This window comes from Asterias rubens, chromosome 1, assembly GCF_902459465.1.
Source record: "Asterias rubens chromosome 1, eAstRub1.3, whole genome shotgun sequence".
NCBI lineage: Eukaryota > Metazoa > Echinodermata > Asteroidea > Forcipulatida > Asteriidae > Asterias > Asterias rubens.
In genome coordinates, this window is record NC_047062.1 from 28,450,293 (window position 1) to 28,586,054 (window position 135,762).

General features: G+C 38.5%; 6 protein-coding genes across 8 annotated transcripts; 1 reads left to right on the forward strand and 5 right to left on the reverse strand.

The window, feature by feature from the left end:
• Nucleotides 1-4,308: 4,308 nt before the first annotated feature.
• Nucleotides 4,309-5,786, reverse strand: LOC117297980 (cyclin-dependent kinase-like 5). Its single transcript, XM_033781187.1, has one exon. The coding sequence runs from the start codon at nt 5,638-5,640 to the stop codon at nt 4,426-4,428; it is 1,215 nt and encodes a 404-aa protein (XP_033637078.1). The 5' UTR covers nt 5,641-5,786; the 3' UTR covers nt 4,309-4,425.
• A 6,381-nt stretch (nt 5,787-12,167) lies between these two features.
• Nucleotides 12,168-21,620, reverse strand: LOC117297339 (CAAX prenyl protease 2-like). The gene is made up of 9 exons (XM_033780320.1): nt 21,242-21,620; nt 19,329-19,434; nt 18,454-18,534; nt 17,499-17,559; nt 16,857-16,927; nt 15,268-15,376; nt 14,324-14,395; nt 13,383-13,445; nt 12,168-12,471 (listed from the first exon to the last, which is right to left on the reverse strand). Exons 1-9 carry the CDS (start codon nt 21,388-21,390, stop codon nt 12,269-12,271), a joined length of 915 nt encoding a protein of 304 aa, XP_033636211.1. The 5' UTR covers nt 21,391-21,620; the 3' UTR covers nt 12,168-12,268.
• Nucleotides 21,621-21,968: 348 nt separating this feature from the next.
• LOC117288136 (thioredoxin domain-containing protein 16-like) lies at nt 21,969-53,079 on the forward strand. The gene is made up of 18 exons (XM_033768844.1): nt 21,969-22,276; nt 25,904-25,989; nt 26,416-26,489; nt 28,061-28,135; nt 29,044-29,165; nt 29,592-29,685; nt 37,964-38,120; nt 39,288-39,448; nt 39,980-40,061; nt 41,187-41,325; nt 42,523-42,672; nt 44,068-44,305; nt 45,162-45,298; nt 45,864-45,948; nt 47,108-47,240; nt 49,665-49,831; nt 50,973-51,166; nt 52,159-53,079. Exons 1-18 carry the CDS (start codon nt 22,087-22,089, stop codon nt 52,362-52,364), a joined length of 2,490 nt encoding a protein of 829 aa, XP_033624735.1. The 5' UTR covers nt 21,969-22,086; the 3' UTR covers nt 52,365-53,079.
• Nucleotides 53,080-56,102: 3,023 nt separating this feature from the next.
• Nucleotides 56,103-71,557, reverse strand: LOC117288144 (serine--tRNA ligase, mitochondrial-like). 2 transcript variants are annotated; one of them, XM_033768866.1, is made up of 12 exons: nt 71,422-71,557; nt 69,462-69,620; nt 68,511-68,666; nt 67,481-67,648; nt 66,863-66,981; nt 65,830-65,983; nt 65,024-65,135; nt 63,881-64,014; nt 62,274-62,377; nt 61,318-61,411; nt 59,745-59,837; nt 56,103-57,803 (listed from the first exon to the last, which is right to left on the reverse strand). In XM_033768866.1, exons 2-12 carry the CDS (start codon nt 69,600-69,602, stop codon nt 57,636-57,638), a joined length of 1,443 nt encoding a protein of 480 aa, XP_033624757.1. In that variant the 5' UTR covers nt 69,603-69,620; nt 71,422-71,557; the 3' UTR covers nt 56,103-57,635. The 2 variants fall into 2 exon arrangements, with proteins under 2 accessions (XP_033624757.1, XP_033624747.1); XM_033768856.1 differs by having other exon boundaries at nt 69,462-69,626.
• A 5,447-nt stretch (nt 71,558-77,004) lies between these two features.
• On the reverse strand, nt 77,005-121,074 carry LOC117288681 (calmodulin-A-like). 2 transcript variants are annotated; one of them, XM_033769560.1, is made up of 7 exons: nt 120,736-121,074; nt 119,948-120,138; nt 117,700-117,730; nt 90,088-90,231; nt 85,200-85,326; nt 80,557-80,675; nt 77,005-78,913 (listed from the first exon to the last, which is right to left on the reverse strand). In XM_033769560.1, the coding sequence occupies exons 2-7, from the start codon at nt 119,981-119,983 to the stop codon at nt 78,882-78,884; spliced, it is 489 nt and encodes a 162-aa protein (XP_033625451.1). In that variant the 5' UTR covers nt 119,984-120,138; nt 120,736-121,074; the 3' UTR covers nt 77,005-78,881. The 2 variants fall into 2 exon arrangements, with proteins under 2 accessions (XP_033625451.1, XP_033625450.1); XM_033769559.1 differs by having other exon boundaries at nt 119,948-121,074.
• Nucleotides 121,075-128,955: 7,881 nt separating this feature from the next.
• Nucleotides 128,956-134,354, reverse strand: LOC117292376 (UPF0696 protein C11orf68 homolog). Its single transcript, XM_033774438.1, has 4 exons — nt 134,269-134,354; nt 131,169-131,387; nt 130,442-130,597; nt 128,956-129,437 (listed from the first exon to the last, which is right to left on the reverse strand). Exons 1-4 carry the CDS (start codon nt 134,352-134,354, stop codon nt 129,017-129,019), a joined length of 882 nt encoding a protein of 293 aa, XP_033630329.1. The 3' UTR covers nt 128,956-129,016.
• Nucleotides 134,355-135,762: the final 1,408 nt, after the last annotated feature.

Genomic DNA, 135,762 nt, shown 5'->3' on the forward strand with positions numbered 1-135,762 from the left:
ACAAATATTTGTCACACTGCAGTGTGTGTAGATTGCATGTATTTTGTTCATCAATTTGAAAGCCTTAAGCCCGGTTCATACTTCATGCGAACGCGAATTTGAAGTGAATTTGACGTCACAACCTCCTTTTACAGCGATTATTCGCAAGGGAGTAGAGCAGAGTTCAACTGCTGCGAATTGTTCGTTGCGAATTTGTGACGTCAAGATTCGCTTCGCATTCGCATGAAGTATGAACCGGGCTATATAGCTGTGTCTAGGATGGTGATGTACCCATTTGTGTGTGTTACGTTGTTTTAGCTCTTATGGGTAACTTCTTTGGAAGCTTCAAAATAATAACGCTAGTAATTTTACACCATTTTCCTCAGTTACTACCTGGCCCAATGTCATTGAGCTATTTGCACCATGTGTTCAAATTGCTTGTGCTTATTTAAGTGTGCTGGGGTGGATTTCACAAAGAGTTAAGACTTAGACTAGTCTCATCTCGAGTTACTCGTTCTAACTTGGACTAGCTTTAAGTTTGTAATAAAGAGTCCTAGGACTTGTCCTAAGTTAGGACTATCCTTGTGAAATCTACCCACAGATTGTATAATGTATAGCTACCACCATGCATACAGTTAATAATTTGTAAATACATTGGTTGAATTATGTGGAAACCAATCACTGTGTGTTAGAACAACCAGACGGCACAAATCATCAAATGAATATTGTGTCACAAACAAAATGAATTTTTCCATGTATGAATGAATTCTTGATTCAGGAAATTTTCCAAACTTTGCCAATTGTTCATTCCCAAGGCTAATGGCCCAAGTCTACAAGTCTACTACTAATGTACTCTACTAAGGGTGTAGATGGTCCCCGCCCCATGTAGTGGCACCCCACAGAAGTAGGACCCTTTACCTGAACCCTACTGCTACAAGAGTGTCCTTCAAAGCCATAGACACTCCTATTCCATGTGTAGGGTGTGTCTCCATTTAAAGTAGAACACTTTTCAAGACCTTTTCTAATATTAATCTCCCTTGATTTTTTTATTTGAATTTTACTACACAGGATCCATTTCAGACTTTTTCCTTTCAGACTTTTTAAAGATACACTTCTGAACTGCTGAAGGAAGGGTCCTTGGTTTTGATATTGAAACTCAACATGTTGTGCCAGTTGGGGGATTTTGCTTGCAATATCTATTACTTTGGGTGGACCATCAGCACCGGCACCGAAACTAGGGTAAAATTTTAGGGGGCACTAGGGGTTGACCATTTTTTTAAGGGGTACTTATGGCCAATTAAACTGTAATGTTTGCATTTTACACAAACCTCTTTTCAGAGCTCTTGATTATGCCATTTACTATTTTATTTTAGATAATCTGACGCGAGTGTAAAAACAAATAACGTTGTCTGCATGTTTTTGTAAGGAAAAATAGTTTTACAAAATTGAAAGTATAACACTCAAGCTTATAGAATGTAATATTTTAGCCTACTCTGGTAATTTTTAATCCCCAAAGTCCAGATTTTGTACACCCAACCCCTTTAATTTCACCTTTGAAAATAACGCTAAATGTATTGTGGTAAAACATATGGGCCCAATTTCATAAAGCTTACAATGCAATTTTGGCTGGTAACCCGTTTCTGCTAAGCAAAACTATTCTGTGCTTGGCAAGTTTTTTGTGCTTATAGGCTTTATGAAATTCGGCCGTTAAATTCAGAGGATTCATCAACTTGTTAATTAATAATCAATTTATGTGAGTTAAACATTTTGTGGATGTGCCAGGCTGGACCTTTACATATTTTGTTTTTAACAAAACTAATAGTTAAGTATAGGTACCATAGAATATGAATTTGTGCTATAATCTCTGTGGGAAGGTTAGGTCAAAAAATAAATTGTGTGGTTTGTCCACAGAGGGTCCACAAAAGGTAGGATCGATAGGTGGATTATTTTTGTAATTAATATTGTAATTACAATTAATATTGTAATTATAATATTATGAGAATTTTGAGAGAAAAAATCTTTCGGACCAACTTTTTGAAAATCAGGTTTAAATAAAATATTGAAGTAGTGAATATTGAACATTAATACAAATCAGTCATGAATTCAACTGTCAGCAAAACACAAAGTGGGTTTAAAATTGGCAGGTGCACTATAAAACACTTTTATTGTAAGAAGATTTCATATTCTCAACATCAAGTACAATGTATTGTAAAACACAATCAGTGGGACAAGCTTTGAGTATGCTCGAATCTTCATATCTAAAGTTGTAAACAATCATACAATGTGAGACTTTGGAACACTAGATGGCAGCAGACTTACCAGGTAAGTTTCCATTGTTTAAGTAGTTCTGAGCATGCACACATTTACCGAGAACGATAGATTTTACCTGGTAAGTCTGCTGCCACCAAACGTTCCAAAAGTCTCTGATTGCAGTGTACAATCCCCATTTAATGTAACAACATTGTTTTGCACAACTGAGCTTTATACAATTATACAAATTGTATGTAGAAAGTATACAGTCTCTGTAGCTCATCTAGCGTGTAGTACATAATGACATTGAAAATGTGTACCATCAAGGTTTAACCCAGGATTTGGAAAAAGGGTGTCCAAATTTGCTAGAAATTTTAAAACTGTGTGTCCAAATTGTTTATATACAATACACTTACATGTAAATGAAAGATAAAACAGGATGCAAACAAAGTTGCCAAAAGACACCCACCCAGACACCCCTCTGCCACACCCATACTTGGAACAATAGACACTTGAATATGACTAGATTGTTGAATCTTATATAAAGCAATAATATTGTATATGCTGCACTGAATGGATATTTTAATAAACAGTTTTAAAAATATACAGTAGAGAATGTATGTTATTTTGAAAACATTTTGTATTAGCCAGTAATAAAATGCATAAATTTGATCATCACTATGGAATGTGTGTGGTTTGGAAATGGGTTTGGGCTTTAATGACAGTGAATTTGCAAGTCTTTGTCTTTAAAATTAATAAGGCAATGTAAGAATTATACACATTTAATAAAACACTTCTTTCTAGGAAAATGTTGTGTTTCCTTATTTTCCCAAAGCAATGTAAATGTTATTTTTTAAGATTTCAAAATAAGATCTTCCAAAAGCCAAATCATTCTTGTGTAAATTTTCAATATTGGGTTTGGGTTTCATTCTATAGTGACAACATTTTAAAATTAACATGTGAAATTCACAACATTCCTGTCCAATGAATCAAACACCACTATAAAACATTACTTGTAACAGGTGCACCTACTTCAAAAAACTATTGGAAGGAGGCGAGCAATGTATAGTCCATAAAAAGGATTTCTTGGCAAACATTTGCAAATATAGGTTTTGTAAAATTTAGATTGAAATGTACTCCAGGTAAAAGCATGTTTTGAGTATTTACAAATTTGAAGACTTGTATGGTATTGTCCATAAAAAAGATTTACTTGGCAAACATTTGCAATTAACGGTATTTACAATTTAGATTGAAGGCAAAAGCATGTTTTGAGTATTTACAGTTTTTAAGATGTTAATAGTACGTGCATGCCATCTTTGCTGGAAAAACATCATTCCTATTTACATATTTCAATAAATACAATTATTTTCATGCCTGGGATTTCACAGAGGCCATGAAGGCCGCCATTAGCCGTTTTGAGATATGGTGGCCGTGGGCCAATTTCATAGAGCTGCTTAAGCAAAAAATTTGCTTAAGCACGAAAATAGCTTGCTTATTTTACACATGTTACTGGCCAAAATTTCATGCCATATACATTGCTTGTGACTGGTATATAGCTGTTGTTTACTAAGCATAACAATTGAATGGAGTCTTGGCCAGTATCTGATTTTACTAAGCAAGGAACTTCTTTGCTTAAGCAAAACTTTGTGCTTAAGCAGCTCTATGAAATTGGGCCCTGGTTTAGTGTTATAGTTTTGTGTCTGCACCATATCTCAATATGGTTAATAGCCTATGTTGCTTCTTTTCTTGGCCATGGAGTCCCTTCAAAAGTTTCCAATAGACTTTAAGATTTTCCAATTGAAGTGCCCTTTTTGAAATGAAAGTGGCCTTGTCCTCTCAAAAGCTGAAATTCGAGGCATGTATTTTGTCTTCTAAGGGTAACAAACAATGCAAAAAGTATATATTGGTTTTTATCCATATACACCTATGTGTGTTAATAGCACTGTATACTCAGTACTTACCAAAGTTCTGTGACTAAAATCACAGCCATATTACTCAGGTGGGATTCAAACCCACGACCTTTTGCAATTCTAGAGCAGTGTCATACTAACTATGGGTAAAAACCAATCTTTATCCCGATGCAAATTTAACATCTATTAAATACAAAAAGGCTTTTAAAATTACAAGAAAATATAAAAAGATGATTCTCGGTTGGCATACTTGTAGACCTATGGCTTTCTGCAGGCAATCCTGTCATCAGTCAGTGATTTTAAATGACTTTTTCTGGTTCAGATAGTCACTGACGCTTCTTGCTCTCTGTGACAGACGTAAGGAAGCCCGTCTTATAAGCCCAGAGGTTGCTTGTGAAGACGACTTCTCCCACTCACTAGCTGGTGCTGTCATCGTGTTCTTCTTTGCTTTATTGCTGGACATAGGATCATAACGAATAGATGAACTCCTCCGCTTTCGGTTTGAGTTCAAAGGTGCAAGAGGCATCTTGAAGGGGGCGTTGTCATCTCTCTCTGTGGGTGTGGTGAGGATGGAGCGAGGTTTCCGAAGCGTCTTGCAGGCGTTCAGCATCTGCAGTACTCCTGTGGGTGCAGGGCGACTCTCTGGTTCTAGTAGAGCCATCCTACGAAGAAGTCGTCTAAGATTAGGGCTCACACCGCGGAAAAGTTGGTGGTCCAAATCCACACTTGGGTTGTTGTGCATGAATTTACCAACTGGGACCTGTCCATAACCGGGAAATGGCAAATATGTTGCCATTACTTCAAGGTGTGGTTCTTTTGTCTTATCAGTTTGGTGGAGAAGGGAGTGGTCGGCTGCGGCATTGAATAACATTCCAAGCATGAAAATATCAGCTGGCTTCGATGGTTTGTCAAATTCTCGTGCCCAGTTCGGATTGTAGGCCTCTGGGGGTAGGGCGTATGTTAAGCTTTTAGACCTGCCCTCTTCCATGGCATACTTGTCACCCTCAGCTTTGAGACAAAGCTGAGATAGTCCGTAGTCTGTCAACTTTGCTACTCCATCCCCGTTGTGGTATTCCGTCATGACCACACTGAATGGTGTGAGGGCATTGTGAGCCACACCGTTGGAGTGTAGGAAAGACAACCCAGTAGCAAGCTGCACGAAAAGCGATTTATACGAGTCATCCGTCATTCCCTTGTGCTTGTGTATCAGAAATTCATTCAAAGTTTGACTGTCATATTTCTTCCAGACACTACACAAGTACACTGTACCTTGTTGTTTGTGAAGGAAAGCCTCTTTCACCTTCATAATGTTCTCATGTTTGAGCATGAAAACGATGTTTTCCTTGTACACGCCGAGGGCTCTCATAGCAAACTCTCTGCTACCACACGGGACGAGCTTCATCCGACGCTCTTTCTTACCGGGCCCACGGCGTTCCATTACCCGGTGATCGGGGCCGAAGAACCCGCTGCAAATTCTCTCAACTGGCGTGTAGCGGTTCATGATTGAGGTGCAAACTATCAGCCAAAATTACAAAATTATTAGTGTCACAGATGATCAAAAAAGAACAGATCCAAATTGCAGAGCACACAAATCAGTCTAACTTCCAGGTAACGGAATCCGTTTTAATCTTGTTTGGGCGAGTTCGAATAGAGCGCCATTGTTCACATACAAGATTTCTATTGGACGATTTCCTGGTTCCCAAGGTAGCAGCTATAAAATGGCCTTTGACCGCTTTTGTTTGTGAACAAAGGACACACAGCTAGCGTATACAAACAAAGGTTGTGTGCAAAGTGAAGGCCGTTGTAAACAGCTGGTGCATTGCCCTTGTACATCTACTAGTTGGCCTTTGCACTGGATATTAAAGCATGCTTGTATTGAGAAATACACTCGAGTTCCACCTAAGACCATCAAGACATCAGAGAAAGGACGTAGGCCCCTACGTGGGGCTTCATTGTTATTCCCCATCTTTGGGTGATCCAAAATTGAGAGTTGTTTTTAGTTAAAATATGATTGCGCAAAGGGTCAGTGACGAATACTTTTCAAACATATATGTTTATCTGATTTCCAGATGTTTGCAATTAACAGGACGGTATTCTTCTTATAATTTGAAGTTTGTCCTCAAACCAGTGCAACTATTTAATATTAATTTTGTATGCTTTTTGTTCAACATAATTTGTCTTGTAATACGGTGCGGCCAACTAAGTGTTAGCGCAATTACACATATGTATAAATGGGGCCATGGGTGCAACCGTACGGCATCGATCGGTTGAAATGACTGGTTTCGCTGCGAGTGGCTTTCTCTAGATTAAAAAATATGTGCCAATCTAAGTCTTGTTGGTGCCGAGTTACTATGGGCACAGATTGTCAATGTGACAGAAGGCCTATATGCAGACTTGGAATTCCATCTTTGAACGTGTTGAAAAAGACAAAACCATTTTAATTTTTCAAAGGGCACTGCCATTAGGAAAATCTTAAAGTCTCTGATGGGACATTTTGAAGGGCACCAGTCCAAGGTGCCAAGATCAGGGGCAAGGAGGCTGGCCTCCGTGGCCTGTATTTTGTGGCCTACTAGAATGCTCATTCATTATGTTACTCAATTTACTTTTTTTGCTGGTATATACTTACTCAAACAAGACTGCAGATGTCCGCCGTCGTTCACGGTATGTGTTTTTCTTTGCCCGGCACATGGCAAACTGCAGTATTTTAAAACCGCGCGCGTTAAAGTTTCGTGTTCGACTATAATTGCGCGTCGGCGACATACAAATATATATAATTAAAATAACTAGTTGTGCTATTCTATATCTATGGCGACATAAAAGAAAACTGGATAGATTTCCATCAAAGATCATAGATACGATCTTTGAATTATATACATTAGACCTATCAATGTGAAAAAACGCTGGCTTATAATTATTCTCGAAGACATAAGTGTGCAATGTAGAGCCTATGCTATTTTGTGAAAAAATATCACTTCTCACATTTTTGTTTGCTATGAATTATTCTAGTAATCAGCAGTTTTATCACGCGCTTAGCAAATTGGGGGAGGGGGTAGTTCTATGTTAACCGCCCTATTAACAAAAAGTGGTGGTGGGGGGGGGGGCTATAATTTCCCCGCGCGGCAGCGCAACACTAAGCGGCATTGAGTTACCACAATGGCAGACTTACATTTGTACAAGCAGCGTTATTGTTTTATATATTACACAACATCAATGGTTTGGGGTTCAATCGTTGATCTCCTTTAAAACTGCTGTTAAATTTAATACCCCCCCCCCCCCTTCCCACGAGGTTTGATGCAGTTGTCCTAACCATTCTGGGCTAAATTCCATAAAGCCTGTAACCATAAAACTTCCTTGAGAAGCACAGAAAAGTGTTGCTTACAGAAACAGGTTACCATCCAAAACATTGCTGTGACTGGTGCCCCACTCAATGTTTGCAATTTGCAAGCAATATTTTCTGCTAAACATCTTGTATTTTTGAAATTTGGCTCTGTGTTCATGCAGATCAATGTGTTTAATTCAATTCGTTAATCAGGAAAACAACTTAACCGGGATCTGTCTTTTTATTTTGGGGGGTGGGGTAGGGGGTTGCAAAGAAAGTTACTTGGCCAAATTTAATGGCTCTAAAGCAAAGAATCGACCAAGACGGGAGCAGGGAATTCCATGCTTATGTCCAGCATATTACACAGTCAAGCTGGGAATGATTTGTAGAGTGCATGTGCACATGCATTCGTCGATTACAGTTAGCTATTAAAGATGAAGCGTTTGTCCTATATAGACCAAGAGTGGTGACCACAAGTACAGAAGGCAGTAAGCAGTGCCATGAACTTGGCCCTTTAGAAGCAACCCCCCCCCCCCCCACCCAGTGCCGCTGTTGATCCCACTCGCCCACCCCCACTCACCACCCATATTATATACGCCCGTTTGTGTAGCTGACACCATATCAGTTTTTGCAAAAATAAAGCCACAATATGTTTTATTTTGGGGGGGTTTAATTGGTTACATAAAATGCATTGAATCTTTTCATTACAAAATTCAAAAACTCTATAAACATGTAAAAAGTACTGCATGTAGTAAATGAATTTTCCAGAACACTTGTTAGTAAAATTCATCGGGAATATAACAGCTTTTTATATGGTTATAACAACTTGAAACCCCCTAAAAAAAAACATATTCCCCCAATGTATTAGACTTGTGGACAAGTCGTTAAATTAGTCCCACGTGGTGAGCTAGTCGAGTTGTGGCAGTGCTTTCGCGAGATCACTGCTCTCGCGCGAACTGCTGGCTCCCCGGATTTCTACTCCTCATTAAAGGGGAGCCAGCAGTTTGCGCGAGAGCAGTGATCTCGCGAGAGCATAGACTTGTGGACAAGTCGTTATATCGGCCCCACGCCCTGAGATAGTGCTCTCGCGAGATCACTGCTCTCGCGCGAACTGGTGGCTCCCCGATTTCGACTAGAGTCAAAGAGAGCACTATCTCAGCGCGTGGGGCCGATTTAACGACTTGTCCACAAGTCTAGTGAGAGCACCGCCACAACTAGACTATCTCACCGCGTGGGACCGATTTAACGACTTGTCCACAAGTCTACCAATGTATCTGTAAAGCTCTCATAAATATTAAATGACTACAATTAGTAATATTCATTTACAACCTGGTTAAGGCTACTGTGTTTTTAATGTCCAACGCTTTTAAGGCACTGGACACTACTGGATTGTCAAAGACCAGTATTCTCACTTGGACCCAATTTCATAGAGCTGCTTAGCACTGAAATTTGCTTAGCATAAAATTTCTTCCTTGATAAAAACAGGATTACCAACCAAGTTTCCTACTATTGGAATATTGCTTGTTGCAGGTATTTAGCTGTTGTTTGCTTATCCTAAAAATCACGTGGAAATTTGGTTGGTAATCCTGTTTTTATCAAGGCAACAAAATTCATACTTAGCAAATTTTTGTGCTTAGCAGCTCTATGAAATTGGGCCCTGGTGTAACCCAAAATATGCATCAAAAAACAAACCCGTGGAAACAATTGGTCATCAAATTTGCAAGAGACTAATGGAAGAAGAAAAAATCTTGTTGCATTACGTTGTGTGCTTTCAGACACATACTATAGGGCTTCAGCTGAAGTAAGCTGAAGTATTCTAGTATTTAAGTGAGAAAATACATTCTTTCTCATGCCGTTTCTCACAAAGTGTTATACTATCAACAGCTCCCCATTGCTCGTTACCAAGTAAGTTTTTATGCTAACAGTTATTTTGAGTAACTGCCAATAGTGTCCGGTGCCTTTAAGAAATTGCTGATCAAACATTTGCGACAAACCAATACCATACAAGACATAGCATTTTGGTTGGAAGCAATTCTGCAATAACACAAACAGAGATAGGAAATCAAAGCTAATGAAAATCACATTAAGCTTCCATATAAGAAACTAAAGCATGAACTATAAATATCGATGTACAATGGTGTTATATAGTTAAACTGACAATTCAAATGAACTATAAATACTCAAACATGTAATATATACCAAACTGTGTAGAAGACAAATCCTGAGGCTGCATTGTATACAAAATTACACAATGAAAACTGCATCTTCACAGTTTTGAGCTAGAATTGAATAGTATAAAACCTTTTGCACCGACTTTGCGATTGTTTGTCTAAGTAAGTGCCCTAACAATGAGACCCTGTCACTTTTCAGAACTGTTATCTTTTCAAGATAATTGACATTAAAAGTCTTATGCTTACTTGAACTTCTGGGACCAAGTTTGTCCCAACCATGTGCGACACGATTCTGTATCTTCAAATACTTTAGTTTTTACATATTTTATGGCTACAAACTTATATAATTTTGTTGGGATAGTCAAATTAAGCCATGAAATATGAGTAAATACAGTCAAGTAAAAAAAAACTTTTCCTCCATTTCTGGTTTACTTGTAAACAATTATGAATTTTGCCAAACTGACACTCATATTGGGGTGTCGTGGCCGAGCGGATAAGAGCACCGAATTCAAGCTCTGCTGATTCTGTTAAGCAGAGTGTGGGTTTGAATCCAGGTCATGACACAAGTGTCCCTGAGCAAGACACTGAACTTTAATTGCTTCTCTCCACCCAGGGGTAAATGGGTACTTGTTAGGGCAGAGATGGTTCTTGTGATTGATTTAGCCGAGTAGTGCATATTAATGTTGCACAGACTGCATACTCCCCCAGGGAGCTGAGATGGTTTAAGGAATGATTTAAGGCCCAGTGACCAGAGGTAATAGCTGGAAGCGCTTTGGGACACCCTTCGGAAGGGAAAAAACGCTGTATACAAACTTAATATTATATTATCATGTTATCATTAAACTGTCGTAATGGTCTCACAAATTCAGGGGCGACTGGAAAATTGGGTTTCTATAAAACACAATGCCAAAAAATAGTCCTACTGCATAGTGTCGAATGCATCCCTTCAAAGAGTTTTAATCAAATGCAGCATACACGATGTTTGCATTGATTGATTTTATACACCATCATCATGTAATAACTATCAAAATATGATTAAAAACCTCAACTACCTGAAAATTTCATTGAAATAAGTACTTTATTTTAATAATAATAATAAAAGCGAACAAATCTGTCAGTCAGTGATGCACATGGCACTCTTCGCTCGGCCCCAGCAGCCAGTCTATCCAGGACCACTGGGATGGGCTAATCAGCTTGCACAGATTTGTGCCTAGGAAGTACGTCATGCGTTCAGTGTATTTCTATGGTGCAGTGTGATGCATGATGGGACTGAGCACTTTCTGGATTGACCAATGAGCTTGCTTGATACATTTGCCCATCCCAGCACCTTTGGTTAAGGCAAGGTGCTGGGGACGAGCCAAATGGCACTCCAACATTACCATCATTTATCCTATAAGGTTTTTAGAGCTACGATTTGAAGTATGAGATCTTTTCCCTTCACATGCTGCAAGTCAGCTCAAGTAAAACATTTTTCTGGAACCATATAGAATCTGGAATTCAGACTTTAGCCGTGTTCCATTGGACTTTTTCTTCCACTTCCACGTGGAAAGTTACCGTGACTGGCTTTTGTGAAATTCTACCGTATGTTCCCACCTGGACTTATACTCTGCGACGTTTGCATAGCAAGTACAGTCTTCCGCGACCTCTTTCGGCCTGTTAGTTTTAAATCACGGTCGTGGTAAGTTGACAGGGAGGTCAGTTTACCATGTGTCTCCATTGGATTTAATTTTGTCATTCTACAGAAAAGTCGCTGTACTTTAACAAAAATAAGTGCAATGGGAACACGGCTTTATGTTGATATGTAGCTATAGGGAGTCAGCTATAGACTAGTCAGATAGTTCACTTGGAGGCAATATTGACTTGTCTTTGAGTGTTTTAACCATTGTTTGCGGCCTGCAGACCACTGAGTTTTACTGAATTGAACATCCATTCAAACTGTTCAACTGCACAGGTTTGGATTGTCTTTGACAGGTTTGGATTGTGGCGTGTCATGGCCGAGCAGTCAAGAGCACCGGATTCAACCACTGGTGTTTCTGATCAGCAGAGTGTGGGTTTGAATCACAGTCGTGACACCGGGCCAGTTTCACAAAGCAATAAAATTCATCACAAGACAAATTGTCAGTATTACCATAGTGATTTGTATTGTGACATCACACTTTACTTAGCAACTACGATTGATTTGCAGTTATGTTCAATCTTAGCTCTTTGTGAAATCGGCCCGTATCCTTAAGCAAGACACTTAACCATGATGCTTCGTCCTTCGAATGGGACGTAAAGCCATTGGTCCTGTGTGTTGTGTAACGCGCGTAAAAGAACCCAGTGCACTTTAGTGTAAAGAGAAGGGGTTCGCCCCGGAAATCCTAGTTTGATTGCACATATTGCGCCACAACACCTTAAAAACTATTACATGGTGATATGTTGAAGGAGTAGGTCTCATAATTCAAACGTACTCTCACATACCTTGCAGGAAAAACTGTATGTTAAAGAGCCTTGAGTGTCACTGAGTGATGGATATGCGCATTATATAAGAAACCACTATTATTATTATTACTTGCAGGCTAGACGGTGCATTCAAAACCACAGTGGACGATATTGAATGGTCAGACAGCATCGAACCAAAAACAGCAATCTTTCATAAGCTATGACCAGAGGTATACCTGATTCCCATACAACTCTGGATTGGTTATCGGAAACAACAAAGCAAAGAAGAGTAGCAAACCAACAACGAACATAGTCCAGATGGTTAGTTGCTGTGTTCTACTGTACCTAGAGATGTCATCAAATGCAGGAAAACCCATTATATTGCAGAACATATGTGTTATAATAGAGGCAATCAGATGACCTGTACAAAAGACAAACAAATGTTGGTGAGTATTGAGTGCAGTCTCCTTCAGCTCTTATAATAATCTAAGCATTTACATAGCGTTCTCACACAAAAAAGCTTGCAACAATAATATCAAAGCAATCACGATGTAACAATACAAAGCAATGAGAATGAAATAAATAGCCTTGTAAGCAAAATAAGTCTGGAAAAGGTGAGTTTTAAGCAATGTTTTGAATTCAGTAGGTGAGACAGTATGACGTATTTGATAGCACACACATTTTCTTAAAGACAGTGGACACTATTGGTAATTGTCAAAGACCAGTCTTCTCACTTGGTGTATCTCAAAATAAACATAAAATAACAAACCTGTGAAAATTTGAGCTCAATCGATCGACGAAGTTGTGAGATAATAATGTAAGAAAAAACACCCTTGTAACACGAAGTTGTGTGCTTTTAGATGGTTGATTTCGAGACCTCAAATTCTAAACGTGAGGTCTCGAAATCAAATTCGTCAAAAAATACTTCTTTCTCAAAAACTATGTCACTTCAGAGGGTCCCCTTTCTCACAATGTTTTATACCATCAACCTCTCCCAACTACTCGTCACCAAGAAAGGTTTTATGCTAATAATTATTTTGAGTAATTACCAATAGTGTCCACTGCCTCTAAAGATGTTCAGTCGTGCCACCATACACAATTCATGCAAACTTGAAATAGTTAGATGCATTAAGTTGGTCATCCCGCTCAAAAATACTATCAAGAGTAAAGCCATGCTCCATTGGACTTTTTTTTTTTTTTTAGTACCGCGTCTTCTGTAGAATGACAAAACTAACTTGAATTGAACTTTTTGTGTGGCAGCGGAAGAAAAAGTCCAATGGGAACGCCGCTTGATAGCATGAAGCAACAAATAACACATATCGTAATTCTTACCCGTTCTGAGAAATATAAAAGCAGAGAAGGTACCAAAGACTGTAGTGTAGAAAAACTGGAAAACTGTAAACAAAAATGGAGCTTGTTATTTCTTTAAACTTTTTACACACAAAAATGTGAAAATAAATGTCCTATATCAAATAAAAACCACAAGGGAAACTAACTGGGTAGTATTTAAACAATTTAGGTTTGAACAAAGACAACTTTACTGAGGGGGGACTCCTTATTTGTGTAGGACGTCCTAATCTAGAGGTCAAAAGAAGGTGGTCATTGGCTCATCCTGCACTCAGCGCGTATATAGATGTGCATTTGCCATTGTGCCGTTATAGTTTTACCTCTAACGTGGTGGCGTGATGACGTCAATTGATAAGGTCTTTTGTCCCCACAGAGGTGCACTCCCAAAGAGTGCCTTGTGGATTAGGGCTAGTTTGAATCCACTGATTGTAATATCTAATTCTTAAAGGCACTGGACACTATTGATAATTACTCAAAATAGTTGTTAGCATAACAACTTACTTGGTAACAAGCAAAGGAGAGCTGTTGGTAGTTTTTGAGAAAGAGGTAATTTCTCACTCAAAAATTCAAAGCCTTTTATTAGGCATCTGAAAGCACACTAAGTAATGCACAACAGTGTTTTTTTTTCTTCATTATTCTCTTGCAACTTCTGACCAGTTGAGTCCAAATTTTCACATATTTTTTAATTTATGCACATGTTGGAATACACCAAGTAAGAATACTGGTCTTTGACAATTACCAAACGTGTCCAGTGCCTTTAACATTTATAATCACAAAAACGTTGCAAACTACATAAAGGATATGTTCTATATTGGGACACTACCAAGTAAAAAATGATATGAACAAATGTAATAAAAGAAATAAAATACAGTTGTATCAAGTGTATTGACATTTGCTCTTATTTCTTTGAAGTGTCTGCAACTTACTTGTGTCTAGCCATATCATTTGAGGTTTCTTCACTCCCAGCCGTACATTTTCTATGACGTGGTGAACATGTGCTAAATGGATACAACAAAAAATGCCTTTAAAAAATGCTATATTCATTATCATATTCATTATTTATTATCATTTCAATCCAGGAAATAAGTTATCATGTCACACTCACATGGCACGCCCTCTTTGGAACAGTGCCCCACTTCAACTCAGAAAAGGAGATACTTGTTCCCACCTCAAAACACATCTCAAAACATTTCTATTTCAAAAACCATCAAAGCCTTCAAACTATTGGTTGTCTTGTGTATTAGCAGAGTTCTTGTTTTTTGCGCCAGGTGTGTCATCATTGACAGACATGGCGCACTACAAATGTTTAACATTATTATTCATTACTTCCGACTCCACTACAGCTGGCATACATCTGTGTAATTTTTGCCCAAAACTATACAGCATTCATTTTATTTTCAGGAAACGGAACTTATGAGAATTCTTTAAAAATTAATTTACATTATTGAATTTGTAGCTCCATTCTTCTGTAGAAATTGTTTTACTTTGTACAATCATTTATCAAACCAACCAGAACCAAGCAAACAATCTTGTTACAGTTTAGTTTGACCAAATCAACACACGTCATCACTGCAATTTTGAACGCGAGTTCACCATTGACCATAGGTCAAAAAAGTTTCTGGTTAATCCTGGTTCATACTTCCTGTGAATGCAAATGTGAAGCGAATTGCGACGTCACGTCTGTTTTCGCTGTAAATGTTTCGCAGGGGTTGAGCACATTTCAACTGTTGCGAATTATTTGCTGTGAATTTGTGACGTCAAAATTCGTATCGCGTTCGCGTTCGCAGGAAGTATGAACCAGACTTTATGCTAATAAAAGAACACGCGCCTACAATTTAGTATAAAACTTACTACAAACAAAAAAGCTTACCAACTCCGAAGAAGAATGGACAAATGAAGATAGCACTAGTGTTTCCAACACAAGGCACAAGTAGAGGTAGCATGCAAGATCTGAAGACAATTTCTTCTGTGATTGGACCCTAGTCATCGAAAATAACAAAAACAATTTTAGCGAATCTGCGCCAGGTAAGGTGTAAATATTTCTATCATGTTCAAAATATCAAATGGCAAGACGATACAACTAATATCAGTGTGTTGGAGAAAGTTCACAACCCAACAAGCTTAGTTTCAGATCATGGTCTTGAAAGCTGTCCCCAAGATGTTAAGGAACAAACCCCACAAGAGTCAGAATATCTAAATTGTCTAGGGCAGAAATTATCAAAAGAATTCAAAGGAGAAAGCCGTCTGTTTTGAATTCCATTTGATATTGGTCTAAAGAAATAGCATTGCAGTAGTTATTTAATTCCTGTAATAACCAAAGGGTGTTTTTGCAATTACTCATTGATTTTGTACCATCTTTTACTGTACTTGAATTTGCCAATTGTTGATATTGTGTATGCATGGGCAATTTTTCTGGTACAAACAGGATGGCTAGACCAAGAAGCCACACAACTCTCTTTGACGTGGCTGGCAATCCAGCTTCTCGAACACGTTGTAGCCGCGTCCTTCACATTTCAGCTCTTAGCTGGGAGTAAGGATGATTAGCCCCCCAAAATGACTATTATTATAATTATTATATTGTATTAAAAAAAGCCCAGTTAACATCATACTAAAGAAGAAGCTTGAGTATTTGGGGCATATTACTAGGAGAGAGAGGGGGGGGGGGTTTGAAAAGCACTGCAGGGAAGGGCATGTTGCTGGTCCCGCTGGAAGAGAAAGGTCGAAAGCTAGATGGACCGAACAACATTCGAGCACTTAAAAGAAGTAGCATACATGAGCTAACGACAACCGCTCTGGACAGGGGGCTTGGAAGAGTTCGTTTCTCGGACCACCACGGAACGGCGACCGCCCCAATGAGAGAGAGATGCTCAACAGCCAGAACAAAAGTGCTCTGTACCTTAAGATCTAGAACCATGCAATCATCTGGGCCAAATTTCATTAAGCTGCTTTAAAAGCAGAAAATATTGCTTAAACATTTAATGCTAAGCAGAAATGAGAAGGATACTGGGCACAAATCGTACATTTGTTTGGGTAGTTTGGCTGGTACCTTATTCTGGTAAGCATAAATTAACTGTACTGGGCTGCTTTTTGTGCTTAGGGAGTTCGACCCTGTTCGGTTTAAGACACTCATTATACCAGTGGCGTAAAGATTCAGTTTACATGAAAGTTTAAACATTCTCAACCTGAAAAACAGCTGTTCAATATTTTGATCAGGCCAATAGCATTCCGCACTAATGCTAAAAATAGAAGCCAAGTACCCAGATCTCAGACAAATGTGTCAAATTTCACTGACGTACGTCCAAATTGTATGTTTACTCGGGACTACACTCCCAACTTGTGCAGTTTCACAAATTGATGACGCAGTGATTGCGTCGTAGGGGTGTGGCATGTTTGTCTGACAGCCGGGTATTTTAACAAAAGTGATGTAATTAGTGCGGTGAGCAATTGACTTGAACTTACTACAATGTAGTTGCGTACAGACGTAGCCACAACTCGGCTGTTGCTCCACCACTTCTTGAGGGATATGGAAACTAGAGGGAAAAAAGGGAATTAGTTTACAATCAGTAAATGAGCTTATCTAATCTGACACTTTCATTAAAAGAAAGTTGTTATATCAGATTTGCTATTTTATACATATGTTTGGATACACCAAGTGAGAATGGTCTTTGACAATAACCAAACATGTGCCCAGTGCCTTTAAAGCATTGTTGTGTTTCACACCAAAGCGAAAAAACCAGGCAGCAGAGTGGGGCAGGTATGTGGAATTATTAAATGGAACCGTTATATCACTCATTCTCAACCAGTAGTTACTGGAATTACTTTGTCTGTACCATGGTTATGATTAGCAGCAGTTCAATGCAATGGAATTGTGCAGTAAACAAAACCAAATGTCAAACCAAACTTTGCTACGGTAATCGTAATCTTCTGAATTTGAGCTCCACAAAGATACGTTTTGAAAATCTAACCCGAAGTTCCTGAACACCTTATTCCTTGCAATAAGTTTATTAATAAATTTATTTAAACACAATTAACTTGGAAAGTTGCCGTTAAAACTGTGAGAAAAACAAACAAATAATGCAGGAAAAAGGACAATACACTTACTAGGAAAATATTGTCTGATGTCACTCAAAATCATCATGTACAAAGGTCCTAAAAATAGTATCTTCAGAAAGAAAATAATGGAGAAGAAATTACATAAAATTATTCAATCTTGAGAACCTAAACTTGCACAAGAAAATACTGATGTTAAATGATAATGATGAAGCACGCAGTGACTAAGCAATTCTGGTAACAACAATAAAGGGGCAAGGTTAAAGTTTACAAAAGGAAGAAGAAAGCAAAAATAAAACAAAAAATACAACAATGAAAAAAGAGCAGGGACCCCTGGACACACCCCCTGGTTTAAGTCAGAACAATTCCTCAACGATAGTTTGTTATCAATATAATTAGAAATCACCTTTCTTGTTCAGAGTTTTAAAGCCATATTACATTAGTTCAGTTTAAAAAAAAAACTTTATACCTAAATTTTTGTAAAACATAACGGTCAAATCAGTTAATGAAGTGATCCCTATAATCCTTGTATTTAGCAAAGGAAAATATTGCACGTCATCATCAGCTTAATAAAATACAAGGTTTTATGTTTTCTTCCAGTGAATGTTTACACTTTGTGTCGGCAAGAAGTCTAGCTCTGTATACCTTTAGTTAACATGCAATGTGATCCCACTGCTGCCACCATGGGTGGATAACTTCACATAGAACAACACTTCCAGAGTACACTTTTATTCCACTAAGAAGCATGGCTTGATTGGTAACCAGGATTGAGAGAATAGCATCCTCTAGTGAAGACATATTACAGATATAAACTTTTGTTTTGATAAAATTAAAGCCCTTTTCGAAACCACAGCTTCGGCATTGGATTCGGCTTCAGGCTCAGTCCTCTTGTCTGAAGCCCTGATGAGCCGAGTCTAGCCTGAGTGTAATCTGGAGTTGAAGTCGTGGATGCAAAAAGGGCCCATGATTAGGCACTGCTAGGAAGGCTAAACCTAGACTCACTTACCATTGTTAGCAATAGAGGAAGGCATAGTGATGTTAGGAGACCAGTCTGTCGTATACCAAGATACTGTAATAATGAACTACCCTGTAAAAACCATAATAAAAATGATGTTCATTTCATCCTGTATGTTCATCAGATTGGCACAAATTGTGGACATCTAGCTGGGTACATCACTGTGCGAGCAAACGGGATGTCTTACAATCTTTTAAACACCCTTTTTTAATTTGACAGGGTCACACCTTGGACCACTGGCTGATTTGACAAGGAATGACCCACATACTTCTTTCTAGTGTATGAAGAAAGCACCCTTGAACAAGTTCGAGTGCGCACAACAAATCCACCAGTGGTCAACCACAGACTAGCAATGCACATGCGCAGTGACGTACTCACCCGAACGACTCGTTTGGTAGTCTAGTCAACCTTCCACCTTTTCGTTAAAAGTGTCACTGATTCCCCTCTGCGCTTAACACATGTTAGAATGGAACATGCTGATGGGACCAGTGAAGAAACCATGGGCTCGAGGCTGGTTCCAAATGGTCGACCACAGTAGTCAACCAATGGTCGACCAGCCTGGGTTCGAGTAAAAATGGTCAACTTTTAGTTAACCATTGTGCACAATCGAACTTGCTCCTTGTTTACAGGTTTCCTTAGGCTTACGAGATAGTGATTAAGTTTTACTTATAATGGAAGAGTTGGGGTTTACCCCAGTATTTCTGGTTCATTGCAAGCACCCTTGTATACAGGTTTCCTCAGTCTTGTGCGCTACAGTGATTTTAGTTCACTTATATGAGGCATCCTTGGTTTCATTATAGAATAATAATGAAAAGAGGGTAGGAGGGTTAGAAACAATAACTCAAACTTAGATTATGCCATCTCACCTTTCCATCTTCACTCTGATGTGCCTGTGTGAGAAGTAAGATTGGTGCTAACAGGGACACCACAACAGCACTTAAACTTCTTCTCCTAATTGTGGCTGGGTCATCTCTGTTGAAAAAACCAACAAACCAAAATACATTATATAGGCCGAATAAAGTATACAGTTTTGACCTGAAAACCAGGCCTGTTACTTTATTCTTCTTACTAGGGCAAGGCAGCTGACTCTTGGTAAAAGGGTACGGCTAAGAGAAATGATAGTTAAATTACTTCTCCCATTTTGCCAATATCTGTTTTATACATGTGAAGATTAACATAAAATAAACCAAAAACCCTAAATATGGTGCCAAACAACTGCGGTCAGGTTGGCATCTTTCCGGCTAGTTGCAATAATGTAACCCTCCTCCCGATGGGAAGCCGTCGGGAGGAGGGTTACTTTATAGTCGCAACTACTTTCCGGCTTCCCTTCCCACCTCAGGCAAGGGAACTATGTGGTTTGGATAAATTCCCTATTTGACTGCGTGGGTTTTACAAGGAATATTTATCAGGATTTTCCTCTCACACAAGCCACATATAAAGATGAATATTCCTCATTGTCTTCTCTCTTCTCATTTGGCTCTGCTAATACTTGACTTGACTTTTACCAAATAAAAAACCCAAGTGCCCAACAAATTATGGAAACTTTTCTGTGGTTTGTCTGCATTATAATGATCATTATTATTTTTTACAATAATTACTAACTACTAGGGGCCTACTGTTTGAAAATTGTCCACAACTAGATCCAGTAACCATGGTAACTGGGGCGCTGCTGCTCAATTGTTTCTAAATTTTGACATCTGCGGTTGTAGTCAAACATTTTAAAAAGGAGTACAGCACCCCAGTTACTGTGTCATAAATACCCTAGACAGTTTCTCTACTCCTATTGGTGGAGAGCGCGTCATGTGGGGGTGTTTAAACCTTTGATAATGACCAGCTGGAGCTATTTATAATAAGCTGGCTTCCGTGTGTCAGGCGCGCAAGATTATCATGCGGAATGCAGTTCACTACAGCTATAGTAACAGCGCGTAATCTAAGCGCGGGCGCATTTTCTAAGCATGCGCGCGTACACACAACCCACGCGCATCAAACAGATTCTTCACAAAGCTTTTGAAAAAAATATTTCAAACCTCGAATTGTTAAAGTGTCTATAATAATTGTATTTGTTTACGTTTTTTAACAAAAGGGCATTTATGAATAAATTTATGAATAAATAAGGAAGTGACTCGTTCTTAAAAGTCTGTTTAAAACCTTGCAGGGTCGTTGCAGTAGGGTCGTTGCCGTGCGATAAAGGCCCTCGCCTTCGGCTCGGGCCTTTATCACACGACCGCCGACCCTGCCGGCTTTAAACGGACGTTTAAGAACGAGTCGCTACCCTCCCTTATTACACAACATTATCATAAAATACAAATTTCAATTATAAATGCAAACAGAAATTCATAACCAAAGGATCACACTTTTCACCGAAGGACTTCGGCTCGGGCCTTTATCACACGGCCGCCGACCCTGCCGGCTTTAAACGGACGTTTAAGAACGAGTCGCTACCCTCCCTTATTACACAACATTATCATAAACACAAATTTCAATTAAAAATGCAAACAGAAATTCATAACCAAAGGATCACACTTTTCACCGAAGGACTTCGGCTCGGGCCTTTATCACACGACCGCCGACCCTGCCGGCTTTAAACGGACGTTTAAGAACGAGTCGCTACCCTCCCTTATTACACAACATTATCATAAAATACAAATTTCAATTAAAAATGCAAACAGAAATTCATAACCAAAGAATCACACTTTTCACATACAGGACCACATATTCACAAAAACAAATAACACTAAAAAATAACAGGCTACCACAAACAAAATTCAAGTTTACAAACCTCGGTAAACCTGTTCGCCAAATGTACAAACTGCCAACGTAGCTGACACCAAAAAAGAGGCACGATATGACAGCTCGGAGTACAGAATGGCACTGAAATAAGAGTTGGTCTCTTGCAAAGTAGCTATCTAGTATTAGTAACAACACCATTCTGAACACGTTGTCTGTTTGAGCATGGAGGAAAGAAGTTTGACCGACTCTCAAGTTGTTGAGACTCAACTCAGCTCAACTGACTTGCTTCTGTAAAGTCTTCAGCAGAGCAAGATAAACCAGGATTGTCTCAGATCTACAGGGAATACCAAGCTCTGCCGGCCCAAATTTAGCTGGCACTGCAGCCCGGCAGATTGTTTGTTGAAAATACGGAAATGTATTCGGATCACACACACACATACACAGTACTTTTTAGTAAATAATTCGTTGTCGCGGATTACCCTACGGCTGTTTTATTAGCAGAACAAATTGCCCTAAACTTTTTAGTACAACAAAGCATCGCAATGTATCAATGTGTTTATTATAAAAAAGCAGAAGAGTATTATTATGTCTCTAATTTTGATTTTCGACCTTCACAAATTTTGCATTTTGTGTAATAACCATGCAATTCAACTAGGTCCGAATAACTGAGTATAAAACAGTCGTATGAAGATTTAATTATTTTAAGAATTAAAACACTTGGTGGCGCTGTACAAACTGACATAAATATTTATGTAATCATTAGCATGCGAGTGGAGCTGGAGGAAGGGAAAAGGAGGAGAAAAAGGGACTCTCACACATATCCAGCTGTGGTATTTACAAATTACAACCAGATATCGTTATCCATGGTTCTACAGTAAGCCGTCCAGTTGCATAATGTATACATCAAGAATGTCACATATTCAGTTGTTTTTCTGCTGCTTTTGGTTGGTTTTGTCCAACGTTTACGCTCATGAATTGTACAATCTGGTGTCTTCGCAAGATGTGGAAACCTTCAAGCAATGCACCGTGCCGTGTGCAGTGCACGTCTTCACACGTCAGCCGCAAGAAAAGAAAACACTGCTGAGTGAGTATAGTTTGATACAGAAAGGCTGTGTTATGTACTTCCTCATACTTAATTTAATAAAAGGGGAAGATTGTTCGTATCCTAATGTATTTCACTCAAGACAAACAATTACAATAGGGCCGATATAATTTTAATTTTAATAATACCAAAATAAATAGTTCATTGACTCATTTGCGTAGATACACTAATTTTATTTCATAAACCTGATAGTGAATGAAAAAGACTGATTCGGGGGATTGAGTTGATCAATTAGCACAATCACCAGGGTGCAATCATAATCACTGCAATTGTAAATATTTTAATAATTCATTGTTGTAATCATTCAAACACTATATAAATTGTTTAATTTATAGTTTACTTTTAGTAGACAGAATTTTTCAATATTATTATTATTCATGTGTTCATTATGGTAAAAAATACTTGCTATACTGTTATATGATTATTGGAAGTCACTACATTTATATCCATGAAATATGGTGTAGAAGAAACACTCATCAAATTTTAACCACCGCCCTCCACTTTTCCTTTCATCGCTTATACTTCAGACACTTTAGATACAGTGTAACACAATTAAGTTACCAAAACATACATTAATTGACATTTTTACACAATGGTGGCACTTTAATTGATGCCAATTAATATGTATCTTCTACTATTGGTGCCTCAAGTATTTATAAGAAATTGAACTGTCAAGCATTATCTACTACATAATAATGATCCGTTAAAAACTGTAGCACGAGTTACCGGTAGCACGAGTTACCGATGTAGCATGAGTTACCGCAATTCACTCTCCCCTAAATCAGCAAGAGGATTCAGTTAGTTTTACCAAATATTACTTGGCAACAACTAAGAGCTCTCTTCTGCATATAATGAATAAATGCAATCTTGTAATGCATGGGGTATATGGTTGGCAGTTGCAGGCATCATATGTGAACAAATCTTTTGGCTTTTTATAGACGGTAGAGTGAAGTCATACATCTAGCCGTGTGCCAGCAAAATTACAGAAAATTGGTTTGATGGTATCCAATGTGCAAAGACATTAGTTCATATTATATGTAGGACCGGAATACACTAAAAGTATTGGAAAAAGCTTTATAGATTTTGCAATTTCTGAAGCTTGTCGAGTGAGAATTATTGAAAGGCACGCTTTAAAAACGAATATGAGGTGTCATGTGCAGTTCCTGATGACAAGAGTGGGGTCAACCAAAAAGAACAGACCCATGTACTAAGTGGGGTTTTTTTTTTTGGGGGGGCAGGATAGATAGGAGGGAGGGTGTACGAAAGAAGGAGACTGAGTGCATAGACACTGTTCTTCCCCAAGATTCTACCAGTACAAAGGAAGTTCTTAGACTACTAATGACCTTAAAGGCAGTGGACACTATTGGTAATTACTCAAAATAATTATTAGCATAAAACCTCACTTGGTAATAAGTAATGGGGAGAGGTTGATAGTATAAAACATTGTGAGAAATGGCTTCCTCTGAAGTGACGTAGTTTTCGAGAAAGAAGTAATTTTCCACGAACTTGATTTCGAGACCTCAAGTTTAGAATTTGAGGTCTCGAAATCAAGCATGAAAGCACACAACTTTGTGTGACAAGGGTGTTTTTTTCTTTCATTATTATCTCGCAACTTCGATGACCAATTGAGCTCAAATTTTCACAGGTTTGTTATTGTTAAGTTAGAAGACTTGTCTTTGACAATTACCAATAGTGTCCACTGCCTTTAACACTGAGATTTGTGATGGTCGATGGTTTGTGGTTGAACATGAAGCCTTTTGTAGGAGACCACTTTCTAGGTGAAGTTGTGGAAATTGGGCAAAATTACTGTACATTGTCTGATTGTTGCACAGAGCTGGATATTCATTTTAATGAAAGTGGCCTAAGAAAGGATGATAAAACACTCTGAAAAATCAAATGAATGAAAATGTGAAAGAACCTTAAAAACCAACAACCGTAGTCCAAACTTAACAAGATTCTTGAACAGATTTAGGCTAATTGTGAGAACTTTTCTTTCATCTTTGCCAGAATCAGTTGTTGAAAGTTTAATTCAACCGTGGAGCAATTGCTCCAGGATTCAACTGATCAAAGCCGTACATGCAAACTGTGGGTGTACTTCACACTTCTTTGTGATGTATATGTAACTGTCGCGTACATGTACATTTTGTACGTTTTGTACAAATACACTATTTTGTGTTATAAATTGTGTATACAAGTTAAAAGGTGATGGTCAGTATTGGCATTATTGCCCCCAAACATAATTCAGCAAACCTTTAAAGCAAAAAAAACTAGTAGGCCTACAAAATTACCAAAAATGCAAATTGGTGTATTTTAAAGGCACTTGACACATAGGCCTAATGGTGATTACCAAAAATAATTGTTAGCACTTACTTGGTATGTAACAGGCCAACAATGGAGAGCTGTTGATAGGTTACAAGCCAATGTAAGAAATGGCTCCCTCTGAAGTTAGGCCTATGTAGTTGTTGACTAGCATAACTGACATGCCCCCATACAGATCCTTGTCATGTGATTGGTGGAACTTACTTCACGTGACATTCACTATTACTCCCATCCGCACCGGCGATCAAAAAGACCTATTCGCCCATGGGGAATAGCGTTTACCATTCAACAGTTAGGATCATCCTTGTTCCCAATGTTTGTGAGGAGTACAGCGCCGCTGCTAAAACAAAGGGGCACCTGTGCAAAAGGTTGTGATCCGATATTTTGTGCATTGTTGCCGCTACGCGGCGCTATAAAACTTTGGTTGTCAGTAATTTGTGTGATTTTTCATAATGTTATACTTTTAAAATACATCAAATGACAAGGATCGATATGTCGGTTATATATAAAACAAACATTGAGTGGCTCAGAGTAGAATGGAAGGAATATTATCACTCTGTAAAATTTGGACTGTTCCATTTGCGATAATATTCCTCTCATTCCACTCTGAGCCACTCAATATTTGTATACTATTAATTCCAAGACTTCAGGCGTGAAGCCTTTTATTATGCATCTGAAAAAACACAGGCAACAAGGGTGTGTTTTCTTTCATTATTCTCTTGCAACTTCAAAGACCAATTGAGTTCAAATTTTATTTTGTGCATATGTTGAGATACACCAGATGAGAATCATGATCTTTGGCATTAACCAAACGTGTCCAGTGCCTTAAACTGTACATTGTATGTATTCAGTGTGAAGTATTACTGTTAGTAGTGTTAAAGGCAGTGGACACTATTGGTAGTTACTCAAAATAATTATTAGCATAAAACCTTTCTTGGTGACAAGTAATAGGGAGAGGTTGATTGTATAAAACATTGTGAGAAACGGCTCCCTCTGAAGTGCCATAGTTTCTGAGAAAGAAGTAATTTTCCACGAATTTGATTTTGAGACCTCAGATTTAGAACTTGAGGTCTCAAAATCAACCATCTAAACGCACACACCTGCGTGTGACAAGGGTGTTTTTTCTTTCATTCATATCTCGCAAGTTCGATGACCGATTGAGCTCAAATTTTCACAGGTTTGTTATTTTATGTATATGTTGAGATACACCAACTATGAAGGCTAGTCTTTGACAATTATTACCAATAGTGTCCACTGCCTTTAAATGAAGTATTGTCTGTTAACCAACAGATAAGGACTATCGCTTGAAAGAGTTTTTAGCCAACTTTATGGAGGCAGGGAAGTATCTGGAAGATTTTGAAGTCAAGTTTGCTTCAGTAAGTAACAATCAACTAACTTACCATACTTTACATACTTCCTCAAAGGTCCTAATTCCTATTTATATTAAGCAGCATTTAAACAAATTATGTCCTCTCTCGTGTGTGTTTTGAATTATATTTTTACTTATATTTTTGTTCTGTAATTCTTATCTTTTCAATTATAATTTCTTGTATTTTTCTTGTTTAATAATCTTCTAATATCCTTTTATAAACCATCAGCGAACTAAAAAATACAATTTGAATCAAATGTGTTTAGAAAGAATTGAATTTAAATAATTTGTTTGGCATCTGTAAAACAAAATAACATTACTGTACACTAAAGATGACTAAAAAAGCAGACATTTTAACAAAAAGTATCAATATTAATTAATACAATGCTTGATTGTAATACACTCTCTGTTTTTTTTACCATGGTTAAATTAGATTGACTGTTATAATGATCCTGTTGAGGAACTTTGCTCAAAGGAATCAGCCAAGACTACAATCTTTGTCTACAGGTAATTAATGCATCGTGATTATACGCTCGTACATGTTCCAGTGTGTTATCCAACCAATTAAAACCATATAACTGCATGGGTTGTGTAGGATGGCACATCTGTGCATGCACATTAACTGCTGCACTGTGCTTTCACCTCATCTCATATGCAGGGTTCTCAACAAGCTGTAAATTGTGTGTATGTACCTACAACCTTGGGCCAATATGCAACAAAGAAAAGGACAAATTATTTGTTTTTGTAATTTCTTAATTTATTCTGTTTGTTTATTGTTTTCTTTTATTTTTCTCTTTGAGGGGGATTATAGTTTTATATAAATCTCACATAAATCAATTGATGAGACCATTTAGAATGCTCCAGATGGCACAGGGAAAACCAAAGATGATAAAAAAGATCCTAGATTTCAATAGCGTGATAGGTGTAACTTAAAAGAACGTTACAGAATTGGTAAGGAACACAAATCGTGAAGATCACAGATTTACATAAAACTTACACAGTCTAATGATGATGATAGTAGAAAACATCCCTTGAAATATTTCTGTCTGAAATTTCATATTTGATCAGAAATAAACAGACTAATTTTTAGTTTTGAGTTTATCGCTCAGTGAGCGTTTTATTCATTGTTGTTTTGGCATCGATGCAATACAAAATTTGTAATCGGTTTTTCACTATTCTCTCGTGACCCAGATGGCCGATCGATGGCTCAAACTTCTACAGGTGTCAGTTCATGTATATGGTGCAAAGTGATTACACTGCCAGCAACTTTTTTTGCTAGCAAAACCGATTCTGTAATGTTCCTTTAAACCTTTTTGGTACAGATCTTCAACAGTTATGAAAAATCTTGGTGAGAACACTGATATCACAAGAAGTTTTATCACATTGGGTAGCATTTAATGGTCAGAAAGTAGGAAGGGTTTTAAATAGGCATGCAAGTGTTCCCCGGATCAGCTAATTTTCACCTTTTTTTTAACCTCAGTTTTACCATTTAAAATTGAAAATACTATACAAATACAAAATCATTGAGTTTTTTGTAATTTCCTCTTTCTTTGGTGAAGTTACAGTTACAGTGGACACTAATTGGTAATTACTCAAAATAATTATTAGCACAAAACCTTACTTGGTAACAAGTAATGGGGAGAGGTTGATAGTATAAAACATTGTGAGAAACTGCTCCCTCTGAAGTGACGTACTTTTTGAGAAAAAAGTAATTTTCCACGAATTTGATTTCGAGACCTCAGATTTAGAACTTGAGGTCTCAAAATCAACCATCTAAAGGCACACACCTTCGTGTGACAAGGGTGTTTTTTCTTTCATTCATATCTCGCAAGTTCGATGACCGATTGAGCTCAAAGGTTTGTTATTTTGTGCATACGTTGAGATAGACCAACTGTGAAGACTGGTCTTTGACAATTACCAATAGTGTCCATTATCTTTAAAGCAGGGAGTGTCAGTTTAGCGAGATGATGTCTCCAGAGAAATCTTTACAGTATGTTTACATAGATAGATGACTTGAAGGAATGTGTGATGAATTTAAAACCTGAATGCACTTTTCCTTGTTATTTGTATTGCTATAGGTATGGCCACATTCTTACTGAGCTTCCTATGGATGCATTGTACAATGTGGATTCCATCATTTCCAACATGCTACAGTAAGTTTTGTTTGAAGCTTTGCATGTTGTGGATAAGAAGAAACTATAAATAAATAAATAAATAGTAAACTTGCGGGTACAACCATGTGTAAATCTTTTTTTTGTGAGTGCTGGCTCAAAAAAGAGCTGGTGTTTTCTCAACGTTTTGAACTATGCTGAGGACAAGCAGAGTCGTGTTTCACACAAAAGAGATTTACAGATGGTTGTACATGTACACGCAAGTTTACTATTTATTTATAGTTTTGTTCTTATGCAACAGTGAGTTATTGTCCTGTGTTTTAAAATTAAGAAAGAAATTACTATTAAGTCAAACTAAAACTGTATTGTATTTATATCCACTGCTATGTTTTACGTGGAAGTTTCCTGATAATATCTAATTCAGAATCAGGTCGGGAATTTTATAATTTTTGGGATAATGTTTTTGTTTAGATATTATTTTACTAGACATGTGGACAAGTCGTTATGGGTTGTCGCGGTGAGATTGCCGAGTCATGGGGGTGGCGTAATGATTCAGGTCTCCGCGATCGAATACTACTCTCGTGAGATCACTGCTCTCACACGTAGCTGCTGGCTGCGGACTACTACTCCCACTGTAGTCTTGAGAGCAGCACTAATCTCACAGGGCCAGCAGTCTCGCCGAGAGAGTCGGAATCGCGGAGAGTCAGAATACTATCACTGTGACAGACTTTGAACAACTTGTCCACAAGTTTAATGATTACCAGCCATTTACCTTATCCTAAGCTCCTAATTAAAAACAGCAATTAACCATAATACAAACCTAATTGCCTTGGATTAATATTATCCCTGCTCATTGAGTCTTGTATTCTTGAGCCATTACACCTTTTTAAGAGTAAAAGGGCGTCTGTGTCACATGAACCAAAAAATGCTTTTGTTCTTTAATTTTGCAGTCTAGTGCTTCTCCGTGAAGTGCCCTTTGTTCAGGAACCGATAGATCTGGCAGCGATGCAACAGAAAGCAAAGAGGCATAAAGATATTATGTTTGCAAAAGTAATAGCTGTGGGTACTCCAGGTAATTACTCCATTAATAAGAAAATAGGTTTTGAAGTAAAATAAATTATTGAAATCTGAGACATCCAGTGTGTTACTAAATTAAAAGTTAAAACCCAAGATCCAAGTACATACGGATACAGAGAAAATAAACAAACAGGCAAAGCACGGATACAGAAAAAAAGGGGGGGGATACAAACTTGAAATTTTAAAGTGTTATAATGGGTTGTTTTTTAATGTTGTCAATTTTTTTTTTTTTATAATTGTGTTCTGCTACCATGCTAAGCTACTTTTTTTTAGCTCTAAGCAGCTCAAACCGGGCCCAGGAAATGGCCACTTTACAGAATTTTTTTTATTTTAGCTCACAGTGGCTGGTTGCTACTTTTATTTCAGATGGTACCTATCTCTGTAAAATTGGTACTTTATATAGTTTTGTTATCTCTTTCAGAACATCGTGCCTTTATGGAAGGTGCCTTTGCATACAGCCATCTCTACCAGTTTGTTATGACGACTAACTCTCATCACAGCATGCTTGGAATAGGGTGAGAACTTCCAATGTTTTCAATCTCTAAAGGCACTGGTAACTACTCAAAATAATTGTTAGCATAAAAACTTTATGTCGAGTATTGTTAAACAAGTAAATTTGGCTAACATTTGAAGTTTCAAGACAAACAATTCAGAAATAGCAGGGACACTCTACTCACAGAATATTGATTGTATGAGATAGTCACAGTACTCCAAGACTTATCAATGCTTAAAAGCCAGGTTCATACTTCCTGCGAATGCGATGCAAATTTGATGTAAATTTGACTTTACAACTCTGTTTTTCGCTGCTGCAAATTATTTGTTGCGAATTTGTGACGTCAACATTTGCTTCGCATTCGCATGAAGTATGAACCGGGCTTAACTGTACTTTTTCTACTTGAGACACAACCTCATTCCCATTGAGACACAACCTCATTCCCATGGGTAAGATCTTGTTGCCATATGCCTTACCCCTGTCATCTGAAGTGACTCTTTCAGTGTACGTATGCACAAGTCTAAATTGAATGTTGCTAAAAGTTCCCTGGTGAGGTACATGTACTGTATGTTGAAGCGCCTTGAGCATCACTGAGTGACGGATATCACTGAGTGACGCTCTTTAAGAAGCCAAATATTATTATGATTATTATTTAACCTTTTGGTTTGTATTGTATGATGAGTGTTTATTACATGATGCTCACCATCTACATGTCTTGAAAATGATGTGTTGGCGTAGCTATATTTAATCATCTTTATTTAAAAAATAGTCAATAAAAGAATGTATGTTCATGTACATGTGTGTGACACACAATCAGCTTAGGAGGGGACCGGGTGTCGACTTCACACAGAGGACCAATCCTAACTTGGGATTAGTCCTAGGAAATATTAAAAACTTAAGGCTAGTCCTAAATTCAAGATAAGACTAGTATGCCATGATTTCCTTATGTTGTAGCTTGAAAGCAGGGATATTCGACTAAGATCTTTTTTTAGGTTTTGGATTTGTCGTTTACTGGTCTAGAATGGACTGTAAAAAAAAGAGGTCTTCATTACCAGGTTGGATAACTCCGTCGCTACCCACCTCAATAAAATAGCAGGGCATTGTAACCCCCAATATTTAGGTAATATTACCCAAATCCAAAGAATGCCAAATTCTTCTAGCATTTCTGTGAAATCTTAACGGCCTACCTCTTGAAGACAATTTTGCGTTGAAACATGCAATAATTGTAAGACTATAATCAGAATATGAAAAACTAACAGGACAAGTGTTGACAATGGAATTACTTTGCTTTTATTTTATTTTTTTATAAATCAATCTTTCAATGTCAGCTTGTAAGTCCAGTTAAGATTTTTTGATAGTGCCATTTTTGTAGCAAGAGGTGTATGCATAAAATCATACACATTTGCCAGTCTAGAGCAGATTTCTTACCATATAAGATACAGAAAGGGGGCAGGGGGCTCAAGGAGATATTGTCCGGGATTGTAGACTAGACATGCTAGAAGCAGTTTGACCGAATCGTACATGTATAATATCCTATAGTTACTTTACAATCCATTCAATGGTGCTTGTTTGTGTTCCTGGGTTGAGTTGCAGGAGGGACAGTGCACAGCCAAAGGCATATAGCACTTTTTTGAGGACACAATGCAATTTGGTGCATCAAACTGATTGCCATATCTCAAGTTACAAACATGTATCTTGGCAGTGTAAGATTAATTCACAGACACCTTTCACCAAGGACTAAAATGAAAGGATTTTGATACCTTTTGCAGATCAAGTTTTTGGCTATGACATATTTCCATACTCACTGTAAATATTTCTACAGGCAGTGTTGTATGGAATGCCAAAGAGGCATTTAATCATCGGTGATGGTCTTTTGCAACCGGTGATCAAATTTGTCATCGGTGGTGGTCCTATGCGATCGGTGATCAACTTTCGCGAGCGGTGATAAACACGATCGGTGGTCCATTTTAGCGATCGGTCATGCATATTCACGACCGTTGATGGCTTTTTGCAATCGGTGGTCAACTTTAGTGATCGGTGGTGGCTTTTTGCAATCGGTCGACTTTAGTGATCGGTGGTGGCTTTTTGCAATCGGTCAACGTTAGGGATCGGTGGTGGCTTTTTGCAGTTGGTCAACTTTAGGGATCGGTGATGGCTTTTTGCAATCGGTCAACTTCAGGGATCGGTGATGGCTTTTTGCATGCGGTCAGTTTTAGTGATCGGTGGTGGCTTTTTGCAATCGGTCAACTTTAGTGATTGGTGGTGGCTTTTTGCAATCGGTCAACTTTAGGGATCGGTGATGGCTTTTTGCAATCGGTCAACTTAAGGGATCGGAGGTGGCTTTTTGCAATCGGTCAACTTTAGGGATCGGTGGTGGCTTTTTGCAATCGGTCAACTTTAGGGATCGGTGATGGGATTTTGGGATATCCGAATTTTGCGTCCGGTCGGTGCAGGCCTACTTCAAAACCTATGATTGTGTAGATTGTGGATATTAGTTGTTGTTATTTTCTAGTTCACACCACCATGGAGGAATAAATTACACTCACCAGCGGGTTGACTGACTTGCCAAACATTTTTAGAAGAGTACCATTTTATAACTATGTAAGGGGGAACGCAACAAACATCAAATTAATCAGCTCTTTCTAAAAAGATAATAATAATAATAACAAATGGGTAGGAGAGGGTGTGGAAGGGTTATCTATGTCCCACAATTGGTTGTCGTCTTCCGGAAATGGTGTATGCCGGGGAAATACAAATATTTATATTCAGTGAAGGGAAATGTTTTTGAACAAGAGTCTCTACCGATAGTTTTGTGTGTAAGGGGAAATCTGAAATCATACAAGTAGCCCTGTGTAAACAGACCCGGAGGTGAGATCATTATGACCACACACAAAAAAAAGGGTAAAAATTCTTCATTAATTAACCACGTGGTCTTCATTTGAACTTTTTAATTTGTAATTTTGATGCAGTCACTTTCATGTTATTGTGAAACATTCTCTTTGGTTATACAACACAGTATGTACCTCAATGAGTTGTTGACTTCTTGAGAGGAGTCTATACTATTTTGTTTTCTACCCGCGTTCTGAACACATTACTCTGTACACGCACAAAGTACGGAGGTTTGGGATTTTCGTTAGAACGTGCGTTAAATTTGTCCTTGTTTTTCTAACCGCGTTCTGGACCAATTACTCTGTGCATGGGTTTTCGTTAAAACGAACGTGCGTAATTAGATAGGGGTTTTTGACGACATCGACGTCGTCGTCAAAAACCCCCTTAAGGCAATCTAATACTACATTTCAACCCTACTTAACAGTTATAAAATATTACTTGCTGTGGTGTTGTAGTTTTTGAGAAATGAGTGAAAAAATGTCAAATTTAGACTCCGATGTGTTTTCTTCGTGGACGAACGTGCGTAGTTGAATAGGGGTTTTTGACGACGACGACGTCCTCGTCAAAAACCCCTTAAGGCATCAAATACTACATTTCAACCCTACTTAATAGTTAAAGGCGTTAGCAGTTCATATTTAGTGACAATGTTCGCAAAATCATGACACGAGAATTATTTCGCCGGATCATAATCCCCTCTGTTGAAATACATACATGTAAACCCTCGATTAATGTATTGGCCCTCATAGCCTAGTGGACATCAGTCGCGCTTTCTTCACTGATACGTGCGAGTTCGAATCTGCGCACGGGAAAAATATTGTTTTTAGCCCCCAAAACTAAAAAAATATTTCTTTTTGAAATATTTTAAGTTAGATTCTTATCTTTATATCGATAGTGTTGCCTTTTCTTTTTCTCAATTGTTAGCCAAACATAACCTGTGTGCATGCATGACACGATGATGTTTGAAAAACACAGTAATCGGAAAATGGTGATCATAAGCGCAGAGTTTGGTGGTTAAGAGTTCTGTGAAATCAAATCGTACTAGATCAAACATCAAACCACCGACCCCAAAAAAAATTAAAAATCGTAATTAATTAACCACGTGACCCATATTTGCATATTTAATTGTACAAGGGGACAAAGTGGTTGGAACTTCCTAGCTGCACCATAGCAACTTTTGCAACCGGTGATGGAATTTTGGGATATCCGAATTTTGCGTCCGGTCGGTGCAGGCCTACTTCAAAACCTATGATTGTGTAGATTGTGGATATTAATTGTTGTTATTTTCTAGTTCACACCACCGTGGAGGAATAAATTACACTCACCAGCGGGTTGACTGACTTGCCAAACATTTTTAGAAGAGTACCATTTTATACCCAGATAACATACATACATTGGGCAATCAGTTATTCCAAATTATTACATTATTGCAATCAAGATTTATTAATATCTACAATATTTGGGGTATTTTATAGCAAAAAAAATCTCAACAAATTACAATACTTTGTCATTTTTTAATTGTTTCGAAAATTGCATATTATGACCAATGTCGGTTCAATGCCGGCCCAATGGTGGCCGTTACCAAATCAGTATTGGCACAAAAAAGTTGTTTTATACCATTATTTGCCAAAATGGTGTGCCACTTCGAAACAAGTATTGGCCCAGAAAAAGTTTTCTATACCATTTTGTCAAAATGGCGTGGCGCTAAAAAAAAAAGTATTTGCCCAGAAAAGATTGTCTATGGTGCAGCTACAAAACCAGTGTTGGCACAATAGAGGTATTCTACCATTTTGCCAAAATGGCCTGCCGCCAACAAACCAGTAGACAGATGACAGAAAGTAAAACTTTCATTATCAGACGAAAATTCAACCAGCATTTTAACTCGTAAGTTTTTATTAGTAAAATAAAAATGCAAAAAGTATATCAAATATATTAAATTTAGATGAAATTACTTTGCAATAAAAAAGTTCATTACAATAAAGTGTAGTTGTCCATGATAAACCCAAAACATAAAAAATGAAAAAAACAGCAGCAATGAATAAATCAAATTAAAAATGCTATGTAAAAACCAATAAAATAATAAAGGAGGTATACATTTTAGAATTTTGTTTTATTAATAGTATTCGGTTTCTCAAAATGCCAAGCCATCAGGGGTCGATTTCACAGAGAGTTAGGCCTAGTCCTAACTTAGGACATAGTCCTTGGAGATATAAGAAACATATGGCTAGTCCTAAGTTAGGACGATTAACTCTTCCTAACTCGAGATAAGACTAGTCTTAACTCTTTGTGAAATCCACCCCAGCTTCAATAACTTGCATGGGCTAATTCCTTTTTAAATATCAAGTCGGTTAAGTAATTAGAACATATTTCTTTACCGTTTTGCCAAAGCCAGTATTGGCATGATTGGCCCCGAAAAGGTTTTCTATATGACACCATTTTGACAAAAATGGTGTGCAGCTACAAAACCAGTATTGGCTCAATGAGAGGTTTTCTGCCTGTTTTTCCAAATGGTGTGCCACAAAACCAGTATTGGACCACTGCAGGTTTTCTACCACTTTCCCAAAATGGTGCACCGCTACAAAACCAGCATTGGCCCATTAAAGGTTCATCATTTTGCCGAAACGGTGTGCCGCACAAAACCAATATTGGCCAAGACAGGCAAACCTCTGTCCTAACTAAAATAGTTTGCCTCTATAAAACCGACATTGGCCCAGTGTGGGCACTTTACTAGCAAGGACATGACGCTTGACCGGAAGAAGGCCAGCACTGGCCCAATTCTGGCTCAATATCACCATCATAATTAACGGCACCGTATCGAAACTCGACGCCGGTACATGCCACCATTGGCCCGATTCTGTATTGTTTGTTAGGCTATAACTGAAAAATGGTTTGAACATAGGTTGTGAAGTTCTTGGGATATTGTCCCACTTCCGGTTGACCTGGAATTAGAGCTAGGTCAATATGGGGGCAAAATTTTGTTAAGGTTAATCCTTAATGCTCAAAGAGTCTCTAAGTAAAAAAGGGTTTGAAAATTAGTGGTGTAGTTCGTGAGGTATGGTCCCACTTCCGGTTGACCCTGAAGTAGAGGTCAACAAGGGGACACATTTTTCAAAGTTAATATTTAACACAAAGGAGTGTGCAACTGAAAAAAAAGTTCTGGTCCCAATTAAGGTTGACCCGAAAATAGAGGTCAACATGGGGTCACAGTTTTCCAAAGTAAAAATTTAAAAGGAGTCTAACTGAAACAAAAAATGAAGATTGATTGTGTAGTATAACTGAAACAAAAAATGGGCCAACTTCTGGTTGACCCGGAAGTATACTTCTTGAGATATGGCGCTCTACTAAGATTTACTAATTAAATATGCAAATGAAGATCACAAGGTTAATTAATTAATAATTTAAAACAAAATTACGTTTAGAGTAAAGCTTATTTTCAAGCTTCAATTTTATATAAGATTTAACTCTTTTATCTTTATACTTTATACACCCCCACCCCACCCCCTAAATTGGATTCAATTAATACGTGCCTCTCCGTTTATTACAAGGAAATATTTGTATAATACTTTACCTAGCCTTTTATAAAACGTGTTGAGTGCGTCCCGGTCTGTGTTTGTCCATCACATTCATGATGCACATAATATGTGTTTTCCATCAAAACGGTTTTTGTGTGGTCATAATGTTCACACCTCCGGGTCTGTTTACACAGGGCTACTTGTATGATTTCAGATTTCCCCTTACACACAAAACTATCGGTAGAGACTCTTGTTCAAAAACATTTCCCTTCACTGAATATAAATATTTGTATTTCCCCGGCATACACCATTTCCGGAAGACGACAACCAATTGTGGGACATAGATAACCCTTCCACACCCTCTCCTACCCATTTGTTATTATTATTATTATCTTTTTAGAAAGAGCTGATTAATTTGATGTTTGTTGCGTTCCCCCTTACATAGTTATAAAATGGTACTCTTCTAAAAATGTTTGGCAAGTCAGTCAACCCACTGGTGAGTGTAATTTATTCCTCCATGGTGGTGTGAACTAGAAAATAACAACAACTAATATCCACAATCTAACAATCATAGGTTTTGAAGTAGGCCTGCACCGACCGGACGCAAAATTCGGATATCCCAAAATCCCATCACCGGTTGCAAAAGTTGACCGATTGCAAAAAGCCACCACCGATCCCTAAAGTTGACTAATTGCAAAAAGCCACCTCCGATCCCTTAAGTTGACCGATTGCAAAAAGCCATCACCGATCCCTAAAGTTGACCGATTGCAAAAAGCCACCACCGATCACTAAAGTTGACCGATTGCAAAAAGCCACCACCGATCACTAAAGTTGACCGCATGCAAAAAGCCATCACCGATCCCTAAAGTTGACCAACTGCAAAAAGCCACCACCGATCCCTAACGTTGACCGATTGCAAAAAGCCACCACCGATCACTAAAGTTGACCGATTGCAAAAAGCCACCACCGATCACTAAAGTTGACCACCGATTGCAAAAAGCCATCAACGGTCGTGAATATGCATGACCGATCGCTATATACCATCACCGATCATGAATATGCATGACCGATCGCTAAAATGGACCACCGATCGTGTTTTATCACCCCTCGCTAAAGTTGATCACCGATCGCATAGGACCACCACCGATGACAAATTTGATCACCGGTTGCAAAAGACCATCACCGATGATTAAATGCCTCTTTGGCGTTCCATAGTGTTGTAACCAAGTCATTTTTCCTCAAGTCAAGTCAAGCCGCAAGTCAAATTTTCGCTGTTTACCCCAAAAAAATTCATCTTGAATATACTAAAACTACTGAGGGGACTGTGAGTATGCAAGAAGGATTGTGGAAATATGCTAATAAATATAACAATTACTATAACAAAACAGTACTTATACATGTAGTACATCACACGGAAGTCTTGATGCACTTTACAGCAAATACTACATACACTAAGCAATTTAAAAAACTGGTAACTTTTAGGAAGCGATTTAAAAACAGTTGCAGTTTTGATTTGTTTACAAGGTGATGAATTCATGAATGACCATTGCCTAATGTCTTAGTGTGAGTGACCGGCATATACACACTTGCGTGAGTGACCGGTATAATGAGCAGCAATGTTGAGCTACATGTACTACACAGGAATTTAGAACAGAGGGTGCATGGTGGTTGATACACTTGAATGAGTTCCTGAAGGTGTACTGGTGCTGAGCCATGAGTGCATCTGTATGTGTGGAGTAGAATCTTGAAAATAATGTGCTCTTGACAGGTGACCAGTGCCGGGTGCGAAGAATTGGAGCTAATGCTGCCGGGCGTGTAACAAGTCTGGTGACAGCATTTAGAATGCTGTCAATCGGATTTCTTGTTATTATTGTCTGTTGTTTTATTATCTCCTGCTTGTAGAACTGATGCAGAGTGGTCAGAGGCTCAGAATAGAGTATGGTTCTTGAATTGTAAAGTAGCTTCATCTGGGGATGTATGTCAACGCTCATTCTACAGAGGCAAACTTAATGTGCCAGACTTTGCATTGTATCTGAAAACTCTGGACGTGCTACCCTATGTGAGTCCAATCAATTTTCTTCAACCATGTACAATTTTTAACACATTCATTTTGAGCCTATTATGTCTGTTAAGGCAGTGGACACTATTGGTACTCAAAATAATTATTAGCATAAAACCTTACTTGGTCACGAGTAATGGGGAGAGGTTGATAGTATAAAACAGTGGGAGAAACGGCTTCCTATGAACATGATGGCATAATGTAGTTTTTTAGGAAGAGGTGAATTCTCACTCAAATAATAAAAGATGTCAGGCCTGAAACCTTTTATTGGGCATCTGTAAGCACACAACTTGTGCGACAAGGGAATTTTTTTCTTTTATTCTCTTGCAACTTTGATGACCAATTGAGTCAAAATGTTCACAGGTTTGTTATTTTATGCATACGTTGCGACAAACCAAGTGAGAATACTGGTCTTTGACAATTACCAAAGGGGCACGGTGCCTTTAATTGATTGCCCACGTTTGAACAAAGAAGCAGTGATTGAAGTCAGTTTTTTTCTGACAAATAAATTGTCCATAGTATTGGAATGACATGGAACATTGTTAATCAGTGAGCCCTCTAATTTTCCCCTTACTATCAATCCTGTGTTCCGCCTTTAAATGAAGGGTATAACCTTTGGTAATTACTCAAAAGATTAAAGACCATTAGATATGACTTTGTTTGAAGCATTGTAGCTGTGGATAAGGTGTTCAATTTTGAGAAACAATTCCCTCCCGAGGAATATGCTTTAGAGAGAGGGATTCAAAAACATTTCAATCTGAGAGACGTTTCTGTTCAAATAATTTCTCAGATTGTGTATTCAATTATGGGTTACTCTTCCGGCGTGGACATAACAGCTCCAGATTTTCGGCGATGTTTCAAAAACTCTGTCCAATATATTTTATTATGTTATTTATCTACATTTAGGCTGTTAATAAGATTAATACAATTGAATAGGTCCAAAAACCAAATGTATATTTTGCCTTTAAAGTTTAAGCATTTTATTTTAAATAGGCTAATATTGCACCACAGCACCTTACATGGTCCTATAAGGGAAAAGTTCTCATACTTCAAAAACGCGTTCCAAATACCTTGTAGGTAATGAGCGTCACTGAGTGATGGATTTGAGCAACATAATAAGAAGCCATTACAATTATTATTTGTTTTTCTATTTTATTTTGTTCTCAGTTGGAGTATCAAGCCACAACTGAGAGTATATTTTACCAGAGGTTAAGTATACCAACTGCTTACGTGTACAGCAGCAATGCCCAGTATGCTGAGCATAAGGCAATAGTGCAAGACCTCTCACAAACCTACAAGGGTAACTTGGGATTTGTTCTCATCAACAGGTAACTTACTTTGCTTTCTTTATACATATAGGACATCTTATAAGATGGTTATCTTTTTTGTTGCCTTTATGCTAACATGTCACTCAATTTCATAGAGCTGCTTTAAGCAAGAAAGTTAATGTAGATATGAGCACAATAAAATTATGCTTACCATAATAAAGTTATCAGCTACTGGTATCCTGCTCATTTCTATTCAACAGGAAATTTTAAAGCAACAACCTTAAATTTTAATTTATTGAAATCTATGAAATTAGGCCCCACGTTGTATAATAAACTTGGGTGTGATTCCTGGCTACACGGCAGTTAACAGTTGTTTGGCTTCTGACTGCTGGCACCCCCGAACAAAGATATTGACAAAATAGGGACACCGCCAACATCGGGCTAGATAGCTCTTTTGGTAGACTGCGGCATGTCATTGGTTTGAGTTCCACTGTACATGTATAAATTTTTCTTTATTCAATGCCATTTTTTTTTCTTTTCATTATCTTAATCTTTTGATTGTAATATTATTTTGATGGTTATCCCACTTAGTGACATAACAACAAAGAGTGTGATCAGTGATGACATCAATCCTTGCCAGCATCCTTGTCTGATGCTACAGAGAGCTCCTAAGGTAAGAACAACAATAAGGCTACATCGAAACAATAGGCTATTGTTACTGTAGCTAGGATTTGGAAAGTGGGGGTGCAAATTAAAAAATAGCGAGTGCAAATTTTTTTAACCGAAAAATCCACACAGCACACGCAATATGCTTTCAAATTACCTTGAAAATGAAACTTTTTTTATCAATGGTTTTAAGGCCCATCGAAAAGCTTAAATTACTGATTGTATATCTCCCTCTGGTGCATTCTGTGCATTGAATTTCTAAAACTTGTTTTTGTGGAGTTCATTCTAAGAAATTAACTTGGTAAAAAAAAATGTTCGTCCTCTTTTTAGGATGAGACTTTGTTTGGACCATAAACATCAATTTTGTTTTCATCAACCACCATTTTCATGGATTTGTGATTTGAGGATCAGTTTTATAGAACTTCTTTTCCAATGAAATCTTTTTGGTCAATGATCAGTCAACGACGCACTGTAAAAACTTTATATAACTGATAATGTATACATCAGCTGCTGACCTGCTTCCCTTGTGAGTAATGTGTCATGGATGAGAACCACATAAAACAAACCCTCTTTCTGATCACATGTTTTGGTGAATGCCTTTTTTCAATTGTGTTGTATTGTGCACAAAATTTTTAAAAAGTTGATTAGGTTGCCCTACAGATAAAATGCCATTTTTACTACCATTCTCTTTGTTGAGGTACAGGGTTGTAAAGTCAGACTTTCTTAGCAGTTTCGAAAATGTTCACACTTCTAGGTGAAACTTAGCAATTAAAGGGTTTTGATATTTTTTGTAAATCAAGTTTTGGACATAACATAAATCACTACTGTTTCAGTTTCATTAGTCGTCAAGTTTTTGAGAGAAAAAAAGGAGTAAATCACAGAGCAGTGATTTCAGAAGAGTCGTGTAAATCTGTTGCACACTTCTAAACTAACTTTCATGAAGTTGTTTGACTCATTTCTCAAAGACTACAGCACCTCAGCAGGTAATATTTTAAGAGAAGCTTTCTACCATCATTGTCTTGAAACCGTGTAAACTTTTAAGGTTAATACTGTATGTAGTTGCTTGGCTGACCTAAGTTTTTTGGGGGTTTTTACAATATTTTGGCTGATACCCTTTTACCTTTTCCTGAAGGAGAATGTGATTACAATGATTGGTGATCTGACAGTCAAGAGTGTATCATCCTTCATTGAAGACAATATGTACATCCAGGTTGAGCCGTCTGATGAACAAAGTGAGGACGAGGAGAACGAGGGGAACAAACAAATTCCAGGTAAAATAACTTTCCTCATCTCCTTATGATGACTAGAGCAAGCTAGTCGAAACTTTGAGACCAATTAAGAACTCAATCTGAGGTAGTGAACAATCCACTAAAAGCTAAAGTAGCAGTAGTCCCAGCCGATTTCCAACCTTGTAGTAGTTAAAAACTAGGACAGTTCTTTTCAGAACAGAGATGTCTCCCGAATGCCGAAAATCTACTCCGCGGTAGTAGAATAGAAAGCAAGACAGTTCTCTACTACTGGCAAGTAGATACACACATGGTGTCACTGCAAACCAAATAATATACAAAAGCAAATATACCTCACCATGCAATGTCTCAAATTTGGAGCCACATTTGGACTAAAGGACAAACGTCTGTGATAACATAATGACCACTGGATAAAGGGAGATTTAAATCTATTGTTCTCGTAATTGTTCTCGTTCTCTTTAACTATTGTTCTCGTAATTTTCAGTGTAATTACCATTTTTAAATCTGTTTAAATTATTGTTAATATCTGTATATTGTTTGTAATGCGCATCTGTACATATTTTTTATGAAACTTGCGCATAATAAATGAATAAATTATTATTATTATTATTATAGAGCATGAACTCTAGTACCATCTGTCCCTCTTTGTATGTGTGAAATGAAGCATATGGCAGTAGGTGCGACAATGGATTGTCTCAGCAAATATATATATGTCAGCTGTCCAACTATAACCACCAGAAAAATAAAAAGAATGCTTTGAATTGTACAGGGCGTTTATAAAACGTCCACCATAAACCAGTTTTGAAAAGTTTGGCAAATTCACACTCCACTCGTTGGCAGTGCCGTTAATGCAATACTTTATTTCCACTCAATCAAAAAATACGTTGACAAATACATAATAGAAGGTGTCTCCAAAAAGCAAAGCTTTTTGAGTAGAGACCTCCAATACCGTGTGTAGCTTAGTGATATTAATTGCATACAATTGTTTGTGTTTTAAGACAACTATACTTATTTAGTGGCGGTTCCTACATGTAACTGGCGGTGGCCCCAATATTCAGAGTGTTGGGCGCCGTTACAGAACTTTAGTTTGTATATTACACACTAAATGAACAAAAACCAAGATACACATACAAGGACTAGGACAACTCACAACAGCAGCTGCTGATGAAGTAGACGTCTTTAGGCGGATTGCTGATTCCTTTTTTCCCTTTATTGATGCAGTGCAAGAGATCCAGGATGATGAAGTACAGTTTGCTGTCAACAGAGATACTAGAGTATTGGATATGTCACATATCCCTAAGCTCACTGACAAGACCTTCCCTGAGCTCATAGTCAGGTCACAGCTAGTCGTTATCCTGTTTACTGTTCGCTGTAAGAAAAACACAATTTGTTTTTGTTATTAAGCTGTTTGAGTGTTGTTATTTGTGACTTTCGTGTATAGATTGTGATGACATGGTAGAAGTGTTGAAGTTTTAACTGTAGATTCGAAGTGTCATTCGCTGTAAGAAAAAACACCATTTGTTTTTGTAATTCAGCTGTTTCACTGTTGTGATTGTAAGTATTGTTGATGACATAGCCTTTTATCAAGGGGCACGCGACGGCGGCACCCCCATATGTGACCATCCACCACCAATGGGCTGTAAAGTTGACACTTTTACTGTTATGGGCTCAATGCATTTTTGGAGAGAGTGTGTAATCAGCTTCAAAATGATACCATCCACATTTAAATCAGACTTTTCTTGACGAAGTTATGATTTCTCAAAGCCACCTACTTTTTTATTCAGATTTCTCAAAGATTTCTTGAAAACCCAAACAATTTAATAGGCCCTGCAATGTACAAGTGCAACTTTACAGCCTATTGGTGGTGGATGGTCACATATGTCTCGCACGAAAAAAGACAAGCGAGAGCGGCGAAGCTGCGAAGCGCCTTTATCAACTCGTTTATCTAATCAATTATTCATATATGCACCTTATGTGTGTTGCTCTCAGCGCATGACTTTTGAGTGCACCATTATGTGTGTGTGGGTTATCTGTGGTTATTGTGTGTTTTTATTGGCCACTACTCATCATGCTCCTGTATTATGTTTCCCACCAAAATTGGTGGCAAAAAGTAAAGAAAAACATAAGGCCCCAAAACAAGTCTTTTTTCGTACGTGATATCTTGGGTCGTGCTTGACATCTGGGGGTGCCACGTGCGCCTTGACTAGAGGCTGTTGATGACATGGTAGAAGTAACTGTAAGTTTTTTATTACAGCATGAAGTCTGTAAGCCATTAAAGGCACTGGACAGGTTTGGTAATATTGGCAAAGACCAGTATTCTCACTTGGTGTATCCCATATGCAAAAATTACAAAGTAACAAACCTGTGAAAACTTGGACTCCGATAAATTGGTCACCAAACTTGCATGCTGAGAATAATGAAAGAAAAACACAGTTGTTGCACAACTTTGTGTGCTTTCAGATTCATAACAAAAGGGCCTGAAGTCTTTTATTATTTGAGTGAGAAATTACCTCTTTTCTCAAAACTGCATTGAGGGAGCCAATTCTCACAATGTTATATACTATCAACAGCTCTCCATTGCTCGTACCGAGTAAGTTTTTATGTTAAACATTATTTTGGGGAATTACCAAAAGTGTCCAGTGCCTGTTAACCCTCTTTGTAAAAAAAAACTGCTTACCCAGACTTACTAAAGTAGTTACAAGTATTTTTCACAACAACAAAGTGTGAAGAGTTTGGTTACAAATCTTCTATTATTTCTCCTGGCAGGGGATCCAAGATGCAAAGCTTTCTTAGAATCTTACTCGTCTGCAGCCAAGACCATTCAAGAAGCTAATCCCCAGCTTAGCCAACCCCTAACTCAAGTAGAATGCTTCAGCTGGCCTGACGTCTGTCAGCTTAATAATGTAACTACCTACCCAGCTGTTAAGATGTACAAGGAAGGCAAGATGGTGGCCGATTATAAAGGCTCGCTTAGCAAGGAGGGAATCCTGAAAGCTTACCACCTGTGAGTACTTCTAGAGTTTGCTGTTAACAAATTTGTTTGGATGTTTTTTTCTGAACAGTCTACCAGGGTTCTCCCAATGCACAAACAAGCTTGCGTATAGGACTGATACAAGCAAACTGAGAGCCGATAACACTCAAGTTTTGGTCGATACGCCAAAAGAAAAATGCATAAGTATTACTATTATTATTTGGTTTCACAAAAAAACATCAAGAGACGATGATATAGAATGCTCCAGATTGCGCAGTGGGGTTTTTGTAATCAATATAAACACCAAATTGGAAACATTCCAAAGATCTTATTTCAATTCAGCTTGCTTCGGCCAGAAACATCCAACAATTTGGGTTTAGAGTGCCCCTCAGGTTTGAAAAATCCTTGGAAGAAACCTAGTGTATGTAACTGAAGTTTGCTTGTGGTCAGAGTGGGGGTTTGAATCTTTAAGTGCAGCTCTTGCGCCCTTGAAGAAAGACACCTTATTGTTACTTTTAAACTCTGATAAGTAAATGGATACCTGCGATGGTAGATTGATCAGCTCTGAGAATGTGTGAGGTACCTTGCTTATTGGTTTAAAAGAGCTTCATAAATGCCTACCATTACTTTTGAGCTTATGAAATGAAATTATGAACAAAATTCAATTACTTTTTGCTGAAATTGGCCAGGAAAATGTATTTATATACTGTATACATGTATGTAAATGTTTTTGCAATTCAAATTATCTCGTTACTTTTCTTTATTAGTGTTATGATTATTCTTGTTTTCTCTGTTGTTGGAGTCAAAATAAATATCCATGAAAAAAAGGTAAATAAAAAAATAATATGACCCAATTTTCCCAATTGGCTTTCCTCCTTGACACCTTCAGGTATTCCACATCCAACCCTGTGATCCTGGAGACATGTTCAGATTGTGCTGCATTTAGTAGCGGTCAGCAACCAGAGTGGGTTCAATCTACACTCACTGCTGTAGTCATGGGTTACTTCCCAGCTACAGCTACCAAAGGTAAGCTCTTGTATTAACTCTTTGCTTTAAGGCACTAGACACTATTGGTAATTACTCAAAGTAATTTTTAGTATAAAAACCTACTTGGTAACAAGCAATGGAGAGCTGTTTATAGTATAAAACATTGTGAGAAACCGCTCCACTTGAAATAATGTAATTTTTGAGAGAGGTTAGTTCTCACTCAAATATTAAAAGACTTCAGGCCTGAAACCTTTTTAACGCATCTGAAAGCTCACTCATTATTTTGTGCAACAAGAGTGTTTTTTCTTTCATTTTTCTCTTGTAACCTAGATTACTAATTGAGTCTAAATTTCCACAGATTCTTTATTTTATGCATACATGTGTATGTTGGGATACACCAAGTGAGGATACATGTACTTCATGTAGTCTTTGACAATTACAAAAGGTATCCAGGTGTGGATTTCCTTAGGACTATCCCTAACTCATTGTGAAATCAAACCCAATGCCTTTAAGAGATTGTACATCATCTTGTAACTCATGACTTCTCATGTAGATTAACTAGTAACAATGTAACTTTGATGTTGTATGTGTATTCTTCATTCAGAGAGGCGTGAATATGAGCAAGCCACCAAAGTGTTTCAGGGTCAACATTTGATGGCAGTGTGCCAGACAGAGTGTGCTGAGTTACAGTAAGTTCCTTTTGTTGGCATCACTAAACCAGGGCCATTTCATAACTCTGCTTCTGTAAGCTAAGAATCAGCGCTTACGGAACCAGGGAAATCCACGCTTAGTCAGACACATCTCAGGTTAGCGGGGAATTTTGGCTTACAGTGTGCGCATGAATACTCCACATTATTAGGCATTCTGTGCTTACACAGCTAGCGCAGAAATTTGGCCCTTGCACATAAGCACAGAATCGGCTCTTGCGGAAGCAGGGAATTCCTTGTTCCAGTCAAGCGTAGTTCCAGTATTTCGCAGTTAGCAGGGAATTTGGGCTTGTGCGCGTGGGTACTCCATGTTACTAGGCATACGGTGCTTGCATGTAAGCTGAGAATGGTGATCAAAGGCGCAGAATACAGCAGTATTAGCAGAGCGATGAAGTTGGGCCCTTAAAAGTTTTGATCTTAAAATGTTTTTCGATGTAGAGGGAACAAAAATATTCTATTACAGTGAGTACTGCCTCAGTTTACCCATTCTGTGGAAACTTTTTCATCCCAATTACTTTGGAGTTTGATTCTTTATTCAAATAGCATGTGTCATCTTAGGCTACTCCCTACAAACTATAGTTATCATAGGCAGCCTCCATAGCCATGTTTTCCATGACTGTTCAGGTCTATTTGTCATTTGTTTTCCTGGAATAAGTTGTTCAACAGAAAACTTACTGGAGTTTTTTGCAAAAACTAGGTTTTTGAATTTATTGGGTTTTTTTCAAAAGACCTTATGGATTAATAGTCATGTATTGCCTACCATGTTCCTCTTAACCCCTTGCACCAATGTCACGCGAAGCTAGTATCTGCCATAGTTGCCATTTTGTGATTCAAGCGTGCACATTGACTCCATAAATGGTGCAATCATGATTAATTGTGACGCCAAATGTCATGAATGTATCGGTCAATAATGCTTTTGCACACTTACAAACAGCCTTATGCTCTTGCTCCTCTCTTTTATTTATTTAATATTTGCTATTATAACAATATAACGTATTGTGTATATTTTAAAAATGCATTTTGATTTTAATATCTTTCTATGTACCAGTACTGATATTGTCAAATTAAATTGTTTTCTCAAAAGAGTTATAATTAGTGTTGTTTTGAATGTACCTCACTATGCATTTTATTCTTATGCTAGGTCTGGTGCCTCCAAACCTGCTGTTAATGCATTTAAATGGGTAGATTCCCATCAGCCTAAAGTGGAGTACACAGGGGACTATACCGCAAGAGATCTGATTACCTTTGTGCACAAGGCCACTCTTCCACTTGTTGTAAGAAGAATCTCTTCTATTTTCATTTTGTATGTAGTATAGACCCATATGACGCCACCATAAAAAACTTAAAATGACTCCAGGCCTGAAGTACTTTATGTATCTGAAAGCAATCAACAAGGGTGTTTTTTTGTTATTTTATGCATACAATGTTGTGATTCACCAAGTGAGAATACTGGTCTTTGACAAATACCAAAGTTGTTCAGTGCCTTTAAACATAACCACATAATGGTTCCAGAAATATGATTAACAATCTAATCTCACAATCCAATCCTAAAACCCAAATAAGAATTTGTCTTTAGTATTGCTGTAATGTATAACAATACAGAGATACATGTGTATCCACGATTATTACAATCAAAACAACAAGTTATGACAATCGGCCATAGGGAATATGGAATAATTAATTAAATTATTGAACGGTTTATTGCATTTCATTTGATACAAGCAAACAAACACATGTGATCATGGTCTGAGAAATATTGCTTTGTCTCTGAGGGATAAAACTTAATAATAGAGATTTAATAACAATGATTTAATTAAATGTAACAATGCCAAGGTTAAACACACTAGCATAACATGGACAGCTGTAGGGATGTAGCTCAAGCAGAACAACTTGATGGCTCTGTTTTTTTACATTGTTGTTATTTTTTATATTTTAATTATAAGGCCCGGGGGCTGGACGATTGAATTTTAGGCAATTATCAATTATTTTGAGCAGAATCTCCTTTTGATGTGGGCAGTGGTCGACTTGTTGTTGAGAAAACAGCAAAAAGCTGTCACAGTATTTTCACAAGAACAATGAATCTATGTTTAGCAAGATGAAAATGAATACCAATTACATTTACCTATAATGGACACCAACCCATGAGAATCGTTTCTCAAATTTAAATGTTTTGGGGTCAAAAAAATTCCAAACCATACTATTTTTAAAGAAAATCCTTTCTCAAAATAATTTATACTAGGTCATTAGTTGAATATTCACCAAATATATCTATAACCCTACCTTTAAGAATTGTGTTTTGGTGTCAAGTATACCCAGAACAGTCAGCCCACAGACACTGGACACTATTGGTAATTACTCAAAATAATTGAAAGCATACAAAACTCAATAATAATAATAATAATAATTAAAGACACTGGACACTCTCCATTGTTGTCACCAAGTATGTTTGAAGACAGTGGACACTATTGGTAATTGTCAAAGACCAGTCTTCTCAATTGGTGTATCTCAACATACAATGTATGCATAAAATAAAAAACGTGTAAAAATATGAGCTCAACTGGTCGTCGAAATTGCGAGATAACTATGAAAGAAAAAACAACCTTGTCACACGAAGTTGCGTGCTGTTAGTTGCTCGATTTCGAGACCTCAAATTCTCAATCTGAGGTCTCGAAATCAAATTCGTGGAAAATTACTTCTTTTTTGAAAACTATGTCACTTCAGAGGGAACTGTTTCTCACAGTGTTTTATACCATCAACCTCTCCCCATAACTGGTTACCTAGTAAGGTTTTATGCTGACAATTATTTGGAGTATTTACCAATAGTGTCCACTGCCTACATGCATATAGAACCATTTTTGTATAGCACATAACACATAGTAATTTAGGATGTCCCTTTACGCTCTAAAGAAAAACACAACAGAATACAAATACAAGATGTACTGGGTAAAAAACAAAATGCATGAATTAAATGTTAAAGGCAGTGGACACTTTTGGTAATTACTCAAAATAATTATTATCATAAAATCTTACTTGATTACGAGTAATGGGGAGAGGTTGATAGTATAAAACATTGTGAGAAACGGCTCCCTGTAATGTAGTTTTTGAGACAGAAGTAATATTCCATGAATTTGTGTGACAAGGGTGTTTCTTCTTTCATAGTTGGATGTATCTTTCAACTTCAACGATCAATCGAGCTCAAATTTTCACAGTTTTGTAATTTTATGCAAATACGTTTAGCAAGAAGACTGGTCTTTGACAATTACAAATACTGTCGAGTGCCTTAAAGGCAGTGGACACTATTGGTAATTACTCAAAATAACTATTAGCATAAAACCTTTCTTGGTGACGAGTAATGGGGAGAGGTTGATAGTATAAAACATTGTGAGAAACAGCTCCCTCTGAAGTGCCATAGTTTTCGAGAAAGAAGTAATTTTCTACGAATTTGATTTCGAGACCTCAGATTTGTAGAACTTGAGGTCTCGAAATCAACCATCTAAACACACACAACTTCGTGTGACAAGGGTGGTTTTTTCTTTCATTATTATCTCGCAAGTTCGATGACCGATTGAGCTCAAACTTTCACAGGTTTGTTATTTTATGCATATGTTGAGATACACCAACTGTGAAGACTGGTCTTTGACAATAACCAATAGTGTCCACTGCCTTTAAAATGAATACTTTTTATTGTTATTCTTCAGCCGGAGTTGACTCCCAGTACTTTCCCTCTTCACTTCAGTCAAGGCAAACCATTCCTGATCCTCTTCAAGGATACTGATGACCAGTCCATCCAGGCAGAGTCATCATTAGCCACATTAGCGCTGGAGAAAACCTTTGAATCTAAGCTCACTATACTATGGATTGATGTGTAAGTTCACTAAGCCCATCTGATGGAATTTGAATCAAATAATATCACCAACAAATCACATTAATAAATACCCCAGAGAGTTTATGCATTCTGTTTATATGATTATTATTATTATTATTTATTCGACCAATACAAACAATCAAGTTACAATAGCACAAGACAGAACATTAACGGAAAAACAGTTATAAAAAAGCAAGAAATAAGGAAAATAAATACATAATTAAATAAATGAATAAGTAAGGTTAAATTAAATTAAATTAACTTAAATAAAATGAGGGTGGAGCATGCAGGAGGAAAACAGAACCAAATGGGAACAACAACAGGAGGGATAAAAAACAAGGACAAATCATGCGGGTCAGGGGTAACAAAAGTAAATCAAATTACTGTTGCTCGGAAGCATGCTGCCCCACGCATGAGCATGCTGCCCCACGCATGAGAAGATTGAAGACACAACTTGTATTACTGACAACAAGTATTATTAAGGGCAAAAATTAAGGTATAAGATTGTCAAAAAAACGCAATTTTGCAAAGTTTGCACTTCCGTAATGTTTCTATTATAATTTTTTATGTTTGTTGATGCTTTGAAGATTGTTGGAATTTTTACATGTATTGTGGGCTAGTTACAAAAACTGATGAGCGTCCCAAAATTTAGGTTGACTAGCTCTTCAGCGGGGCCCTGGACCACCCGGTGGAGCTTGATACCTTGCTACGTTCACTAATTAGAAAAATAACTGACAATTAAGCAAGACATCAACAATGATGGTTCGTCCTTCAGATGGGACAAAAAGCCGTTGGTCCAGTGTGCGGTGCTACGCACGTAAAAGAACCAAGTGAACTTATCATTAAAGGGAAGGGGTTCGCCCCGGTTTTCTTGGTTTGATTGGCTGCATATTGCCTCACAGCACCTTGTAAACCATTACATGGTGCTATGTAAAAGGAGTATATCTCGAATTCAAACGTAGTCCCTTGCATACCCTGCAGGAAAAAAATGAATGTTGAAGCACCTTGAGCATCACTTTCCGATATGCGTGCTTTAATAATAAGAATCTTCTGTTATTATTATTTGTATTACTATTAATAGTTACACAACTGAAAAAATGATGGAGAAACTGTCAATTTTATCTTGTAAATGTATGTGCAGATCCCAGCCATCCTGCGTTGGTTCAGAGATCCTGAAAGATTACGGCATTCGTCGACAACTTCTTCACCCCAGCGTTGTGTTTGTTGATCACACTACAAGCAGGGTATGTAACTACCCTCCAGACTTCAGCTACCAAGTACCAGCTATGACTGATTGGTTGAAGATAGTCATGAATGGAGAGACAACGTGCTCAGGTAGGTGCATCAAGGCATTAATAATAATAATAATAGTTATAACCAGTTGTCACACCAGAGTGGTGTCTCAAAGCATTTCCAACATTATCCACTGGGCCAAAGAGTTCATTCCTTAAACCATCTCAGCTCCCTTTGGAATTATACAGCCTGTGCAAAAAAATATTATGCGCTACTCGGCTAAACCAATCACAATAACCATCTCTGCCCTCACAGGTACCCATTTACCTCTGGGTGGAGAGAAGCAATTATAGTTGAGTGTCTTGCCCAGGGACACAAGTGTCTTGACACAAGTGTCGTGTCCGGATTCGAACCCATGGTATTCGGGAGACCATCACGTTCTGCAATTAGATGAAGTGGCAACGTATTTAAAACGAAGAGGACGTACTACAAACAGAATTGTTGTACTTGGTTCGAACTACGGACGTGCTAGACGTGGTGCGGTTGGGCATCATTTGTATGTACAATGTACATGTGCACACAGCCCGGGTCCATTTGTAGCATGTTCATAGACATGCCCAACTAATTACCATAATTTCAGTGACTTGGGACACATTACATACATTTTCCAGGCAAACCTATACACGTTGTAGCCAGACTAAATTTGTTTTAAATTTTCTTAGGATGCGTTCAGACAATTTGAGAACAAGTTTGGTGTGACCCAGCCAAAAGGCATGTTTCAAAAGGAGTGATTTGGCCAGTGCTGGCGATCTTGTTACATTATAACGAGAGTCGACTGTACTATGAATTTTATAGTTGACCATTGATCTTTCACAGTTTATACTTAAAATACAGTTCCCACACTTTACCTTTAAACTTCGATCCACTCCATCTCAACTGGAAATGCCTGTGTGTGTTTTTTTTGCCTATTTATGCATTCTTAGCTTCTTGCCGAAACAAAGGACCTCTGTTGGTTTCTTGCTGTTTAGAATCTCTCGACTTTACCACAGCAACTTTATTGAGAATGTCTTTAATTTGCTTTTCCTCCCTTGTAGGTTTAAAGGAAGGCAAGTTTGAGCCCTTGGTGAGCCCTTATGATTTCCTAGCCTTGGTTAATAGCAAGAAGGAGATGGTTTCCCATAGGTTGAGTCGACTACCCACGGATCAAAGAAACTATGAGAATGGTGAAGAGCTAGAAGATGGTGGACGTGATCTGTATCCACAAAACCAGATACATTCACATCAACACACAGAGCTTTAATTCTTATCATCTAAGTAGGATTTGAAACTTTGCATGGTGGAAATATGATATGGAAAGGTTTGCGGTAACACCATTGACAATCTCTAAATGAGTTTGGGTGGTTCTGAAAAGAAAGGCTGGTTTCAACTTGACGTTTCGGTCAGTAGCATACTGATCAAAGCGTCGAGGTTGAAACCAACGGTTTACTGATCGAAACCAACGGTTTACTGATCGAAACCAACGGTTCTTTTCAGAACCACCCCAACTCAATAAGGAATAGTCATTACATGGTGTTACCGCAAACCTTTTCATATCTAATCATCTACATTGTGTTGTATTTGTCTTCAGTACATGTTTTGCATCTCAGTTTAGTATTGGGTAGATGTCACAAACATTGCGTTTGTTATTACGGCATGTGCAAACTTGTTTACCATTTGAATGTATTGTTACATGTTGGATGTGTAAAGTGAGTATATTGAGCTTTATAAATGTAATGTTCTGGAGCCATTGGGCTTTTTCTTCAGCTGCCACGTGGAAAGTTACCGCGACTGGCTTTGGTGTCATTCTACCATACGTTCCCACATGGAATTATATTGTGTTTTACAGCATGGTTGCAGTAGGTTTACAGCACGGAGCTGTACCCTTTGTATTTTTAGAGGTCCTTGGGTCGATTTCACAAAGGGACTAGTCCTAAGAGATATCAAAAACGTATAGCTAGTCCTAAGTTAGGACAAGTAACTCGTCCTAACTCGATGTGAAATCGACCCCTGATAAGTTACCATGGTTGACAGGGAGGGCAGTTTACCTTGCGTCCCCATTGGATTGAATGTTGTCATTCTACAGGAAAGTCACGGTTTTTAACCAAAACAAGTCCAATGGAAACATGGCTGAAGAAAAACTAAATGTGGATTAATACACGAGTCGAACTGACAAAGTTAAAGACTGTATGGTGTTCCACTATATTCCAGTCAATTATCAAAAGCTCATGAAATGTTTAGAGGTAGTTTTTCTTTTTACAAAATTATATAAGACATTATAAAGATATGAACTTGCCTGTCACATGTCTTGCCAAGAATTAATGTCTCATATGGCATTAATCTTATTGAATAATAATAATAATAATAATAATAATCAATTTTTATATAGCGCTTTATCATAGCCTGAATGGCGTCTCAAAGTGCTTCAAACATTATTACCTCTGGTCACTGGGCCTTAATTCATTCCTTAAACCTTTTCAGCTCCCTGGGGAGTATACAGCCTGTGCAACAAATATTCGCTACTCGGCTAAATCAATCACATGAACTGGTGATAAAAGGGAAATTAAGATTTAAATTAATGAAAAACCATTCTGGCATAGATTCTGTTCCCAATATGGGAAATTAACATAGGCTGAGGAGGATGATTCAATAGAGGGCGCTATCAGCAGAAGGGGGAGAAAATCTCTTGGTGACAGAATCTCCTGCCACAGGGGTACCAATCAGAAGTATCAACAACTGAGGGTGGGTCTGCATATGTGCATGTACTCTCTTTACTTATCGATAAGATACTGTGCATTTCTATTGAATGCAAGTCTCTTATGTATTCAAACAGTGGTGCCCAATAAAGTGCCGGATTTTGTTTGATTTAAATGTAAAAACAATACAAGGGCCAAGTTCACACAAGGACTATCATTAACCATAGTTTGAGCCCGTACTCTGTTTAGTTGACCATTTGGAACCAGCTTTACAGAGCATTGTCATATTACTGGTTAGCACAGTGCAGAGGAAATGATTAGCGTACGTTGAGTCGCCGGTCGTGTTAACATGACATGACTAGAGTTGTTTGCACTATAACTTCTGTGCATATGTCCTATGCATGTCACTAAACAACAACTAGTTAACCATTGGTCATTCCGCTAACTTTATTATGTATGAAGCCAAGGTTCCAGTTAAACATGTTTGAATAATACATGTATGTGCAAGACTTGCCTGACCTAATTCAAATTGCCTTTTATTTTTGCTCTGATTCCAAATTGTCCATGACCAATCTCTATTTGTAGTTGCAGTGATTTTCATTTCTTACAAACTTGAAAAAGGCAAAACTTATGTTGACATGTATGTCCATTGCCCAATGGCTCAAAATTATAGAATTTTACATTGTAATGCAAAGCCAAGCAGTTTGCCAAATAAAAGATCAATTTGTGATTCACAAATAGTATAAACGCTCTCCACATATTTGATAACAACTCCAAGAAGTTTTATACATACTACCACAAATAAACAAATTCTCATGAGGGTTTAAATGTTTAAGAATGTTCAAATATTTATATTGTTAGTGGTGCTCATGTATAGTGTTTGTGATGCCATTTCGTCCGTTATTGTAATAGTTCTTGTAATAGTATTTGTACTTCAATCAAGGGTCACATTCTTTTCCAAGTCTTTCGAAAATTAAGCTTTGCAAATTAAGTTTTCCCCTGTGTAATGTTTATAGCTTAAGCTAGGAACAAATGTAATAACTATATTAGATTTTGATGAATTTGAGTGAAATATTCAAGCCTAACGGGTTTTACAAGAATTATTTGGTATATGTATATTTTTGGAAGTCTTAAAAGAAACAGAATTTCTATTATTTAGGAATGTCCCTTCTTTTGTGTACAACAATTGTCATTACTTTGCTATGTATTAAATATTTTCTAAAATTTGTTCAGACAAAAAAATGGGTCAAGAAGTACTTTGGTTAATTATTTTAGATTGCAGTTTGTTAAAATGAAAGACAAGTATTTTATTCCTAACATCAAGTTTTCAATAAACACGTTACAATCAGGATGTGGACATTTTAATGGTCAGGGAAACTTAAAGTGTGAAAACCAAGAAAATTGTTTTTATTTTGCAACTAACAGTGGTGTAGGGAAGTAATGGTGGTTTTGGGGTCTCTAAATGTTATTTTCTTGAATTTATTAGTAATTTAGAGGCAAATGCTTCCCTGAAGAGTGGTGCTGGTATGAACTTGACAAGGATTCTTTCTGTTTGAAACTTATCCAAATATTTTGTCTTTTTAGTTAGCGATCCTTTTAACTATATCTTTATAGTGTAATCCTATAACTTTATCTTTATAGTGTAAATTGTAATAACAATGGTGACTACAGCAAGCTAGTAAAAACGTTGAGACCAATGAAGAACTCACTTTGCGACAGTAAAGTAAATAAGGAGAGTAGTCTCCCAAATTCCTAAATCTACTACACAACAATGTACACATGATGTTATCGCAAAACGAATACACATATACAAGTATTTTGATGTTAAATTTCTTTATTTACCACCAAGAAGTGTGAATTAATTTCAATAAGCATTATTTTCTACCCACATGCATGGTGGTGTTAGCCAGTTGAAATAAGATGTCATAATTTGCCTTTAGTTGGAAATAAAGGATGTTTAAATCATGTAAACTGCTCACAGCACTTTGACATGGCTGAATTAACCATGTTTTAAGGAGCGATCAAATTTGATAAATCCTTATACAATTCTTATGCACTATGAACCCACCAAAACTATGTTATAAACTGAAGAGTTTTATTTTGCGTTTTTAAAACAAATTATTTTCATGTACCCAGAACAACTTATTCTACACAAACTTGTTCAGGTTTGATGTTAATTAAGTCAGGGTGTGTTCGTTTAGCTTCCCTGGGTCGACCCCGCAGTGCTCACTCGGGTGAGCCCCCTGACAAGAGCTAATCGAACGATCACACTCGCCCTCTCATGGTGACGGCATGCACCTCAGGTCACCCCCAAGTGACCCACTCCACAATCAGGGCACTGGGCTGACCCGGGTGAGCCCTGTCAAAGCTATTCGAACGCACCCTCAATATCTAACCCAATGCATGAGGTTGAGATACTACATGCTTAGCACAAATCTTCTCATGTGAGAGATATATCATTGTTACATGTCAAAATTCAAGATACAGAATTTTTGGATTGACCTAAGGATAATGTGTATAGAACCAGACCAAATCTTCAAAATTTCTTTATAAATTGTACTGAAGACTCAGTCGAGATTATTTTGATGGTGTTATTGTAAAATGTTCTTTGAGTGTACTCGATGATTATTTAAGATTATTGTTTGTTTAATATTGTGCTATTTGATGGAATATAATGGAATATCATAGTATATATTAGAACTTATTCAAGTAATGTGTTGGATATCAAGTCATTTCATAGTCTCGGTGCAAGGTGTTCTTGTTAAGTTGGACAACCTCTATGGTAATACCATAGGCCCCACACACTCAACACTACACACATCGCAACTATTCCACGGATAGAGGGCCTTTCTCTACACGGCAACCCGCCAGCAAGAGTGTAGTGTGGTGGGATGATTTGGAAGTTGCTAACAGCGCCCACTAGTGTTCGATAGTAATGTGCGTGGTGAGGAAAAGTGGAGCGGGATTGCGATAGCTGAGTGATAGTGAATAACAACGTCTTTAAACCAAGATTAGTCATTTCAATGTACAGAGCAACATTATTAAAGGTATAGATTAAATCAATCACTTGTTATCTAGTTTTCAGTCATCACACCATACAACTAGCCTGTGGGAAATTTCATCAAATTGGTGGGTGGTATTCTTCTGTGAAACCCCCCCCCCCCCAAATTTGATGTTTTGGCAGGGTTTTTGTGCCTGTTCCGAGGTATTTTATCGGCGCTTTCTGCAAGCAATTAAATGGTGCACATACACATGTAACTCATTCCAACCATAGATAGAGCTCTAATTCTTCATCCTGCGCCTTCGGTGCTCTATACTCTTTGATTGTGGTAAGATCGATGGTAAGATTTGCTGAGGAAATAACTTACATCCAAAATTCTGAAATTATTGTTTGAATTGTGTCACAAGAGGCAATTTACAGGCAACCAGTTCCAGGCAATCTCCAAGAAAAAAAGGCATTCACATTGGAATGTTCACATATTATTCCTGGGAATTGTAAGACATTGCTTGAAAAACTACCCATCTGCTACCAATAAAGTGGTCCCGCAGCATGAACTGCAGTTAGTTGCCCCCAAGTTGCCTATAAAAAGCCCTGTGAAAGAGACATATACTATGAAATGCTAGAGTTTGGACCTTGTTTCTTATTCTATGCCCCATTTCTGCTCATCTTGCCCTGAGTGATCCATTGCTTTGTATTCACATCACAGTCTAGTGTAGTGTAACAATCCACTGGTTGAATTTGTACATGTAATACTTGTTTGACCATTCATGTACGGCTGTAGGACCTTTGGTATTAAGATACTTCCATCTCTTTGCAGCTCATCTTGCCCTGGTTCACATCACAGTCTAGTGTAGTGTAACAATCCACTGGTTGACTTTGTAATACTTGTTTGACCATTCATGTATGGCTGTAGAACCTTTGGTATTAAGATACTTCCATCTCTTTGCTGGTTACACTCTAGGATTGTCAGAATCATACGAGGTACTGCACAAGCTGTACCATTCAGCTGCCAGAAAAGTTCAAAAGACAAATGATGAGAAAAAACAAACACAGGCAAGGGACCTGGGGTCGATTTCACAAAGAGTTAGGACGAGTCCTAACTTAGGACTAGTCCTAGGAGATATGAAAAACGTATGGCTAGTCCTTCATGTAATTTAGGATGAGTAACTTGTCCTAACTAGAGATAAGACTAGTCTTAACTCTTTGTGAAATTCAACCCAGGGCCCAATTTCATGGCTCTGCTCACCATAATCAAATAATCAGCACTTGCGGAAGCAGGAAATTATGGGCTTATGTCAAGAGTATTTCAAGGGTTAGCGGGGAATTTTGGCTGGTGTGCGAGCGTACTCCATGTCACTATGCATTCTATGCTTACACAGCTAGCACATAAATTCAGCGTTTGCTCATAAGCGGAGAATGGTGATCGTAAACGCAGTATTCGACTGTAAGCAGAGCCATGAAATTGGACCCTGTTCTAGTCAATGTAGAACAGGGTCCACATTGGCATTTTTATTGGTTGCTAGTTGAATTTTGCACTTATACTGAACTTTATCAACAAAGCAATATTACACCAGCATCAATGACACTTCACAAGCAACGATTACCACTGATCAGACACGCAACTAGGCATGACACTCCTCTCTCAATATTCTAGGACCCACCGGACCCACAGAACCCCATCGCAGAGGTTGAGTACTTGTGCGCACCTACCAACAGCAACTCTCTGATGACCTGGGCCCTATTTCATAGAGCTGCTTAAAGGCAGTGGACACTATTGGTAAATGTCAAAGACTAGCCTTCACAGTTGGTGTATCTCAACATATGCATAAAATAACAAACCTGTGAAAATTTGAGCTCAATTGGTCGTCAAAGTTGCGAGATAATAATGAAAGAAAAAAACACCATTGTCACACGAAGTTGTGTGCATTTAGATGGTTGATTTCGAGGCCTTGAGTTCTAAATCTGAGGTCTCGAAATCAAATTCGTGGAAAATTACTTCTTTCTCGAAAACTATGGCACTTCAGAGGGAGCCGTTTCTCACAATGTTTTATACCATCAACCTCTCCCCATTACTCGTCACGAAGAAAGGTTTTATGCCAATAATTATTTTGAGTAATTACCAATAGTGTCCACTGCCTTTAAGCACAAAATTTTGTCCAAGCAAAACAATCCTTGCTTAGTAAAATCAGATTACCGGCTAAGACTCCACTCATTTGGGTATGCTAAGTAAACAACAGCTAAATACCGGTCACAAGCAATGTATATTGCATGAAATTTTTGCCAGTAACATGTGTAAAATAAGCGAGCTATTTTTGTGCTAAAGCAACATTTTTGCTGAAGCAGCTCTATGAGGATGGTAGGTATTGGAACAAAGCAATGGTAGGTAGGTATTGGAACAAAGCAACTCACCAAGCCACTCAACATGCCGATCAATTGAATTGAACAATTTAACAAAAATGAAAAATTGTAGCCACTGAGCGCTGCTGTATGCTGTACGCGCACAGACATCACAATGGTAGTTGAATTTGACCCTTTAAATAATGACAAATTCCTGTGTGGATTTTGTGTAATTGTCAACACCAAATGACGTCATGCTTCAAATTTCTCCAGACTCTCAACTGAATTTGATAAAGTGCCTTGCTCAAGGACACAAGTGTCGTGACTGAGCAGGCCAGAGTGCCGAACTTAAATCCACTGCCCTAAACCCCACCAAAAAATGCTCCTTTGAAAGTAAATCAAATGGAAATAATTCTGTGGAGGATTGGTAACCAATGAACCCTGACTGGTACACAACAAGGTTAGATCATGAGTGAAATAAAGTAACCAATGAACCCTGACTGGTACACAACAAGGTTAGATCATGAGTGAAATAAAGTAACCAATGAACCCTGACTGGTACACAACAAGGTTAGATCATGAGTGAAATAAAGTAAAGAGTAACTCTTACAGTGTAGGCGTGTCTTACATCCCCTTCATTCATCCTGTACTGTATCTTCAACCGTCTGCTCTGATAATCAGTGCAATTTGATGCACTGGAAATCTGCAAAGTTTATTTCAAAACATAATTATATTATATCAATATCAAGGTGTGATGATAGTTTGTAGTTTGCTTTTTGTTTGTTTGTGCCGTTTTAAGAGGTCAATGCAGACGCAACCCCATTACTCCATCATTCGGTTTGTTCACAGATGCTTGTCGTGTTCATTGGTCACCATGTGTTACATAACGATAGGTCAATGGGTCATCATTTGTGGCGTGTCATGGCCTAGCGGTTAAGAGCACCGGATTCAAGCTCTGGTGTTTGATCAGCAGAGAGTGGGTTCGAATGACACTTGCTACGTAAAATTTGGGAGGTAATGCTTTCTGCTCTACCGGCCAGGCTTCGGACTGATGATACCCAAGCCTACACGCGTATGGACTGTAAAAGAGGTAACCCTGTTTCAGCCCTAGGAGTAGGTGGCAACGGCCTCTGGACAAAAAACTGTAGCCCACACCTTGAAGTGGCCTTCAGGCCTTGTGTGTCTGGCGACTTGCATAATAAAATACTTAAAACATAAAACAAATCTGTTGTGATTTAAACCGGATGTGGTCTTTTTTACTCTGTCCACACACAGTGTTAAAAGATAAAGCCGAAGTGGCCTACAATCCCGGCCAAAATGCTTGGGACACCCATTCCTAACGTTATATAAAACCATTCCCTGTTCACTTTCCACTGACAATAATCATTCTCTCCCCCGTCCTCCGTCCCCCCGCTCAATGTTGACTGGAACGCAGAAAAAGACCGCCAATTGGAACCAACATTGAAAGGGGGCAGGGAGGCCCAACGAAATATGGCCGAGATTGTCTTAAAATTTTTCAGCGTGACTTTTTTTTAACATTACAAAATAAAGCTTTAAAAGGACCATGAATGTCCAAAGACAGTGAATGTGCGTTTATTAATGAGTAGAGCGTTAAAACAAAATTCAAATCAGCAACGATTTCTTTTGGTTTTTTTTGGGGGGGGGGCTGACTTTGATTATGCATTGACAGCAAATTTCTATGTATTGCTGAGTTTGGCATTAATACACACTTGTAATCGGTAAGCATGTTTTGTTAGGGGGGGGTGACTTTTCAGGGTTGAACCTGATTCAGTCTAACTTTGGAACCTTTCAGGTTGAACCATGAGTTAAACCAACTTTAGTACTGTGTCTGAACGACCTATATGATAACTCCACACCAAAATGTTTGGACTTGTATAAGATTAGTATGCCTGGGGTCGATTTCACAAAGAGTTAGGACGAGTAACTCATCCTAACTTAGGATTAATCTTAAGGTCTGCATGCTACAGTGCAGGGTTAGGACTCGTCCTAAGTCCTAAGATTAGTCTTAAGTTAGGATAAGTTTTGTGAAATCGACGCCTGTTCTAATAACAATAAATTGGTATATAGTATCATATCCTACAAAATCAGACAACTTCATTGATAGGATTTGAGACCGGTGGGATTGATTGTACAAAACCAGTAGCAATAAAGTCTTTATTTACCTCTCCATAGCTTTGTCTCGCTGGCATCCATGCCTCAATGTCATACTTCCTATAAGCAGGTGCTCCTAAATCATGTGATGGCATGTCTAATACTCTATGTGAAGGGGAAACAAATAACACAGGAAAATTTCTTTCATCATTACAATTATTTGCATAATGGTTTTGTATTCATAGTAAAGCATTTGTATAACAACTTGTCACTCTTCAGCTAGCTATGATCGTCTTTATCGCCCTAAACACTTGTCTGATCAAATATCTACAAAGTACCGGATTTGAAATTATCACCAACATAAGCATTGACTAGTTTGAATCTGAAAGCTTATTTATTTAGCAGAGATATTGTACACTCTTAAATACTGGTATGGTCAAACAAATGGCATTCGAAGACCCCCCCCCCCCCTGCCCCAAGTCATGTAGGTTATTTCAATTGTAGCAATTAAAATGGGCCAAACCCAATTCCCAGACAAACACACGCCCTTTTTTTATTGTTTTTACTAAAACATAACCACCAATACATAATGTCCTGGCCGAGTGGTTTAGTGCATCAAATTAAAGTTCTGGTGGTTAAGTCATCTGAGTGTGGGTTAGAATCCCGGTCATAAGACACTTCGCTATAAGTACTTCTCTCAACCAAGGGAGTAGAAAATGGGTACCTGTGAGGGTAGAGATTGATATTGTGAATGAAAAAGCCTTTGGAGCGCTAGGGTTGCCCAGGTTATACTCCCCAGGGAGATGAGAAAGATTACAGGATTGTTATTAGCCCAATGACCAGGGCACTAATGCAAAGTGCATTAAGACGTTATTGTGAAATGTTATATAAGAACTAGTTATTAATTTTATTAAATATGATTCAACTTTCAAAGGTTGAACTGTGCAGTTATGGAAAACTAGCTGGTCAGAGCGAATCAAATCATATAACAAAATATTGTTGTTAATTAAAAAGTATTCAAACTTACTGGAAGTGTAAACCAAGTTCAGTGAAGAGGTTTTGCTGTATGCTGACGAGCTCCTTAAATATTCCTTCACTCTGACCCTCAGTAGAAACACAAAACATCTCCACCTACAAACAAAGAGTCATTCAATACATTAGTAGGATGGTATGACAGCCTGTAAAACATGTACAAACACAATCTCCTTTTGATCAAGAATTTGCATTTCACAACACCCTTTATAAGGATTATGCTATTTGATTGGTTTAGAGCGTGTTACATAATGTCTTATTTTTACACGAAAAGCCATTTATTTGCCTCCGAGGATGTACAAACTCATGAACCCTGTCACAATGTGCAGCAACTGTTTTGTTTTACCATGGTAACATATTCCCCTTCTAAGGAGGTGTTCTGTTAAGCAGACAAACAGTTGTTCAAATTAAAAACAATTCTTCACTGTTCCCTCGAATCCGGGACAATTTCCAATAGTACAAAACGATGGAAATTGACCACGATGGGAACAATCAAGGTTAACAAAACTCATGTTACCCTCTGCGCTGTACGTCGTGCATAGTGCACATCCTTAGCCATGTAACAAAATACAATTGTTGCACGCTGTGACGTGGTCCATGGCTTTCTGTACACCCGAGGGGGGAACCCGAGAGTGTACAAAACCCATGGACCCCAACCACAGCGTGCAACAATTGTTTTGTTATACCTTGGAAACATTAATATTCCTCTTCTCAAAGTTCTGTTGTTATCTTCAAACATTGTTACGACGGAGTATTCATTGTTTAATAAGCAGACGAACAAGAAACAATTCCTGACTGTTCCCTCGCTCCCGCAGGTGTTTCGTACACAGTGCTGGAAATCGACCAGCACTGGGAACAATCAAGGTGATGTACACCGGTGTACATCACTTTTCACGTCACCTGATTGGTTCTCGACCAATCGAACTTCACAGTTACCGAGGTATAACAAGCGTCTTTGTATCACATCACATGGTTGGTGCTCGACCAATAAAACTTTACTATTATTGATATCCAACAGCAGATAGCCACCACTTACAGGTATCATTAACAAATTTACAATCTAATACCATGGTATTTACAAGAAACTGGATGGGTGCTACAAAAAACTTCTGTGGAGGTGCTTTAATGTACACTGGAGTCAACACATGACAAAGACAGAACTGTACGAGGAACCAAAACTATCCACCAAATTACAACAGCATCGTCTGAGGCTGTGTCTGAATTGGTGGCTACGGCTGTGGCTACGACCGTTGCCAGGGGTGTTGCTAAGGGCGTCCTATACTTCAATGCATGACGACGCGGCGATCCAGCTGTAGCTGTAGCCAGAGCCGCCAATTCGGATACAGCATTAGACTCGCAGGGCACTCTTACAGAAACACCAAAGAATCTGTCTCTCATCTTATCACCTGGTAACCAAACCAAAACATGGAAGGAGAAACAGGGGAAGACAGAAGCTCAGCTATACAGATGTAGTTGCTAGGGACATCGGGGTGCTTCCAGCTGATCTTCCCAACCTAATGAGAGATGGACGGATGCGCAAACCTCCGACCTCGGTCGACTAAGGAGAGATTAACAAGAATATTTGTAAGTATTTTGTCTAACCTTAGTGAATTGATGAACCCTGTAGAGTCCTCTAGCTTCTGCACTGTGTGTTGTCTCTGCTCTAAAACACTGACTGATGGCAAACACCTTCTGGGGAAGCTCAGTCTGGTCCAATACTCTATCCATGAAGTATCCTGATAATGCAACACAATCAAATGGTCTCAATCAGTCAGGGAACTAGATTTCATACCACCATATACATAAACTTACAAACCTGTAGAAGTTTGAGATCGATCAGCCATCTGGGTCATGAGAGAATAGTGAAAAACCGATTTCAAATTTTGCATTGCATCGATGCCAAAACAAAAATGAATAAAATGCTCACTGAGAGATAAACTCCAAATAAAAATTTCTCATCAAACATGAAATTTCAGACAGAAATATTTCAAGGGATGTTTTCTACTATCATCATCATTAGACTGTGTAAGTTTTATGTTAATCTGTTACTTTACGATTTTAGTTTCTTACCAATTCTGTAAGATCCTTTAAATGTGTGATTTATTGACATACCAACAGTGTGGGAGAACTAAAAAACTGCTTTTGGTGGCAGCTACCCAAATAAATTTGTGTAAAAAACTGTCAGTGCAAAAACAATGAAACTCAGCATAGTAAGAATCGTGTGAACATCCGGAGACTAGTTTTAGCAAATCAATGGGCCATATTTTTGACCGCGTGAGGGTGCTCTCAATCACTTCCGGGGGTATATTCATTCATACCCAAAACAATTTTTAAAGATTGGAACACATTATAACCACAGACATCTAATCCATCACAGACAATAAGACTTTTAAAGGAGCCGTTATAATCCACCTCTAAAGCAAATTGAAACTACGGCGCAACAAAAGTGACAGAACGCCTATTAATTTGTGCAGGGCGAATCGCGTGTACCCCCGGAAGTGATCAAAATACTATTTATAGCGCCCTCGCGCGGTCAAAAATAAGGGGCATTACACTACTGCAAATTCAGACGCATGTGTGGCTGTTGTTGTAATGTTTTTGCACTGCAGTGACAAATAACACTTGTTGACAATAATACATTTCAAGAAGCTTTTGATAACCATGTGTTTCTATAACTGGACATTCCAACTTGTTTTAGATCATTTGATTCTGAGAGCTATTATTCAACAAATAACTACAGCTAACCTGCTAGGCCAACCTCTGCAGTTCCAGATAGACATAAATCCCTGTCATGTTTCCTTCGATCCAACTTATAAACTTGTGTGTGTAAACCTTTGGTTCGCATTCCACATCCTTCCTGTTGGAGAGAAACAAAATCAAAGTAATAGTCTATATCAAACACTGGTTCAGAATCTCAATATACATGGGTTATAACCAGTGTTGTAGCCACGGTGGGCGGTGCTGGGCGGGCCTGCCCAGGACTCTTCAATTTTTGCCCAGCACTCAGAGCAAAATACATTTTGCCGCCCAGCACAAATTTCCCCTAGAATAAATTAAAATACTGTCATGATTGTCCACTGTGCACTGATCTGAGATGCAGCTAATGATAAGGGGTATCAAATGAAACAGAGAAAGACCTCAGTCAAAACGCCATTCAACTAATTGCATCGCCCCGTAGCACAAACAGTCTTAAAACCTGGCATCATGCCTGATGTTTGCACTTCAGCAATGATGGCCCCATAATTAAACATGAATAATTTTGTTGATCTGCTCGCCCAGCACACAACATCAACCACAACCCTCACAGGTACCCATTTATCCATGGGTGCAGGGAAGTAGGATACAAACATCATGACCGGGATTCGAACCCACACTCTGATGACTTAACCACCAAAACCGCTCGACCCAACACCCTTCTGACTCACAAGAAAAATAGTGTGGAAAACCAAACTCAAAAGTAAGCTCAGATGAGTTTTTTTGCCAAGTTGGATTTGAACCCATAGAAATAAATCATACACCACTTCAAGCTTTTTTGTTTCCAATATACTTACAAAAACGAGTGGTTGAACGAGATCAGGCACTGACAGGGCCCTGAACCCTCTGCTTAGTAGTCTATCTACTGTAAAGCGTATGAGGGCGTGCTCTAACATGGCTGCCGCACCCTTCAGAAAATATGACCTATGACCTGTGATATGACCTAGATTCCTAGGAAGAGACATTAATAGAGGATTGAAAATATCACTCAAAATTATCAGTTCCATTGAATATACATGTATCTCGTTAAAAGGCATACCTCATCATTGGTTTTAGGAAGAGTACTTGTATATTCATAATTATAATCTTGTTTTAAAGAATCACACCACACAACCAACCTGTGAAAGTTTAACAACAAGGTGAATCAAACAGTGAAAACAATAACAAAATGTTTTTTTTAATCAGAAAATATGTGCGTGCTCATTTAAATGTATGTGTTTATTTCAACTGCAACGGGCAAACAAGCAACAGTGATTTGTGAGTCTTCAAATGCTATTTTCTTGGCTTTGACTGACAGTATTTCATAGTTACTTCTCAGGAGGATTGGTACTAGGCCTGTGCGACTAGTGTGACTAATGTCAAAGTCACTTTTGCTTGCTTAGTCGAGTACCGTTTTTCAACTAATCTGTCAATCGTGCCGCCACAACTAATACACAAATAGTTGCGACAACTTGCTTGGTGACTCAATTGTGTCGCTCACGACTATTCACGATAACATAATTTACTTACGAAACACAATCAGACATAAGTGACACAATCCTTCAATCCTTCAGCGTGAAATTTACTATTGTGCCAGCGGCATATTCATCTTTGGAATTGAAAATTAGTTGCGACTAGTGTGGAAGTCACAACTCGTTGAGGCATGCCTAGTCGAGTAGTAAATTTCACTAGTTTGCCCAGGCCTAATTGGTTCTGGTATGAAATTCATTATCAGCGAGCTTTTTTTCTTTTTTTTTGATAATTCTAGAAACACTTTCGATGAAATGCTGATCTTTCTTCTTGAGCTATTCATGACGTGGCAAAGAGAGCGAGAGAGAATAAAAAACTCACTTGATCCTAATAATGTTCAGATTCTCTCCTAATTCAATGTGACTCTTGACAGGAAAGTTGAAGGTTGGTTTCCGTCCCATTAAAGCAACCAACTTGGGCTCATCATCCATGTTAAAAGGCTGAAACAAAACCATTTATTTAATAGATGGAAATGTGCATCGGGGACAAAGAATATTCATTTTTGTTTTTACCCTTACACCAATGTGTGTTTCACTGTATACTCAGTTCTGTGAAGAAAAAAAACAGCCATATTACTCGGGTGGGATTAGAACCCATGACCTTTACAATTTTAGAGTAAAATCTTACCAACAAGTCTGACCACAAAGATGGACCACCGAGATTGCCCGGTAGCTAGAGGCAGTTCGAATCCTATTATTTTTATTTTTATATTTTTTAGGAAAGTACTAACACACATCGGTGTATATGGGTAAAACCAAAATAAATAAAACCATTTATAGCAAGAAAACTAAACCTGTACTGTACTTTTGAAAGTAATAATCAAATAAAATTCATTTGATTTTGTGAATATGTATTGACCAGTGTAAGGATAAATTCAAAATGTATGCTTGGTTTTGTTGGATTGTTGTGGTTGGTATAAATGAATCTTTTGTCACTTACTGCATCTGGGTGCGTTCTATTAGGCAGCTTACATGCAGATTGAAAGAACTCACTCTCTGCTTCCTTAACCTGGCCTCTCAAGACACTACAACGATCATCCTCTTCTCCGCTGCTTCCAAGATCACTCAGCTCTTTCTCCAAGTGTTTAAATTTCTTCCAAAGTTCCACCTGTACATCACGAAATATGAAACCAATCAACAACAAAAATTCATAGATTAATAGACAATTCAATTCATCAACATGTTGTTCATGCCCTAGTGGTCAAGAGCACTGGATTCAAACTCTGGTGCTTCTGATCAGAGAGTGTGGGTTTGAGTCCCAGTTGTGACACCTGCATGTATGTCCTTAAAACCATTGGACACTTTCTGAACACAAAAACAATTAAAAGTTCACAGATTTACAAATAACTTACAGGGTATACAGAAGGTTACTTTTTGAGAAAACATTTAAACAATTATCAATTCTCGATATCGAGAATAACGGATTTATTTTAAACACATGTCTCCCGACTCCGATGACCGTTTTAGCCTAAATTTTCACAGGTTTTATATATAAGTTGTGATACACGAAGTGTGGGCCTTTGGACAATACTGTTTCCCGATGTTGTGCGATTGCTTTAAGCAAGAACCATGATGCTTTGTCCTTACCAAGACGTAAAGCCGCTGGTCCTGTGTTGTGTAATGCTCCAAAAGAACCCTGTGCATAATGCATCCCAAAACGTGCAGCACACTACGTAAAGAGCTCAAGGACGTCGGAAAACGGATAAGTTTTACAGAGTTTCTTACTTTATTACGCCTTTTAACCAAAAAGGCATTTATGAATGGCAATAAAAGAGTAGCGACTCGTTCTTAAACTGCCATTTAAAACCTTGCAGGGTCGTGACCGTCTGATAAAGGACATTGCCTTCGGCTCGGGCCTTTATCACACGGCACCGACCCTGCCGGTTTTAAACGGCCGTTAAAGAACTCTTCGCTACCCTTCTATTCACTTATTATCAAATCAAAATACTTGTTTACAAATACATAATTACCACTTGATAGACATCTGCATCTCCTTTCCTATGTCTAATATTCTCAGCTATCTGATCTGTGTTGTTACAAACATCTTGCATATCAAGATGAGGTCTTAAACTCTCTGAAAATATCCAGTCATCTTTCTGCAGCACAGCAGAAGAATGCATGTGACTCTGAAAGAACAAAAGACAGAGTTTAGCAATTATTGGGAACACATTTTTAGGCTGTCACGGCCGACTGGTTAAGAGCATCGAATTCAAGTCCTGGTGGTCGAGTCACCAGAGTGTGGGTTCGAATCTCGGTCGTGACACTTGTGTCCTTGAGCAAGATACTTTACTATAATTGCTTCTCTTCACCCAGGGGTATAAATGGGTACCTGCTAGGGTAGAGGTTTATATTGTGTATGAAAAAGCCTTTTACTTTTATTTATGTTGTTCATTAGTATTATATTTTCAACAACATGTGTAATTTTTATGGTCATAAGGTTCGTTAAACTAAAATAATGGCCGAAACAAAATCTCCCCAGTGAAAACTCCCTAAGGTTGGGACCACAATGGTCCCGGAAGTTCAATTTCTCGCGAGAGTTGCACAGTCTATAGCACCGGTTAATAGTACCAGATTCAAACTTGGTGTTTCTGATCAGCAGAGTGTTGTTTTTGAGACCCGATCCTGACACCTGTTTCCTTAAAGGCTTAAAAGCAAGACACTTAACCATGATGCTTCATTGTTCTGATGGGAAGTAAAGCCGTTGCCTGGTACCGTGTGTTGTGTAAACTATGTAAAAGAACCCAGTACACTTACAGAAAAGAGGAGGGGTTCGCCCCGGTGTTCCTGGTTAAATTGGCAAAATATTGCGGCACAGCACCTTTATCGTCACTGATGTGACGGATATGTGCGCTATTATATTGCGAAGCCATTATATTGCGAAGCCATTATATTTTTATTATTAGCATTATAATGTTTACTACCTGTAATTGAAGACCACTGAGTACTTGATGATGGATTGAGGATGAATGTACAGTTCTGCAAGGGATTACTGTTTTAGACTTAGAGAATGAGACAGTGTTGAAGAGCCCCCATCTGTTGTGATGTAGAAGTCTCCTTGCCATGCTGTAATCTACAACTTACTGTCCCTTATACAAAGACACAATCAAACAACAACAGTTAATATCGGATAACTTTCCGTATGGCGCCACCACTTTTTCACTCATTGTTACAAAAAGGGATATATCAATCAGGTAAATTAGATACTATATTATTTTATTTCGAATGAAAAAGTGGTGGCGCCATACGGAAACTTTTCCGCCCTACTGATCTAAGAACAAAGGAGAAGAGGAGATAGACGTTTTAGTGTCTCACTCTACATGCTCTATCTAAACATGCTAAAGTCCAAACTGCCTATGTTGTCGCCATTGCCAGGGTTAATTATCGGAAACTTTTCCATTATGGATAACTTTCCGTATGGCGCTACCACCTTTTCACTCACTTTTACATAAAGTTGAGGTAAATTAGATACTATTGTGACAGAATTTGGTTTTGTAATGTTACTTTGCTCAATTTGTGCTCTATCATTATTACAACACTAGTCAAGTGGCACTATATTTGCCACAGTTGGCTGTCCATATAAGATTTGTTGGTCAAACTCTGAACTCTAACAAAGATCCCCACCTGTTAGCTGTAAGTAGCTAGTTTTGTAGCAGTTCCCATTCAGCCCAACTGGGGCTCCGCATTGTGTGGTAAACCCTCTTTTGTAGCAGTTCCCATTCAACCCAACTGGGGCTCCACATTGTATTGTAAACCCTCTGTTGTAGCAATCATCATTCAGCCCAGATGGGAGTTTAGTATTGTAAGTTGAAAGAGCCTTCTTTTCTACCCATTGATCCTAACCCAGAAGTTTAATGAATTACTTTTCAATTTATTGTGGCATGACTACTTGCTTTATACACCAATGGTGAATTTGGTATAAAAATATTGTTCACCATTGCTCATGAGGGACTTGTGACTGGGAGACCAGAGGTAGAACATGTCTTGGTGTGTTGTGTCCTCAACCCTGGTTTTTAAAGACAGCGCTACCTGGTTCTATATGTAAGTCTGTGCTTGCTTTTATTTATTGTACCTTGGGCCCATTTCAGCCATTCCAAATCTATTAGTTCTATTTTTCTGATCATAAATTAGGTTCATTTCATTGTATTTTTTACTTGAAGTTTTGACAGGGTGTTTCCGGTACATGTGGCCAAGGGCATTATTGTGAGGGTAATTTTAGGGGAAAGTTGTCGCTATTTGCTAGGGGCATAGCCCCGAATTCCGACGGGCTGTCATCCCAGAGAGAGCCCCCAGAAAGTAGTGTAAAGTGGTTTGCTAACATGTGCAGGGAACAGCCAACTCAAAGCCTCATTTTATATTAAAGTTAGCTGAAGTGCATTAATTGATTGTTCGTAAATTTAATTTAAGGGTTCAATTGCATTATATCTTGTCCATTTTTGAATCCATACTGCCGTTTCTTGTAAATAATTTAATTAGTTAGTGGAATAAAAACCCGCTTAGAAATATAGCGGTAGCATTGGAAATTTTGGGTCCTTATCAATTCTTTCATTGAAAATGGTTTGTTTGGACTAATCCAACTGGCGTAACTCTTGAGGGGGTTCCGTTACACTATATTATTTCATATCGAATGAAAAAGTGGTGGCGCCATACGGAAACTTTTCCGTACATCATGGCATACCGCAACTGGTTAACCCAGTTTTTCATTAAAATATGATGATTTGAATGAAATTGTCAATGACAATGTCAGACTCAGATGTCAAAAACACTGAAATGAAACAGCAGGAGAGGAGGATAAAACTTAGCCAGAGAAAGAATTTTATAGGCAGAACATTCAGTATTTACTATAAATACTGTTTTAAAATAATAAATTTAAATCATCTTTACCTGTTCAGCGGTTTTACTTTCCTTTGATGTATGTTTTGTAGATTCATAAAAATTTGACGATCAAGCTTTCCATGGGGGCCGCCATTTTGCTTTGAAGACCACCGATTTTTTAGTTAAACGCTTGGGGGCGCTCTACCTACTGACCACGGAGTTCAAAGAAGAACTTTTTAGAAAAACTCTATGAAACCCGAAAAGTTATGTCACTGATATTTATATTGTCTTCAAACAATTTTTTTCTAAAGAAACAACACGACAAAATTTAAATTAATTTTACACCCCCCCCCCGAATTGCCGACATTTTGTAAAATGAGAACAACAACTTGCCCTTAGTGGTAAATGTTTCAATCATGAAATTTTCACAGTGATATAATTACGATATGAGCAAATCCGAGCGGAATGAATGCAGTTGACAACCTCATTTCACGGCATTTATTAATCACGGGCCGATCCCCATAAATTTCTTCTCAGAAATAATTTGTCACCTCATCTTTTTTTTTAATCAAAGGATAGGCCTACCTTGCAAATGAACCATACAACCGCCCAGTTTCAGACATTCAAACCGGGACCTATAACAAAGAGGAATAGAGTCGGTTCGGGAAAGGTCGTTGGAAGAAGTGTACAAAACCGAGGAGCTTTTGCCAAAAAGTATAATTATTAGTACAAAAGAGGGACTGTGTGTGTGTGGGCATGTCTACACTGGGTACGTTCGTTTAGCTTCCCTGGGTCGACCCCGGTGCGTTTGAATAGCTCTGACGTCATTCCAGGGGCTCACCCGGGTCAGCCCCCAGTGCCCTGCTTGTGGAGTGGGTCACTAACTTAGGGCTGGCCCCAGGTGCATGACGTCAATACGACAGCGGTGAGTGATCGTTCGTTTAGCTCTTGTCAGGGGCTCACACGAGTGAGCACCGCGGGGTAGACCCAGGGAACTAAACGAACGCACCCTATGTGTGCGTTCGTTTTTTCTAGCTTCCCTGGGTCGACCCCGGTGTGTGGCGTTTTCTTTTTCCAGGACGAACGTGTGCAGATAATTACCTACGTTCGTCCTGGGAAAGAAAAACCGCCACACACCGGGGTCGACCCAGGGAAGCTAAACGAACGCACCCCATGATAACCGCATGTCTACTATTGATAACTGCTTGTGGAGTGGGTCACTTGGGGCCGGCTAGAGGGTGTGAGTGATCGTTCGTTTAGATCTTGTCAGGGGCTCACCCGAGTGAGGACCTAGGGTACGACACGGGGAAGCTAATCGAACGCACCCCATGTCTGCTCCATGCGTTAACATGTAGCCTACATTTCGTCTTCCGGTGTGGCGGTTTCAACTTTCCGCTGTGTTCAGTTTTCCGAATGACCAAATACGGTAGCATTACGTCATGCGATGCCTGCGCACAGCAAGCGAAAGTAGTCCATTTTCAGTGCCGTATTGAGTCATCCGTTACCCTCCGGTAGCTGTCATGGCGGCGTCCACGAGTCGAGTACAACTATAACTATGCGGCAAACGCGTGGATCGTATGAGTTTTTTTTTTATGCAAGCAGAGTGTGACCTGCCTAAAGTTGTACCCATGAATACATGTAAAGATGGGGCAAGAGTCCCAAGAGATTATGTGACTACACAGAAAAGAATCGTAATATAAACAATTTGGGGTCACTGGTGGGAGAACTACAGTACTCGCCAGGGTACTCGCGGCGGTATCTGACAGGTCACCCGGAAAACTGAACACGCCGGAAAGCTAAAACCGTTCGAACAACATGTTGATATGTCCGACTACGTCACCCGGAAAACTGAACACGGCGGATAACTCAAACCGCCACACCGGTCTTTGTTCACACCATGCCACCAATGAGTGGGTATGGGTGCGTTCGTTTAGCTCCCCTGTGTCTACCCTACGGTGCTCACTCGGGTGAGCCCTGATCAAGATCTAAACGAACTACCACTCACCGCTCTCGTAGTGACGTCGTTTACATGGGGCCAGCCCCCAAGTGACCCACTCCACAAGAAAGGCAATGGGGGCTGGCCTGGATGAGCCCCTGGAATGATGTCAAAAGCTATTCGAACAGACCGGGGATGACCCACGGAAGCTAAACGAACGCACCCTATGTTTGGTTGGAATTGTACCACGTGAGAAAGTAGGTAAAACACGCCACTTAAATGCGAGTGGCCTCATCTACCCTGGGAAAACAAAATACGGTGGGCATAACTCCCTAGGACACTGGGTGTCTTTTGGTTCAACCTGTTTTGAATTTGATGGTTTTTCAACACCTTGCGTTATCTCCATTTTTTTATATTTTCTTTTAACAAACCGAGGATGAAAGGTTCTTGGTTGAAACAATCATATTTAGTATTTTGTAATCTAGTATCACCATACAAAAATGACACCATGTCACACTCACATTATTATTATTTGATCACAAACTTGATTTATTTATGGCAAGTTATGAAATATATATAGCAAGACTCCCGTATTGCAAATATACACATATAGATACATAGTTGTATGTTTAGGGGCAATTTCTGTCCTAATATATTTATGACAGCCCTCAGAGATTCCCTGATGATCAAAAACTAAAAGGACTTCTCAACTTTCCGAGTCAAGAGGATGCCGAAATGTCAGTTTTTGATTCGACAGCTTTGACAGTATATCAGTCATCATAGTTCAAGCAGTTGGCGTTTGATTAAACTGACTGTCAAATCTTGCGATAAGCCAAAATTGTATAGTCGGCCCAATTCTGTCAAAGTTCTTAAAACTGATTATAAAAAAAACCTATAGTAAAGTTATACTTTTCTGAAAAACATTAATGTCCACACTCATAAAACCATGAGTGTTTAAGACACTTTTATTCACCGCAACAAATCTAGTATACATTGTGGTCGGTATACAAGCCTATTACAACACCGACCCACGGTGGCTTGACCTGTTTCTGTTTTAAGCAGTACTTTTATGTGCTAAGCAAGTTTTTGCGCTTACAGACTATTGGGCCCGATGCCAAATTTCATAAGCTGCACTGCACTTTTATACTTAACACTGTTAGCAGTTCAGCTTCTATTTGGAAGATTACACCCATCAAAGTTTGCTTTCGATTTTTTGTCTCGAGTTTTTGGTGATACTTAACATCGTGTATATCAAAATATTAATTTTAACACAAGAGTTTTACTTAATTTTAGAAAAAAAAGTTATATCCAGTTATGGGCCAGTTATTATTGTCATTTTGTTTTGTAAATCATCCAAGTAACAACAAAACTTATGCAAAGGGAATTTGTCGACAGGATTAGTGATAATTCGCATTAAGTTTGCTATGTATAATCACTAACATTTTCAATTAAAGGTATAGGAAATTAATGCTAACTGATTTGGATTTGTTTTAAAAGTCAATAAAAACTTATAACACATATAATGCCTTTAACATAAGTCAACGTGTACACATTTTAAACACGGAGTTAAATCAATCATACACATAACAGTATTTATGGAGAGGTAAATTGTTTATGTGGGTGCGTTTGTTAATTGTGACGTGGGTTTGTTTTAGGGTTTTTTCATTGCTGGATGAGCATCATGAACGAAACGTCGAGTTGAAACCAACGGTTATTTTTCAGAACCACCCCACCTCTCGTAGAGATTATCATTACATGGTGTTAACTCAAACCTTTAGAGTGTAGTGGTTTCATAAAGTCTGTGTAGTAGAAATCCCGACACTGAGTATGCCTTACTATATCCAACAACACATCGACACTTCTTGGGACGAAGACCGGGTTAAGAAGCTTGTCGTAACGTCGGCAGTAGCTTTAATTATCATCCGAGCAAACCCATATAAAACACTACTGAGGGATTATCCGCATAGTTCACCGTCAAACAAAAAACGATTACAAATTTCAACTTCATAATTACTGAGGTCCCAGCGGGGGTTGAATGTGCAGACATTCACACTGTGGAAATCTCTCTAGAACTCTTCACAGAAATCTCTTGAACCCCTTTCACACAAGAGCAATTTAGCAGGGTCCCTTTGTAAATTGTGTGAAATGGTTGTAAAATGTCGCAAAATTTACTTACGGTGTGAAAGGACAACAATTTTGATATACTGTCCAAGTTCTTTTGCAAAACCTTGTCAAACATTGCTGCGTTTAACAACCATGCTAAAATTAGCCAAGGGACCCATTAACACTACCGTGTGAATAGCACTTTAGAAAAATGAACATAACTGGGGTGAATGGACTGCTTGTGAACTGTGCATAAATACTTTCACGACAGAGAGGTGGGGGATGCATTAATATTAAACGAGAAAACATTGATCCATAACAACAAATCACATTAAGCATTCGTTGCTCTCGGTACCACCTCGGGGCTGAATGGAGCGAAATGTCACGAATAACTTAATTAAAATCATCTTGAAATCGATACTGCAAATCATCTGCAGCTTTTTTCAGTTCCTGTGTCTAATCAATTATGTGGAGTGCCGTACACTAAAGGGATAGGTACAATTGGTAACAATGTCTTTAAAGCACTGGACACCTTTGCTACTTGTCAGTATTATTACTTGGTGTATCCCAGCAATTGCCTAAAGTGACAAATATGTGAACATTTTGACTAAATTGGTCATCGACGTTGCCAGAGAATAACTTCGAGTAATTAACAATAGTGTACAGTGCATTTACTCCAGGCAACAATCGACTCTTGATGGTCCTATTTAGCTTTAAATTTGAGGAACTCAAGAATGACCCATGAGTTATCTATGGCAACTTTTAAAACGATGCCCGTGTGCGTAAAATCAACTTTCAAAATGGTGTATAACAAAACATAACTCAATGACATTCTCTAAATATTTTGTGTGTATAGTGATTACTGATGGTCTATATAATTATTTGGTTTGTGATAAAATCATTTTGTGTGTCTACTTGCCCGGTAGATTTTGCTCTTTAGAGATCTGTCTTGCTTAATTCTACTACCGCTGCAGAGAAAATCTACTCGGCGGTATAGAACTTCATATGAAGCAATTAATATATCTCGTAAAGAACAAACTCTACCTGGCAAGTAGATACACACATGGCGTTCCGCACAGCAATTTTATCTCTCAATGCAATACCTCAAATCCCATGTATTCTCGAAACCATACTTTTAACTGATACTAATACCTCACCCAGAATTGGTCATTCGAAACTCAACCCGATATGAATAAATTATAAATTATGGAAAGTCTAATGTTACACCTTATACAAAGAAAGAATATCCAAAAATGATAATGTCACAAGAGGTTAATCACTAAACCACACGTTGGCCTTTTATTTAACCAACGTGAAAGTCTCCAAGCCATACGTATTCGGCATGTGGTCACTAATGGGCAGACTTTTTCAATAAAAGCATTGATTAATATATAAAAATCGGTTACTAGCCATCAAACCAATGTGTATTATGGCACTGTTATCGGATTCACAATGGATCGCCATTTACACTTCCAGTATTTGATGCCATCATAGAGCGAGTTCCTTGCTTTATGGTGGCATAGGGCAATAGTGTAAAGGCACTGGACGCGTTTGGTAATTGTCAAAAAACAGTATTCTCACTTGGTGTATCCCAACATGCATATAATAACAAACCTTCAATTTGTCATCGAAAAAGCAAGAGAAATGAAAGAAAAACACCCTTGTTGCATTACTTTGTGTGCTGTCAGATTCATAGGTCATACTAAAATGCTTCAACTGAAGTCTTTTATTATTTGAGTGAGAAATTACCTCTTTCTCAAAAACTACGGTACTTCGTTACCACAATTTTTTTTATGCCAACAATTATATTGAGTAATTACCAATAGTGTCCAGTGCCTTTAGTGTCCAAATGCACAAATCATTACTCATGCAGAAAATAATTATCACATAAATAAACCCAATCACGGTTTTTCATAACATTGTGAAAATTCTTCCACGCCTTTCTTCGATGAGTAGACAATACATCTCTGGCGAGATGATTAAAATAAATTATATGAAGCGCCCTCAGGCGACGGTGCCATCATCACAATTCAGCTTTTGCACGAAACATTACGCTTTTGACGTCGGGTTCTTTGAATGATGCCCTTTGATTGTTTGGTCTGACACGATGCTCCATTGCCTGCATATTTACATCCAAGTCTTGCCTGTACGAGTTAGCCTCCAGGTTATGGTGACAACTCTCTATCTCCACAACGCTGTCCCTTTGTTATTCCTCGCTATGCTAATGAGGAGTAGACTTGTGGACAAGTCGTTAAATCTCTCTCCGACACTGGCGATACTCTCGCGAGACTGCTGATCCTCGGGAGACTACTCACTCTCCCCCTGTATGCAGCCTCACTAGTCGACAGCAGTCAGCAGCTTCGTGCGAGAGCAGTGATTCTCGCATAGCAGTATTCGATCGCGGAAACATGAATCATCCCGCCACCACCACGACTCAACTATCTCACAGCGACAGACCATTTACGACTTGTCCACAAGTCTAACGAGGAGCGGAGTCGACTCACTTTGAGTCAGGATACGCACACACATTCTTCACATCTCCAGATATTAAATTGAAAACAATAAGCGAGTAGGAATATATACGAATCACACAGAGTGAGCATGATCGTGTTATCTTTCACATAGACTGACGGGTGAGTGCAGACAAGCTCTGTTTCCAGTAGCCCCTATTGCTGAAAAAATAACGCTGTGTGCCCCTTTTCAAGGCCAGAGCGCAATTTAAAAGAGCATGCTTAAGCAGACAATTTTGCTTAAAAATTGCGTGCTAAGCAGGAGCCAGTCACATATTGTACACGTGACATTAGTATTGGCTGGTAACCTTTTTCTGGTAAGCATACTTTTGTTGCTCCTAGCCACTTTTTGACTGGTGCTTATACCGCAATATTCCTTCCTGAGCGTTTAAAAGTTATTCGGCTTAGATTTTGGAATGGGTACAATCTCTTTCTCAAATACTGACCCTAAAATGTTTAGTATGAAACTCTGACCCTAAAATGTTTAGAGTATGAAACTGGAAAACTTCCATGGGATAAGAAAAATAGAACAGACTTGACTGTCTGGTCCTAATTATATACAATATCAAGCCACAGTGAATATTGTAAACTAGAAAATGTGTGTTTAGCTGCGGGTCATAATCGAGGTCAAGGGTCAATGCACTTTTTTCTAAAATAAATTATGACCAACGTTTTATAGCATTGAGTGCTCGTTATATATTTCTCAATCTTAATTTTACGACAGTCATAATAATACGTTATAATATATACATCTCCAGTTTGTTTAACAACAAGCATTCATTGTGCAGTTTTGCATGCTCGTTTGTTATCTCGACGTATTGTTCACTTTCACTGTACAAAATCTCGTGTAGAGTAAATAGTACGTCGCCATTTTATTGGCGCGTAAAATTATTCGGAATCACCTTTGCGGATTGTAAGCAGTTTTTAACGTGTAGTTCGAGGCACAAGCGGTTTTGACGATCTTGTTTATCCATCTTCGTTTACTTGTCCGAATTCATCATGGCGACAAATTCTGGCGGGATAAAAAGACAGGAAATTGTGTTAACATTTGATTTGTATGAGGCGCGTAAGCCAAACTTAGCTTCAGTGTTTCTATTATTAGGCCTTTATACGTGACAATGCTATAGATTTTTGTTTAGTACTCATGGCCTAGCAGTTAAGAACACCTGATTAAAGCTCTGGTGTTTCTGATCAGTAGAGTGTGGGTTCGAGTCCCGGTCGTGACACCTGTGTCCTTAATCAAGACACCTGACCATAGTTGTTTCATAAAAGTATGGGAGGTAGTGCTTTCTGCTCTACCAGCCAGGCTTCTAATGGGTGATACCCAAGCCTACATTCATATGGACTGCAAAGGGGGTATCCCTGTTTAACTCCCTAGGAGAAGGTGGCAACAGCCCCTGAAAAACATTTGATTATAGCCCACACCTTGAATAGGCCTCGTTACAGACAAAAACAAAAACGAATTGGTTGCCAAAATCTTCTGATATGGAGAAAGAAACGCCTAGTGTATAAACTTTTAGTGGTTTGATATTAGCGTATGTTTTGGAAGTGATGGTGCATGCCCATTTCAAATAGGCTTATTGTGTTTTCCAGTTCTAAAGTTTTCCATACATTTGTCGGTCGTCTGTGCGGCACCATAATGTAGTCCGAGCCTACATTTAGGTACATGTTTGGGGCTACATTTAGGTCAGGCTACATTTAGGGCTCGGGCTACATTATGGTGCCGCACAGTCGTCAGTATCCTGTAATTAAGTCCTGTAATTCCTGTCATTAAGTGGTCATGTTTGGAAAAAGCATTTACCAAAAGTTAGCAATCAGATGAGGTTTGAACCATTTCTTCTCCGATATATTGGGGAATAAATTGATTGTAGTGAACCCGGTCCTATTGTTGTGGTATCTTTGTTGCCACACTAGGATTGGATGGAATGAAATAAACTCCACAGTCAAAATTGGCCCTTATTATATCCAATTCCCAGCAAAAAACTTAAATAAATATTTAAATAGTAAAGGACTGACGTTTCGAACCTAGCAGAGTCTTTTTCTTTTTTAGCCTTCAAGAGAGGCTATCCTAATGTCGAATCGCCTGGCAGGTCATAAACTATTTCTTGCATTTTCACCATAGGTCCTTTTGGTTGGTAAGTAGTTTTCAACCGTTCTATTTTCTCATTGGTATTTTCATTGATTTAGTCCGTAACTTGGAATTTTAGCCTTTTTATTTCCCAATATGTTCTTTTAGCGATTAAAGGCAGTGGACACTATTGGTAATTACTCAAACGTTTCTTGGTGACGAGTATAATAGGGAGAGGTTGATGGTATAAAACATTGTGATAAACGGCACCCTCTGAAGTGCCATAGTTTTCAAGAAAGAAGTAATTTTCCACGAATTTGATTTCAAGACCTCAGATTTAGAACTTGAGGTCTCGAAATCAACCATCTAAACGCACACACCTTCGTGTGACAAGGGTGTTTTTTCTCTTTCATTCATGTCTCGCAAGTTCGCTGACCGATTGAGCTCAAACTTTCACAGGTTTGTTATTTTATGCATATATTGAGATACACCAAATGTGAAGACTAGTCTTGGACAATTACCAATAGTGTCCATTGCCTTTACCGACAATAGACCATTGTATTCCTGAATCAAAATGGCCGACCTACCTTCGTAGTTGACCTGACCGTCGCCATCTACGTCAGCATCATGTATCATCTCCTCCACTTCTCGTTTGTCGATGAACTTCTCGTCTAAACTCAGCATCACGTGACGAAGCTCTGCAGCACTGCACACAGAAGAAAATGACGAGCGATAAGGTTAATAAACAAGATAATGTGAACGAGCCCATGCCCCCTGGTCATTGCCTTAGTGCCCTTGAAATTCTCCCAGTGGAAATTTACAAATTCCTCATACTAAGTGGAAAATGCCTCGGTGCCCTTGCCCTTTCAAAAACGAAACATACAGGCCACGAGCCCATCATCGAGCTGCTTCTGCACAACATACATATACAAGAATAGGGTTACCAGTCAAAATACCAAATCACACGTAACATCTGTGACCTGGTATCCAGGGAATTTTTTTGCTTAGCAGAAATTATTTTGCAATACTTCTGCGCTTAACTACAGGGCCCTATGTTATAGAGCTGCTTAGCACACAAAGTAGCTAAGCATAACAAAATTACGCTCACCAGTATCAGGTTACCAGCCAAACGACCATGTTGGCGACCGAGTGAGTGTCACAATTTTAATTTGTGACTGGTATCCTGCTGACTTCTGCTGAGCAGAAAATTGTCAATCAATATTTTCTGCTTAAGCAGCTCTGCAAAATTTGTGCATATGAATTAATTACGCAACAATCTTCTTTCCAGAGTTCTATGTTATTGTGTTCTGAATGTAACCAAAATGTTATAATATCCTCCATTCATTTTATGATAATTGTCGTAATTTCCTTGACTGGAATACTTGTTTTGGGACTTTTTACTGGACAGAGCCGTTTATAACATTGTTACGTCAAAGGGTCTGAAAAAAAGGTATCGAAGACTTAAAAAACGTTCACTACCGACCAACATGGTCACATGAGCTATTTCCCCACCACTTCTCTTTTAAAGGCAGTGGACACTAATGGTAATTACTCAAAATAGTTATTAGCATAAAACCTTACTTGGTAAAGGTAATGGGGAGCTGCTGATAGTATAAAACATTGTGAGAAACGAATCCCTCTGAAGTAACGTAGTTTTCGAGAAAGAAGTAATTTTCCACGAATTTGATTTCGAGACCTCAGAGTTGGATTTGGAGGTCTCGAAATCAACCATCTGAAAGCACGTGTGACGAAGGTGTTTTTTCTTTCATAGTTGTCTCGCAACTTCGACGACCAATTTAGCTCAAATTTTCACAGGTTTGTTATTTTATGCATATGTTGAGATAAATCAAGTGAGATGACTGGTCTTTGACAATTACTAATAGTGTATAGTGTCTTTAAAATAACACAAGTGGAAATAACACAGGACAGTTACCATATTTGGAATTGTATTACCACAAATACATTTTTCAATTAACAACAAGTCAACAGATGTAGCGTCATGGATGGGATCTAGCACCAGCAAGTAAATCCTTATAACAGTGTTGCGTCAACAACAGCTATTTGATGATCTGGAAAAATGTGATACAATACAAACCAGCCACATGAGATGTAGTTATCAACATTCTAATTATATATAATTGGTTAATGAGTTGACTAACGGGAAATTTTTTTTTCTCCATAATAGAATTGCCGTCCTAAAAAAAAGGTCCTGGAGTGGATTTCACAAAGGTAGTCCTATAAACTTAGGACTAGTCCTATGCAATGCTAAGAGATAGGACTGGTCCTAAGTTAGGACCAGTAACTCATCCTAACTTCGGACTGGTCCTATCTCTTAGCAATGCCTAGAACTGGTCCTTAGTTAGGACTACCTTTGTGAAATCCACCCCCTGATGTTTTTATTTAAAGGCAATGGAGAGTAATGGAGAGCTGTTGATAGTATACAACATTATGAGAAACGACTCCCTCTGAAGTAGCGTAGTTTTTGAGAAAGATGTATTTTCTCAATAAAATATTAAACGACTTCAGCTGAAGCCTTTTATTTCTATCTGAAAGCACACAAATTTGTACAACAAGGGTGTTTTTCTTACAATCTCTTGCAACTTCGACGACCAATTGACTGGTCTTTGACAATAACCAAACGTGTCCAGTGCCTTTAAGGAATCCCTTTTATAAATCGATTTTGAAGAAAGAAAAATTCCCACTAGAAAAGCACTACGACAGTGGAAATTTTGTAGTGCCAGAACAAAAATAATTGCGAGTGGGAACCTTTGGTCGGGTTGTCTGGCTTCACTCGATGAGTTTAGGTCAATCAAGGGTTAAGTATCATGACTTGAAGTGAACCACAACGTCCACTTACTGCAAGCCTCGGCCCTTAACGATCGATCCACAGATAAATTATGAAATAATTACATAGCAGCGCCATGTGTTTATTGCAGTCTCTGTTGCGACACTGTGACCAGGGTTGTACATTATACATCATTGTGCCCGTCAGGAAAAGCTGGTTTTTGTTGTTGCGATAGGCAATGGATCTATCCAGACTCCAGAGACGAGGAGAAGAAGAGGAAATTGCACCGATGATCCCAATCGATTTTGCGTTTGCTTGTCGACTCGACATACGAAGGGTACAAGTATAGCCATCGATCGTTACCATATGTTTTGCCACTCCAGGATGGGTGTGTGTGGCTGGGGTTTGTTTTGTTTGCTATAAATTCACAGCCAGATGTAGGGAGTGTTATTTTATAATCACATTCTATCAATGTGGAACACGTGCTTTCTTCTCGGCAATAGTAACAATCGTTGATGCGGAGTGTGAGGGCAAAGAGATCGCTTTACTGCACGAGGACGCATCGTTCTCAAACCAGGGCTCAATTTCATAGTGCTGCTTTAAGCAAAAATATTGCTTCACAATTTTCTGCTAAGCAGAAATGAGCAGGATGCCAGCCACAGATCGTACAAGTGACATAGTAGTTTGGCTGGTAACCTTATTCTGCTAAGCATAATTCTGTTGTGCTTGGCTACTTTTTGTGCTTAAGCAGCTCTATGAAATTGGGCCCTGCAGTTACGAGCATCGGACACCGACAAGACAGTGTGAAGCCTTTCTGACATTGCATTTTTTTATCCCCATGGAATACAGCCCCGAGGAGGCCCCGGAACCATTTTTACCCCACGGTTCCCCCGGTGCACATTCACACTGTGTCCCGTTACCATGCACGGGGTTCCGGTTGCATGTTTCAAGAATAACCCAGAGTTTTACCGTTTACCCCTATAACTCCAGACCAGAGGAGGCTATTCCCCGTATGCCCATTTGCCGGGGCAGACCAGGGTAAAGCGATAATAGTGTAAAAAGGCTGACCGTTATTCCCAGGGGGAGAATAGCCTGTGGAAAGGGCTTGATGCAGTTGTTGTTTGAATGATCTTCCCGCCTAAGGAACTCGGCAAACTCACAGAAGGGGATATAAACACCAAGCTGGCAACATCCAATCTCTCTCAAACATTGGTTTTACAGTCTATGATTCAATGATTACGAATTGGACAAGTCAAGAAATTGTGATTCAGTAACTAGACGACAATACTTTTTTGCTGCAGTCCTTGTGAAATAAACATTTAGCGTGGTTAGGGAGTCAAAACCACACCCTTGTGATTTAGTCTAACCACTGGACCACGATGACAGACCGACCCATCGGTCTGTGACTATTTGCGGCCGTCGTATTTACCGACGACCCTGACTTTAAACAAAGCTTAAACGTCATCGCCAGGGAAGGGATTGTACTTGATTAATTATATAGCAGTTAATTACCCGTTCGTTGCATCCTTTTAATGATGTAAATAGCCATTAATCAATATGAAATTGAAGGCACTGTCTAATATGTAAAAGATAGTGTTGTGATGGGTTTCTTTTATAGCAAGCCAATTTATACATGTTTAGCTACTCAAGGCCTTCCGTACAAAATGGTGGTCAGTGTTTGTAAACAAAACAATTATATAAATATATATTAGCTTATAGCACCCCACATGTTCAGATAACGTCTTTTTTCCATTATAATACTAGAGCCTGAATATCTGATGTCGAGGCTCGTGAATAACGCAAGATAGTGGCATCCAGCCTTGGTCAATTCCCGTTCATTTTCACCATTCACCTTTATTCATTTCAGATGGAGATACACAGTCAAATCCTACATACATAACAATCAAGTACATGCATTGTACATAAAACGCAATGCACATCACAACATGCAGACTACCGAAAGTAAACTTTTCATATCTGCGTTTTGATTGGTCCAAGGTGATATTTGTCAGCTGCACCCATATCAACTGAGACCAATCAAAACACAGACATGGAAAGCTACGTCACTGCACGTTTATCCAATGGAATCACTGGTTCTGAAACGCAAGTATCTGTTATTATCCATGCGGATAAAGACCAGGGTATCAGTATATACCTGATGCAGCCTTAAACCATCTGACGTCACACTTCGAGGCTCGTGAATTACGCCAGAGAGTGGCCACGAGACTAGGTCAATCCCCATTCATAATCACCCTTCACCTTACATGGAGTAAGTGCAGCAGCTAAACGTCATCTCGGACCAATCAAAAACACAGATATGGAAAGCTTACGTCACTGCACGTTTATCAATTGAAATCATTGTATCCAATGAAATCACTGTTCTGAAAAGCAAGTACCTGCCTTCACTCATGCGGATAAAGACAGGGTACCGGTCTATTATAATACCTGATGTAGCCATTTCCATCTTTGTCGAATACTCGGAAGGCCTCTCGAATCTCTTCCTCTGTGTCCAATTCCTTCATCTTCAACCCCATCATATTAACAAACTCAACGAAGTCAATCGTTCCATTCCCTGGGTAAGAGGATAGAAGAGTAGTTTCCATGGTTACTCGGGTCAAAGATCATACATAATTTTAAATGACATTTTAAAGGAAACGTGTGGCGTTGCGATGTGATAAGTTGTTGATAAACTTAAATAAGGGCAAGTTAAAAACATTAGTCGTGATAGACTTGTAACAACCACAATTCGTTCTTCATACTGAACTTGCCACATGAGCTTGGAATTAGAACGGTGATTATATTCGCTTTGGTCCACTTGTGGCTACACCCAGCTCATCAATATTTAGTGTTGTATCATTTGCATACAGCTCATGTCAAAGGTCACACCATGACCTGCATTCCCAGGGATAGTACACAAAACATTTTCCAGTATGGCAGCTCCTGTGCACAGTGTGTGTATAAATTATCTATAGTCCAATGTGAAATACACCGCAGGAACCTGGGCCCAATTTCATAGCGCTGCTTAACGGTAAGCAAATTTGCGTGCTTACTGTAGCAGAAAAATTTGCTTAAGCCTTAGCGTATTTCACAGGTTGGCAGAAAAATTGGGCGGCCATGTTGCGTGTTTACCGTGGATTTGCATTGTGACGTCATTTATTTTCGTGCGGTAAGCACCGGAAGGTTAGCATGCCTTTTCGTGTGCTTACGGTTAGCAGCGCTCTGAAATAGAAATTGCTCAGTAAGCACAAAATCGGCCGCTAAGCAGCGCAATGAAATTGGGCCCTGCACCCGTCCAGTTGGGTTCTTGGCTTGTACTGCACACCAGAAACAAATTCATTACATCTTTTGTTTAGATGTGTATCTCAACTGCGCGGGATGGGATGTAGAAAGCTATTTAAAGGCATGGACACTATTAGTAATTACTCAAAATAATTGTTAGCATGAAAACTTACTTGGTAACGAGCAATGCAGAGCTGTTGATAGTATAAAAAATTGTGACAAAACGGCTCCCTCTGAAGTCATGTAGTTATTGAAAAAGACTTCATGCCTGAAGTATTTTATTAGGCCTCTGACAAGCACACAATAAATGCAACAAGGGTGTTTTTCTGTCATTATTCTCTTGCACCTTCGATGACCAATTGAGTCAAAATTTTCACAGATTTATTATATGCATTATGTTTGGATACACCAAGTGAAAAAACTTTTTGACAATTACAAACGGTATCCAGTGCCTTCAAAGGAACATTGCAGAATTGATAAGAACAAAATCATGAAGATCACTGATGTACAGAAAACGTACACGGTCTAATGATGATGTTAAAAGAAAACATCCCTTGAAATATTTCGGTCTGAAATGTCATATGTTATGAGAAATAAATAAAACTTATTTCCCGTTTGGAGTTTATCGCTCAGTGAGCGTTTTATGCATTTTTTTAAATCGATAATCGATTTTTTAAACTATTTTCTCGTGCCCCAGATGGCCGGTCGATCTCAAACTTCTACAGATTTGTCAGTTTATGTGTATGGTGGATTACATAAAGTGCTTACACTGCCAGCACATGTTTTGTTAGGGAAAAACAAATCTGAAATGTTCCTTTAAGTGTTCCCACATACAATGCAATTATGAATGAAAGTCAAATCAATGTAGTCAGCTTCTGCAAGACGAAATCAATCATTGTCTACTCCGTTTAGGAGTCTAACATTAAAGCACAACTTTTCAGACGTTGGTTATAAGAAGGCATGGACGATGGTAGTTTCTCTTTTTTTACTTGAAGGGTGATTTTAATTTAAGCGATCACTTAAGAATGTCTGCGGGCATTACATGGGTGTAGAATCACATGATGTGATGCCTGGCGAGGGATATGGCTTATTTTAGTCGGAAAGAACCAACGGCAGGTATAACAGACTTGCAGGGAATCACAACAACCTTTTTGTGGGGGAGATAATATAATGAATAACTGTAGGACATTTGTTTTTATTACAGCCCATAAAATCACCCAGAAGATTACTAGGGTGGGTGGATTATTAGATGAAAAAAAGGCAATTTATTTGGATTGATTATAGGTTAGCTACAGTAGAATAAGTAAAAACGCATACCGCATTTACTGGAAGGTTTGAAGCAAACATTTTGGCAGTCTGCCCAAATCAGAATGTCAAAATTTATTTTATTGGGTTTTTGTCCAATGTTTTTCCCAGACTTTTCGTGAACGAACGAAATAGTTATCGTATGATATTTATCGTGTACGGATACACGACACGACACCTTATGATTTTAAGTTAAAATAAATGTGAAACACTTGAAAGTCTACGGCTATTTCATGTTGTGATTATTCGCATCTTAGTGTGTTGGAAATCGGGGACCAATTTCATAGAGCTGCTTAAGCACAAAAATATGCTAAGCACAACAAAATAAATGCTTACCAAAAACGGTTACCAGCTAAACTATCATGTCAAGTGTACCATTTGTGATTGGTATCCTGATCATTTCTGCTCAGCATAAATTTCTAAAGCATTATGTTCTGCGTAAGCAGCTCTATGAAATTGGGCCCTATTTTTTAATCAAATTAAGATATGCTAAATGCCCAGTCGCATGGGATATACCAACTTGACTTGGCATTATTTATGCGGCAGTGTTCACAATACAACCAGCCGAGTGGAGTGTTCATCCGACATTTGTTTTTGTATTCGTATACAAAGACTATTATGTTGTTTGCTACGACAATTCAATATTGAATGTTCTTGTGTGAATAAACTCGCAGCGAACCTTGTTTGTGGGAAATGCCGGAAATTACTTCACACACAAAGTGTATATGCCATTAGAGACTCGTTAGAAAACGTAAAAAACAACAATGGGAAGAAAAAAGGGAAAGATCTGCCCAATCTAATGGGTTCCGGTGGGAGGGGCGGGGCGTCCTAGGGGGGATAGATGGGGTGATTTGAGATATCCTCTTGTGTAAGAATATTGTGTAACAATACTTTAAAATAAAGAAAACAATGAAGGTGTGGCAAAAAAAATAAAAAAATAAAATAACATGTATTTTGTTATTGGTGACAACGGTGGAATATTGTTTGCAATTTACACATATTCGGCTCTATTTGCTCCGATGATTTAAGTTCTTATTTAAAACAGTAAATATTTTATTTCGTTATTGAACCATACTGCGTGTAAACTGTAATCGGAAAGTGCGTAAGTGCGTAGAGTAATATTCATCGAATGGAAATGACGTCAACATTAAAATAAGAAAAACATTGTCAAACAACAGTTACGTAATGTATTAGCACTAAGTGCTTCGTGGTTTTGCAAAAAAATAAATGCCATTTTGCAGTTACGACTTCTGTGTCTGACCAACTGTCACACTGTGACATCATTACTTTGTTTCGATTGCATATTATTATTCATACATTCCGAATCATTTAACACACCCGCAGGTCTTCATGCACAATTTGTAAGACTAATCAATACAGCATACTGGCCAATAATTGATATTTTGTTCAATTAAGAGGTCCTGAATAGCCAAGCTGATATCGATTTAACCACAGAGACTCTTAAGTACCGTTAGGTAGTGTGAAGGCAAACCTCTGAGTCAGTGGAGGGGAAACTAACGCAGATGGAGTATTCCACGCAAATGTGGAGGGAAAAATAAATCAAGCATGGGGATAAAAAGCAAGCATTCATAATTGATGATGTGGGAGTGTTATGGAATAGAAACAAGCAGGGATTGATGTATGCTACGCACGGGCTGCACTGATGGGAAAGAGACGTAATCAGGTATTGAAGGACAGTGGAATCATTCTGAAAGGGCACGCTGTTGCTCGAGTGCTTCAACACCAAGACATGAGAACATGTAGCTCTTTATCCCCCCCCCCCCCCCCTACGATCGTCTTATTAAGAACTAGGTCATACGGATTGCCATTAGTGCTGCGTTCATCGGATGGGACGTAAAACCGTGGGTCCCGTGTGTTGTGTATCGCATCGTAAGGAGAAGGGGTTCCGCCCGGTGTTACTGGTCTGAACGGCAGCATATTGCACCAAGCACCTTGTCATTACACGGTGCTTTACAGGAATAGGTCTCATACTTCAAATCGTAGCTCCACATACCTTGCAGGAAATAATACTGAGAGCTTTGATACGCTATATAATAGGGTAACATTACTATTATTGTCTGATGTTTTAGTGAAAGCATAGCGAGAAAGTCACGATGGGAAAGGTTGGAAGGTAATGGACTGTAGGAATGGATGAATGAAACGAGCAGGGACGCATGGTTGAGACCTGCAGATTCATCTATGTTAACTGGAAAATACAGGGAGTGAGACACACCCAATGTCACAAACAAATAACGTGTTGTGCTGTGCTGTATTTCATCATCATTGCCACTTAGGCTGTGTTCATCCAGTGTAAGATGTAGCCCTCCTCATGTGTTTCATTCATTTCTATTTCTTGCAGTTCATGCTCTACCTGAGTGATTGCTTGATTCATGCCTGCTTTAGGTCATTGCTTGTTTGCACGGTTGCTTGCTTGCTTTAGAAGTAGAATAACACATTATTTTGTTCATACAATTTGAAATTATGCAAAAAATAGTTAATGGCCTGACATTCCGACCCTAGCAGAGTCTTTCTCGAAGGCTAAATGACAACACAACAAACATAAACCTGGTAACTTAGTGTACTTGTTCATGTTTGTTGTGTTGTCATTTAGCCAGAAAGACACTGTTGGGGTCAAAACGTCAGGCCGTTCACTACTTTGTTGCATTTATACCATATGTCCTATATTGGTTGGTAGGCAGTTTGCAACATTAGCTAATTCTATTTTCTCGATTTGAAATACTAATATTACCATCAGCATCTGCCTCATTGATCATGTCTTGAAGTTCTGCCTCGGAGGGATTCTGACCCAGTGATCTCATAACTGTCGCCAATTCCTTGTGTGTGATTGTACCATCTCCATCTTTGTCGAATATTGAAAAGGCCTGTCGGAACTCTGTCAATAACAAAAACACATTCCAATTGTTCGTGGTGACAAAAATGTATTTGTATTAAACACATTTTACGGAGCTCCACTTCACGAGATAATTTATCTTGGCAAGTTGACTTACTTCAAGCCCCTTTCACACGAAAGCAATTTAGCAAGGGTCCCTTGCGAAATTGTAGCATGTGGTTGTAATTTTTTACAATATGAACCTCATGTGAAAGGACAGCAATTTTTGCTACTGTCCAAGTTCTTTTTCAAAATCTTGTCAAACATTGCAACATTGCTACATTTTACAACCATGCTAAAATTAAGCTATGGACCCCAGTTATATTGCTGTCGTGTGAATAGCACTTTGTTCTGATTATTTTTTTCGCCATGATGACCTGTTAAATCTTATCTCACACTTGATCTCATCAAGGTCATCTCTTTACACACTCACCTACAGTCAAGGAAACAAATTACTGAAACAAAGGAATCGAATTACCACCTCATGAGTTTCAGTGAGTTGACGCGTCGTGGTCATGTCAATTATCTACCTTTTGCAGATCAAGTTTTGTCCATGACATGAATCCCTTTATACTCACTGTGAATGATATGTAATATAATTTACCTGTAGAAGTTTCAGCTTCTTGAAAAGTACAGAGCAACGTTTTCAGGAGAGTCGCGTAAATACGTTGTTATAGGCCCTATATGTTTTCGACCTGAGATCAAAATTATTTTCGTGATATTGTTTTACTCATATCTCAAAAACTACAGCACCTCAGCAAGTACTTTTTAAGGGAAGCTTTCTACCATCATTTCCTTTAAACCGTGTTTTTAATGGTAATCCTATAAATCCTTAAATGTAATCCCTTTAAGTGCTATGGCACTTCTGGAGCTCTATAGTTTCATATTACGAACTGGAGAAAGTTGATATCAAACAGAATTTCGGACTTCCGTTGAACATAATCATTGTCTGGTAGTTGTTGCAGGTACCAGCTGTGCCATGTGGAAATCTCAGTACGGAGGATTGCTGGCTCTGACAGTGGTGTGGCGATTCGATCTACTGAAGATTAGCGGAATATACTCTTCGAAACGTCGAGACCATTACACGAACGGCTCCGAGGGACAACACTCCTCCCTTAAAGGGAAGGTACACGTTTGGTAGTTACCCAAAACAAATTTTAACTTAAAAACTGATTAGACAACAATGTTATTAAGCTACGTAAGCAATTAATCTTCTTAGAGAGATGAATATTGTTTATCTTTTCTCAAACTCTTCTTCTCAAACCCATAATTGGATTAATTAAAATTAGCGTAATTCTTGCATTGAGGTGGTGATTGGTGTGGTTTGGGGAGGTACAGACCTAGGTTTGGTAATTACTCTTAAAATTAATAGCAATAAAACAAAACTTTGGTTAGAAGCCTACAGCAGCGTTTGAAAGTTAAAGGGAAGGTATCACGTTTGGTAATTACTCAAAACAAATATTAACTTAAAAACTGACTTGGTAACGAGCATTTGAGAGCTGTTGATAGTATAAAACATTGTGGGAAACGGCTCCCTCTGAAGTAGCATAGATTTTGAGAAAGAGGTAATTTCTCACTAAAATAATAAAAGACTTCTAGCCAGAAGTATTTTATTCCTATCTGAAAGCATACGAATTCGTCCAACTATGGTGTTTTTTCTCTCATCAATTTCTCGCAACTTCGATGACCAATTTAGCTCAAATTTTCACAGGCGTGTAATTTTATGCTTATGCTGGGATACACCAAGTGACAAGACTGGTCTTTGACAATTACCAAACGTGTACCTTCCCTTTAAGAGATTTACAGTTAAAGGGTGTGTGTACTTTTTGTAGGGCACATAACACAATGTCCACAGATTTACTCTGCACTTACACGGTTTGAAGACAATGATGGTAAAAAGCTTCCCTTAAAATATTTTTGCTGAGGTGCTGTACTTTTTAAGAAATGAGTAAAACAATGTCACGGAAATAATTTTCGTATCAGGAGATGAACATTATTTTAGCATAAACAACGTAGTTGCCAGAAACCCTTTAATTGCTCCTGCAAGAACTATATCGGCATTCAAAATAAATACTACTTATTATCTACATTAAGCAAAGCCTATTACTATACCGTGTAAGTTGTATACAGTCCCTCCACAACATCAAAGATGGCATTAACGCACATCGCTAAAAGAACATTTAATTGAACTGGCGCTTTCTCAAACCGCAGTTATTATTATGTTTACCATGTGTTTCTACTTAGAAGTTTCTTTGAAGACGATTCCACGGTTTGCTTGTAAAAAGCATCGAGGGTTTTATGGCGGCTATTTGGAAAGGGGCAAGGTGGATCGGAGGTAAGCCAAGGGGCGTATTGGGGCGCGGTGGGGCGTGGTGAGGCTTGGTGGGGCGTCGTGTGGCGTGGTGGGGCGGATGGTGGGGCGTGGTGGGGTGTGGTGGGCACATTTTGGGCAGGCTGGCCTTTTTTCTAATTTATAATTCGAAAATGCTCCAGATTTTTGTTTTGATACACCGGCTACGCAGGTACCAATTCCGGGGTTGCAATGTTCATTGCTATAAAGTGTAAGTGTAACAAAATCATGCACTAATATACGAGTCCCAAACCAAGACAATGAGACCTAGATGATACGCATCGTCTAAGCATGCATGTATAGCTGTGGTCTGAGCAAGTGTATCAAAGGCACTGGACACCTTTGGTAATTGCCAACGACCAGTCTTCTCACTTGGTGTGTCTCAACATTGCATAAATAACAAACCTGTTAAAAATTTGACTCCATTGGCCGTCGAATTTGCAACAGAATAATAAAAGAAAAATCACCCTTGTTGCACAACTTTGTGCGCTTTCAAATGCATACAAGGCCTCGGGCCTTAATTGAGAAAACTATGTAACTTCAGAGGGAGCCGTTTCTCACAATGTTTTATACTATCAACAGCTCTCCATTGCTCGTTACCAAGTAAGTTTGTATGTTAATAATTATTTTGAGTAATTACCACCAGTGTCCAGCTGTCGATTTCACCAGACTCTTCCTAACTTAGGATTAATCTTAGGACTTAGGATGGGTTAAATTCCGTATTAAAATACGTAGGACGCATTGAACCCATCCTAAGTTAGGACGGGTCATTCGTCGTAACTCGAGACAGGATTAATCCTAGCGCTTCGTGAAATCGTCTCCAGTGCCTTTAAACCAGAGTTACACTATACAGTTGGCTAACTTAACATAGAGACAACACTATTATCTTAGGAGCTGCGTGCATTCTGCGAGATTGTTGAATACTAGAAAGCACACCTCTGTAAAGGTTCAAAACAAAAGTTGATTTCCACAGAGGTGGCGGTATCTTCCCCTCTCAACCAAGCGGATACTTTGACCTTCATCCGTGCTAATCCAAGCACGCTTTTACGCTTCGGTCATACAACAAAATGCAAACACCTTCCCCTCTCAGAAGTACGTAGACCCTCAAGTTGCGGCCTTGATCAAATCTACATGCATGCTGGATTAAATATCCTTTAGACTGTAATGAATACAGAGCCTCCTTTCCTATCAGGGAAAAGATGTGAAGGTAATCACTGCTGTGTACTTTTTTATTAACACATTGGGTTTATTTTGGTTTTGGATTTGACTTGACTTCTTTGAAAACAAACACAAAATAATAACTCAATGGGTTGGATTTATTTTTACACCGTAAGCACTTTAACATAAAAATTGACCTTTACAGAGATAATATTTTCAACTTGTTAAAAATACTAAATACTGATTTCCAAGGAATTTACCTATTTATAACATCAACTCCCACGCAGAAATTATTTTGAATGGCTATACCTGAACGAGGTATAGGGCCTGCCTAACTACAGCACTGTTTTTGTCGTCATGCAATAGTGCTCCCTCTGTAACATGAACTACACTATAAAACTCAACTTTCTGGTCAGAATAGACTCAGATCCCTGGTAGCCATTTTCCTTCTGCTACACATAAGAATTGCCATCCTCAAAAGTATACCTGATTTTTTATTTTATTTTTAAGATTTCCCTTTTTGAATCGATTCAGAAGAAAAAAATCCCAATTGAAAAGCACTATATACGAAAGTGGCAATTTTGATGTACTATTTTTTTTATGAATCTGGGTCCAGTGCAAGTGGGGCCTGACCCATTTCTGGGTCAAACTCTTGCAGAATTTGAGTTAAAATTTCATTTGTTAAACCATTCTATAAATGCGGGTAAGGCCCTTATGGGACCCGTTTCGGGTCAATTTTGATCAGGGAGTTTTAGAGTGTATTAAAGCATCACCCAATGTCTACTTTTCAAAAGAAGACACTGTGTTTATCTGAAACTTTGTAATTTGTGAAAAATGTTTATTGAAATGAATTTTACTTATTATTCTTTTGTAAAAGGTGCCTTCCATATTCGGTACAAACGGTTTATTTTCCCACCGACAAAGGAATCATTTCCCAGATTATTCTTATTTTACACTAAATTCAATCATTTGAAAATTAGGCCAACACATCAATCATACAGGTGATTACAACGTGACTCGCGTTACATTGATCAAACGCGTGTATCTGGAATCTGGTTTACCACCCCTAGTCCACAGTACCTTATTTAAGTCTTTATACACTTACCTGGATATCTAAGCATGCAGGTAGCCTTTTGTTATGTTCATGCTTGATTAGGCATGAGACTGAGGCTAGAATGATATAGCTGTGTGTTCCTCTCAAACTCTATTCTCTACAAGACTACCAGAGTACTGCCAGCATGTTATTATGTCTTTTTCGTAGCTTAGTGTGACTTTAGTTTAGGGCATGTTCATATTTAATCATCGTAAGTATATCATAACTTGAGCAAAAATGTCCACCAAGGTGTTGGTAGTTCACAGCCACCCAAAAGGCAAACAAGTTCCCCACCATCCGTTGACTCTAGCTCAACTACGGGAAGGAGGCAGAACAAGATACAGATAGGGTAAGTTTGTAAACAATTAGGACCCTTCAATATGTTGACCGTGAAAGATTTCAAACTATATCGAGTCACTCAAATCATTCATGAAAACTAGATAAGCCTGTGGTTAGATGTAACGCGAGTCGCCGTTAAAATCACTGATAGGCTTAGATGTTACGGGGTCGAGTCCCCAAAGACAATCCTACCTTAGGACTATGTAGTCCTATGACTCGTTAACCAGTTAAAGTCATATAGTCCAAAGTTATGGGGTCGATTTCATAAAGAGTAACCTAGGGGATATTAAAAACTTAAGGATAGTCCTAAGTTAGGACGATTAACTCGTCCTAACTCGAGATAAGACTAGTCTTAACTCTTTGTGAAATCAACCCCTGTTCCTTTTCCCTCTTTAATGTATATATTTTTAAATCTGAAACAATACCAACCGAGCCTATGTATAAGGTTAACACCTCTCCGCATCAGTGAATCAAAAATGTATAAATAGAAAACATCGTGAAATAATATCTCATCTGATATTTATGAATCCAGAGGAGGTGTTAATTGTCTGGGATTGTCGCGATAGAGCCCCAGTGAGGGTCCAGTCAGGAGGAAAAAAACAAACAGACAGACAGACAAGCAGGGAGAGAAGGGGGGGGGGGTTGTTGTCAGCCCCAAGAACGAAACAATCCCCGGTTTGATTCGCTTCAATCGTTCCAATTCTGACCCTCGAATCAAAATATTTCCTCCAAGGAAACAAAACACTTGTTTTCCACCTCGATGATGTTGCGGCAATTGATGTCTCACCGCAAAAATAATTGCATATTCTTGTTGAATTCCCATCCCATAAATAAATAATGCGGATTGCTTATACCCAAGACTTTTACAGTCAATTGGTGTACATCCCGGAGTCTGCGATTTGTTCGAAGAGAACGCCTTGGTGCCCTTGCCCTTTCAAAAACGAAGCGATCAGGCCTGTTCTTCTCATACTTTTAACAGTTTCTACAGCTCTGGGTTTTCTTTAAAGCCATTGGACACTTTCGGTAAACAGTATTGTCCAAAGGCCCACACTTCGTGTATCACAACTGATATATAAAATAACAAACCTGTGAAATATTAGGCTCAATCGGTCATCGGAGTTGGGAGAAAATAACGGGAAAACCCACCCTTGTTTCCGCACGTTTCGCCGTGTCATGACATGTGTTTAAAATAAATCCGTAAATTAAATTGATAATTGTTTTAATGTTTTCTCAAAAAAGTAAAGCATTTCATGGAATAATATTTCAAGAGAAGTCTTTCTATTACCTTCTGTAAACCCTGTAAGTTATTTGTAAATCTGTGAACTTTTTTTCTTTTCTTTTTCTGTTCCGAAAGTGTGTAATGACTTTAAAGGGGGGGGGGCAACTAAAATAAACACCAATTAGGGATCAACACGGATCACCTTTTATCTTATCTTAGGACCTTGTCTCACACAAGGCAACTTTTACAAGCAAGTTGAAGGCAACAAACTGCAGTGTATGCCAACGCCCACCGGACTCCTTATTGGAAGCACATTCATATTTTTCAAGCAATTTCTTAACGAACCCCAAGAAATGGAGATCGCCCGGAACTGGTTGTCTGTAAATTGCCTCGTGTGACATGGACTTTAAAGGCACTGTACACTATTGGTAATTGCTCAAAATAATTTTTAGCATTAAACTTTTCTCGGTAACGAGTAATGAGGAGAGATTGATAGTATAAAACATTGTGAGAAACGGCTCCCTCTGAAGTAATGCAGTTTTCGAGAAAGAAGTAATTTTCCACGAATTTGATTTCGAGACATCAGATTTAGAATTTGAGGTCTCGAAATCAAACATCAGAAAGCACACAACTTCGTGTGACACGGGTGTTTTTTCTTTTGTTATTATCTCGCACCTTTGACGACCAATTGAGCTCAAATTTTCACAGGTTTGTTATTTTATGCATAATGTTGAGATACAACAAGTGAGAAGACTTGTCTGTGACAATTATCAAAAGTGTAAGTCTCTTTAAAACTCGTATCTGGCGTTCTCGTTACAATTCCGAAATTTGTTATTTCTTGTTTTTTACTTGCGTGAAATCTTTCATGAGTGTATGTCATACTCAATGGTATGTTATCATTGTGAAACGTTAAACGCATGTACATCCTAACAATAATGAATCGCGAACCATTTATGGGAGACCTGACCTTATCTCGAGTGGAGACAGAAACATTTCTGGGCAATGTAGAATTTGAACTATTCACTGTCTTATAGAAACGGTAAGGTGAAACCTGCCGTCTCTTTGAACGAGTCCTACACTTAACCAATCTGTACGAATTCGGTATAGGCCTTACGTAGTCTCTCATGGAAACAATAGGGACTTTTCGTTTTCGACGACGGATGATTCTGCGACGGTAAAGATGACATTTGGCGTCATCTGCGCATGCGTCGGCTTTGAGGACGGTCGTCCCTTAATTTCTACGACAGTACTTGGGATGAATCTTCGTTGTGCTGAAAACGACAACGTTTAGCTGAACAACCGTCGCAGAACCATCCGTCGTCGAAAACGAAAAGTCCCTAATACCTAGTAGAGGAGTACGACATTAAAGGCATGGATACCTTTGATAATCGTCAATAACCAGTCTTCTCACTCGGTGTATCCCAACATATGCATAAAATAACAAATCTGTGAAAATTTATGATCGATTGGTCATCGAAGTTGCAAGAGAATAATGGAAGAAACAACACGCTTGTTGCGCAAATCTGTAACCGTTTAAATGCCTAATAAAAAGTCTTCAGGTCTTAAAGACAGTGGACACTATTGGTAATTGTCAAAGACTAGTCTTCACAGTTGGTGTATCTCAACTTATGCATAAAATAACAAACCTGTGAAAATTTAAGCTCAATCGGTCGTCGAAGTTGCGAGATAATAATGAGGAAAAAAAAACCCTTGTCACACGAAGTTGTGTGCTTTCTGATGCTTGATTTCGAGACCTCAAATTCTAAACTTGAGGTCTCGAAATCAAATTCGTGGAAAACTACTTTTGTCTCGAAACTACGTCACTTTAGAGGGAGCCGTTTCTCACAATGTTTTATACCATCAACCTCTCCCCATTACTCGTAATCAAGAAAGGTTTTATGATGATAATTATTTTGAGTAATTACCAACAGTGTCCACTGCCTTTAAGCGTTTGAGTGAGGAATTTCTTACAAACTTTGTTACTTCAAAGGGAGCCGTTTTATACTATGAACAGCACCCCACTGCTCATTATCAAGTATGTTAACAATTATTTTGAGTAATTACCAATAGTGTCCAATGCCATTAAGCATCCTCGACATGACACGGACTCAAAACCCCCGTTCACTTCCCAAAAAACAAATCCCGAAAGCAGAATTGCCCCGGATTCCAATTCCCGCATGGTCTGACCCATTTTGGGGTCAGTATGGCTCGGAATCTTTGTTAAAATGACTTAGAAATAAGTCAAAATGAGTTGAAATCTTGATGTTCAAACAAGTTTCCGGGTCATCATGAACAAGTCAGATTGACTATAGTGTTGTCTTGTCTCGCCTTCCACCTCTGGGACCCCGGTTCGAATCCCACCGGGGGCACTATGTGGATTGGGTTTGTTCATTTCCTACTTAACTGCGTGGGTTTTTCCTGGAAAAATTCCCTGTGGTTTCCCTCACACATCTAAAACTGAAATTTCTTCTTCATCTTCCCTCCTCGTTTGGCTCTAATTAGAGTGTTGAGAATGTATAATCCAGTATCTCTAGATAATGAGTTGGATTTACTGGGAATCCGTGTCTAGTCTGACCCCTTACAGAGTCTTTAGAGTGGTACCAGGCCCATCTTGTTTGTCATTCTGACCCATATAGAGTCAATCTGATTCACCGGATGACCTGGGCCAATTTCATAGAGCTGCTTTAGAAAGTAGCTACGCATAACAAAATTATGCTTAGCAGAAGTTTTACAAGCCAAACTGACATATCACATGCACATCTTTGACTGGCATCTTGCAAGCTTTTGCTTAGCACAGAATTGTTTTAGCAAAATTGTCTGCAAGAAGCTCTATGAAATTGGACCTTGAATTTGAGTCGCCGGTGCATCTCTGACTGAGATTCAGTCAATTTGACCCCAATTTAAATTGAATGCGATCTTGTAGTTTTTGTTTTCTCTTTTCGGTTTGCTTCCGAAAGGATGTACCGAAAAGCCATCACTCTTACTGTGTCACTGTGAACAACCATCGCTTGTCTACCTTAATTTGGTACCTCCATTATAACGCGAAGGAAGGAAATAACGGGATATGCCCCAAATCACACGTTAAGCCTCGGGGATTCTACCTTTACATATTTTGATATGAGTTGCACTTTTTGGCAAGGGTTACCACCGAAAAAAGTCTACAGGTCCTTCTCGTGTTACCAAAAACAACGACTCGCACAAAATCCGATCTTTTGGAGGAAAATGGGTCTTGAATTATTCAGAGTGGGAAATAATTTACGAATAATAAAAACTGAATTAAGAAAGAGCACTGGGAAAAGCAAGATCAATCTATAAATTGGTGGACAATTTTACTTTTGAACTGAAACATATTTCATAATGAATGAAGACAATTTGTTACAGGTATAATTGATTTGTCATTCATGAGCAAAAAGTCAATTTATGTTCACATTACAATTTAATAGAAGGATTATGGAATCAAAGTTAGGCCCTACAGAAAGAGCAATTAGACAACATTTAGAATTCAGAAACACATGAGCCAATAAAGCAAATCATGGAACAATGTAAAACACACCAGGCAAAAAAACATGGGGACTTATTTTGGGTGAAATGAAGATACACAGAATTTAAAAAAATAATGTACTTCAGTATCAAATATTGTACTTCAGTAACAAATCGGTGCAACTTCGAAAAAGTAAACGCATCAATAATTTGTTATGATGAATTGATATCAAGGTCCAAAACAACATTGAATTGTTTTTCTTGCAAGACTTGTATTGTAGACCTTGTTTAAGCCGAGCTTTTACTTGTTGGTTGATTGATTGATTAAAGGCAGTGTACACTATTGGTAATTGTCAAAGACTAGCCTTCACAGTTGGTGTATCTCAACATATGCATACAATAACAAACCTGTGAAGATTTGAGCTCAATCGGTCATCAAAGTTGCGAGATAATAATGATAGAAGAAAACACCCTTGTCACACAAAGTTGTGTGCTTTCTGATGCTTGATTTCGAGACCTCAAGTTCTAAACTTGAGGTCTCGAAATCAAATTCGTAGAAAATTACTTCTTTCTCCAAAACTATGGCACTTCAGAGGGATCTGTTTCTCACAATGTTTTATACCACCAACCTCTCCCCATTACTCGTTACAAAGTAAGGTTTTATGGCAATAATTATTTTGAGTAATTACCAATAGTGTCCACTGCCTTTAAAAGAATTTAACTTCAGTCGAATAAGCAAGTGCAATTTATAGTCAGCCCCCCCCCCCCCCAAGTGAGACGCATGTTTTGTACCATAAAGCAATACTGTGCTTAATATACACGAATTAATATTTTACATTTTAATGAAATAGTCAAAAGAAATTTGGTTCGGGTCATAAAACATACATAATAGCATATTTGTTAGAGTGGGGAGAGCAGGAATGGGGAATGCTCTATAGACGCCTAATTGGGAATAACCCAATATAGAATTTGTGAGTGAATTTCCATTTTAGCTTAATTGGGTTAAATACAACAAGTCATGATACTATAGGTTTTCTCGGTCAATTTCGGGAAATGAGCAGCCAATTTAACAACCAGCTTATTCTATTAGGCACGAAATTGAATGCTATCTGAAAAGGGTCATTCGATTTCGTTTTAAGACTAGTCAAATGTGCTTTTACGTTATTTTATTTAACAAAAAAATCATTCAATTTAACAATTCATCAAAACAGCATTCAAATTCACAGACGCTTCTTGAGGCGTGTGTGTCACGAAAAAGAATGACGATACGGGAATTTGACTCGACTCAAAACGAAATTGAACGGCCGAATTCTGAATTTGAAACGCAGTAACAACTGGAGAGGCAAAACAGTTTTAATTCGAACGCATGAAAATGAAATTGACTGCTTATTTGCCGAATTTGACCGAGAAAACCTATATACTCGATGCATCCTTGGATGTTATTCCGCTTGACGTCTCATTCCTAAAGTAAAAGGAACAGGCCTAGGTCTGAATGGATCTTAACTGATTCCCCATAACATGGCTTTGGATTCATTAAAGGGTCTGGGTACTAGAATTGCAAAGGTCAGGGGTTTGAATCCCACCCGAGTAATATGCCTGTGATTTTTGTTCACAGAACTCGGGTAAAGAACTGAGTAGGCCCAGTGCTAACACACATCGGTGTATAATGGGTAAAAACCTTAATGAGTAGTCTGGGTACTCTTTGTTGGACACACAACACACTGTCTACAGATTTACATTAAACTTACACGTTACGAAGATAATGGTAGTAGAAAGCTTCCTTTAAAATATAAACAGCTCAAGTGCTGTAGTTTTTTGGAAAATTGTTAAAACAATGTCACAAAAATAATTCTCGTAAATTTTAGCATGTACAACGTAGTTTTACGCGACTCTCCTGAAAACATTGCTCTGTGATTTCCACAATTTTTTCTCAAGAACTTGCCCGACCAATGAAGCTGAAACTTCTACAAGGAAGTTACATTACATACATCTTCTATCACAGTGAGTAGGGATTCATGTCATCCCAAAAACTTGATACACAAATAGTACCAAAACCCTTTAAAAAGCTACTCTCAAGCCTGAACAGACTTCAACACAAATCTCAAAATTCATATCTATTCTGTCTATTTACCGGTATATTTTTTCTTTGCAGAGCCGAAGCGATAAGGGTGTGGGAGAGGACGAGTATTTAAATTATCAAACACGCGGTCGTCCTTTAAAGGCACTGGACACTTTTGGTAATTGTGTGGTAATTACATGGTGTTACCGCAAACCTTTACTATATTGCTATACTATTTCCACCATGCACAGTTTCAAAGTCTTCTCACTTGGTGTATCCCAACAAGAAATCACAACCTGTGAAAATTTTGGTCACAATATTGGTATTCGAAGGTGCAAGCGAATAATGAAAGAAAAAGCATCATTCGGATGCCTGAAGTCTTTTTAAAATTAAGTAACTAATTACATGTTATTCAATAACTATGTCAGTTCAGAGGTTGCAGTTTCGCACGATGTGTTATACAATCAATATCTATCCATCGCTCGTTACCAAGGAAGTTTGTATGCCAACCATTATTGCCTTTAATGCTTACAGAACACTTTGATTAAAATGTTTGCGAATACTTTGTTAAAGCTCAAGAGCACCATAAGTTCTTACACAAAATAACAGTTTGTTATCGTTCCAGCAGACCTGGTGTTATTAGCATCCGATATTGAAATGCGTCCTAGTTGGACGACTTGTCTGTATGGAGCAAGACAAATTATTGTATAGTTTAGGGAAAATTAATGTCCTCTCAATTAGTGTACGATAGTTCCAAGACGTTCGTGGGGGATTATGCTCAATTGTAGTGTCTTGACGTCAGGATTCTGACAAATGTGGATGAATGTTATTTATATGAAATATATAGGAAGTATATGCTATCAGTGTGAAATCAACACAATACAAACATGAATGATATAACAAATATACAGCAAATACACTGTCATTCGTTTTTGTTTTAACCCATACTTTTAAAACATCTTCCAACCAAATTCGTTTCATAACAAACGCCGATAGCCCAAAGCGCCTTTTATCCCAATGCAAAGTCCCTTTAAAAAACATTTCCAGTAGAGTTACCACTGTTGAATTGTATGACTTTGCATTGTATTGTATCGTTTTGTATTGTATTGAGTACAACAAAGCAAGCATTTGACGATAGCAGCAAAAATCCTTAACCTTTATCATGAATAAAAGAAATTATGAACACCGAAGTCGTACAGCAGTTTTGCCATTTATTACTATATTAATATGTAGTTACATCAATAATGCTGCCAACGTTATAGCAGTGTGTACCTTATCCAAACTGGAGAATCAGTCTGGTTTACTAGTAGTGTATGTATGTCCACCGCCTCTATCTGAACATCATTTCCGTCGTAATATCCCAAATGGTTTCAAAGTGTTCAGCATTTGGTGATTGCCTTATGAATATTTACCGAGAGACTGTTTTAATTATTCACATGTATTCGTTTAATACTTATGCATTTGAATTGACAACTTCGTAATTTGAATTTTAAATGTCAAAAGTCATACGAACTCTTGAGATTGGTTTCCTGTGACTGGTAAATTTGGTTTAGCTTATTAAGAAGACTAAATTAACCAAATTAATTATGTGATCTCTATTAATTAATCCAATTAGACATATAGGTTTCAGCATTCTTAATATCTGGTAAAGTAAATATTTCAGGGACTACTTTAAATTGTTATCGAGGGGGATAGGCGCTTAAAGGCACTATATATACACACAAGTGGTAGTTACTCAAAATAGTTGTAAGCATAACATTTACTTGAAACGAGCAATGGAGAGCTGTTGGTAGTATAACACATTGAGAAACGGTTCACTCTAAAGTAACTTAGTTTTTTAGTTTTCTCACTCAAAATAATAACATAATTCAGGCCTGAAGCCTTTTATTAGGCATCTGAAAGCACACAATATGGTGCAAAAAGGGTGTTTTTTCTTTCATCAATCTCTTGCAACTACGATGACCAATTGAGTACACATTTTCTCAGGTTGTTATTTCTTGTTGGGATACACCAAGTGAGAAGACTTGAAGGGTTTGAAACACTTCAAGGTGGAAATACGATATAGAAAGCTTTGCGGTAACACTGTGTAATGATAATCTCTAAATGAGTTGGGGTGTTTCTGAAAAGAACTGTTGATTTCAACTTGACGTTTCGATCTGTATGCTCTGATCGTCTTCTGGAGACAATATATGACAATTTTACCAAAGGTCTCCAATGCCTTTAAGTTCTAGAGGTCAGTTTGATATGTTTCCCTATGTTTGAATTCTGGGCCCTTTTCGAAACGACTGGATTCGGCTTTGGATTCTGCTCAAGTTAGCTTGGCCCCGCGGATGTTTTAACAATATTGTGCGTGCTTTGCGTATACGCGCCATGGGTTTCAGACGAGAGGACGGAGCCTGAAGCCGAATCCAAAGCCGAAGCCGTGGTTTCGAAAAAGTCTGAGTATATACATGATATAGCTCCCCAAGGATACATCCAGACGTACGTAGGGCTATGGGTGTGAATAATCACAGGGTTAGACAACAATGTTATTAAGCTACGTAAGCAATTAATCTTCTTATAGAGAGATGAATATTGTTTATCTTTTCTCAAACTCTTCTTCTCAAACCCATAATTGGATTAATTAAAATTAGCGTAATTCTTGCATTGAGGTGGTGATTGGTGTGGTTTGGGGAGGTACAGACCTAGGTTTGGTAATTACTCTTAAAATTAATAGCAATAAAAAAAACCGTTGGTTAGAAGCCTACAGCAGCGTTTGAAAGTTTAAAGGGAAGGTATCACGTTTGGTAATTACTCAAAACGAGCTTGGTAATGAGCAATGGAGAGCTGTTGATAGTATAAAACATTGTGAGAAACGACTCCATCTAAAGTAACGTAGTTTTTGAGAAAGAGATGATTTCTCACTGAAATAATAAATAATAAACGACTTCTAGCAAGTATTTTATTCCAATCTGAAAGCACACAAATTCGTCCATCAAGGGTGTTTTTTCCTTTCATCGTTTTCTTGCAACTTCGATGACCGATTGAGCCCAAATTTTCACAGGCTTGTTATTTTATGCTTATGTTGGGATACACCAAGTGGGAACACTGGTCTTTAACAATTACCAAACATGTACAGTGCCTTTAAAGCCTTTTGAGAAACACTTCACTTCAAAGAAACGTGGACAGTTTTAAACCCCAACATTTGAATCTGAGATACGTTAAAGGCAGTGGACACCATTGGTAATTACTCAAAATAATTATTGATAACGAGTAATGGGGAGAGGTTAATAGTATAAAACATTGGGAGAAACGGCTCCCTCTGAAGTAACGTAGTTTTCGAGAAAGAAGTAATTTTCCAGGAATTTGATTTCGAGACATCAGATTTAGAATGTGAGGTCTCGAACTCAAGCATCTGAAAGCACACAACTTCGTGTGACAAGGGTGTTTTCTCTTTCAATATTATCTCGCAACTTCGATGACCGAATGAGCTCAAACTTTCACAAGTTTGTTATTTTATGCATGTGTTGAGATACACCAAGTGAAAAGACATAGTCTTTGACAATTTATTACCAATAGTGTCCAGTGTCTTTAATGCGTTACGCTTCTCAGATTCCATTTCGGGATTACTCTTCCAGCAGCGTGGACATAAACGCCCTTTCGGCGATATCTCAAAAACGCGACCAATGAAATTGTCAGATGTTTAAAGACACTGTACACTATATGTATTTGTCAAAGACCAGTCTTCTCACTTGGTGTATCTCAACATATGCACAAAATAACAAACCTGTGAAAATTTGAACTCAATTGGTCGTCGAAGTTGCTAGATAATAATGCAGGAAAAATCACCCTTGTCACACAATGTGCTTTCAGATGTTTGATTTCGAAACCTCAATCTAATTCTCAGGTCTCGAAATCAAATTCGCGGAAAATTACTTCTTTCTCGATAACTACGTCCACTTCAGAGGGAGCCATTTCTCACAATGTTTGTTACCAAGTAAGTTTTAATGTTAATAATTATTTTGAGTAATTACCAATAGTGTCCACTGCTTTTGATTTGCTCATTGCTGTATCTGTTAATGTTTTTCCCTAATTAATGTGCATTATTGTACATTGTAGCTACCCGAGAAATGAAATAAATACAAAATATCAAATATCAAATTATGTTTTATAATAACCATCAAAACACTGTTTATTCGTCTTCATGGGCCACATTGCCTTCCATACAATGCCCTCGTAGGCCTACTGCACAAATCTCCCTTTCCCATGATACCAGTGGATTAATAAACTACACGTGCTTTTGTACAGTAATTATCAGCCGCAAGTAAATTACAGCCGTTTTTTTTTTTTTTTTTTCACACATACATTCACACATAATTCTCATTCCGAATAGAAATTCGATTATCTTAACCACTTCATTTAAATTCAAATTCCTGTTATTACTGGATCGCATTACTGCAAGAACGAAGTCCACACATCGTGTGTACATTCCCAATGGGGTTTTCTTTCCACCAGGATCCTACATAACATTATGTGCTATTTGTATACTAGTCCCCAGTTTACCACACATTTTCATAATCGGTCTCTTTTTCGATCACGGGTCACTGTTTTCACTTGGAATCAAGAGCAGGACTTTCTTCTACACACACACACACGGTAAAGGAGTAAATCTAATAGTGGTTCAGTGAGCCGCCAACAGTAACGGAGAAATGCTGCACTTACACCACTACTTGATGTTTATTGGATTGGGTAGGCCTACGAGTGTTAAACACGCTCTGACTGCATCTCACTACGAGATGTACAGCGTTTATAAGTGGTAGACCTAGGATTCAGCTAGCTTCGTTCTTGTACATACACAAAATGTCCACATTTAATGAGAGATTTCTCGAAATGAAAGTTGATATGGTACCAATCTTTTTCTAGTAAATTTGTTGCTGGTCAAATTTCTCATTGGACAAAAAGAGTGAAAATAATCAATGTGTACAACAAAGCAATTTTTCTGATCAATGTTTGCTCCTTTTTGGCTACAACATACATGTTAATTAAAGATATTCAGTACCCTCAATGGGTGGTCATTGTGTTTTGATCCACAGAAGACAACCATTGTTATTATGCATTATCTAGTGGGTATGGTAAATAATTATGACGTCACACACACACACTCAAATCTTAATAACCGTATTTTGCGCCTTTTGCCAAAGGATACAAAGCGCCAGGTATTATTACTGCAAGGAGTGGGACGAGGTTTGAGGTATAAGACCAAAACATTAGCACCGTGTAATGCTTTACAAGGTGTTGTGGCACAATATGCTGCCAATCCAGCCAGGAACACCGGGCGAACCCCTTCTCATTTCAATACGTGCACTGGGTTCTTTGAATTGCGTTTACACAATACATGTGACCAACGGCTTTACGTCCCATCCGAAGGACGAAGCAATGGTTAAGTGTCTTGCTTAAGGACACAAGTGTCACGGCTGGGGATTCGAACCCACACTCTGCTGATAAAAAACACCAGAGTTTGAATTCGGTGCTCTTAACCGCTCGGCCACGACACTTCAACGCAAGGTTTGTGTTACAGTTAGACGGTGTGTAATATTTTAATCATTAGAATACAACTGCTGTTCTTGAGAGGAAATTGAGACTTTGCAAAGATAGGGATGGGCTTATGGTGGCAGTTTGTGTGAAGTCAACGTAGCACGTCAAACTTAAAGACAGTGGACACTATTGGTAATTGTCAAAGACCAGTCTTCTCACTTGGTGTATATCAACATATGCATAAAATAACAAAACTGTGAAAATTTGAGCTCGACTGGTCGTCGGAGTTGCGCGATAAATATGAAAAAAAAAAAAACACCCTTGTCACACGAAGTTGTGTGCTTTTAAATGTTTGATTTCGAGACCTCAAATTCTAAACTTGAGGTCTCGAAATCAAATTCGTGGAAAATACTTCTTTCTCGAAAACTAATCACTTCAGAGGGAGCCGTTTCATGAAAAAAAATAATAATACTGGCGGAAAACATAATGTTTACCTATTGACCCATATCATGATGGCTCCATCTTGGTTAGACCTGAAGTATTTTATTATGCAGATGAAAGCACACAAATTTGGCAGGAAGGGTGTTTTTGTCTTTCGTTATTCTCGGACAACTTCGATGAGCAATTGAGCCCAACTTTTCACAGATTTGTTACTTTATGTTGAGAAACACCAAGTGTGAATACTGGTCTTTGATGACAACTAACAGTGCCTTTAATAAGTAATTAGTTGTGTTTTGTGTCTGTGCCTATATCTATACAGGTCCAACATCTCCACAGAATTATCCATCTAAAACGAAGTAACTCTGTGCTTTATTTTGCGATCGGTCATACCAATAGGTTATCGTTTACTGATTGCATTGTCTATAGGCAGTACGCCTGTATTTGCTCGAGACAAATACACCACGATTGCAGCACACGCACAGCTTACAGTGTTTTTTTTTTCTTTAAAGGCACTGGACACTATTGGTAATTGTACAAAAACAGTATCTCACTTGGTGTATCTCAACATATGCATACATTAACAAACCTGTGAAAATTTCAACTCAATTGGTCATCGAAGTTGCAAGAGAATAATGGAAGAAAAGTACACCCTTGTCGCACAAGGTGCTTGAGTTCGAGACCTCAGCTGAGGTCCCGAGTTCCATTCAAATATAAATCGAGAAAGTATTTTTTTTCTTAAAAACTGTATGTTACTTCAGAGGGAGCCGTTTCTCACAATGTTTTTTACTATCAACAGGTCTCCATGCATTGTTCGTTACCAAGTAGGTTTATATGCTAACAATATTTTGAGTAATTACCGTAGTGACCCAGAGCCTTTAATACATAGTATATGACATTTAGAAATGGATTAACACAATCAGTCATTCCCCCCTTTTGAAGGAAAGATGAAACAAGAACATCATATTATCAAGGAGGTGAGAAGGAGTAGAGAGAAGGGGGCTGTGAATATTCAACCACTTGGAAGGGGTCTCAGTCTTTCTTATGGCAATGAAATAAAATTATTACCCAATCGATCTTGTAAACTTGACTTTAAAGAGTCTGGGTATTTTCTACACAATGTCCACATGACATTAAACTTACACCGTTTTAACATAATGATGGTAGCAAGCTTCCCTTAAAATATTACTTGCTGAGGTGCTGTAGTTTTTTAGGAATGAGTAATACAATGTCACACAAATCAGTTTATCGTCTCAGTTTTAATGCGTAAACACGTATTAACCAGTTATAATATTTTTACCATACCATACCATAACTGTTCAATACATTTCTCGTGCAAAATAATTTTAAATAATTTTCGTCTCGCTGAGAGTGTCTGAGACGAAAATTATTTTCGTGACTGGTTTAACTCATTTCTCAAAAACTACAGCACCTCAGTAAGTAATTTTCTAAGGGAAGCTTTCTATCATCATTATCTTCAAACTGTGTAAGTTTAAAGGCAGTGGACACTATTGGTAATTACTCAACATAATTATCATCACAAAACCTTTCTTTATTACCAGTAAAGGTGAGAGGGTGATAGTATGAAACGTTGTGAGAAATAGCTCCCTCTGAAGTGCCATAGTTTTCGAGAAAGAAGTAATTTTCCATGAATTTGATTTCGAGACCTCAAGTTTAGAACTTTGAGGTCTCGAAATCAAGCATCAGAAAGCACACAATTTCGTGTGACAAGGGTGTTTTTTTCTTTCATTATTATCTCGCAACTTCTACAACCGATTGAGCTCAAATTTTCACAAGTTTGTTATTTTATGCATATGCTGAGATACACCAAGTGAGAAGACTGGTCTTTGACAATTACCAATAGTGTCCACTGTCTTTAATGTAAATCTGTGGATTAGTACCCAACAAGTACCAAAATCCTACTACGATTCCGAAGATTATTACAACAGGAAATGTATCTGAATTCAAAAGCCAGAACAATATCATATGTTAAGTTAACATTCTCCTGAAGACGAGCAGGGTATACTGTTCGAAACGTCAAGACCACACCTGCTCGTTTTAGAGCCAACACTCCCACTAAATTACACATGGTTGTGCTCGCAAGTTGATTTATATTTGTTTCCTATAACAAGAAGGACAACATATTTTCACTATTATTTCAAAATAATAAATTTCCTTTGTCACATCCAGTTTTCTTCTGACGTCCAACTAGCAGATGTGTACTGTTCCACAATCAAGAATGAAGTTTCTTGGAACATGTTGTCGTTTCCTTGTAAATCTAACGATCATTGTAATGGGTGTCATCCTATAAATAGAACCGATATTACACGACCGAAAACAATAATTACACAATTAGAGAGACGCGCAATCCGGTTGCCGTACAAACCCCCACGTCTTCTCGGAAACGATTCGTGCCGGTCATGATTTTAAATCACGAGTATAACAAAGTCGATTTCCACTTCCAAATGTACCTAACCAATGTTGCCGGTTGGGGGAAAATAGTGATTGGAAATTATCTATGGCGCTTAAGTATGGCAGAGCTGGATTAATGATCGCACGCATGTCGATATCTGCAGGACGTAGAACACGACGCAAAGTGGGAACATATGGCACCCAATTGTGATTAATTGAATATTTAGCATGATCCGAGGAGAGCATTGACGCAGTGTCTCAGGAAAAAAACATTCAAGATGTTAAAGAGGCTGGTTTGGAAGAATTGGTTTCATACTCCACGCAAGCAACGGATGCTACGTGAAGTCGCTGCCCTGGTACCCCGTTGAGAATGCACATAGTTGAAATAGAGGTACCTTTTTCTTTCGTCCTTAAAGGCACTGGACACATTTGGTAATTGTCAGAGACCAGTATTCGGACTTATAAAATAACAACTCTGTGATAAACATTTGGCCATAGAAGTTGCAAGAAAATAATGAAAGATGAAAAAACCCTTTGTTGCACAATGTGTGCTTTCAGATGCCTAATAAAAGGCTTTCGGCCTAAAGTCTTTTAATGTTTGAGTGAGGAGTTACCACTTTCTCAAAAACTACGTTACTTCAGAGGGAGCCGTTTCTCACAATGTTTTATACTACCAACAGCTCTCCGTTGCTCGTTACCAAGTAGGTTTCTATGCTAAAATTTATTTTGAGTAATTACCAAAAAGTGTCCGGGGGTCAATTTCACAAAGAGTTAGGACTAGTTCTAGGAGACAGCCTATGAAAACTTATGGCTTGCCCTAAGTTACACCGACTAACTCGTCCAGACAGCCTATGAAAACTTATGGCTTGCCCTAAGTTACACCGACTAACTCGTCCCATGCTCGTCCTAACTCGAGATATGGGACTAGTCTGTAAACTCTTTGTGAAATCCAACGCAGTGCCTTTAAATACATCATAGGTTGGTTTATAAGAATTGGTCTATGCTACACGCAAGCAACGAAGGCGGCAAATACCGCTGTGTAGTCACTGCTATGGTGTCCCGTTGAGAATTAACCACAGTTGAATTAGGGGTAACCTTTTCTATAGAAAAAAAAGTATCGTTCTGTATAAAGCTATAAGAACTATGGTAAGACACGTGTGCCTCTTACTCGGGATGTAAAATCGCCATGGTACAAAGTCCTGAGGAATATTCCCTTGCCTAATGCTGCCATCTTCGAGAAAATTGACTTTAAATCCCAGCTTATCCCTCTTGCCTCGCAAAGAACTAAAACATGGTACCATCAGAATATACGATTTCTTCTAGGTGGCCAGTTTGCTTTTCTCCGTGTAGAAATTTTGGTGTGTGTGAATATTCAGCTTTATTAAACCGGGAATCTACATTGCGATTGTAGGCAAACGACTGCGTTTGGGAACCGTTTGATTGTTTTAATCCTGTATAATTGTAGATGTACAACTTGAAAATTTCAAAAGGTGATCACGTTTTTAAGATATCGCCGAAAACCCCGAACGAATATGTCCACGCAGGATGAATAATCCCTAATACACAGTCCGCGAAGCGTTATGCGATAACCATACATAGGCATACAAAACTGTCATCTTTTTACATCACCACATTACTCCGAAGTGCAATGTGTCTCAAACCGCTGTAAACTATCGAATACTGATGTAGGCTTCTAACCAAAGGTTTGTCATTAATTTGAAGAGTGATAACCTCCCCCTATAAAGGGGAGGTACACGTTTGGTAGTTACTCAAAACAAATATTCACTTAAACACTGACTTGGTAACGAGCATTGGAGAGCTATTGATAGTATAAAACATTGTGGGAAACAACTCCCTCTGAAGTAACGATAGTTTTGGGAAAAGGGTAATTTCTCACTAAAATTCTAAAAGACTTCTAGCTAGAAGTCTTTTATTCCTATCAGAAAGCACACAAATTCGTCCAACACGGGTGTTTTTTCTTTCATCATTTTCTCGCAACTTTGATGACCAATTGAGCCCAAATTTTCACAGGCTTATTATTTTATGCTTATGATGGGATACACCAAGTGAGAGCAATGGTCTTTGACAATAACCAAACGTGTACTGTGCCTTTAACGACGAACATGTCAGGAGATAATGACAATAAATGCTTGACAAACGTTTTCTGTTCGCCATTGCTGATGAAACTACGCACAACACATTCCAATTGGTTTGTAGAATGACAATCCTCTCTACATTAGATACACAGTATGTATGCTTCGTCATCGCAAAGGCAAATTGGTTCTGATTAGACATGGGGAAGCCTGCAAGGGAAATCACGTTAATGTTATGAGAATGAGATCGTGCACTCATTCATACCTTCTGAATTTTCAAGCTAGGCCTATATCTCAACTATCATGTCGATGTAATTGGTGTTCGGTACATTTCCTTAATCGCAATCATCTAGCTGCCATAATACGTCTGTCATGTTTGAGAAAGTGATGTGATTTGTACACATTCATGTGGCCTACACTACGTGTTATGTATGTGTTTAAAAAGGATTGTTTGTGCATCTTCAAACATTTCCATTGCGTGAACATTCAGTACCAATAGTTATGAGAAGTTTTTGAACAAAGGACTTGAGGCATTGAATGGTGAGGTATCAATCTGTATTTGGTTTGCGGTAACACCATGGCCCAATTTCATAGAGCTGCTTAAGCAGAAAATATTGCTTAATAGTTTTCTGCTTAGCAGAAATGAGCAAGATACCATTCAAAAGTTGTACATGTGACATTGTACTTTGGCTGGTAACCCTGTTCTGGTAAGCTTAATTTTGTTGTGCTTAGCTACTTTGTGTGCTTAAGCAGCACTATGAAATTGGGTCCACTTGCCAGGTAGAGTTTGTTCTTTAGAGAACTGGGCCCAATTTCATAGAGCTGCTTAGGCACTAAATTTTGCTTAAGCAAACAAATCCTTGCTTAGTAAAATCAGATTACCGGCCAAGACTCCACTCAATTGTTATGCTAAGTAAATAACAGCTAAATACAAGCAATGTATACGACATGAAAGTTTGGCCAGTATAAAATAAGCAAGCTATTTTCGTGCTTAAGCAATTTTTTTGCTTAAGCAGCTCTATGAAATTGGCCCCTGTCTTGCTTTCTCGAATGTTAAAATTTCTGAGGGTGAATATGTAAACAAAAAAAACAATGGATTGCTAGACCTGCTCTCAACTTTCCTGTCGACGTTATTGGTGTTCGGTATAGTTCCTTAATCGCAAATCATCTAGCTGCCATAGTACGTATGTCATGTTTGAGATAGTGACGTGTTTGAAAAAAACATTTATAGGCCTTCACATACGTGCATAAGGATTGTTTTGTCATCTTCAAATAGCCTATCTAACTTGCGTGAATATTCAGTAAAAGTAAATTTTTGAGCACGGGACTTGAGGCATTGCACGGCGTAGTATCAACCAAGTGTGTCTACTTGCCAGATAGAGTATGTTCTTTAGAGAACTGTATTGCTTTCTCGAACGTTAACACATCTCAGGGTAAATAAATGCACACAACATTCACATTGGATTATGTTTATAGGACTTTGAAATGTTTCTATCAATGGTTTACCAAGCTACTTTATTTACCAGTGCGTCGTATAATGATTTCCCGGGCTTTATGAGGGTTCTTTCGGCGGGATCCTCTCTAGTGTAACTATTTTGGAAATTCTGCCGCGAGGCGGTATGAGGTTGGAGACCCAGCTAGATCGCGGTTAATACCATGAAACTGTAACCACAGGGGAGCGAGCCAAAATAATTATCAACAAGCAGTCCCTTGAAACGAGATGGACCAAAAGAAAATCTGTTACAAAAATTCTGTCCCAAAGGAAATTACCAAACTAATTTCTGGTTTCGTAACTAAAACATTATTTAAAGCGAAAGAGTTTAAACTGACGAAATGTCGAAGTAAAAGGCTGTTTACGTTTCAATATTCTTTTGCAGCACCGTGATCAGGGCCCAATTTCATAGAGCTGCTTAAGCAAAAGATTTTGCTTAAGCAAAAAAATCTTTGCTTTGTAAAATCAGATTACCGGCTAAGACTCCACTCAATTGTTATGCTATGTAAACAACAGCTAAATATTAGTCACAAGCAATGTACATGGCATGACATTTTTGAACATGTGTAAAATAAGCAAGCTATTTTCGTGCAGCTCTATGAAATTGGGCCCAGTTCTTGTGGTGGAATGCCTGATGGACAGAAAAAGCATAATCGGGAACAAGAACGTATAGGGACAGACATGTGAAACAAAGACAGAAATGATGAAGACAGCAATGACAAGACCATTAATATTAACAACAATATTAGTAATACCAATATTAATATCATAAATAAAGTAATAATAGTGCGGCTGCGGCTGCGGCTATGGCTAAAATGCTTTCCAAAGTCAAAGCCGTTCAATTTGCAAGGACATCTTCTCTTAATACTATACAGTGCTTGGTTATTTCTGTCGCATAAATCGATAACATCTAGTTCCATCTCTATACTTTGTACTCATCTAGTCTTCCGGAGCCCCTACCCCCCCCCCCCCCCCTCTACACACAAATGCCTTTTGAAGGTCAATCCACGGACAAAGAATTGACTGCGGAGCATTGTGTTAACCACTCATCACAAACCTCCATATTCAATTTTCTCTTGATTAAAATGTGTCAAAATGTCTGAGGAAACTCCCCGGGAAGGTCAAGAAATCAGAGTGTTCATCACGTGAAGCGGAAATACTATACCGTGGTTTGTTTAGTCATCAAACTTACGCCAAATGGTTCCAGCGATTCGCGTGGTTGACTGTTAGTGGACGTAATCCCATTAGTCGGCGACTACAAATCAATACTTTTAACATTTTTCATTCTTACATTAAAAAGGTGTATTTTGTTTTGTATAATGACGGCTTTGAATGAAAAAAACAGGCAGCAGAAAACGTCCTTCTTAAGAAAGTATTCCCTAAAGGTTCTGGACACCTTTAACTGACATAGACTAGCATTCAACTTGGTGTATCACAACATTTAATATAATAGCAAATATGTGAAAATTTGATCTCAATTGATCGTCGAAGTTTCAAGAGAATAATGAAAGAAAAAAAACAAAAATTGTGCGCTTTCAGATGCCGAAAAAAGGCTCAGGCCTGAAGACTTTAAATAGTTATGTATGTAAATGAGAAAACTCTTTTCTCAAAAACTATATTGTTACTTCAGAGAAAGTCGTTTCTCACAATGTTTTATATTATCAACAGCTCTCCATTGCTCGTTACCAAGTCAGTTTTTATGATAACATTTATTATTTTGAGTAATTTCTAATAGTGTTCAGTGCCTTTAAATTTATGGAGACAGAGTCATTTGTTCCGGCCATTACCAAGTCATTGAACTTGTGGACATTTTATCGCAATAAGTGATCATGTTTTAGAGAAATCTAATAGTATAACAAAAAAACTTAATGATTTTAAAATAAGCATTGAGGAGTTGGGAAGTCTCCTGACTTTGGCGCGTATTCCAGTGGGAAATATTTCTCAAGAGGATTGGTATACTGGTATGAAATTTATTATCAGTGAGCTTTCGGATTGAATTTTAGAATTTTTGTTATTTTCCCAACTGTATTTTCTCTCTAACAAGAGTACTTGATAATATTTAAATTCAAATTTTATTAAAATTTTGAAAGTAAATTTAATATATGAAGAATTGCAGTATTGCAATCGATAATGTTCTTTCTGAGGAATAATTAACGAACCATCTCTATCATCTTTGTTATTTTCAGTATCCTATTATTAATATTGATGTTTCCAACGCAGAGGGCCACCTCAGATGGATCAAATGCAGAAAAGCTTTAATTGCTTTGGTCTGTAAATCCACATCTGCTAGCAATACACGAACAACAAAAATAACAAATGAATAAATAAAGTGACAATAAAATCATTACATTGCAATTTAGAATAGGCCTTTTACGTCTGGCATACTCAGCACACCTTGCGTTTTATGAAGAATATTATTTCAAAAAGTACTCTCGACGTGTTTTGATAAAATATGTAATATGTCGATAAAAGCAGCGCGTATAGCTGTGGTCATACTTGGTAATAGTATAAATAATAAAAATTAATGTAAAAATCTGTCTCAATGTTGTATAATTTACCAAGATATATCAGAAACCATTTTCACAAGAAATATGCCAAGAAAATAAATAAAAAAATCTTAATGGCTGTATGATACCACTTTGATACCTTTGAACAATTTCCATGTGAAAAGGCCCATTCAATTAGGTTTGAAGATGATTTCTCCTTTACAAGTGACAAATGTCCCACATCCTCCCACATCCGATTGTAAAAATGAATGGTTTAGAAGGACCGTGGTCATTAGTAGGCCAAGACCATTAGCTTTAACCTGGAAATAGCTCATAAAAAGCTGATGTTTCAGAATAGGTCCAGGAGTGTGCCTAGAATGACATACCATAGGCCCCCCCAAAAAAAAAAATCCCCCGCAGCTATTTCCGAAATCCAATATGGCGTCAAAATGGTTGCTATTTTCAAATCGTGTCATACATTTGCAACAGACTTGTTGTACATTCCAATAAAGTGTAAAATTCTTACCCAAAACGAGGACAAGGGCGCAAGGGGTGGCGGGCGTGCGCCTATAGCCTCAATTTGGGTAAGATTTATGACGTCATGCATGAATATTAAGAGAGGCGTATATAGGCCCAAACAATCACTGGGTCAAGCATACCAATCGTATCCAAGGCCAAACAACTTGGACAAGAAAAGATGATACTGAAAGAATAAAGACACATTCTAACCAAACTATCCTATGTTGAAGAGGCTACTTTAAAACCAATCATTGAAACGTTTCCACACAATAAACAAAACCGTCTAGCCTACAATCGACTATCATTCCCTTTACAAGGCAAGTGCGAAAGGCGAGCTCTAAGCTTTTGAATAAATTAGTGAACGTCCTTTTAGCGGCACTGGACACCTTTGGTAATTGTCAAAGATCAGTCTTCTCAGATCGGTCTTCTCACTTGATGTATCACAACATTATGCATGAAATAACAAAAGGTCTGTGAAAATGTTGACTTAATTGGCCATCGAATTTGCAAAAGAATAATGAAAGAAAAACACCTTTGTTGCACAAATTTGTGTGCTTTCAGATGAATAGTAAAAGACTTAATGTCTGAAGTCTTTCAATTTTGAGTGATAAATTAATTACCTCTTTCACAAAATCTACTTCAGAGGGAGCCGTTTCTCACAAACTTGTATACTCTCAGCAGCTCTCCATTGCTCATTACCAAGTAAGTTTGTATGCTAAAAATTGTGTGTGTTTTTTTTTTAATTCCCAGTAGTGTCTATTGCCTTCAAAGTAGTGAACGATAACACCAAGAATGGAACTAAATATAGCAATACGTTACCTGCAATTTGGGCATCGGATAGATCATCAATCTGAATAGAGAAATAGAGTGGAAATCCAAACAATAATGATTAAGGCACATGTACGATACATGACAAAATTTTAAAGGGACACTGTGCACTAGATTAGGGCACTTTGGGCCATAGCAAGCGTTTGTTATTAAATGCATATGGTTAGACAGAGTCTTAAGTAGAATATAATGATCCGCACAAATATGCCTCAGAATTGTGTGGTTTTTCTTTGACTTCGTAATCTAAAGCAGTCCGCCTTTTTGTGGAGTTAAAAAATGTCGTCGAGTACAAAATGGCGGGCCATTTTACTTCACGAAGTAAAAGGAAAAACAAAAAAACTTCGAGGCATATTAGTTGTGTGAACCATTATGTTCTACTTTCCAATATATTGCCAACATAACCTTTTCACCACAAACTACTTGTTTTTTTTTTAGCCAAGCGCCCAATACAAAGCAATGTACCTTTTTCCGAATGGTACGTTTATACAAGCTCATTTCTCCTGGGCCCAATTCCATAGAGCTGCTAAGCACATAAATTTGCTAAGCATGAAATTTCTTCCCTGATAAAAACAGGATTACCAGTCAAATTTCCGTTTGTTACATAGTGCTTGTTACTGGTATTCAGCTTTTGTTTGCTTACACTGAAAATCACATGGAAATTTGGTTGGTAAACCTGTTTTTATCAAGGAATAAATTTCATGCTAAGCAAATGTTTGTGCTTAGCAGCTCTATGGAATTGGGCCCTGGTCACAATGACATACAGGCCTGGTACTTCACGGAGACAATGGAGGTGATTGCCTCCATACCCCCTGGTCATTGCCTTGGTGCCCTTGAAATGCTACAGTAGAAATTTACAATTTCCTAACAGAGTGCCTTTACCAAAGAGAAAATGACTTGGTGCGAATTGCCCTTTCAACAACGAAGCATTATAAAGGCCCGTGCATATTATAATAGGCGTATTCTTTAACCATTATACATGAGTGAAAGTGGACATTCTACTGGCACAGCACCATTTCAAATATAACAATCATTGAATAATTTACACTGATTCATCTGCATGTTTTTCAAGATTAACAAAACAAAATTATATAATATTTCCTTAGGAACCATTCATAGTATAATGCTTTGAAGTTCTTATCTCGTAAAACGTATAAATAAGACTTTGTAAGAAATGTCAACAGTTTTATGTTTTTATCCGAAACTCACACGCATGTACAAACCCAAACTCAGACCCATTGCTTACTTCAAACGAACATATATATCTAGAGAATTGGTATGCTATTCATATCTGTGAGCTTTCAGATTGAAATAATCAAATTACTTTTTGTGCCTTGACTTTAATCATATTAACACAATCTGGATTTTACATTTTGGCAATACAGTAATCCGGGGTCAGCCAGTAAAATTGTGTTTGGGTCAAATACATAAACATAGACCAAGAGATATTTGGCCAACAATAGGCTTGGCTACAGACAATATAATCTACGATTAAACTTACAATATTTAGTCCACTGGTAACCTTTGAAAAATGCTCAAAGACCTTTTACTCAAGCGGTCATCGAAGATGCAAGAGAATAATGAAAGAAAATCACAATTGATGCACTTCAGATGCATAATAAAAGGCTTCAGGCCTAAAGTCTTTTATTATTTCAAATAATATTTGTATGAGAAATTACTTCTTTCTCCAAAACTACGTTACTCCAGATGGGTCCGTTTCTCAAAATGTGTTATACTATCAACAGTTCTCCATTGCTTGTTACCAAGTAAGTTTTCATGCTGATGGTTATTTTGAGTAGTGACCAATAGGGTGCTTCAAACGATGGCTTAGTTAGCATTTGATTGTTTCTTTTATCACTACACGATATAAATACATTATGGGTAAATTTAAAACATTGCTCTGGCTTTCAAGATTGGACTCCATACAAGGATCAATGTAATGTTCTTAATGGTCTATAGATGCATCTTTAAGTCAGTACATGCAGCGTGTGGAGGTCTGGCAATGAGCCAGCTAGAAATTCAATTGAAATGCTATATCGGGATGTGTTTACACTGGTCAACCATGGAGTGTGCATGCTTGGTATAATATATAGAAAGGATGTCTGGAATGACGTCCTTAAATTGGAAATAAAATCTGATTAGACAATAAAATTTGATCATGCTTATTGATCGACAGGAGTAGGTGGTGAGGTCGGTTCAAGAACTATGTGATTACACAATGATGATGGTGAGTTATACTTACCGGTTTTTTCGCACTCTGATTCCTATGTGCAGACATGATGAAAGATGCTCAGACGACCCTACACCACCGATACATCACAACTGGATGTCACTTCACAGATGTTGGTTTTGAAAAGCAGATCAAACTAAATTACCCCCGGGGTGAGAACCGGCCGTTAAACACGCGCACAAAATAAACCTATCCCCAGTCAGCTTAGTAGTAGTGGACGAAGAAAAACACACACTGAATAAACATGAGAAACATGCGCAGTCGGAGGCTATTATAATCCAAAGCTATACGGCAAATGTGGCTCACTCGCCCCCAGTGCACTAGACAATTAATTAGCTCCGTATGCAAATGCAGTACCAATTAACGTCTGCCCTCAAATCTCATCAAGAAATTGAGGAAGCTGAGGTTTAAAGTGACACTTCAAACGCTGTCTATTGTTTGTGCGCTCTCTCTCTCTCTCGCTCTCTCTCTCTACTCTCCGAATGGTAAGTAATTAAGTCCCTTGATTACGCGTAGACAACTTGAGCTGAGCGCCAGCTGAGCGATTGGTTGTGATTGAATACAGAGAGTTGTGTACCACCAGTCTATATTTACCACCAATAATACTATGATATACGAAATGTCAGTAGGTTAATGAGGAAGGGTTGTAACGCTGCCCTTGAAGATGGATATGAAACGCTGGTTACGCGGCAAAAACGTGTTAAGTTTGACACATAGGGACGATAGTTATACGCCGTGTCGTCTGGGTTGCTTTTTAGTCCGAGATACCATGCGTCTGCTCAAGATAGCAGCGACTATACCTCCCGTGCTGTCTGCACTCAATGCCACCCTTCCATGGTATTGGCGTCTTGACGGAATATCACCATAGCCCGACAACTGCTATCGATGGGGAGATGTCTCGAATATCCCTGCCGTGCACAGCTTGCTGAATATTCTCTTAGGTCACAACAAGACAAAAACAAAACTAGAATGTACGCCAAATTTGCATAAATATCTCCGGAAGAATTGGCTCAAAATCTGAAGATGACGACAGGGTAGAATGCCATATGCCTGATCGGGGTCTTGATGCCTTGACAGCCACTCCGAGGTAGGGTTTTTTTTTCTTTTTATAAAGAGGAAAGCCCAAGCGTGAAAATGCCAATTTTGCATGAATTGCATGGGTAGTAGAGCTGAAACTGCCTCAATGTGTCGCTTTAAAGGTATCTTGTGTAGGAGTTCCAGAAAGTTGAACAAAATGTTGACATGAATAGTAACCAAGTATCACAGTATGCTATTATTGCTGCACTGCGAACATTGTTAGCCTTTGCGCGGAATGTAACATCTGCGTCTATTTATAGGTCTCTGTGGTTGCGTAATAAAATGTGTGGGATAGTGCAATCTTTCACTATATATTAAAGGGCATTGAATTATTTAAGAATACAATAAACTACTGATATTCGTACTTTCTAACGTGCTTTGGAAATTTTGTTAGTCGCATGTTTTGCGCACCTGAGTTACATAGACACTGAACACCTTTGATAATTTTCAGTCTTCTCACTTGGTGTATCTCAACATTTATATGCACAAAATTACAAACCTGTGAAAATTTGAACTCAATTGGGCGTCGAAGTTGCGAGATAATAATGGAAGAAAAAACACACTTGTCACATCCGAAGTTGTGCGCTTTCAGATGCTTGATTTCGATACCTCAAATTCTAATTCTGAGGTCTCGAAAATCAAATTCGTGGAAAATTACTTCTTTCTCGAAAATGGGATGCCCGAATTGGTGACTATGGCTACGGATATGGCTTACGACTGCAGCAATAACATTCAAGAACATAGGGCCGTGTCCGAATTTAGCCTGGGATAGCCACACCAGGCGATTGTACAGTAGCTAACAGATGCATGTGCAAAGAATTTCCGGCTAACGCTACGGCTATGGCTGTTGCTAAGGGTGCTGCTAAGGACCTCCTATACCTCAACGCATGATATTGTGGAAATTTAGCCATAGCCGTAACTGTAGCCGCCAATTCGGACACGGCCTTTGCCCAATTTTATAAAGCTGCTAAGAACTAACATTTGCTTAGCATGAAATTTCTTACTTGATAAAAACAGGGGTACCAACCGAATTTCACTTTGTTGCATAATGCTTGTTACTGGTATTCAGCTGTATTTTGCTCATCCTGAAAATCACATGGAAATTTTGTTGGTAATCCTGTTTTTTCAAGGAAGAAATTTCATGCTAAGCAAACTTCGTGCTTAGCAGCTCTATGAAATTAGGCCCTGATCACTTGGTCAGGATGTGTTCAACGGAATGTATGATGGCTGCAAAATGTCAATACATCGTGAGAGAATACATTACGTTATTCGTAAAGCCCGATCGACACCCCACCGCTTTTCGTTTAGGTAGTTTTCACTCAAATTATTTAGAATTATGCCATATGGTAGAACTGACTTAAATAAATTCATCAGAATGCAGTCATCTTTCTTAATATTGTTCCATTTCAATCAATATGAACCAAACAGAAACTGGGAGGGGGAACAGTCTGGCTGCTTTTTTGTTATAATTTGAAATCGATGTTGAGACGTCTAATAAGGTATGAACCCCCTAGCTCTGGCTTTGCGTTTGCAAAGGCAAATAGGGCACGTGACATGATATAAAGATAGTTATTTTTGTACATCAGGATTGAATCTTACAAATACCTTTGTTATTCTAGGACCTGGGGTGAATTTTACAAAGGTAGTCCTAACTTAGGACTAGTCCTTGGCAATGCTAAGAGATAGGACTGGTCCTAAGTTAGGACCAGTAACTCATCCTAACTTAGGACTGGTCCTATCTCTTAGCATTGCCTAGGACTAGTCCTAAGTTCGGACTATCTTTGTGAAATCCACCCCTGGGCCTAGCCCAAAGAGCTAAGGTTGATCTTAAGTGCTAATCAATCCTAATCACTAAGCATGATGTCACAACACAAATTAACTGACAACTCATATTATGTATAGGCCCCCAGTATACATCGATTATATTGAAAACCGCCACTTAATAAACTCGGCAGTAGGCAGAAGCTAAAACCAAACATACATTTAAAAAATCGAGCACGATGGGATCTCAATTTGGGTATAGCTGCACATTGTGTCTTTCCAAGGTAAGTCATGTGCGGTGGAACCCCACCCGCCATTGTCCACCAAGCTATTAAAACATTTTACGTCTACTTCTGACTAAAACAGGACCCTCCTCAATTACACTTCGTGTTGTAGAGGAGCAATTATGGTCAAGGAAGTGTCTCGCATGAGGTGACCTATAAAGGCAAACACAAAGCCGGGATAACTTATTAGATGACTCAACACTGAAACAAAATAATAATAATGTGGTGATAAAACTATAGCAGTTTAGAGCACCGGACTCAAACTCTGGTGTGTCTGATCGGCAGAGTGTGGGTTCGAGTCCTAGTTGTGACACCTGTATCTAAGCAAGACACACATGATGCTTCGTCCTTCGGACGGGACGTAAAGCTGGTAAACTCTCGTGTGTTGTGTAACGCATGTAAAAGAACCAAGTGCACTTATCGAAACCAGAAGGGGTTCGCACGGTGTTCCTGGTTTGATTGGCAGCATATTTCGCCTCAGCACCTTGTAAACCATTACATGGTGCGTGCTATTATAAAAAGAGTAGATCTCATAATTCAAACGTCCTATAATCCTTAAAATATTTAAGCGCCTTGAGCGTCACTGAGTGACGGATTATGCGCGCTTTGTAATAGAAGCAACTACAATAATATTACTAATGTCATACCGTTCTCCGCATTCCAGGATGCGTGAAGAATGGGTGAAAATGACGACAACTTGTGATAGGGGGCGTCAGCTTGTACATCAATCTCAACGGGAAAGGACATCTGCACTACAATGGGTGCGTTTGATAAGCTTCTCTGGGTCGAACCCGCGGTCGACAAGAGCTTGTCGAACGACCACACTCGCCCTCTCGTGGTGACGGCCTGACCTCAGGTCACCCCAAGTGACCCACTCCACAAGCAGGGCACTGGGCTGACCCGGGTGAGCCCCGTCAAAGCTACTCGAACGTACCGGGCAGACCGGGGTCGACCCAAACGAACGCACCCACTATTATAGCTATCGATCAGTATTGACTATACAAGTCAAGATTCATTCCGATTACTTGCAAGCCTGAACACCTGACGTCACACTTAGAAGCTCGTGAGTAGGCCTCACGCCTGAGACCTGCCTTTGCCTATACATTAATCCCCGTCCATAATCACCTTTCACCTACATTCATTTTGCATACGCACTGCATTCTGCATGCAGACGACCGAAAGTGCATTAAACCTCGGACTAATCAAAACAGAGATATGAAAATCTTACGTCACTTCACGTTTATCCAATGCAATTATGTTATCCAATGAAACCACTGGTTCTGTAAAACTGTAAAACCAATACCTGTCTTTATCTTTAACCTGCAAGCCTTTGTTATGGGCGCTATCCATATCACCAACATCTTGCAAATAATGAGTTAATGAGTGCGTTCGTTTAGCTTCCCCGTGTCGACTCCGATTTGTGGCGTATTTTTTGTCCAGGATGAACGTGTGCAGATAATTACCCACGTTCGTCCTGGAAAAAAAACGCCGTACACACCGGGGTCGACCCAGGGAAGCTAAACGAACGCACCCACTGTGTACTGACAAAAATATATGTGTGGTTAACACATAAGACGGGTCTCGTATAGAGCGCCCTCTGTGGCTACGTAATCAGAACAGTTCATGTCTGTATGCGACGATTTATTTACAATGGGAGACTTTTTGAAATCTCTCCCACTATTATATAACTCCCTTATTCATTGCAACGTATTATTTTATTCCTGCCTTCTGAGGCATGTTCAGGCATTCTTCAACAAGCGTTTTTTTTTTCTTAGCCTTTGTTGTGCACTCATCAGTCCGTGGTGGCGCAAGCAAGCTGTACGATCTTCTCCTCAATTAGTTCATTCTATTCTATAGTACATGTGCCTTGTCGCTTTGTCCACTTCTGACACGTAGATAGTTTTTGAAAGGTTTAAAGACTATTTCGACGAGAGATTTAGCGCCATTGCCACACCTAAACGAGACTCAAATTCGGTGAAGGAGCTGAAAAACAAGCTCGAGTTAATAGAGCTTACTAAGTTGGGTAATGTTGCCCAATTCGAATTCTGCGGGAATAGCGCTGGACAAAATCAAACTCGCCCTTATCAGCAAATGGTGATACCGACTCGGCAATCGAAGCAGTGCAGGAGACCGAAGACTTGGTTGCCGAAAGGAAGAGAAAATCGGGTTAGCTAATGACGGGAGCAAGGCTGGCTGGGCCACGATTGGTTAGCTCGACAAGAAGGGCGCGGACAGTGCAGCTCAAAGGTACGGTGTTCTAAAGACGACATGTATGCATCGAGTCGTGCCGTCACGTCGTGCCGTCGCCCGTCGCGTCGCCTGTTGCATGGGAACTTTGGAGCCAGAGTCACAAAGGAAGACGCTCTAAAAGAAATTGAAAGCCGTAAATGCAATAGACTTGATTCAGTGAGAGAGGTCTCTAAGCATATCGCGCCAACTACACTACTGGCAAACGCGCTCGTCGTTTAAGTGTGGTCCCGAAAATGGCACAGGTTGGGGAATGCAGAGCATCACAAAAACAATAGTGTTCTGGCTATGGCACGGGATTGGGACTTGAGTCAAGTCTTAAGTGCAAAAGAAGAGACAACCAGTATGGCGCAGGGTTCTTCACACAGTCTGCCCCAAGATCTTGCTTATCGTCGGATTTTTCAAGGTAAACCCGTCATTATATTGTATTATTTCAATTTGAATATCGTGCATGCAGCCTCATCCCATACTATCTGATCAACATTCTTAAAACGCATTTTCAGTAGTTTGTATTTCCTTTCCTTTATGTAGTCCTATATATAATGTGTAACTGTTTCTCAATCATAGGAGCGCTGCGAAGTAGCATAAAAGTAGAATTAAAGGAACACGTTGCACTGGATCGGTCGAGTTGGTCTTTGTCGACGGTTTTCCTTTTACCTCGTCGATTAGCACGGTCGGCCATGGGACTCCCATAATGGCGGGCCGTGTTAGTTTGCACAGTAAAAGGAAAACCACACAATTTCGAGGCAAATTTTTGTAGACCATTGTATTCTATTTTTAAAACATCTTTCCAACCATATGCATTTTATAACAAACGGTTACAAACGCTTATCAACGACCAACTCGACCAATCCAAGGCAACGTGTTCCTTTAAACAATATTCTGTAGATCCATTTAAAATCACAATAGCAATTGGAAATGACCTTGAATATAAGTTTTAGCTCCTTAGTATCTATACATGTCCATTCCGAATGCCACACAGTGTAATGTGGAGGCGCATACAGCGGATAACACTGAAAGTTTGACGGCAATTATATTTTGTGACGTGTTGTGGCCTAGCGGTTCTCAAGCTCTGGTGTTTCTGATCATCAGAGAATGGGTTCGATTCCCAGCCGTGGCACTTGCAATGCTGTGTAATTTAGATGTGACGTAAAGCCGTTGTCACGTGTGTTGTGTAACGCACGTAAAAGAACCCAGTGCACCTTGTAAACCATTACAGTGTGCAAGTAAAGGGGTAGGTCTCATCATTTTTTTATTTTTAAAGTAGGCCTACATCTTGCGTTGTGTAGTTGTACTTGTGTTTGTATTTTCACAACATAATCCAGCACCCCGACATTTCGCCTCTCACAGAAGCAGTGAGTTAGTTGCGTAAACTTGATTTCAAGTCTGAGATCGCGGTTATACCTCTGCATCAGCCACGTAGGCCTACAAGAGGGCGCTATTTCTTTCTGATGGTCATGTGGCCCTTGTGATAATTTTTGGTCGTGCTAATAAATAAATGGCTAAAAGAGAAAACGACAAGGCAATTTGTTTTCTGGACAGGTGTATCGTTTTATTCTGAAATCTTATTATTATTCTTATTTTTTATTTGGCCATTAAATCATATACAAACAGAAAGTATGTCAAAAAGATAATACAAGTACATGTACAACGGTAAATTCAAAGCAAGAAACAGTAATGGCACACAAAACAACCCTAATGTGATGGCCAGGATCAACAACAGTATAATTAAACACTGTAGCTCAAAAGCCTGTTAATCCAGTCACATAGGGAGGCAAACACACTATATAAAATACTCTCCTTGGAAAATAATAATAATTTGAAATAAATATAACTATAAATAATCTGTATACACGAAGCACAATTTAAAATAACAAAACCAAAACCAAGAATTAGACAACAAATAGCAAATAAATAAATAACCAAAGAAATAGTTAATTAAAAAATAGAAATAAAAAGTGTTAACAAATTAATGAATAAATAATTAGAAAAGTACATGTAAAAAGAGATAAAGCAACAAATAATTCAATAAAGGGATGGATTTAACACAAAAATAGGTCAATCAACCAAAAAGGAATCTCCTTTTCCACTATAAATACTCTCACATCAATAAACAAATGATTAAATATGAATAAAGCAATCAAAACAACCAATCGATTAATAAACAAAAAATAAATAAACCACAATTTAGACAAGCAAATAAATGTTAAATGAATTTAGTAAATTATATTGATATTTTATTACCTGTTACATTACCAGATAAACAACAATTGCACTCAAAGTGCGAGTATCCAAAGGAGGTTTTTGCACAGTAAATGGAGATGATGATTAATTCCCCAAATCTTTCAAGAAAGGTGATTTATACAAACTATAAGCATTGAAATTATTATAAAATTATTATTATTATTTGTTGCTCAGAGAGAGTCTCTTCTCATGAAATAAACAAAATCAATTAAATAACATTAATCAAGAAATATAAAGTAAACGTTAAGTAAACGTTAATGAATTGCGTCTATGAATAAGTGAGTATGAATTATAAAATTAGAAATCGGTTACCGGAAATGACAAGAAAACGGACAGGGATATATCAGTAGTTTTTCTCCTTGTTCTTCCAGACTTTGAATGACTGGTGAGAGCCCGCCACCGACGGTGAGAAGGTGGACTCAATATTGGCTTAATGAATAATCATTGCGCAATGCATTAAATAATATAAATTTAGAAGGAAGTGTTTTCTAATACCAGTCACAGTTACAAAATAGGACTAACTGTAGTGGTGTCCTATTCAAACTTAACAACACAATGTCAAATTCGTACGTCAATACTAAATTAGGTTAATTTCAAACGGGTAACACTGTTAACAAACATTTTGGCTGTGTACAATAATGTGTTCTAAGAATTTGTATTTTCTAAAAGCGTACTTCCAGGACTGTTTTAACTACATGCCAAAAATCTTTAAGAAGCCGTTTTTCAGAATGTCATCTTTTGACGAGAAATTAATTTGATATTTGTTCAAACTATCAAATCATTATCACATTTATGCGTAAAGTATGACTATAAGTACTTTCCCGTCAAAACAGACCTCAACCTGGGGCAACTAAAGGACGTTGAATCCTACTCACTCTGGTAAAGTAGACTCTACAATACATGGAAATGTCTGCGGTAACACCATGACTATCTCTAAATAAGGTGGTGTGGTTCTGCAATTAAAGGACGTTGCATCCTACTCACTCTGGTAAAGTAGACTGTACAATACATGGAAATGTCTGCGGTAACACCATGACTATCTCTAAATGAGTTGGTGTGGTTCTGCAATTAAAGGACGTTGCATCCTACTCACTCTGGTAAAGTAGACTGTACAATACATGGAAATGTCTGCGGTAACACCATGACTATCTCTAAATGAGTTGGTGTGGTTCTGAAAGAACCGTTGGTACTGTACACTTTGAATTTCAGTAACATACATATGTTCGTACACATGCCCGTTCTGTTTTAAAGGCACTGAAGCCGTTCACTAACGCTATATCTCGAGTTAGGACGGGTAACTCGTCCTAAACTCAGGATGGGTCAATGCGTCCTAACGTCTATGGATACGGAACTTAACTCGTCCTAAGTTAAAGAAAGTTGGGAAGAGTTTGGTGAAATCGACGGGGGACACTTTTGGTAATTGTCAAACACACTTTAAAACAATTGATGAGTATACTTTATTTCTTCACTAATATCTATAAGCTTTCTTTGTCTGGTAGCTGATGGTGTTATCTCTTACAGACGCTTCATTGTTCACTTCATCCCAGTGCGACGAGTAGATACCCGGTCGCAGTCTCCATTTATTCTGTCCATACACACCAATAATTGAGTAGAACCTTGGCTTGTAAGCCATCCTACCCCGCAACCCAAGATCACGTAGTTTTCCTTCCATCTTCATCACATCAGCCTTATCAGTGAAGTCTCTAGTGTAGACACTTACGGCGTGCTCTTGCCCATGGAGCGCCTTGCCTTCACCAACGTCTTCCAACGGCGTCACTTTGGCGTGCGTGCCCAGCTTGTCTTTTACCGTGGCCGTGGCAATTTTTTCCCATGCCTCGTCGATTCCTGTCCCGGTCTGGATAAACAGAAGCCAATTACCGCTCAGGCACCTTATATTAAAACACAGATTGGTTATTGGCTTTACGAAGTCAAAGTAAAACAGGTGTATCTTCCACAACCGTCTGAAACAATTATAACACGTGAAACATGCAGTTTGATTTCAATCTTCACATTCCCTGAAGCCCGTTTCATAAGAATGTCGGCATCACATGGCTGTTTTCGCAGCGAATGTTTCGCAGGGGTTGCCCACATTTCAACTGATACGAATTATTTGTTGCGAATTGGTGACGTCAAAATATGAACCAACACACGTTAAAAATTCAGATTTAATTCAATCTCTACATTGCCATTGCACAGTGGAACTCATACCAAAATACGAAGAGTTGAGCACTTTGTTAAAACACAACTGCAGGAAGAATCCATAGGTACTTTGTGAATGGAAATCATTCCATGGCGTCATTGGCATTGCACATGGCGTCATTGGCCGCCATCTTTGATGAAACGTTTACGCATGAAATGCTGGGTGCGTTCGTTTAGCTTCCCTGGGTCGACCCCGGTCTGCCCCGGATACGTTCGAAAAGCCCTGCTTGTGGAGTGGGTCACTTGGGAAGAGAGTGGGTCATCATTGGATGTGTACAGCGCGCTTACGCGAGCACCTTTCAACTTTAATCATCAAATGGCTGTCGATAACGCTGTGTGCAATCCATCTGTTTAGACTAATGTATAAGAAGATCCTAACTTAAAGCAACCATAAATAGTAAACTTTCGGGTACAACCATGGGTAAAATCTCTTTGGAAAGAGTGGTGGCTCTGAAAAGAGCCGGTTTGGTCACGACCTTTCGAACAGTAGGCCTATATGTTGCTCGTCTCCTGAAGACGAGCAGAGTATACTGTTCGAAACGTCGAGACCAAACCAGCTCTTCTCAGAGCCATCACTCCGTCAAAAGAGATTTTACTCATTTTTGTACCCGAAAGTTTACTATTCATATTTATATTTATAGTTACTCTTATTCTCCACACCATGCAAAGCTTCAAACACCATTTAAGATCCTACCTATATTTCAGAGCCAGTTTCTTGACAGTTTGGAAGTCGATTGTATCAGATGAGTCAGTCAATTCTTTCCATGCATCCTGGAGTCCTTCTGTATCACCCAGTCCTTCATCTACAAAGCTTGGAGATCGTACAGTAATCCAACCAATTCCATCAGACCTGAGGGAAATGTTCGTTATAAAAAGAACTTCTGCACCGTCTGCCACACGGTCATGTATAGAACTTTATCATGCTGACTCCATCTTGGTTATATTCCTCGTATCGAATAACAATAATGCATGCTAATAATTGTCTTGCAACTAGGAACCAGACTAGTTTGTTCTTCAAGCCTCGGTTTGGTAACATTGATATCAATTGGAGATATTCAAGATGGCTGCACCATGATAAAGGTCTATAGTACCGTAGGTCTAGCCTGAACATCTGACGTCACATTTCGAGGCTCGTGAATAACGCCAGAGAGTGGCCTCAAGCCTACAGGTCAATCCCCGTCCATAATCACCTTTCACCTACATTCATATGAAGACGACCGAAAGCGCAGCTGCCAAAAACGTCACCTCGAACCAATCAAAACACAGATACACAGAAAGCTTACGTCACTCACGTTTATCCAATGACATCATTGAATCCAATGACATCATTGTATCCAATACAAATCTTCGGGTTCTAAAAAAGGAAGTACCTTTCTTTAGGGTGTCTGTGCACAATAGGCCCTACATGTACATTTCCTCACCGTTTAGTTTTTGATGGGGCACTAGTTTCAAAAAACTTCTGGAGCAGTTCCAGTCGTTCCTCCTCGGGGTAATCGGACGGATCGAAGAAGAGTCCGTCATCTTCATAGGCTGCTTTGGCGTCCGCATGAAGCCGGGTTGAACGCTCCGGATCCTCGAAGACCAGACCTAAGGGCACCCATCCTTCCTGACTTTCGAAGTCTTTGCTGGAACTAGATTTCCTACAAAGAACACGCAAGCTCATGATGAGGATATTATTACTCTATAACAAAAAAGTCCTCCTCTCTCATCACTCTGTACAATAGGTTATTCTATACTTATCTTTACTTTTGTCGTCTTTAATTAGCCTGGTATTTTTTTCTTTGTATTTTGTTGTCAGCATTTTGATTGAAAGATACAACTTTCAAAACAAAGCGTAGGCCTAAAATTTTTAATTGTAGAAGCCGAATGCTACAAATTTTACTAATTTGTATGCCTTGCAGTAACACCTGCTGCGTTACCAAAGGCACGCGCACGCAGTGATGTTTTTACTCAGCTTTTTCGTTCCATCCGAAAAGTACCATTGCACGCTGCCAGCGTGCAATGGTACTTTTCGGATGGAACGAAAAAGCACGGTGAGTGACTCAGCGTGCAATGGTACTTTTATTTGCTATCACGTGACAGACAATCCTCCAATCAAATGGCAAGGATCTGCTTGGGTGTTATATAATACATAATAAGACAAAGAAGGCGATGATTTTTTTTCTCGCCACTCTGCCCGCCATTTTGCCAGTAGGGGGGCCTGTCCTCTTCTTTTTTGCTTAAGCAAACGATCTAAAATCTTGCGCGCACAGTTTGTTTACGTGCTTATTTAGCATTGAGGTAGAATAGTTACAGCAATTATTTTTGCTTACCGTTAAGCAGCTCTATGAAATTGGGCCCTGGGTCGACTCACAAAGTCCTTACTTAGGACTAGTCCTAGGAGAGATATTACAAACTTAAGGCTAGTCCTAAGTTAGGACGAGTACTCGTCCTAACTCGAGATAAGACTAGTCTTAACTATCTGATAAAACGACCCAAGATCAGTTTCCCAAGGCAATCTTGTACACCATTTAAAGACAGTGGGGACTATAGGTAAATGTCAACGACCAGTTTTCTCACTTGGTGTATCTCAACATATGCATAAAATAACAAACCTGTGAAAATTTGAGCTCAATTGGTCGTCAAAGTTGCGATATATTAATTAAAGAAAAAACACCCTTGTCACACCCTTGTCACACGAAGTTATGTGCTTTCACACTGTAAACAAATTGGGTAAAAAATTCCCAACTTTTTACCCAATTAAGGGCGAATAGTGAACTCCTCCAACTTTTGGGCAAAATATTACCCATCAAAGTTAGGCACTCTGATTGCAAAACAATTGGGTAATATTTCCTCATCAATAGTTGGGTATATTTTGGTAACCAACAGTTGGGTAATTTTTTGTTTACCTATTTTCTGGGTATTTAATACATTATCAATAACCCACTAATTGGGCGATGATTTTATTAATGATTTAACCCTTTTCGGTGTTATCCAACAAATGGTGAATGTAATTAACCCTTTGATTTACAGTTTCTTCTGTGATACGTCATACAAGCAGGCGTAGAAAATATCTTTTCCACGATGGCAAACGGTGATGAGCTGTGACCTTCCAAGGCCTTGGCATCTCTCTCAAAATCGAGAGGGTGCTCAGTGGTTCGTAGATGCTTTGGAAGGTTAGTTTTTAACTAAATACAGTTTGTTTCCTGTTCAGTTGTTGTACACAGTCGTGACAGTTGCAGCGCAAGCACACGCATACATGCCACAACCGGCGTTGCACATAATGGCATGATAAAACTGAAACTAAAAACTGAAACTAATTCAACAGTAGTGTCACTTTGTTGCTCCCTCTGCAACTGTCCGACTATGTACGACTGAATAGAAAACACAACTTCATATTTAGTTAAAAATTAACCTTCAAATTTGATCTATATCTACTGGAAAACCCCGCTCGTCACAGCCACTCCTCCACTCGCCATGTTGGAAAATATCGTTATGTTTTTTCATACCTTGCCCAACTTTTGGCCAACTCTTTGATCGTAGTGCGCATGATCGGATGATTTTGACCAACTTATGTGCATCATTTTAAAACCAACAATCGAAATTAACTAAAATTACCAAAAAAGTTGCTCAAATAAATAAACAACAGTGTAACCAACAGTTATGATAAATTCAGATTACGAATTATTTGCCCAACACTTGCCCAAATTTTGTTCCGCTTTTTAAACAAAAAATTTGCAAACAAAATGTTTGTCCAACACCAATTGGTTTTGTTGGGCAATTATCGCCCAATAATTGTTGAAGTTACTTTGCCCAACAAATGATTTGACCAACGTTTTTGCAGTGCAGATGCTTGATTTCGAGACCTCAAATTCTAAATCTGAGGTCTCGAAATCAAATTCGTGGAAAATTACTTCTTTCTAGAAAACTAGGGAGCCGTTTCTCACCATGTTTTATACTATCAACCTCTCTCCATTACTGGTTACCAAGTACGGTTTTATGCCAATAATTATTTTGAGTAATTACCAATAGTGTCCACTGCCTTTAGCAAGACGCTTTACCATTGCTTCGTCCTTCGGATGAGACGTAAAGCCGTTGGTCCCATGTGTTGAGTAACGCATGTAAAAGATCCCAGTGCATTTATTGAAAAGAGAAGGGGTTCGCCCCAGTGTTCTAGTGCACCGTGCACCCTTATAAGGTGCTAAATAGTTGGGTCTCAGAATTTCATAACTTCAATATCCTATCTTTCTGAAAGTTTGTATAAACTAATGACTTGTCCACATCCCAACACATCCTTATAACTCTTTCCGTCTAGGCCCAATTTCATAAAGCTTTAAAGGAGAAAATACTGCTTGATAATTTTCCTTGCTAAGCAAAAATTAGGTCGGAAACCAGCCAAAACAATGCAAACTAATAATGAAAATTGGGCTGATAACCCGTTTCTGAAAGCAATACTCTTCTTTGCTTAGCGAGTTCTTGTGCTTTATGCTTTATTTCTACATGTAAACATTGAGTATAGTTTGTATTGAGCGAATTACTTACATTTGTAGTTTGGATAGACACCCAGTGAGGGCCCCGACCTGATCATCTTCGCTTGAACCAGACGAGTAGCTTCTTCTGCTCGCCATGAGTTTAAGTCTTTAAGTCTGCCACAAAGATGGATTCAATACTGTCAGAGAAATCAACATGCAGACACAGCTGGCCTGAATTAAAGACAGTGGACACTATTGGTAGTTGTCAAAGACCAGTCTTCTCACTTGCTGTATCTATCATATGCATGAAATAACAAACCTGTGAAAATTTGAGCTCAATCGGTCATCGAATATGCGAGATAACAATGAAAGAAAAAAACTTTTGTCACACAAAGTTGTGTGCTTTATGATGCTTGATTTCGAGACCTCAAATTCTAAATCTGAGGTCTCGAAATCAAATTCGTGGAAAATTACTTCTTTCTAGAAAACTAGGGAGCCGTTTCTCACCATGTTTTATACTATCAACCTCTCTCCATTACTGGTTACCAAGTACGGTTTTATGCCAATAATTATTTTGAGTAATTACCAATAGTGTCCACTGCCTTTAGCAAGACGCTTTACCATTGCTTCGTCCTTCGGATGAGACGTAAAGCCGTTGGTCCCATGTGTTGAGTAACGCATGTAAAAGATCCCAGTGCATTTATTGAAAAGAGAAGGGGTTCGCCCCAGTGTTCTAGTGCACCGTGCACCCTTATAAGGTGCTAAATAGTTGGGTCTCAGAATTTCATAACTTCAATATCCTATCTTTCTGAAAGTTTGTATAAACTAATGACTTGTCCACATCCCAACACATCCTTATAACTCTTTCCGTCTAGGCCCAATTTCATAAAGCTTTAAAGGAGAAAATACTGCTTGATAATTTTCCTTGCTAAGCAAAAATTAGGTCGGAAACCAGCCAAAACAATGCAAACTAATAATGAAAATTGGGCTGATAACCCGTTTCTGAAAGCAATACTCTTCTTTGCTTAGCGAGTTCTTGTGCTTTATGCTTTATTTCTACATGTAAACATTGAGTATAGTTTGTATTGAGCGAATTACTTACATTTGTAGTTTGGATAGACACCCAGTGAGGGCCCCGACCTGATCATCTTCGCTTGAACCAGACGAGTAGCTTCTTCTGCTCGCCATGAGTTTAAGTCTTTAAGTCTGCCACAAAGATGGATTCAATACTGTCAGAGAAATCAACATGCAGACACAGCTGGCCTGAATTAAAGACAGTGGACACTATTGGTAGTTGTCAAAGACCAGTCTTCTCACTTGCTGTATCTATCATATGCATGAAATAACAAACCTGTGAAAATTTGAGCTCAATCGGTCATCGAATATGCGAGATAACAATGAAAGAAAAAAACTTTTGTCACACAAAGTTGTGTGCTTTATGATGCTTGATTTCGAGACCTCAAATTCTAAATTTCAGGTCTCGAAATCAAATTCGAGGAAAATTACTTCTTTCGCGAAAACTACGTCACTTCAGAGGGAGCCGTTTCTCACAATGTTTTGTGTA

What these genes read in the sequence shown, in the direction of transcription:
- LOC117297980 (XM_033781187.1), bottom strand. Translation starts at nt 5,640, where the DNA reads ATGAACCGCTACACGCCAGTTGAGAGAATTTGCAGCGGGTTCTTCGGC.
- LOC117297339 (XM_033780320.1), bottom strand. Translation starts at nt 21,390, where the DNA reads ATGGTGTTGTTACTAATACTAGATAGCTACTTTGCAAGAGACCAACTC. An exon ending in TCCATTCTTCTTCGGAGTTG is followed by an intron (nt 14,396 to 15,267) that starts GTAAGCTTTTTT and finishes GTATCCATTTAG; the next exon opens with CACATGTTCACCACGTCATA. An exon ending in TTTTATATTTCTCAGAACGG is followed by an intron (nt 12,472 to 13,382) that starts GTAAGAATTACG and finishes TCTTTTGTACAG; the next exon opens with GTCATCTGATTGCCTCTATT.
- LOC117288136 (XM_033768844.1), top strand. Translation starts at nt 22,087, where the DNA reads ATGTATACATCAAGAATGTCACATATTCAGTTGTTTTTCTGCTGCTTT. An exon ending in GGATTTGTTCTCATCAACAG is followed by an intron (nt 39,449 to 39,979) that starts GTAACTTACTTT and finishes TATCCCACTTAG; the next exon opens with TGACATAACAACAAAGAGTG. An exon ending in ATCCTGAAAGCTTACCACCT is followed by an intron (nt 44,306 to 45,161) that starts GTGAGTACTTCT and finishes TGACACCTTCAG; the next exon opens with GTATTCCACATCCAACCCTG.
- LOC117288144 (XM_033768866.1), bottom strand. Translation starts at nt 69,602, where the DNA reads ATGGCAAGGAGACTTCTACATCACAACAGATGGGGGCTCTTCAACACT. An exon ending in TCAGTGGTCTTCAATTACAG is followed by an intron (nt 68,667 to 69,461) that starts GTAGTAAACATT and finishes TTGTTCTTTCAG; the next exon opens with AGTCACATGCATTCTTCTGC. An exon ending in ATGCAGATGTCTATCAAGTG is followed by an intron (nt 67,649 to 68,510) that starts GTAATTATGTAT and finishes CGTGATGTACAG; the next exon opens with GTGGAACTTTGGAAGAAATT.
- LOC117288681 (XM_033769560.1), bottom strand. Translation starts at nt 119,983, where the DNA reads ATGTCTGCACATAGGAATCAGAGTGCGAAAAAACCG. An exon ending in ATCAGAGTGCGAAAAAACCG is followed by an intron (nt 117,731 to 119,947) that starts GTAAGTATAACT and finishes TTCTCTATTCAG; the next exon opens with ATTGATGATCTATCCGATGC. An exon ending in CGGTCAGGTCAACTACGAAG is followed by an intron (nt 78,914 to 80,556) that starts GTAGGTCGGCCA and finishes TTATCCCGCCAG; the next exon opens with AATTTGTCGCCATGATGAAT.
- LOC117292376 (XM_033774438.1), bottom strand. Translation starts at nt 134,354, where the DNA reads ATGGCGAGCAGAAGAAGCTACTCGTCTGGTTCAAGCGAAGATGATCAG. An exon ending in TGTCTATCCAAACTACAAAT is followed by an intron (nt 131,388 to 134,268) that starts GTAAGTAATTCG and finishes TGTTCTTTGTAG; the next exon opens with GAAATCTAGTTCCAGCAAAG. An exon ending in GCCCCATCAAAAACTAAACG is followed by an intron (nt 130,598 to 131,168) that starts GTGAGGAAATGT and finishes CATTTCCCTCAG; the next exon opens with GTCTGATGGAATTGGTTGGA.